The sequence below is a fragment of the Girardinichthys multiradiatus genome, chromosome 20, assembly GCF_021462225.1.
Source record: "Girardinichthys multiradiatus isolate DD_20200921_A chromosome 20, DD_fGirMul_XY1, whole genome shotgun sequence".
In the NCBI taxonomy this organism is placed as follows: domain Eukaryota; kingdom Metazoa; phylum Chordata; class Actinopteri; order Cyprinodontiformes; family Goodeidae; genus Girardinichthys; species Girardinichthys multiradiatus.
Window position 1 is genome coordinate 21,277,546 of NC_061812.1, and position 131,277 is coordinate 21,408,822.

At 39.8% G+C, this 131,277-nt stretch overlaps 5 protein-coding genes across 11 annotated transcripts in view; 1 reads left to right on the forward strand and 4 right to left on the reverse strand.

The window, feature by feature from the left end:
* slc38a3b (solute carrier family 38 member 3b) overlaps window positions 1-13,047 on the reverse strand; it is a 36,050-nt gene extending 23,003 nt beyond the window's left edge. For 2 of the 4 annotated variants that reach the window (XM_047348690.1, XM_047348686.1), the window contains exon 1: window positions 12,858-13,047. The gene's annotated coding sequence lies outside the window, so the exon portion shown is untranslated. Of the gene's footprint in view, window positions 1-12,851 lie in introns of all 4 variants that reach the window. The other 2 variants (XM_047348687.1, XM_047348688.1) reach the window with 2 other exon arrangements.
* A 13,006-nt stretch (window positions 13,048-26,053) lies between these two features.
* rbm5 (RNA binding motif protein 5) lies at window positions 26,054-36,985 on the reverse strand. Of its 2 annotated transcripts, none has more exons than XM_047347685.1 (25): window positions 36,829-36,985; window positions 36,535-36,582; window positions 34,715-34,889; window positions 34,480-34,638; window positions 34,295-34,364; window positions 33,813-33,886; window positions 33,062-33,145; window positions 32,775-32,835; window positions 32,298-32,363; window positions 32,049-32,209; window positions 31,855-31,952; window positions 31,671-31,758; window positions 31,524-31,592; window positions 31,251-31,317; window positions 30,742-30,836; window positions 30,517-30,622; window positions 29,346-29,440; window positions 29,076-29,255; window positions 28,846-28,986; window positions 28,673-28,756; window positions 28,382-28,573; window positions 28,222-28,296; window positions 28,038-28,138; window positions 27,808-27,937; window positions 26,054-26,523 (listed from the first exon to the last, which is right to left on the reverse strand). In XM_047347685.1, exons 2-25 carry the CDS (start codon window positions 36,549-36,551, stop codon window positions 26,398-26,400), a joined length of 2,514 nt encoding a protein of 837 aa, XP_047203641.1. In that variant the 5' UTR covers window positions 36,552-36,582; window positions 36,829-36,985; the 3' UTR covers window positions 26,054-26,397. The 2 variants fall into 2 exon arrangements, with proteins under 2 accessions (XP_047203641.1, XP_047203639.1); XM_047347683.1 differs by having other exon boundaries at window positions 28,673-28,759.
* Window positions 36,986-40,778: 3,793 nt separating this feature from the next.
* On the reverse strand, window positions 40,779-42,856 carry brk1 (BRICK1 subunit of SCAR/WAVE actin nucleating complex). Its single transcript, XM_047348695.1, has 3 exons — window positions 42,581-42,856; window positions 41,348-41,430; window positions 40,779-41,265 (listed from the first exon to the last, which is right to left on the reverse strand). The coding sequence occupies exons 1-3, from the start codon at window positions 42,696-42,698 to the stop codon at window positions 41,239-41,241; spliced, it is 228 nt and encodes a 75-aa protein (XP_047204651.1). The 5' UTR covers window positions 42,699-42,856; the 3' UTR covers window positions 40,779-41,238.
* A 1,432-nt stretch (window positions 42,857-44,288) lies between these two features.
* gpx1a (glutathione peroxidase 1a) lies at window positions 44,289-45,658 on the reverse strand. Its single transcript, XM_047348694.1, has 2 exons — window positions 45,352-45,658; window positions 44,289-44,985 (listed from the first exon to the last, which is right to left on the reverse strand). Exons 1-2 carry the CDS (start codon window positions 45,574-45,576, stop codon window positions 44,635-44,637), a joined length of 576 nt encoding a protein of 191 aa, XP_047204650.1. The 5' UTR covers window positions 45,577-45,658; the 3' UTR covers window positions 44,289-44,634.
* A 2,369-nt stretch (window positions 45,659-48,027) lies between these two features.
* Window positions 48,028-115,196, forward strand: LOC124857021 (testis-expressed protein 264 homolog). 3 transcript variants are annotated; one of them, XM_047348062.1, is made up of 4 exons: window positions 48,028-48,129; window positions 59,411-59,632; window positions 98,927-99,092; window positions 113,435-115,196. In XM_047348062.1, the coding sequence occupies exons 1-4, from the start codon at window positions 48,043-48,045 to the stop codon at window positions 113,704-113,706; spliced, it is 747 nt and encodes a 248-aa protein (XP_047204018.1). In that variant the 5' UTR covers window positions 48,028-48,042; the 3' UTR covers window positions 113,707-115,196. The 3 variants fall into 3 exon arrangements, with proteins under 3 accessions (XP_047204018.1, XP_047204016.1, XP_047204015.1); XM_047348060.1 differs by lacking the exons at window positions 48,028-48,129; window positions 113,435-115,196 and adding exons at window positions 48,145-48,637; window positions 99,728-100,336; XM_047348059.1 differs by lacking the exon at window positions 48,028-48,129 and adding an exon at window positions 48,149-48,637.
* Window positions 115,197-131,277: the final 16,081 nt, after the last annotated feature.

Below are 131,277 nucleotides of genomic sequence, written 5' to 3' on the forward strand. Positions count from 1 at the left end.
TTCATGGTGGCGAGATAACTTGGAGTCCTACTCCAGTCTGGTTTCCCACAGTTTTACTTGTTTTAAACATTTTCATTATTGCTCTGACAGTAAAAAGGGGATGGTTTAGGATTGTAGTTATTTTTCTGTGGCTTTCCTGACTTATCAATATCCACATATCTGTTTTACTTGAATGGGATGTTATCTAGTCTTTCCTATTTTGAAAAGTGGCTAAGAAAAATAGACTCCCATGTCACATTATATTTATGCCCCAGAGAACCACACATGGCCACAATATTGATTTATGAATAAATATTTGAAAGAAGTGTTAGAGAAATTAAAAATATAAAAATTAATGAAAGGTGAAACCACATCACTTAGGTGAACTTCACTCCATCATAACAGCAATTATGGAAATATCAAATTAAATTATCATGCTTCACAATTTAAACACAGAATCCTCGTACAGTCATATTAATTATTATGGAATATATTCTGCACAGACAAACTATATCCACTCTGAAGGGAGAAGTTAGTATTATATTTTTTATAATTTTCTTTGGTAATGATAAAAGTCTGATTAGATATTTGAATAAATTTCTAAATTCCCTATAAGAGCATGGAATTTGAAAGACGAAATGCATGGTGTAATTAAAGAGCAAAATCTGTCTTATTGCGATAACAGTATCGTTGAGAAATTGACCTACAATTACCCCCTTCCCCCCATTCTTTGCGTTTCACCCCTACAATGTCCCTATCACTTTGCATTAGATCAAGGGTTTCAACTGCTAAAATCTGAATGAGGTGTGTGCTCTAGCTGTAGTGGAAGCCAACAAACTGGCCAAATACATTATTTGAATGTAGAGTGTAATGGCAGGTCAGCAGAAAAATAATAGCCCACCAAATCTTGCATCCAAGCGGCTGTTTGCTATTGCAGAATCACACAATAATGACTGTGATTTATTACATTATGCAGGTCCATTTGTGATTATTTTATTTGCTGATTTTTTATTTTTTTTATTTATACATTAATTATTCTGTCTAAAGTAAAGATATTCATGAAAGTTTAGTTGTTTTTTTTTTTTTTACAATGCAATCATCTATGATTGTTTCTTTTTTTATGAAAGCTAATTAAACAGAAATCTATATAAATGTAAAACTGGTATATTGTGCTGTCTGCATTTAAATTATTTAGGGTTAATACCTTGTGTCGCCAATAGATAAGCAAGCAGTTTCCACAAAAATCTAGAATGTAAATTCCATCAACCTGTCATAAATGTTGCTTGATTATCACACAGTTCAAAACAGATAAATTAACAAAAAAGCTCAGTGCGACTGGCAGCAGCAGCTCATCCTACAGCACGTGCCTTCTGCGAACAAACCAACACATGCTCGTGTCCTGCGTTATCTGCAGCTCCTGAATCAAACTCAAATGTGTACCAACTAAACCCTGAAAATACAACATTTCTCGGTAAGCAAAACCCTGGAAGTTCATCCCACTGTTTTAACAAGGAACAAGTTGCAAGTTTTAATCCAGACAGACAGAAATTAATATCAAATGATGCATACCATCTAAGCGTGCTGATGAAGAGTATTTCCAACACCAAACACAAACAAATCAAAAACAGTAATTCAATTGATATTAAACTACATCAAATAAATGACCTAACGAAGTCAACAAAAATCAGTTAATGTGAATAAATGTCTATTTATGGCTATTTTTACTTGAACCAAATGTTGAATATACAATATATTGTTGAACACAACCCACAATTTCTGAAGGTTTTCCTTTTTCTTTCCTAAAATATGACTGTTCAGAAATAAAGCATATATTTTACATTCAATTAAGCCCCGAATAAACATATCCTTGGCATTTTTAGATAAAATTTATTTTCATTCAACAAAGAATAATGTTTGTGGTTGGAAAAGAGACAATACATTTTTCCAAAGGTAACAAAGCAATGTAAAGGAGTATTTATTTTGGAAAAATAAAACAAAACAATTTATCTGTTTTTATTTACATTTCAGTAAACAATGACTTGTCAAAAATAATTATTCAAAACCTCTTTACTGGCATTACAGCAACTAAACGCTTCTTATAATTGCTGACAACCTTTTTTGCATGTTTCCACTGGTATTTTGTTGGTTTAACTTTGGTGAGGAGCTCCAAGTCTTTGATGTTGAGAGGCCTTCTTACCACCACCCTAATTTTAGCTCCCTCCAAACATTCTATATCAGACTCATATCAGACTGTGGCTATACAGCTCCAAAATGTTAATTTTACTTCCACTCAGAGGAAACATGCTAGTAACTTTTTAAGATCACTTTAAATCGGCCAAGGGTATGAATAATTGTGGGCTTAACTGCCGTACCCAACACTACTGTGAAGACAGGCAACAATGTTATGATTATCTACAGCAACAAATCACTTGATGGGTTTTGGCTACAACTGCATTATTATTAAAATATTGTAATTTTTTTCGGATGTGGTTCTGAAATTTTCCTTCACTTATTAATACTGTGACCTATTAGTTGCTGCCCTCCTTTTCAATTGCGTTATGAGCTAAAGTTTAACATAAACAGTTGATGTCTGTTTAAATGACAACAGATCTTTACACAGACTAATATAAAAACTGACTCTTTTCTATTCGAATGTCTCACTCCTTAAAATCAGATAGACCTCATCAATGAAAAAGTCATAAAAAAAAATAAAATCATTCCAGTTGAACTGCAGACAGGAAGCATAACTGTGGTTCAATATGTTTTCCAAGCAGCTAATATGGTTTGTGCTTGGGAAGGATTAAGAGAAGACAAAAAAGCAATCCATAAGGATTGGTCCAAATTAGCTGGATTCACACCTTTTTTCTATAAAATAATTATAGGAAAACAGCTCAAGAAGTCACAATGATTACTCTGGATGAATGCAGGTGGCAAATCTCTACTTAATGCTGACTGGGGTTGCTTTGCTCCTATTGGATATGTGTGAATATACGGCTTGTGTCTTCATAAAGATGATTAATGTGTCATCTAAACGGCTTTAAATAAAAGAAACAGACAAGACAAAAACATCTGTAAAAAAGTCATGGAGTCACACTTGCAGCCTACATGAAGAGACCAGATTTGACCTTTCACCTAAAAAACTGCTTTCTACCCAGTCCTTTTAAACTGCCCTTGCAGGACCTTTTAAATCTAAAGTAAAGACTCTCTTACTTCACAATTCAATTCAATTCAAAAATACTTTATTAGTCCAAGAGCCAAATAAAATTTTGTGGTAGCCCATTTTATACAGCTTTCTTCAAAGAGCTGTTGTAGTACGCTGATGGCTGTGGGCAGGAAGGATCTCCTGTAGCGCTCTGTCTTACAGCAGATCTGAAGAAGCCTCTGACTGAAGGCTTCTTTGTATGACAGTCTCATGAAGAGGAGACTCAGGGTTCTCCATAATGTTCCTCATTTTATGAAGAATCCTTCTTTGCACAAACATTTCCAGAGGTTCTAGAGGAGTCCCCAGAACAGAACCAGCCTTCCTTACTAGCTTGTTAAGCATTTTTTAAGTCCCTGGCTCTGATGCTGCTACCCAGCAGATGATGGCAGAAGAGATCACACTCTCCACAACAGACTTTATGATATGCAGCATCGTGCTGCAAACACTTAAGGACCTAAGCTTATTTGAGAAGTACAGTCTGCTCTGTCCCTTTTTGTAGACAGCTTCACAGTTGCATCTCCATTCCAGTCTGTTGTCCAGATGAACACTGAGGTATTTATACTCCTCCACCACCTCCACGTCTTCCCCTATGATGGAAATACTGTCTGACCTTTTCTTGTTTCTTTTAAAATCTACAGTCATCTCCTTTGTTTTATTCACGTTCAAGATTAGATTATTGTTTCAGCAACATGCCATTAAGCAGTCCAACAGTTCTCTGTATTCGGATTCTTGTCCTTCTCTGATACACCAGATGACTGCAGAGTATTTCTGCAGATGCAGGAGTCTGTCTTGTACTGGAAGTCTGAGGTGTACAGAGTGAAAAGGAATGTTGAGAGTACAGTCCACAGTCCCCTGTGGTGCTCCTGTGCTGCTGACTGCCTGGTTAGACAGTTTTCTTTAGTTCCAGAACAAGGTAGGATGTCTTCCACAACATTAGAACATTCTCCTCGGTCAGGCTAAGGCTGAAGAGGTGCTGCAGAATCCCACAGAGCTGCTCTGCACAGGCCTCCAAGACACCATCTGGACCTGTAGTCTTATTCCGGTTCAGTCTCTTCAGCTGCCTCTTTACCTCACACAGGTGGAAGCGGGAGGCAAAGGGAGCATCATCACCTTCTAATTTGGTTGAAGACAAACATGTAGAAGCAGAAGGATCCATGGCTGACTTGGAAGATAAACATTGGAGCTCCGACAGGGAAGCTTTGGGTCAAAGAAGTGTCGGATATCTGTTAGGTTGCTTCTGTATACTCCTCAATAATTCCTTGTCTCCCTCTCTGAAGGCTCTTTTTTTCTTGTAAATCAGGTCCTTCAGGTGATCCGGGGTTTGTTATTTTGGAAGCATCTCATTGTTCTGGTGGGGATTGTGTTATCCACACAGAAGTTTATATAGTCAGTGACACACTCAGTCATGGCATTTATGTCTTCTCCATGTGGCTGGCACAGTGCATCCCAGTCTGTAGCCTTAAAGCAACCTCCCAGGGCTTCTTCAGCTTCCTGTGAACCGTTTTCTCACAGTTCTCTTTATTACAGGTTGTCTCTGAACAAGGGACTTATATATCAAGCAGAGAAAAACAAGATTGTGATCTGATTTGCCTGGAGGAGGTCTTGCTTTGGAGATGTAAGAGTCTTTGACATTTGCATAAAACAAATCCAATGTTTTGTTTTCTCTGGTAGAGCGGCTGACAAACTGTTGAAACGTTGGAAGTGTAGCAGAGAGTGAGGTGAGATTAAAATCACCAGATGTTGCCACAAATGCATTGGGGTGGTGTATCTGTAGCTTAGGAACAACTGAGCTGATGACATTACATGCAGTGTCATGCTGTTGCCAAAATTACACTGGTGAACTCTCTGGGTAAATAATATGGATGAAAACTTACTGCTAACAGTTTAATATGTGTACTGCAGAGATGACACTTCATAGTAACGTGTCCTGGATGACACCATCTGTTGTTCACAAGTACTGCCAGTCCACCTCCTTTGCATTTGCTGCTCCTCTTTAAATCTCTGTCTGCTTGTATGGTTGGAGAACCCAGCAGAGTGACGCTGTAGTCAGGGATATGATCCTGCTGCCATATCTCAGTGAAACACATAATACTGCATTCCCAATACTCTGGCTGGGTCCTTTGTAGGGCTTGGTGTTCATCACACTTGTTTCCCAACGATCTAACGTTACCTATCAGAATCAATGTAAGAGATGGAATGAACTTCCTTCTTCTCTCTCTTCTCTTTGCTCCTGCACTGCATTCACTGCGCCTCCTTTTCAACTCATTGGGAATTTAGGGTTGTAGTTGAGGTATCATTTGAATTTTTGAGATGTTAATCAGCTGCTCCCGGTTGTAAAAAAGAAAAAGAAACACATTGTTGCTATGGTTATGCATAATAACAAATATCCAAAGGTAAAAATGTATCAGCAAAAATTATTCAAGCTGCACAGTATCAAACACTAGAGAGAACAATTGTCCAAAAAAAGCAATCCTCATCCAAAAAAGAGGAATTTGAGTTTTTAAAAATAAGATATCGGAATGAAAACAACAGATCTAGTTCAACCTGCTGTCAGACTGAGCAGCCCAATTGTAGAATTGGCATCCTGGAAATAGCAAAATATGATTTCTTTTATGATCTCAGGAGGTGTTATGATCATAGAAGTTGGTCTAAATGTCAGTCAATTAGAGATAGGCAGTTATGGCATCTTATTTCCTTATCATAATAAAAGTATTATCATGTTATGAAATGATGATGTTTGCCCGCAAAGTGACAGTACAGTCAAATTTATTTTAATGTTTGAACTATCTTTTCCTCTGATGGTTTCATTACTGTGGAGGGGTCATATGTGTGGCACAAAAAAAATGTATATGTTTAATTTTCAAATACTCTTTATGGTCACTTTTATCATCACAATAAATAACATTTTCATCCTGATCCCCACCGCCAGTAACTTTCAAAGTTTCTTTGAAAATTAAGAGAAGCTTTGAAAAAAAATGTTAATTAGTAATAACTTTGAAAACCAAAGTGCATTAAACTCCAAAATGTGATCCTGTCGTTTTATTAAACAGAACAATTACATGTTTGAAACCCTGAATGTAAAAACAAACCAGTCATGATATAATCATTTTATCTACACTGATAACATGTTAAAATTCTTGGTCTGTATCAAAGACTGTGGTTGAAAAAGTAACTTAATCTTTTTTATGGCTGTCTAGCCTGACGTATTGTAGCCCACAAGTTATCCAAAGTTTGTTTCTGATCAGTCTCTCATGATGAATCTATGATATGGTTGCAGTAACTATTTTTGTTGGCATTATTTGTTTTTCTACATCTATTTTTGTACATAGCTATGCAAGATTCCAGTTTTTACTAACCGCCTCAACAAAGTGTGCAACACAACTTCCATTAACTTCCTCCAAAAGCATTTTTCAGTTGTATTCAACCAAGTTTTCAATCTAAAGTAACGAATCACCAACAAGTCCAATGAACTGATCCAGAACTGATAAATCATTATTATATTAATTTCAGTTTGAATAATAAAATGTTATTCTTGATTACATTGATAACCGGTTACAGGTAGATTCTTTCTTATGACTTTTTTACTGCAATTTAAATTGATTCACTTCCTAAATATATCTTAAATCTTGAAATCTTAATTGTTTTTTAAATTTAGAAATCGTTCAGTGGATTAGTAAATAATTTATCCATCAAAAAGGCTTTTGCTAATTATGAGACAGATTTTTCATGTAAATTAATACAATTTAATATATTAACTCAACCCACTACTGTGTAAAAACTCCGGTTTTATAGTCTCTTTAATGTTGGCTATTGACATCCACAGACCTTTGATGTAATGACTTCATTAGGCATTTAAGGTTTTTTGTCTACACCTCCCTATTTACTTACATATATTGGTTAACATAAAAAAACAAAAAACTGTACTGTATAAAATATCACTTCATTTTTTTTTTTTTGTAATTGTGTTTTGGTCCCATTCTTGTGTACTAAAAATAAAACCCTTTCAGTTACTTAAAGACCCAATTAACTTCAATTTACCATGAATGATGTTGAAATGTGACAGGAATTTTTTCCCCCCTAAAAAAGCAGCAGATAACAGCAGGAGATACTCATCAGTTACTCTGCAGGACGCTTGGAGCACAGCGTTTTGAAGTTTTGATGAAGGTCCACTCTGAAACCCGGTACAAATGGTTTAACTTTGACTTACATTATAAATGTAATGTATCAATATCCATTTTTCCAATGATATTTTAAAATATATAATATTTCATAACAATTAAAAAAGCTTTTAAATAATCTTGCAAACTTATTTAATGGCCTACTGTACATTTATTGGCAGCCAGCCTCTGCGTAGTACGCAAATGTTTACAGGGAAAACAAGAGATGTTGATGGTGGTGTCATGTGGCTGTAGGTAAAATTCACAGTAGTGGCTGCAACCAACAGAGAGTTAGGCGGAAAAATGTCTAAAAATATTAAGATGTTAAGCCTGATTTCAGTTTAAGTTTAAGATGTTTACGCAACAGCTCGGCAGAACACAGTTTGTTTAATATTTTAAATCAGAATGATCCAATGAAAATCTGCAAAGCGCAAGAGGTTGGGATATCAAATGTGTGTAAAAATGTTAGATGATACAAGCATGGACAGGTATTTGAGTTTTATCAAGATTTTAAAACTGCAAGAAAATGTTTCTGTTGTAGGAGTATAGAGTAAGGCTGCACTGGCCCTCCCTCACTTATTGCTGTGCACTACCAGTCAGTTGGCTGAAAGAAGACTGCTACACTTCCTTGGCCAATCAACCAGCTAATATCAGATTGTGTACTTGTGTTACTCAATGAAGAGGAGAATGACAAAAGGGTATTAAGTTCTGTGTGATAAGCATTTAACAAGTACTACTAAATTTGATCTTAAGTCGATGTATCAAAATAAATACCAGTAGATAAAAGTTATATATGACATTATTACCATTTTAATAAGTTTATGTAAATTATTTTAACATCTGCATGTATGACTGTAGTTTCCTGTTTTAAATAAAAACTATTAGATCATGTTATACGTTTCAATTTTACATTTTTGGATAAATACTGTAAAACTGTGGTATTTTTGGTCAACTCATACCCTGAGAATCTCATACCCAATACAATATGTGATGTTTGGTCAATCATACCAACAATACCAGAAGACAGTAAGTCTCTGATAAGTGATAAATTGATACACATTCTTGAAATTATATTGCCCTTTTTTTTATTTCAAATTCTGAACATGACATGCCCTTAAACTGTTAAAACATGCATGGTTGCTGTCTTTGTTTATTGAAGTTAACTTGTCAAAATATTCAAGTGCTGCTAAACTTTAAAAAATCCAAAATGTAAAAAAAAAAAAAAACAGTTCTGTTTTTTAGATTTCCAACAAAAACTGGAATTTAAATCAACTATGAACAAGAAAAGAGTTCAGCTTGAAAGGAAGTTAAATATGCATTCCTTTATAAACGGCACGCAAAGTGATAATGAAACAAGAAAAGCCCCTTTGAAACATCATAACTTATCAATTAAATGTAAATATGTGGCAACAGTGTAGTAAGGTTCATGTGACATGAAGAAGTACATTGCTGTAAATATGTTGTCCCATATATGACCTGCTGATGAAACAACTCTGTGTCAATAAAAAAAGAAAAAGAAGTCTCGTTTTGCAAAAAGTGGAGATAATTAATTCTTACCATCACAGCATGGTTTAAATCCAGAATAAGTCAGAATAAATGTATCATACTTTAAGAGCTCAGTGTGTCCATCTGTCACTCTTCTAAATGCCTTTTCTACACCAAGTCAATTCAAACAGACGTAAGAATTGCCCGTAACAGTGGCCAGAATACAACTGCTAAAACCCCTTACCAGGTCCATTTTGAAACATAATCACTTTTTTGATGCATGATAAGCTCAATGCTAAACCTCAGCCAAATATTTAGTCTTGCATAAATATGCACACCCAAAACATGAACGAGTCTGGCAACTATTACCAGACATAATTTCTCCGGTGAGCCAGCTTGTGGCCAGAATGTAGCCTTAATTGGACTGATTCACCGATCCGAGATCAGATCAAATATCTCTCCTGAGTCCTGAGAGAAATATTTGCAAAGGTGTACAAAGAGTACAAACATACGTGAGAGGTTACATGCTGGACAAACATGTCCACATAGTTTACTGAAAATATGTACAAATTTGGCCTTCAGTTGGGTGTTTGTGCTTAACTAGTCATCAGCTACTTTACTTTTTTTATAAAAGTTTGCCTGCTACTAAATGTAGCTTTGAGAAAGAAGTAAAACAACAAAGATGCCGGACAGAAGAGGATATAACTTATAGAGAAACATACTGTTTGGATACCAGTGGAATAAAATAAGCTCTTCCAGCACTGGAAGCTTCCAGGTTAAGAGAAAATAAGCTCAAATTATAACCATGTAGAAGATCCACTTTCAATACAGTAAAGTATTTTCAAAATGACTTGCAATGACTCCGAAATGAATCGAAAACAGCACCCAATACAGTCAGGTTCAGCTTGCACAGATTATGAGCCCCATGACAACGATAATAATAAACCACTGAGTGGCTGACACTTAACACTTGGGCTGACTCAGATACAGATATCCACACATTTCCTTGGTGGAGCTCCAAAGCAGCTGCCTGCGTCCAGCACAGATAAAACATTGACTTCTACAAACTGTGCACCTGTCCGCTTCCTGCCATTTTGACCGCTACACGAGTCGAGGTCAATGATACCACAAGTGTTTATCTGTTCTTTTCTAATTCTGATCAACTCATCACTAAAGACAATTAAGAGTGGTTTAAATTGGGATCTGGAATAAACAGGAGTTGAAACTTTTTCTCTCCATCATGGAAAGCAACGAAACTTATTTTGCAATGTGTTTGGTGTTCAATAAGAGTCGTTTTACCCAGGACGGCTTTGCTGTGATGTCAAGTCAACGGCCACATTTGAGCTGGTGGGGGTTTAGACCTCATTTCCTGCCATGTCAGCACTCATTGCAACAGCTGTTATACGTTCCAAGGCTGTCAAAAATCTAAACTAGCAGCTGCGCTAAAATTTGAATACCTAACAAGTCATCTTGTAACATAGGAAAGTATTGCTCCTTTTGTACTGGCTCTATTTAGTCCAGCTCCACTCTACTCAGCCCTCTTTGCGAGCGTTTCCATTACTGCTTTTTCCATACTGGTACCTACTTTTTTCAGGGTTTAGTAGGGACCAAATATGATGTGAACAGACTGCAGTTCAGTGATTGGCCATGGGACCAAGAGAAATGCAAAGGTTTTCAAAGAGGTAGCGCAGGGAGAAGGTAATAAAACTCATTAGCTACTACAATAATATTAAGGACCACAATGGTCGGAGCGGGTCAAACCGAAATATAATTGTTCTTATTTACAACTAATAAACCATGCCGGAAGGCAGCAAGAGAAGAGAAAGGACACCTTAGCCTTCTGAATTAAAGGCAGGCAATGTATTTAATACATATTTAAACCAGCTTATCGCACAGAAAATCAGAAGTTCAGATTCACAAACATTTTCCACAAAACACACAAAACAATACCACCATGAAACAGCATGTTGGGTTCAAGAATTTTGACAGTCCACAAGCGAACCAGCATGTGCAGGAGGAGGGAGCCAGCAGAGAGCAGTTGCCCATAATCAAACTGAATTCATCGGAGGAAGACCCTGCTGAATCCACAGAGCACAAATATACAGTATCCAACCTAAAACTTCACTGCAGTCAAAAGTCTGTGGTTTTGCACTTTAAAGTCATTGTCCTCATTATTGCCATGGCTTCCTCATTAAGTCCAAAACCCATAACTTCTTCAGGCAAACTTTGGACCATTACCAGTCCAAACAGCGGCATCTCTCCTCTCTGCTTCTCCTGCCACACCCCCCTCATATCAACACCCCTGAGCCTTATTCTATAAGTTGTGGCCAGGCTGTGGTCCAGATAATTTTTCCAGTTGATCGTTCAATACATGAAATGAACATATATAAGACATGTTTACATATACAGCAATACAAAACATTATTTTTATTTTATTTATTTATTATTTGTTTTTATTCTCTATGTATTTATTTATTTATTTAAATCAGTACTATTGTACCAAGTTATGTATTTGTCATTCACAAAAATAATTTTTCTAGTTTAAAAGGCTTCAACCAATCTAACAACCACCTATGACCAGAACAAAAGGTTCAAGGACTGCAGCTTACAAGCTACAACATGTAGCCAAAGGGATCAATGCCTCCTTAAGTCAAAATTCGGGCTGGGAAATTGGAAGCTGTGTGCATATAGAACATTGCTAGTATTAATTATTTACTAGCACTTCAGGTCAGTAAAGGAGAATGGAGTGGACTGCCACATTATATATACGCATCTTTGTCTGGTGGGAGAAACACTGATTGTTCCACGTAGGCTTGCAGAGAGACCACATGGCTGCAACTGCTAGACTCCATTTGCAGCATAAAGTCAGCATTATTGGTGATGGTGGAGTCAAGGTAAATAAAGGTGCAGCGCCTTCATTTGCTGTCTTTAGACTTCACAAATATATGCTACTGTCTGTTGGTACATATCACAAGATCTTACAAAATACATTGACGTTTCTGATAGCAGTATGACTAAATGTATAAAAGTTCAAAAGGTGCAAATACTTGCAACTCTGTAAATAAAGGTGTAAATACTGCGGGTCAACATAAATCACAGTTATTTTGTTCATTTTTACAATTTTTGTGCCAAAGTGTCTTTTAAGAACCATTACAGGCAGCCTAAGTACCACCAGCTGGACTTGCACCACAGTTTGAGAACCATGGCTTATAGTAAAAGCTTCTCATTTTCATTATCATCAGGCACACAACAAAACACATTAACAGATGGAGATGTGAGCTATGAGTGAACATGTACACCATGTACTTCCCATGCAGGGCACTCTTTCCATTTCTCTCTCTTCCTCCACATGGCTATGTTTAGCCTACAATAACAAAGGAGAGGAGCTTTAAATGGCCTCTGCCTGCATAATATTTTTAATGGTAAGGAGCAAATAAGATGAGCAAAATGTGCAGGGCTGGAAAAATGTCTCACTTAGATGCAAGAAGTTACGTCACAACACGTCGAAGTTTCACAGCGCAGTAGAAATCTGGTCTTGCAAACTACAAACTAGGTGACAGCAAATAAGTGTTTACGTTTCACATTATGGCACTTGTAATAAAAAAAAAATGTAACAGCTTAAAAAAGGAACGTTTGTCTTCACAAGGCCCTGGGAGAACGATCGCCCCACGAACAAAAGATGGACACCATCAGTTTGTCACTTAAAGCGCCACATGGTCCTGACATATCTGAGGTTGGCGCTTACTGCAAGGAGGGAGCAAGCATGTTCTTAATAATCACCTCCGACAGAAAACCATATGTTCCTGCTGCCATTTCACCATCCAACCATAACACTCGAGTTTTCACCTATATCTTTTTGGATTATCACTCTGTCTCCCAATTGGGACTGTAACATATCTCCCCGTGTAAAAAACACTTAACAAGCCTTAAATATAAATTAAAACCATTAATGATAAATATCTCCATCAGAACTGAGTTATGGGTTACAATTTTTTCCCTTTAATAAGAAATTAAAAAATCAGATGTACTTATACCAAACGAACTTGTCTTGAAGATTTCAGCCTAAGTCCGCTGATGAGTGGCGCTGTTTCCGTTCCTGATAACCTCTCCGCTTGTCTGTTTGATATCTACCTGCTGTACGTGCGGGCTTTTTTACGCGCAGACGGATCCTATCTCTCTTACGCGGTGGCTACAAAATGTGCTTGACGAAATGGTCGGCATCATAAAACCATGTTCAACCAGAGCTGTGGGGGTCGCAACATAGGTCCGCCTCCTGTGTGCGCACCCACATCCCCACCGCCCTCTCCTCCTCCTCTTTGCATCCCACCCACTACGCGCCTGTAAAGTTGCTGGGAGTTAAGGTTTCAACACTTATTGGAAAGAAGGGAACACAGCTAATAAGACTGTATTCTCTAAAAATGAACCAAGATATATTGGCTCTGTAGTGCGTATTGAGTAACTCACACTTTTGCTCCTTTGCTGCCTGTCTAAAATGGTATGGCCATCTCTGGTAGGGTGAAAGTGCGCAAAAAGCGCGCACACAGGCAACAAACTTCTTATTCTGAAGAAACAATTTATATACAATGTTACATTTTTGTGCTGCCTGTGAGTGATCCAGCAGCATTATTTGGCAGCTTTCTGTTGAATGTGGAGGGACTGTCTCTCCTAAGTCACGGGTGAACAATAGATGGGTAATTATTACAGAGGTTAGGAAGTTAACCTTAACTTACGACACGCAAAAACCAAAGGCAACATTCTACTTACTAGTTGCTTTCAACTTATTACCACGCAAGAAACAATGACTGACAAGAAGTTAAAAAATTGGAGAAATTTATTATGTGGCAACTATATAAAAAACATCACAACATGAAATTTACATTTTAATTTGAATCTAGTCCATGTTTATACACCAAATTAACTTCAAAAAATACTCATGATTTGTTGTTAACATTTGTTTCCAGTAACCAGAGTAAAATCACTCAGGTCCTCAAACAGCAGAATCTGAAGTCATTTGTGTGAAAAAGGTCCCTTTAGCGGCCTCTAGAGGTAACACAGTCCAAATGTGGAACAGTACAGTAATTTAAAACGCTTAAATAAATATTTATATATCTGATAATCTAAAAAATATTAAAAATTACATTAAATAAATACAGCTATCTATAATTACGAAAAGTATGATAATGTATAAAGTATATTGGGATAAGGACTGTAGAACGACCAAATCGTTGCCTTATTGCCTTGCATTAAGATGGTCATGGGTTCGATTCCTGGCCTGGACTAATTCACTGTCATTTTGCATGTTTTTGTCATACATGCGTGGGTTCTCACCAGGTATTCCAGCTTCCTGCTATAGTCCAAAACCATGACTGACAGGTTAATTAATAAGTTTAGTACGCCCCTAGGTATGAGCATGTGTGCAAGGTTGTTTGTCCTCTGTGTCTCTGTGTTGCCCTGTGATGGACTAGTGACCTGACCACAGTGTACGTCGCCTTCCACCAAATAATAGCTAGAGATAAACACAACTTCCTCAATGACCTTGTGAGGATAAGCACTGGATAGACAATGGATGGATGGATATTTAAATAATTAAATATCGAAATCACAAATTAAGATTTGAATTCACTATGAGCGTCATTATTTAAATATTTATTTAATTCATGAATTGTCCTGCACTGTCCCCAAGACCACAATCCAACCAATGATTTGTTAAATAAATATTTGTAAATGTGACAACTAAAATAAAACTAGTAAATGAATAAAATTCATTTAAAATGTATTCATGTTTCGTCAAGGTACAAAATGACAACAATCAAACAACCAGTCAGTCAGTCAATTTCTACCGCTTATTCCATAGTGGGTCATGGGGGAGCTGGTGCCTATCTCCAGCAGTCTTTGGGCGAGAGGCAGGGTACACCCTGGACAGGTTGCCAGTCCATCACAGGGCAACACACAAACAACCATGCACACATTCATTCATACACCTAAGAGCAATTTAGAGTGACCAATTAACCTAACAGGCATGTCTTTGGAAGGAAGCTGGAGTACCCGGTGAGAACACACGCATGCACAGGGAGAACATGCAAACTCCATGCAGAAAGACCCCTGGCTGGGAATCAAACCCAGGACCTTATTGCTGCAAGGCAACAGTGCTACCAACTGTGCCACCGTGCAGCCCATCAAACAACCAAATAATGAATAAAATACAAAATTATTTATGCTATGGTTTTAATAAAACTGTCATAATTGCATTAAATAAATGAAAGATGTGTCATTATCTAGGTGCTACAATCCAAGAGAGATTCATTTGTTTAATAAATTATATATATATAATTTATATATAGAGGCTATGTTGTCTGGGGCTTAAATGCCCCTGGTAGGGTCTCCCATGGCAAACAGGCTCTAGGTGACGGGTCAGACAAAGAGCGGTTCAAGAACCCCTCATGACGACTACAAAATCGAGGCACGTGACGTCGCCCGGTACAGCAGAGCCAGGGTCCCACCCTGGAGCCAGGCCTGGGGTCGGGACTCGTCGGAGAGCGCCTGGTGGCTGGGTTGCTCCTTGCGGGACCCGGCCGGGCCAAGCCCGAACGAGAGACGCGAAACCATCCCCCAGTTTCCCACCACCTGCAGGGGGAACCGTGAGGGACCGGTGCAAAGAGGATTGGGCGGCGGACGAAGGTGGAGACCTCGGCGGCCCGATCCCCGGATGCTTAGGCTGGCTCTAGGGACGTGGAATGTCACCTCGCTGGGGGGGAAGGAGCCTGAGCTGGTGCGGGAGGTCGAGAGATATCGACTAGAAATAGACGGGCTTGCCTCCACGCACAGTGTGGGCTCTGGAACCCATCTCCTCGAGAGGGGCTGGACTCTCTTCTACACTGGCGTGGCCCACGGGGAGAGGTGGCGGGCTGGGGTGGGTTTGCTTGTCGCCCCCAGCTCAGCCGTCTCATGTTGGGGTTTACCCCAGTGGATGAGAGGGTCGGATCCCTGCGCCTTCGGGTTGGGGAGAGGTCTCTGACTATCATTTCAGCCTACGGGCCGAGTGGTAGTGCAGAGTACCCTGCCTTCTTGGCGTCCCTGTCGGGGGTGCTGGATAATGCCCCTCCTGGGGACTCCATTATTCTGCTGGGGGACTTCAACGCCCATGTGGGAAACGACAGTGACACCTGGAGTGGCGTGATTGAGAGGAATGGCCTCCCCGATCTGAATCCGAGCGGTGTTTTGTTATTGGACTTCTGTGCTAGTCACGTATTGTCCATAATGAACAACATGTTCAAACATAAGGGTGTCCATCAGTGCACTTGGCATCAGGATACCCTAGGCAGGAGGTCAATGATCGACTTTGTTGTCATATCATCAGACCTTCAGCCGCATGTTTTGGGCACTCGGGTGAAGAGAGGGGCTGAGCTGTCCACTGATCACCACCTGGTGGTGAGTTGGATCCGCTGGGAGAAAGCCGGACAGACTTGGCAGGCCCAAGCGCATAGTTGAGGGTCTGCTGGGAACGTCTGGCGGACCCCTTGGCCAGGGATATATTCAACTCTCCAGTGGTGGACACCGGCAGTAAGGGACGCTGAAGAAGGAGTCCTATTGGGTGTGGTTGGCTTGTGGGACTCCTGAGGCGGCTGACGGGTACTGTGGGGCCAAGCGTGCCGCAGCCCGGTCGGTGGCAGAGGCAAAAACTCGGACCTGGGAGGAGTTCGGTGAGGACATGGAGAAGGACTACCGGTTGGTCCCGAAGCGATTCTAGCAAACCGTCCGGTGCCTCAGGAAGGTGAAGCAGTGCTTCGCCAACACTGTTTACAGTGGGGGTGGGGAGCTGCTGACCTCGACTGGGGACATTATCGGCCGGTGGAAGGAGTACTTCAAGGATCTTCTCAATCCTGCCATCACGCATTCCATGGTGGAAACAGAGGCTGGGGACTTGGGGTTGGACTCTTTCATCACCCAGGTTGAAGTCACCAAGGTGGTTAAAAAGCTCCGCGGAGGCAGGGCTTCGGGGTTGGATGAGATCCGCCCTGAGTACCTCAGGTCTTTGGATGTTGTGGGGCTGTCATGGTTGACACGCCTCTTCAACATTGCGTGGCGGATGGGGACAGTGCCTTTGGACTGGCAGACTGGGTGGGCGTGGGGGTGGTGGTCCCCCTACATAAGAAGGGTGATCGGAGGGTGTGTTCCAACTACAGGGGGGATCACACTCCTCAGCCTCCCTGGTAAGGCCTACGCCAGGGTATTGGAGAGGAGAGTCCGGCCAATAGTCGAACCCCGGCTTCAGGAGGAACAGTGTGGTTTTCGTCCCAGCTGTGGAACACTGGACCAGCTCTATACCCTCTACAGGGTACTTGAGGGTTCATGGGAGTTTGCCCAACCAGTCCACATGTGTTTTGTGGACCTGGAGAAAGCATTCGACTGTGTCCCTCATGATGCCCTGTGAGGGGTGCTCCAGGAGTATGGAATTGGGGGCCCTTTACTAGGGGCCATCCGGTCTCTGTACAAGTGGAGCAGGAGTTTGGTTTGCATTGCCGATACTAAGTCGGACCTGTTCCCGGTGCATGTTGGACTCCGGCAGGGCTGCCCTTTGTCACCGGTCCTGTTTATAACTTTTATGGACAGGATTTCTAGGCGCAGCCAAGGGCTGGAGGGGGTCTGGTTTGAGGACCAGAGGATTTCGTCTCTTCTTTTTGCAGATGACGTGGTTCTGCTGGCCCCCTCTAGCCAAGACCTACAGCATGCACTGGGGCGGTTCGCAGCCGAGTGTGAAGCGGCTGGGATGAAGATCAGCTCCTCCAAGTCCGGAAAAGGGTGACTTGTCCTCTTCAGGTTGGAGGGGAGTTCCTGCCTCAAGTGGAGGAGTTTAAGTATCTCGGGGTCTTGTTCACGAGTGAGGAAAGAATGAAGCGGGAGATCGACAGACGGATCGGTGTGGCTGCCACAGTAATGGGGGCGCTGTGCCGGTCCGTTGTGGTGAAGAGAGAGCTGAGCCGAAAAGCGAAGCTCTCGATTTACCGGTCGGTCTACGTTCCTACCCTCAAATATGGCCATGAACTTTGGGTCATGACCGAAAGAACGAGATCCCGGATACAAGCAGCTGAAATGAGCTTCCTCCATAGGGTGGCCGGGCACTCCCTTAGAGATAGGGTGAGGAGCTCAGCCATCCGGGAGGGGCTCGGAGTAGAGCCGCTGCTCCTCCGAATCGAGAGGAGCCAGTTGAGGTGGCTCGGGCATCTATACCGGATGCCTCCTGGACGCGGACTTTCCAGCATTATGGAACTCTGTGTCATAAGGCTAAAGTGATAACTTAGTGGCTCCAAGATCAGAAAGCTGAAGTTTTGGACCCATGGTCGGGAAACTCCCCAGGTCTGAACCCCACTGAGAATCTGCAGTCAGTTCTCAAAGAGCAGATGGAGAAGAGAAGCCAATGTTTAACTCTAAGTTCTAAGAAGACAAGAACGAGAAGTTAAGAACATTGGGAATGTTGACTCATATTTGCAAATACAATTCTTTTGAAACTCCTAAAAATACGTAGTTTCTCAGTTATGGAAGTTATTATGGAAAGATATTACGCTCAGCGAAATGTGACATCCATGCCCTAACATTCAGCCATACTTGCAAACATTAATATGTTGTAATTTATTATGTGTCTTCTGTTGTGTCTCAGTCAGTAAAAGGTACAACTCAGACTGTATTCACAGCTGTAATATGGCAGGGAAGATGGGAGGTAAAGATCTGTTACAGTGTTTGTTTCAGACCAGATCAGAAATAATCAATTTCATTGTAAACTGTTGTTTACACATTGCCCTTTGACAGTTTCTGTGATTTAAGGTTTATAGAAAAATAAATATTTTTTAACAGAGCATATTTTTTGCATGAATTTAGATGAGGGGTATAAATACATATGATCGTCGACACAACATTCTATTGAAGACTATTAAATGTTTTATTTTTTTACAAATTTTTGTTTTTTATGTTAAGAAAGGGAATAATCATTAAGCAGTGTGTCTGATTAAAAACACATTCAATCACACTGCAAATGGAGGTGAACTCAGTGACGCTTCCTGCATCTTGTCACTGTGGAGCAGTGGTTAGCACTGTGGCCTCATGGCAATAAGGTAATCGGTTTTAATCTCACCTGTGGCTTTACTCTATGGTTTCCTTGGTTCAACCATGCATATGTTAGTCGGTTTTTTCTCCAACAGACCAAAAAAAAAATGCTTATATTATTTGGCCATTTATACCTGACCGTGGGACCCTCACGGCTGATCCTATGATGGACAGGTGACCTGTCCAGTTGTACCCCTTTGTCTAACCTACTGTTGGCTGGGATAGGTTCCTGACCAGGATCAAGCGGATAAGAAAGTAAATGAATTCTTCTGAGATGGAAAGTACAATTGTAAAACATAAACATAAAAAACATAAAATTAAATAAACATTTTCCAAAACTAAACACAATTTCATAAACTAAAACAAAAGCAGAAAACAAAATAACAAAAGCATCTTGCTGTATACATTCATCTGACTGAAACCTCTGTGCAGACACCTGCAGTGTTTCTTCTCCACGTTTAAAATCGAATCAATTAAAGTCATGAAAACATTTAACCATTAAATGGATATATTCACAAGCTCTGCATTTTGAATAAATAAACGAAAGCTCAGCCGGTTTATTTTCACGGCTAATATATTTCCCACAGTTTACATGACAGGGCTTCTGATCCTGTGAAACAAAACAGAGGTGACAAAGGTAAAAACAAATTCTACTTCTAAACCATGGTTGTTCTTCTTAAACAAGGCAGGCTGAGGGATAAGGATCATATATTTCTCACACATGTAATCACCCCTTACTTCCAATCAGTCATCCTGCTTCATTTGTAGAGAAGAATACACATGAGAAGACATGTATTGACTTTCCTCCTTTAACCCGCTTTATTTAGTGTTTTTACTTTTTAAAAGAGGGCTTACTTTGATACCTTTATGTCAATCAGTGCTAAGCTCTGAAATATTGGGTGTATTGTAAGAGATGTGATCTGTTGAGCCCCCATTTGGTTCTCACATTCTTTAAACTAGTTTGAGCTAGTTTGGACTGGATGAACTGGAAAAACAGACTGCCAAAGGAATCTTTGTTACTTAATTTTTCTCAGGGACAGCACCTCTACAGGTTTTGCTTTTCCTCGTTGAACATTAAAGAACAATTAGCATCATGGAGATCAATGATTAAGTTGATTATGAAAGTAGGGTTAGATTATAAAATAATATCATAAGCTTTAAACACAGAGCTGTTTTCAGTCAGTAATCAAAAAATGGAGAGAGTGCATGTCTGCCTTGGCATAGCCCAAGGAAGAAGAGTATGAATCAGAGAAACAGCCAAAAAGCTTATGGTAATGCTGGACATACACCCAGAGCTACAATGATTGGTTTAGAAAAAAGGCATTACCATGTGTTAGAAAGGCACAAAGTCCAGGACTAAATCCAATTGAGAATCTGTGGCAAAACCTAAAAATTGGTGTCCACAAACATTTTCATCCAAAAACCACCTCAGACTGGACAAATTTCATTGTCTAAATGTTCAAAGCTTGTAGAGACATACCACTGAAGATTTGCAGCTGTAATGGCATTGAAAGGTGGTTACACCTGCTTTGCAGGGGTGGGTGTGAGATTCAGAACATTTCTCCCTTGAGAAGTGAAACTATCAGAAACCTTGGGGAACAAGAGGTTCATGAAAACACCAGGGTGATGTTCTGGATTGTGTTTCATTTGATAATGTACACAGTTTAAATAAGGACTGCCAGCAGGGGAACAAGCAAACTGACCACATCTTAACATGAACCAGATTTTACAGGTGAGTAGAACTTGATTTGTTGTAAAACAGACATTGTTTTATGGCAACAGAGTAAAATAACTGTTAGCTAGAATTAGAAGCTTTAACATTAAAACACTTAGTGGGGACAAACTCTCCATGTGGAGATGCTTTTTTCAACAGGGTCATATTGATATGTTAAGGCTGAGATGTTAAGGAAGCTCAGGTTGCTTGGATATCAGACTTCAGCGTGTCTGAACTGTTGACTCTCTCATCTTCCTCTTGACAATACTCCAATTATTCTGTATGTTTGGACTTGATAAAACACAGCGGACCAACACCAGTTGATAACATGGATCTCCACATCACCACTGACTGTGGAAACAACACACTGAACCTGGATTCCATACCGCTCCACCTGCAGGCCCTCCCCCTGAAATAACATTGCCCACCCTAGTGGCCCCCCCACCCCAGATGTTGTACATTGTTGATTTAACGAGTGAAGCTGAGTTGTCCAAGTGTCAATGAATGCACCTGCCTTTTCCTTTAACCAACTGTTATTGCACTTCTGTTCATGTAGCAATACTTTTAACAGTCTGTAGTATATACTTTTGAATTAATTTTAGGTGTGACTTAAATTTGTAATTGTTACCCAGTGGTCTATACATTTTAAATCACTTCACACTGTTTTTCATGTTATAAAAAGAAAAGATTCAGTTTTTTTTAAAGAATAAATCTATTGAAAATGCCTGCAGGCTATGAAACTTTAAATGCAAATTTCTAGTCAGCCTCAAATAAAAATGTGTAAAAACAAAAGACAAGTGGTCCATTATAGGATTTTTGTAGTTCCTACAGCATCATAACATTTTTCAAAGTCTGTCATTGGTTCTGATTTTGGTGTCCCACCCTGAGATTTGGCCCTATGTGTCTCCCCACTGTGAAACATGTCTGAGCAGCACTGCTCACTGTCCAGGTAGGACACTTCTAAAGTTGCCTCTGGTTCAGGAGTGGCTTTACAAATGAAATTGTACCCTACCCCACACAATACTTTCAAGATGCAATTACCTTAATTCAGGGAAGTCCAAGTGCCCCCCGACTCCAATTCAAGCATGATACAAGTTCGCCCTGTTTGCACAGAAAGTCAATGCAGATGGAAGGATTTAATTTATAGGACAATATTATTACCGACTAAAATCTAAGGGAACATGTTAAGTACAATACAGTATTTCAGTATTTTACTGTACTTTAATGTCAGTCAGTCATTTTCTACCACTTATTCCACAGTGGGTCGCGGGGGAGCTGGTGCCTATCTCCAGCAGTCTATGGGCGAGAGGCGGGGTTCACCCTGGACAGGTCGCCAGGCTGTACTATAATGTTCGTTCGTTCGTCCGTCGTCTTCCGCTTATCCAGGACCGGGTCGCGGGGGCAGCAGACTCAGCAGAGACGCCCAGACGTCCCTCTCTCCAGACACCTCCTCCAGCTCCTCCAGGGGGAGCCCAAGGCGTTCCCAGGCCAGCCGAGAGACATAGTCCCTCCAGCGTGTCCTGGGCCGTCCCCTGGGCCTCCTCCCGGTGGGACGTGCCTGGAACACCTCCCGAGGAAGGCGTCCAGGAGGCATCCGGTATAGATGCCCGAGCCACCTCAACTGGCCCCTCTCAATGTGGAGGAGCAGCGGCTCTACTCCGAGCTCCTCCCGGATGGCCGAGCTCCTCACCCTATCTCTAAGGGAGTGCCCGGCAACCCTACGGAGGAAGCTCATTTCAGCCGCTTGTATCCGTGATCTCGTTCTTTCGGTCATGACCCAAAGTTCATGGCCATAGGTGAGGGTAGGAACGTAGACCGACCAGTAAATTGAGAGCTTTGCTTTTCGGCTCAGCTCTCTCTTCACCACAATGGACCGGCACAGCGCCCCCATTACTGTGGCAGCTGCACCGATCCGTCTGTCGATCTCCCGCTCCATTCTTCCCTCACTCGTGAACAAGACCCCGAGATACTTAAACTCCTCCACTTGAGGCAGGAACTCCACTCCAACCTGAAGAGGACAAGCCACCCTTTTCCGGTCGAGTACCATGGCCTCGGACTTGGAGGAGCTGATCCTCATCCCAGCCGCTTCACACTCGGCTGCGAACCGCCACAGCGCATGCTGTAGGTCTTGGCTAGAGGGGGCCAGCAGGACCACGTCATCCGCAAAAAGAAGAGACGAAATCCACTGGTCCCCAAACCAGACCCCCTCCGGCCCTTGGCTGCGTCTAGAAATCCTGTCCATAAAAGTTATGAACAGGACCGGCGACAAAGGGCAGCCCTGCCGGAGTCCAACATGCACTGGGAACAGGTCCGACTCAGTGCCGGTAATGCGGACCAAACTCCTGCTCCGCTCGTACAGGGACCGGATGGCCCCTAATAAAGGGCCCCCGATTCCATACTCCTGGAGCACCCCCCACAGGGCATCACGAGGGACACAGTCGAATGCCTTCTCCAGGTCCACAAAACACTTGTGAACCGGTTGGGCAAACTCCCATGAACCCTCGAGCACCCTGTAGAGGGTATAGAGCTGGTCCAGTGTTCCACGGCTGGGACGAAAACCACACTGTTCCTCCTGAAGCCGGGGTTCGACTATTGGCCGGACTCTCCTCTCCAATACCCTGGCGTAGGCCTTACCAGGGAGGCTGAGGAGTGTGATCCCCCTGTAGTTGGAACACACCCTCCGATCACCCTTCTTATGTAGGGGGACCACCACCCCCACGCCCACCCCAGTCTGCCAGTCCAGAGGCACTGTCCCCGACCGCCACGCAATGTTGAAGAGGCGTGTCAACCATGACAGCCCTACAACATCCAGACACTTGAGGTACTCAGGGCGGATCTCATCCACCCCCGAAGCCTTGCCACCGTGGAGCTTTTTAACCACCTCGGTGACTTCAGCCTGGGTGATGAAAGAATCCAACCCCGAGTCCCCAGCCTCTGTTTCCACCACGGAATGCGTGATGGCAGGATTGAGGAGATCCTCGAAGTACTCCTTCCACCGCCCGATAATGTCCTCAGTCGAGGTCAGCAGTCTCCCGCCCCCACTATAAACAGTGTTGGTAAAGCACTGCTTCCCCCTCCTGAGGCGCCGGACGGTTTGCCAGAATCGCTTCGAGGCCAACCGGTAGTCCTTCTCCATGGCCTCACCGAACTCTTCCCAGGCCCGAGTTTTTGCCTCTGCCACAGCCCAGGCCGCAGCCCGCTTGGCCTCACGGTACCCGTCAGCCGCCTCAGGAGTCCCACAAGCCAACCACAGCCGATAGGACTCCTTCTTCAGCTTAACAGCATCCCTTACTGCCGGTGTCCACCACCGGGTTCTGGGATTGCCACCACGACAGGCACCGCAGACCTTACGGCCGCAGCTATGGGCAGCAGCATCGACAATAGATGCAGAGAACATGGTCCACTCGGACTCTATGTCCTATGTCTCCAACATTCCCCGGGATCTGGTCGAAGCTCTCCCGGAGGTGGGAAATGAATACATCCCTGGCCGAGGGCTCCGCCAGGCGTTCCCAGCAGACCCTCACTATGCGCTTGGGTCTGCCGAGTCTGTCCGGCTTTCTCCTCCTCCAGCGGATCCAACTCACCACCAGGTGATGATCAGTGGACAGCTCAGCCCCTCTCTTCACCCGAGTGTCCAAAACATGCGGCCGAAGGTCTGATGATACGACAACAAAGTCGATCATCGACCTTCTTCCTAGGGTGTCCTGGTGCCAAGTGCACTGATGGACACCCTTATGTTTGAACATGGTGTTCGTTATGGACAATCCGTGACTAGCACAGAAGTCCAATAACAAAACACCGCTCGGATTCAGATCGGGGAGGCCATTCCTCCCGATCACGCCTCTCCAGGTGTCACTGTCGTTCCCCACATGGGCGTTGAAGTCCCCCAGTAGAATAATGGAGTCCCCGGGAGGGGCACTATCCAGCACCCCCGACAGGGACGCCAAGAAGGCAGGGTACTCTGCACTACCACTCGGCCCGTAGGCTGAAATGATAGTCAGAGACCTCTCCCCAACCCGAAGGCGCAGGGATACAACCCTCTCATCCACTGGGGTAAACCCCAACACGAGACGGCTGAGCTGGGGGGCAACAAGCAAACCAACACCAGCCCGCCGCCTCTCCCCGTGGGCCACTCCAGAGTAGAAGAGAGTCCAACCCCTCTCAAGGAGATGGGTTCCAGAGCCCACGCTGTGCGTGGAGGCAAGCCCGACTATTTCTAGTCGATATCTCTCGACCTCCCGCACAAGCTCAGGCTCCTTCCCCCCCAGCGAGGTGACATTCCACGTCCCTAGAGCCAGCCTAAGCGTCCGGGGATCGGGCCGTTGAGGTCTCCACCTTCGTCCGCCACCCAATCCTCTTTGCACCGGTCCCTCACGGTTCCCCCTGCAGGTGGTGGGCCCACTGGGGGATGGCCTCGCGTCTCTCGTTCGGGCTTGGCCCGGCCGGGTCCCGCGAGGAGCAACCCGGCCACCAGGCGCTCTCCGACGAGTCCCGACCCCAGGCCTGGCTCCAGGCTGGGACCCCGGCTCCGCCGTACCGGGCGACGTCACGTGCCTCGATATTGTGTTCTTCATGAGGGGTTCTTGAACCATTCTTTGTCTGACCCATCACCTAGAACCTGTTTGCCATGGGAGACCCTACCAGGGGCATTTAGGCCCCAGACAACATAGCCTCTAGGATCATTTGAGCACTCAAACCCCTCCACCACGTTAAGGTGACGGTTCAAGGAGGGGTACTTTAATATCTTTGGTTCATTTATTGAACTTGGCTGAATACAAGAAATGCGACTGAGAAGAGTGACCCAAATCCTGTTTTGATAGCCAAGAATTGGCCAAGACCAAATTTTCAAATTGGATGCCTTTCTTTTACTAAAGCCAACATGGCAAACCCTTTTGGACCTACAATTTTTTTTTTTTACATATCCCTTTACAAAAAAAGTATGGCATGCTAAGCTTGTCCAAATAAAAAAGATAAAATAAAATCTCAATTGAACTTGACTAGAGACTTTGGCCTACATGTTATGTTTGGACACCTGTGCCTTAGTTGCTTATGCACTTTATCCAAATTTTTTCCTTCCACTGAATTTTTCAATATGCTTGCTTACAGCACTAACTGGTCAGCTTCATCACAAATCACGTTTTGCGGATTACCAACTGTCAAATCAGCAGTCGTCCCATTGTGTGTGTACGGCTTAAAACCAATACCTTTTTAATGGGTCTTATGTAATCCAATTTGAGAAACGGAAATTTGTGTCCATCGCTGTAAGCCCTTGTCCTCAATATGGATAAAGTCTTAATTATATCAGCTGTAATGAATCTATACACACAAGCTTCACTGTGTGAATTGAATTACTGAAATAAATGAACTTTAAACCCAACTACAGCTGAATTTTTACAACAAATTATCTGTGATCGTATATAATGATCCCAACTTAAATCTTGTTTATTTTCTTTACACTTTGACAAGATCTTGTATAAACTGTACAGTCATAACATGCCAAGACAAACTCAGATCAAATTATGAAAAAAAGCTAAGTAAAACAAAGGCAATTCACTATGCATATGTACAACTTATAAATTATATCATTTACAAACTCAGGTAAGATTAACAAATTTCACTGGATGGTCCCTTTGTGTGACAGGAAGAATAACCATTATGAATCATACAGGGAGTGAAATTATTTAACAAGAGTCCATTATGTCCTCTGCGATGTTTTAGCAGATATTTCACAGATCAAATCAACAGTCTAGTTGGAAAACAACTCATTCCAATTCTGTGAAGCGGGCAAACATGGCCTTTCGGACTGCGTCCTTGTATGTATCCGAAGCCGATAGGGTGTAATTGGTACCCTTGGTGCCAAGTCCAGCTCCTTTAGTTCGTAGCTGTGCCTGAGGAGGCAAAAGACACATATTAGCATTTACTGTAATGCAATGTACCGTATTTTCCGCACTGTAAGGCGCACTTAAAAACCTTTAATTTTTTTTTTAAATGACAGTGCGCCTTGTAATCCGGAGCGCCTTATATATGGATCAATTGGTTAATTGGTTGATCCATACTGGTTGTACACGGCGCTCTGTCAAAATGTTTCAGTACAACTGGTAAACTACAAAGCCGCACCGCTTGCAGCATTACGGCTACTGTAGTCAGGGGCGTCGCCGAAGTAATAGCGGTAAACACCTGTACTGTGCTTACTCCTAGTCCAACACCACTTGTGTGTGTATAAGGTTTGAATGTACTGTTGCAGGAATTGCCTGAACTATATGTGATTAGAAGCTCAGTGTGTGGGGTGTATGTTTCGTGTGTGTGTATGGAAGATGTTGACATTACTCCTCCGGACAGAGGTGGCGCTGTGTGCTGCCGTAGCTGAGAATCAAGAGTGAAGGAGTGACGTCGGTATTATTGTGTGTGTGGGGTGGCTAGAGACGGCGACCGGAGCAGCGGTGTATGAGTCTGTAAGCCCTGTGTTTTTACGTGCTGCAAAGTCATTAAAAAGAACCCCGAATCTCTTCAACAACTCAGTGTTTTGATGCTGTTTCTTCATGCTCAACTCAGCAACGTATGAGTGAGGGAGTTAACCCCGAGGAAACTAGTAACTTCGGCCCTGGAGAAAGCGTCTCCCCTGTGTCATCAGACTACGGTCAGAGGACAGAAACAGGAAAGGTTAACAGTACTAACGTTTGATTTAGTGCATCAAACTGTTTCTTTTACGTGTTTACTGAATCAGGGAAAAGTTCCCTTTCACGTTTTAACTAACGTTTGATTTCAACTTCAACTTCATAGACTCCAATGCATTCCTAACGTGCGGTTGGCTCTATTCAATAGAATTCTATGTAGAGGAGACCTTACCATGAGAGTGAATGGAGTTATCAGAACGCTGGTTTGTAGTGTATTAATAAAGTTTGACTGACTGACTTATCTGACTGTTTTGTTGACATTCTCTTTAGCACAGCTCCATCTAGTGGATGCATAACGCAACTCCAGTCAAACGTTTGACTGCAGTAGCTTCTATTCTATGCGCCTTATAATCCAGTGCGCCCTATATATGAAAAAAGTTCTAAAATAGGCCATTCATTGAAGGTGCGCCTTATAATCCGGTGCGCCTTATAGTGCGGAAAATACAGTATGCTGTTTTGCCAGATGGAGCCTGACATGATCAAATGTATTGCATCTACCTCTATTGGAGCTGTGATGCCCTGCTGGTTGCGACCAAGACCTTTCCCCTCCTTCCAGCCCATGGCCTGCAGCATTTTGTTCCCAATATTATCACTGGTAAGACCATCTTTAGTCGGCTGTTCATAGTTCCTGCATGTGAAAAAAAAAAAAAAAAAAGACGCAAATTACATTTGTAGAGTAAAATAAATGTATAACTGGTGTCTGTAAAAGTAAAGCACAGCGCTCTTACACGACTGTTGCTGGCTGGCTGAATTTCTTCTTTTTAGGCACTGGTGGTTCTGGGATGCCGTATTTTTCTCTCCTCTCTGCTGCTCTGTCCCTGTATTTTTGCTATTGACAAGAAAAAACATTTTAGATTTATAGAAGATCAAACTAAGACGAAAAAGAACATGTAGATTAGTGTATGCTCAAACCTCTGTTTCTTTCCTTTCTAGCTCTTCCAGCTCTGCTTCACTCATTTTGGATCTGCGGAGAACTTCTAGATTTTTCTAAGAGAGAGGGACCAGATAATTTTTGATTTGGTGTCTAAATTCTGGGGCAAATCAGTCAGAAGACAATAAATTACGGTGATACCTTGTGAAGGTCAGAGAGCTGCTGATGTCGCATCAAACCCTCTTTGTTAGGAAACTGTCTCCTGCACAGTAGACAAGCCATCTTTGTCCAGTCTGTGAGCTTGTCCTGACTCATGTCTCCACCATCAGGTTCTACTCCTCCTCCTCCTTCCTCAGGATCACTGTCTCCACTGTAGGCTGCCACCAGGCCACACTAAACAACAGACAAAGAAGCCATATCCCCAGTTACCATGCAACCCAGCAAATAACTTGGAGGAGTTATGCCTAAGGAAAATCCAGAAAGCGAAAGTACCTTGGAAGAACCGGCAGAGCTTATGGGAAGAGCTTCCTCTTCAGCGCACCTCGCCACCTCTTGCATGAGTCTGTCTAGACCTGCCTGCTGAAAAATAAAATATCAGTCAACACTTTTATGTAATCAAATTCTGACATATAAAGTGTCAGAAAGTTTACTGTTAAATCTTATACCTTCTTTTCAAACAATGTGTATCCAGCATCAGCAGCTGCTGCCTCCTTCCTATCTTCTTGACTAATGGGGTGAAAGCTACTTTTGAAGTTTTCTTTCTGCTTATTGAGACTTTTAGCCCACCGTTCCATGTCTTTAGCAATCTGAAACATTAATTAAAACTTCAAATAAAAACACTACGATAAAACAGATCAAATTTAACAGAACAGATAATGTGTTAAAAAAAAAATACCTGCTGTGCAGTCTTGCTCTTAGGCTTCTCTTTTTTCTCTTTAGGCTCCTTGTTGCCTCCTGCTGAGCGATTTGCTGTTTCATCATTCTGTCCTGGGTTTATGTTGGCAGAGGCAGGTACATATGTCTGTTTCTCACTATCCCAGTACAGGTACTGCTGAGTCAGAGTATTGTAATAATACTGAAAAATAAAACGTGATGTATATAATCAAAACAAGATCAAATCACCCCAGCAAAACAGAATTGATACCGAGCACTTTGTGTTACTTACATGTGAATTTGGGTCGTAGTAGAGGCCAGTCTGAGGGTCGTAATAATAGCCAGAAGACTCATCATATTGGTAGGTAGATGTATCAGGAACAACACCTGACAATTATGGAAACATCAGGTTGATAACTGTTAGCAAAATTCTGCTATGCACATAAAAAATACTGTGATATTACCAGTTTAAGATATTTAGGTTATTACTGCTGTATAAAACACTAAAGAAAGGCCAATGAAATTGGAGATTCATCCTAAAAGTTTAAGTTTGATCTACCCTGATTGGTGCCTAGGGGACTCAGTTTACCATCTTCAGTATCACTCAAGCAATCAAAGGTCAGAGGAAGAACAAAGGGTATAAGAAGCTATTTTAAAAGGAAACTATATTTTCTATGACATGTCCAGTTAATTGGGGCTGCGAGACACAAGACTCTGACCAGATAGCTGCACTAATTGATAAGAGGCTAAATACTAAAGGTTAAAGAAGTTTAAAATGTTAACCCTGTAATCTTTTAGTATATCTTTTGTTATCAGAGTTCATCAAATAATAAAGTTATAACTAGCTTAAGTTGGTATTGGCAGGTCAAAGGCTTTAAAAGACAAAAAATCCCAAAGGGCATCAGTGTATCTCATTTAGAAACATTTTGTTAGGCATTGGTAAGCTTCAACTTTTCAAGATGCTAACATTTAAATGGTGGTTTTGAAAAGTAAGGTAAGGTAAGTTTATTTATATAGCGTTTTTCAGCAATGAGACACTCAAAGCGCTGTACAAACAATTACAATACAATCACAAAGCAAATAAACACAGATAGACACAGAAAAACAAATCAAATGATAAAATCAAACAACAGAGGTAATTTAAAAAAGTAAAATAAAATAAAGAGAATAGATTGATGGACAAGAAAATGAAAGGAAAATTGGACTGAAAACGCAACTAATCATGCCTAGATGGCACAGTCAAAGGCCACTCTAAACAAATAAGTTTTTAATCTTGATTTAAAGCAACTTAGGGTTTCGGTAGAATCAGTCATACCATAGGCTTGCAGCTTTTGTCTTGTACACTCCCTTTTAAATGCAAACTCAACATGTTTTCCAACTGTAAGGCCTATCCTAAAGGAAAAAAACTGCACACATTTTGCAATGCAAAACATTATATTTTAAAGCAATGCATTTGTCCATACCACTGGTGCTCTCCGCCATGTGTCCAGAGGCTGGTACTACGCTGGCTCCACTAACAGGAGCAGCAGCTACAGCCAAAGCAGCCACAGAGTCAACTGCGAGTCCTGCCTGGGGTTTCACATCCAGTTGTTGGGCAAGAGGCAATGACTACAATTAGTATTTAGATAATTTGCAGACTGGGTTATTTTTTCTAACTTCATAGAATTCATTAGAACTGATGATATTACCTGTACAGCAGCTTGTGCAATGATATGTGGTTGGTAGACTTGTGGACTCTGTGATATCACAACGGCAGCAGGAACAAGCTTTACACCTGGAGCGGCTAAAACCACAAAGAAAGTCAAATTATTACAGCATTCTGAGTCTCTACAGCCTTAAAGTGAAGTAGATGTTTCTGTGGTGTGTGTATAAGTTAGATGTCCTGCATGTTCTAAATGTGTCCCTGTTTCACCACAGTGCAACCAGATGAATGGTTTATTTCCAGGCCTCTGCAGAACCTTACGGCATGCTGAGGAGAACATTCAGCCAGTTGAATCAACAGTGTTTAAGCAGGCAAACATCCAAAACATGCAGGACATCAGCCCTTGAGGATTGGAGTAAAATACCCTCTCTATATAGCTCTACGCAAAGCACAATTCCAGACTTGCTATGACACAATGGTAGAAAACTCCAATAAAGACAAAAGTGAAAACATTACACAGTTATATAATCTAATGGGGAAAAAATGACCACATACCTCCCAGGATTCCATTTCCCTGACAAGTGCTGGCTGCTGCACCTTGTTGATAGTATGTCTGATAGTCCTGTAAAACATCCATAGCAAAAATTAATCTGCAACTCAAAAATTAAATACAAGGTCTTTCCATCAGCAGTAACACAATCCACTGTTTTAGATACCTTTATCTCCTGTAAAATGTTACAAATAAAGTATGTTTAACATATTTATTCTTACACCAACACATTTGAAGTATATTTGTAAACCAAGATGCTAAGGCTTTGTTTGACCAACCTGCGACAGAGGAGCGTATCCTTCTTGCAGACAGGCATACTCTGACATCCCATCTGAGGTCTGCTGTGGCTGTAAGGTGTAAAATAAACCATTGATGTGCGACCTTGACAGTGGGAGACACAAAGTGCTTGGAGAAAATGGACCAACCTGAGCTGATGACCACTGTGCTGCTGCAATAGCTGTGCTGGCAACAGAAAAAGCACTGACACGATTCCCATCAGGTAGTAAAAGGTCCCTGGTGGAGCGGAAAGTTAAATTATTACTTCTTAATGTGCAACAAAACAGATAATTCCATTAATACACCAAAATACCATTTTAATGCATTACTCACTTTCTAGCACTCTTGGCATAATCCACACCAATCGTTTTCCCATCCAGTTTCAGGGGAGGCTGCAACCCCTGTAAGATGGTTAGCAGCTGGGAAGCCTCCTGTTAAAAGTTGCAATAATAAATGTAACTTATACTTTTAGACCTGTGATCTGTCTTGAAAAATAAGTGAGAAACATGTGTTTAAGGTTGTTTTACCAGAGGGGAGGACAGCTGCACAAAAGCAAATCCTCTGTTCTGGCCTGTTTGCTTGTCCTTAATAAGGCGAATGTTATTGGATGACAAATTGGCGTAAGGTGCCAGTGCTGTCAAAATGGCTTCCACTGTGGTCAGAGGAGCAATGTTTCTCAAGATGATTGCTGTAAAGGATAACAGGATTTGTTTTAAGACGAGCCAACCAGGGACAACTCTTTTAGCTACTGGATCTATAAAAAGAAGTGCTCTTACTGTCTCCATAAAAATCTCCAGTGGGTTGAAGATCAGGGAGCCCAGTGACGCTGCTCGCCTCACCCTCTGTTAAGGGAGTCATAGAAATAAAAACATTAGCATACTGATTAAAAGTGATTTTAAAAAAAAATAACTAGAAATGAGATAGAAAGACTAAGTGCTATAAACCCGAGGTTTTCAGCCTCTAAAAACGCAAAACATAAAATTAGAAAATTTTAAATATAAGAAAAAGGTAGCTTACAACTACATTATATATTTGGCAATACCATATTTCAGGGATATAAGACAAATTACTTTGAAACAATGTATTTTCTCTCTCGCTTAAGACGTTCCCCTCTCAACCTTTGTGACAACACATTTGCGAGTCAAAAGCCTTTTAAGGTTCTACAACAAATGTTTGTGCTGCAACTCGGCACTTTCAGCCAAGGCTGTCCAGATGTCTGCAGCAGGTGGCCTCTTGCTGATTCAATTACTTACCGACTTTGGCTGCTCCACACCTGAAGCACTTCAACCGCCTCCGGAAATTGTACAGGCCACACTGCAAGTAACCGTTCAAATCATTTTTATTAAACAGCTACTAAAGTCCAGATCAGCGCTGCCACAGAGAAAAGGAAGTCTACTTAGATGCTAAATTACCTGGGACACACCTTTAACAATTATACCAATGCAAAAAGAGATGTAGATAGAATGCCAAATACAAGCGAGAAATGTTTTCAAGTGAAGCATTGCTTGGACAATGTAACCAGGACAAGGCATTTACTTACAGTGTTGCAGAGCCAGTCTTCGTACTTGTTTCTAGGGTGACTGTAGTGCATGTCCACAACTTTGCCTTGGATGACCAGACGTTTCTGAAAGAGGAAACACCAATCACTCAAGAGTTCATGGTGAGCTAACATTTAATCAATTGGGGCAAGCAGTGTTGGAAGGGAGAGCACGGGGAGAGGGACCCCCAACAGACAGCCTTTGAGTTAAAGACAGGCACATGATGTATAAGGGAGCATGATGTAAAGAGGTATCTTTAGGTGTTTGGGACCCGCGTGCCCAGACTAGGCTGGAGCAGAGTGTATAATGTGATCCTAATAGACACAGCTGACTGCCTAAAAAAACAGTATGTGTTTTTTCATAAATAAAAAAAAAAGAACATTTAAAATTCCCATCTACTGAGGGCTTGGGTTAAAAAAAAAACAACAAAAAACAGTCAAAGGACGCTGACTTTTACAGTAAAAAAAGAAAAAAAAAGTGTGCTCATAATCTTAAATACAGAGCTCACAAAATGTGTCTGCTTTGTAGTATCAATGCTAATAATAAAACTTTGTTAATGTAAGAAAGTTTCAGATCAAAACATCTAGACATCTCTGTTTATATTTAAGTCAAACAGTTTTAATGTGTGGTATTCATTCTATGAGTTATTTTTCTACAGTTTCCACACTTCATATTGAACACATTCTGGTTGCCTTTAGAGTCATTTCTCCAGATCCCCAAGATTAAAACTAGACTTGGCGATTGTGAAGCAACCTGATTGGTCTCCATCCATCTGGTAGCATCTTGCAAGTGATAAAAGTCCACGAAGGCGAAACCACGGCTTATACCTAGAGACAGCATTCAAATATAGACGGGAGGTGTGTTAGTTAAGAGTCCATGGGCATATTATTCAAAGTCTTCCACAAACTGCTTCACGACCCAGGCCAAGTTTGGTACACAAAAGGCCACTCCTTAGGAGTTTTACCATAGCAAGAAATCCTGCTGAATACCACACTCTTAAAAGTAAGTCAGTCAACTGACTTCTCAATAACTATTAATACCGTTTTTACTTACCTTGAACAGATCCACAAAGTACTGAAACATTAAGTCTTGCATCAAAGTTTTACATCTGTTTGTTTCACACAACTTTCTTCTATGTGCTATGGAAAAAAATGGGTCTGATTGGAAGCAGATTTGCCCTATGGTCAATGCCTGGGGTTGGGGAGTTAAGGGTCCAGGATTTATCCAGCTCTCACCTGTTCTCTTTTTCATCAGTCTGACATCTACTGGCTGGGGTCCCTCGAGTTGGTCAATGGCAAAACGAATCTAAATTACACAAAAAAAGTACAATATACATTAGGATTCACAATATTTTTTTAGTAAAATTTATTTATAATTACATAAACATCATATGCAAAACAGGTATTCCAAAAACACTTACATCCTCCTCAGTAGTGTGAGAAGACAATCCCCCAAGCATGATAGTTTTGCTCTTCTTCTCATCCCCTGGTTCACGTCTATAATCCTGCTCTTGATAGTCACCATCTGAGTGATAACCATCTTCTGATCTATCACTGTTCCGCCGTTTCCTCTCTCTTTGCTTTGCAACAAAGCATGAAAGATTAACATCAGGTACTAATAAAAAATTAAAAGCCTGTGGATATTTGAACAGATACCTCTGGACTGTCTCGTGGTCCTCTGCGGTCTCCATCATAACGATCACGCCTCTCTTCACTCCAGCGCCGTGAGTTGTGATCACGCTCTTGATCTCTGTCCCGTCTGTCTCGCCAGTCTGGATCATCACGGGACTGCTCTGAACCATATCTACCGCTACGCTCAGTCCGACTGATCCTTTAAAACAGTAGACAAAATCATCATTACAAAACAACTACTTTAATATTCTTGAACTTTATAATATACTTCTTTATATCAAAACATGTATACTTTAATAAAAACATCATCTGTTTTTAGGTTGTTAAAACCAGGAACAGCGTGTTCATCGTCTCCACTAAGAGGAAGGAAACACATAATAGACTGATAATCACATGTTGATAGAGTTACACTATTGTTCTTGCTATAACCATGGCCAATAGCCAAGCAGCAATAAAAAAAAAAAAAAGGCCACTAGCCTCCGTTAGAAAACACTTGAAAGTAGTAATGCACCGATTGATCGGCCAGCCCCGATTTCCTTAATTATGGGAGATCTGTGATTGGCTGATTGTTACATGTAAGACTGATCTTATCTACCCTATTGTACAAGTTTTGTTACTTTTTAAAATGTGAAAAGTGAAAGACTAGAGGAACTGCAATGCTCTAAACGTTTCATTTATATTTGAGAGCACTGCCTCATGTGCAATATATCTCAAATCGGAATCGGCAGATCTGGCTTTTCAAAAGATCGGTAAAGACAGATTGCAGAAAACTGCAATCGGTGCACCCCTACTTGAAAGTGTTGTTTTTTTTGGGGGTTTATTTACCATATATGGGGCCTTTTCCACCAAACCGTTTGAGGTGCTTAACTGGTGCTAGTGCTTACTAATCACCAGTTCTTTAAGTTTCCCCCCAAGACAAAACCCTAGATCTAAGCACAGAAAGCCAGAGCTATCCCAACCCTAGTTCACTGATGGGACAGAGGAAAGAACTGTTATTTCTGAGACAGTTCTTTAACTGTTATGTGTCTAACTCTTTAGATTGGGAGATGTCCAACGCAGTTTGTGTATTGCTCTATAACGACTACACTTATTTGGACTCAATGCCTTCTTTGGCCCTGTGAAACTGGCTTGATTTTTGAAAGCTCACTTGTATGGATATTGTTGCTTTACAACTAAAAGAGGGGCTTGTCTTTGCAGGGTTATGCAACTACATTTAACTTGAATGAGTGCTTGCATGCCATCATTTGTTTGGCTGTAAAGGCTGAATTTGCAGCTAACACAAAGTGAATCTAAAATGCTTCCATCTGATTAAAGCATATAAGAATAACTTTCGTCAATATTTCTTAATGTGCCTGCAATACATTCAACACCAATATGGTGGTGGGTGGTGATTGAGGGAAAAACGAAAATCACCACGACGTCAGTAACTGATATGGTTTAAAAATTATGACGGGGCACATCTTTTAATTTAAACCAGTATTTAAACGCATTTTACTAAATGTTAATTTAAAAAAAAAATCAGAAATTGGCCTTAGCATTAAGGAAGTCCTAACTAATGCAAATATGCTAGCTCAACTGCTGAAAGGAAATTAATATTGGCTGATCAAGCACATCATACATAATTGTACTTATTCCCTATGAAATAATAATGTTAGACTGGACGTCCTTGGCTGCATATTTCCAAGTCAAGAACATGAGCTTTTTCCGCTTTCCTACTGATGTAACTAGTGCACCATTTTACAACTGTGCTTATCGTCAACGATCGCTCTCTAGAATACATATACCGGATGCCATCTTGTATTTCAATAACAGTGGAATAATAAGTGCCTTCTGTTAAAACTTACCTTTTATCAGCACCCATGTTCTCAACGGACTAGTCACTCCCGCAAAATCTAAAAGACAAACCATTTGAAGTTTACTTATTTTTGGCCAACAGTGCCTATTATTTGATTTAATTTAAAAATAATTAATTCACAAAGAAATTTGCTTCACGTCAAACGAACGCCGTGAACACAAGCAAATAATGGTAAAACGTAACATGGAGCCCGTTCCTACAATAGGAAAAATTACAAAAAACAACGACGCCACCGCCAACAGGAAACTGCTATACCGCCAAACGTAAAAACGCAACAACTCACCGATTTATATTTCTTTTGGACAATGCTATTTTTACTTTTTCTATTCCACAGAAATAGTCGACAAATTACAAAAAATTAAACTCATTTCACGCTAGAGCACTGCTGACGACAAAAACGACGATAGAACCTTCTTTATCCCAAGATGCATTGGGGCAGAGCCTGGAGTTTAAGGGTTTATTATTCCCTTTTTTAGCCTCACAGGCGGTGATTATCCCCAAAATGTATCAGTTTTAAAACTGATGCCATAGTATTATGTTTGACGTTGTGTCTAAATTTAACTGAACACATGATTATAAATGGCGTTAAAAGTTGAATTTGCGTGTTTCAAGGTTTAAATTAGCGAATTTGTAGGCTGCCCTTTAGACTCTGCCTGCAAGGTCTATCCGAGGGTGCAAATAAGCCACACAGCGCCATTTTGAGCGACCCTTTACCATTATGTAACATTTATAGAATAATGTCACCTCTTGTAGAGTGTCTACAGTTTCATCTTCAATATCTTTATTAAATACGTAGCCGTTTTCGTGTCATTTCACGTAGAGGCATTTAAATTTTTCTGATAGCTTTAAAATCATTTCATGAAAGAATTAATTAAATAAAAGATTTTACAAATAAAAAATGCTGGGAATAATTATGTCCAGTCTTGAACTGTTATCTGGTTTTAGTAGTCCAGATAACAATAACATAGTCCCAGACAAGAAAAAGCCTTATATTCTGACATGCTTTTGAGTTTTCACAAACTAAGCAAAGGTTTGACAAAACAGTCTTTTACTGATTCTACTATTTGAATAAATCTGTCTAACTTTGACCTGTCTTTGTGATGTACTGTTGAAGCTGGGCCTAATACAATGTGATCTCAGAACAAGAAAAGACAAAATAATTTTCTTTTTGGAGTTTTCACAAATAGAATCAAGTTTTCACTAATCAGAGACTATATTTCCGAGAATCTGTCACAGTTGTAAACTGCTGTAACCTCTGTCCAGGATTGACCTGTGTATGCAGTAAAAATGTCAAGCTATACTCGTGTATGGTAATCCTCAGCTCGAAAAAGCAGAAGAAAAACGTCTTTTGATTTTTTTCATTAACTGAATAGAGGTCAGTTTTGTAAAGAAGGAAAGCCTTAAAAATTTGCATTTTATTTTGTTTTTGAAAGGGGTTTCACACAAACTCTTTTTAAAAATATGTGTCGAGTTTAAAATGATCTAGCTCATCTTCAGCCATTTTATGCATTTTACTTTTCAAACAAAAATTAATCAAAGGGAATTCTCAGTGGTTCAATGCAACAAAATCGCCCTTTTAGTTGGGGGCTAAATTGGAAACCACTTATTAAATGTTGATTTCAGCATCCAGCCTGTGAAGTCTAACTATACATCTAAATTCAACTCCATATATGCAGTAGCGGTTCTAGACCAAATTTACCAGGGGGGGCAGTGTTTCTTCATGGGGACACAGAACAAAAGCATGAAACAAAAAAAAACAGGGCAATATTTAATTTAATATATTAAGTGAGCCACTTGCAGAGCTGCACGCTGCAGAACCCTGATCTAGCAGATGAAAACTGTGATTCTATCTGAATACGGCTGAAACTAAATGTGCAACACCTTAATTTTTAATTCATTGTTAAACTGTATAGGTAAAAAATAAATTGGTCCATAGGGATCAATCAGTTAAGTTTTTTGTGCCAGCACATATCATAAGAAATTGATTTAGTATTTTGTCTTCAATACAGGGGCCAGGAACAGTTATACAGTGGCACTGTCCTCCGTCTAGAACCTCCCATGCTTATGTGGCAATTATAATTCATGAAATACCGTGGCATCAAAGCACTAGTCATTTAGAAAAAGAGCAGTCAATGGTGTACAGAAAGTACACTTTCATCAATGGTGTAAATTTGAAGTTGTAGATGTTGCCCTTTGTATTCTTGCTCCAGCATGTTTGATCCAGCAGAGTACCCCCAGGGTTCTTCAAGTGAAATTTAAGACTTTTTAAGACCTTTTTAAGACCACCTAGAAGGAAATTTAATGCCAATTTCACAGCTATAGCGATAAAATTATGAATGATATAATAAAAAATCTATGGATTTTAAGCCTGAGAAAATAATCGCCAGGTACTTGAACTTATTTTATTTAGACTTTCATATATAATAGACATTAACTTTGTGAGCTGTGCAATAACAAAATAAAAAAAATATGCATGTTTCTCACATCAAGAGTCAACACCACTCACTGTTGCCTTACAAGCCACCTTTTGGTTATACAAGAGATAAAATGCAGATTAGGTTCATTAATTTCATCGTTCGAAGTAAATGAGTGGTGGTCCGAAATTGTTTTCAGGATCCAAATCACCTCTGCCCGAAGAGTTGGCGAATGAGCTTGCAGGTTCACCGGCTGTACTACCGATGATGTGGTGGCTTCAGTATTGCTTGCAGTACCCACGTTGCTGGTTGTTAAAGTAGAGCCTTGCTTTGAACAGAATTGAGCAATAGGTGCCTGCTGTTGGTGGGCTCTAGCATAAGTGACGTGTTTGACACTCTTCATATGGGAGTCCAAAGCCATAAGTCCCATCGTCCCCAGCTTAAAAGATTTTTGGCACAAACAGCATTGGACCTCATGGTCATTGTCCGAATTAGGTTTAACCCACTCGTATTTTGGATTCTGCTGCCACTTCGGGTTAAAACGACACTTGCCCATTCTGAAGCACACTAAGCTAACTTACTAACAAGGTGGTTTTGTTTTCCCACCACTCACTGAGCCCGTGGGAGAAAGTCAGCTGACGTGCCCTTCGTAAAATGGATATTCGTCATTGGGCGCGGGAATTCTTACATTGCTCGCACACATCTACAACACATTTTGCTTCAGTATTTTAGGACATTTTAGCATTTATTGTCTCACTAAAGGACAAAATAAATTAAGACCTGTAAATGACATTTTATAACTTGTCTTCAAAATGTAATACTTTTAAGGCCTTAATTATTTAGTAAAAAATTCAAGACTTTTTAAATACTTTTAAGACCCCGCGGGTACCCTGTCCATTTAAGTTTTCAAAAATTATGTTCTTGATCAATTTCACATATATATTTTAGCTGTATATGGTCAATCAGAGATTGCCACTTTGTGGCATGGTGTGGAAACAATCACCTCAGACTTCCAGTACAAGACAGACTCCTGTCATCTGCAGAAATACTCGGATGATTCTGCAGTTGTGGGGTGGATCAGAGATGGACAAGAAGCTGAGTACAGGAAGGTGGTGGACCACTTTGTGGCATGGTGTGGAATCAATCATCTCATCTTAAACGTGACTAAAACAAAGGAGATTATTGTAGATTTTAAGAGAAACAGGAATAAGTCAAAAACTATTTCTATCATGGGAGAAGTGGAGGTGGTGGAGGAGTATAAATACCTCGGTGTTCACCTGGACAACAGACTAGAGTGGAGATGCAACTGTGAAGCCATCTACAAGAAGGGACAGAGCAGACTGTACTTCTTGAGGAAGCTTAGGTCCTTTGGTGTTTGCAGCAAGATGCTGCATATCTTCTATAAGTCTGTTGTGGAAAGTGTGATCTCTTCTGCCATCATCTGCTGGGGAAGCAGCATCAGAGCCAGGGACTTAAAAAAGCTCAACAAGCTGATAAAGAAGGCTGGCTCTGTTCTGGGAACTCCTCTGGAGATCATTGTGGAAAGACAGATTCTTCATAAAATGAAGAACATTATGGAGAACCCTGAGCATCCTCTTCATGAGACTGTCCTACAGCAACAGAGTGTCTTCAGTCAGAGGCTTCTTCAGATCTGCTGTAAGACGGAGCGCTACAGGAGATCCTTCCTGCCCACAGCCATCAGCATCTACAACGGCTCTTTGAGGAAACCTTCATAATATGAGCTATAACAACATTTAATTTCCCTTTGGGATTAATAAAGTATTTTTGAATTTAAATTGAATTTGAATTGAAACAAGGCAACTGTTTATAATTTATTACAGCATTTAAATTTTCATCCACACAAAACAGTTAATGTACAGGCAGGTTTTCAATAAAGGTGACTACACAATTACTTTTTCAACTTGGCACAAAAAAACAATTACCCTTTTTTCCATTAATCTCTGATTTGGTAATGACATTGTATACATACATGTTTACAGCAAAAAAAAAAAAATCACTGTGCCCCAGGATCTGTTGAAACCAATACTTAATTTTGCTTAATTCTAAATGAAATAATGATGTTTGTGTTAAACAGACCCATATATTTCATACAAATGAGTCATTAGATAAAAACAACAGAAAATTCAACCAATTAATATAAAAATGGTCCACTTGATCCCCCACAAAAGGATGGTGGAGTCCAGCACATTTAGTCCAAAAACTTCAGGGTGAAGGTTGGGGAAGCAGTTTGAAGATGTTAGGAATTCTCATGATGAGATCTAGGTCAGGGTCTCTCCTTTGGTCACCTGTATCAAGATACAGTATAGTCTGATGGTTAGATCACTTGGAGTCTGCCAAGAACAAAGTCTATCTGATAGCTATACTTACTCTGGCCTCTATGTATTCAATCCTTCTCTCCAACGCTGTTAACTTCTCGTTGAGGGTGGCCAGACGAGACCGACAAGACATATCTGTTGATTTTTTTAATGGAAAAAGATGTTAGGGTTCTGTGGCAACTTTTTAGTACGCCTTAGATACAGATATTTACTTATGAATTTTTATTTTATTGCAATAATTTAAATTTACAAATACCAAAACAAATGAATGACAGCTTACAGAACAATCTTTCAAAAAGAGCATGTAGTTCAAACATTTATGGAAGTGGAGATAGTTGCATTCAAATGGAAAGAGTTTATAATGCATTTCTTTCATTTTCTTTGAGTTTCAAAAGTGATGAGGATTTAACCAAGTTACCATTGCTACCATTCTTAAGACAACATTTCTCCTGAGGCACCCTTCATAATTGGATAAATGACAATATTAAACTTTACTTTATGAACTTAAATTCGGGCAAGAGTCTTTAATATCACCACTTTCATGTTAGGGGGCCAATGTACTATGCAATGATGCCAGAAGTCAGAGTTTAAAACATAAGGTCATCGCTCTTTGACAACTTTTGGCTGCCTTGTGCTTGCTTTTTGTTTATTTGTGGATTTCTTAAAATCAATACAATCATCGTGATCTACAGGCTTGAACACAACTGAAAAACGAAGTTGCATACAGTATAGTATAAGCCAAATTTACTGGGGAGCGAATTATCGCTTTAAAAAGATGTGAAGAAATTACCTTTATCATCAAATGTGTATTTGATTAAAACAATGCTGTTTTCAGTCTAGGCCTTATAATACTGTGTACGCTAACAGCAACATCACAGTTATTCTTGACGATATATTTATGGCCAAAAAGTTGTGCAATTAATACGATTTCTATACTAGTAATTAGGCCGGTTAGTGAAACTCAGATACAGATCTAGCCATTAGCTGTTTGCTCCGTAAACACGGTCGATTGTTTAGAAAAACTGTACGCTATTTAACTGTCCAACATGCTGAATTTTGAACTGCTATTAATTCTAAACCTCATGTACACAACAGATATTATCAAGCAAGCCTGTTTTAAAATGTCATAAGAATGCAGGAAGCTCGAAGCTAACAGCTAGCTGGGAGTGGCATTAAAGACATGAACACCACTGCTAGCAGGAGCTACATAGCTCAACATGCTAACCTGATCTTTCCGATCAAATGCTCTACATCACATTCAAGACTTCGTTAGCTGGAATCTTACCAAACGAGTTGAGAAAATCAGCAATTTTCTTTATGCTGCTTGTAATCACTTCTATATACTCTCGATTTGCCCAGTCTTGATGAATCTCTCTCTGCACGGGATCTTCCTGGCCAGCCATGTTGGATGATGAGATGAGCTTTCAAGAAGGAAGCACCGTTCAGACTGCTGTCCTTTTCCACAAGTATGATCACAAAACAGAAGTTTAAACAATAGGGAACTCTTTCACGTAACCCAAACAGGGGATTAAAAAAAGTTTTTTTCATGCTACTCATGCCTAACCCGTCCTTTATTATTTTTCAGAAAGCAATTTGAACAGTTGAGACCACTATAACATGATGGCTTAATGCTGTTTCATACTGCACAGAAGTTTCAGAGCAAGAAATTATACCACTACCCAACGCCTAAATACGACGTATCCTATATTGTTGTTTATATTAACATACACTCAGACGGCCACTTTATTAGGTACAGCTTCCTGGGAATAGTTGTGGACCCCCTTTTGCCTTTAGACCTACCCTTATTATCCATGGCACAGATTCAAGAAGGTAGGCCTAATGGAAAACCTGTAAACACATTTGTCCATATTTAACAGAACTGTCCATTTTCAAGAAACCGATTATTTGAGCATTGTGACCTGGGTCACTCTTATCGGAAATGTTTCTTTGCACTTTGCAAAGCTATCTAAACCACTTCCCTATGTTGTTCATGTAGATGTATGCACTTTGCTTTTTACTGATTACTTAGGATGACAATACTGAAACTCTACATCGAAACAAAATTTTGTGTTGTATTTAAATATGATCCTTGAATTCATAAGTGACTATAGTCACAGTAAAGGCTATATAAAGACTGTCACTGCTAATTCTGATGTTAGACATAAAATCTTGGTCTCTCTCTCTCTCTATATATATATATATATATATATTCCAGCTCTTCTTCTAACCTGAATTAATGAATTTTACTTTTGTAAAACAGTTATTGAATTTGTTACCTCATATACAGCAACCTAGTTATAGTTTAGTCCAAACAACTTTTCTATAATTTTGTGCAGAAGGGGCAGTCATATAGAACTGAAAGAATATTAATTAGCACTTCTGAAATTAGGATGTAGTGCCTTATGCTAAATTCAAAAACACAATTTGTACTCCATGGAGAAGGCAGGTCCAGATCCAACCTCAGTACCTTCTTGCTGCAATGAAACAATGCTAATAACTACCCCAATATACAGCCTCAATCTAGATCTTCTTTTGACAAGTAACCCTTTATTATTTCTAAAGAAAAATAAACTCCTAAAACCTATTCTCATATATTTCGAATGCTAGTTAAGCTTGACACCCTAATATGACCCTGTTTTGTTTTTTGGTGTTTCTGAATTTTTTTATTGTTCATTCCCATTTAAAAATATATTTTTTTGTTTTCTGGATATACTGTACATTTCTTGTTTTGTTTTATTTGGCTTTACAGTACTTTGGCCCAAACTGCTTGGTTTTAATTTAACTTTTAAAAATAAATTGTCATTGACTTAGGGATCCCTGCAATACAACAAATACAAGTATAAGTGATATTGTCATAGTTGGTTTCTGTTTTTTCCAAGAAGAGTCACTAAAGGAACTCCTCTTATGGTACTATGGAGGGTGTAAATAGTTTAGACATCACTTTTTGTGTACAAACAAATTATCAACATTTATCATATATGAATAATAAAGTGTATGTGTATACATTGCATTTTAATTAAATAAAGAATTGCTAATAAAGCATGCACATTTTCTGTTTTCTTTAAATGTTGCCATTGTGGTATAGACAGGGGTAAAGTCAAACATTTACATCTGCATCAGAAACTCCTTACACAAAGAGGTTTTCAGGAGTATCTTCATTAAGTAAATGGGTTCAGGAACCAAGTGTTTACAACTGAAAATATCACAATCTTTTTTTGTTGAAGCTGTGAAAGCTTGATAAAATACCCCAAGTGGGTGTGTCTACTGAGAAGTGTTTCTAAGTTGGAGTGGTCGCAGCAGATATCTTCAACAACCAGCCATGGAGTGTTGAAGTACATTTTACTTCATCCTCTTCAGCAACTCTTTAATGTCTCCCTCAAGATCAATGGTGTGGAAGTTTCTGCTGTAGCGCTTGTAAGGCTCCCCGTCAGCACCGATCAGGAACTTCTCAAAGTTCCAGGAGATGTCACTCTTGCACACAGGGCTCCAGATGATGAACTTCGGATCATTCATAAGAGACACGGAATCATCGCTGGGGACTGGAAGTTTCTCTTTCAGATAGACAAACAGGGGGTGGGCATCCTTTCCATTCACATCCACCTTTTCAAGGAGCCAGAAGTTTGGTTCAAAGCCATTCCCTGGACGGACGTACTTCAGGGATCTCAGGATTTCATCATTCCTGGAGTTCTCCTGTTATGCATAAACATTAAAATGATTATAGATGCTTTGACAAGAATTAGAAAAAGTATAAGGGGGGTTCTATGTGCATTAAAAAGGCTAATATAAGCAATGCAATAGTTTGCCTCATCGTGTAACAAGGTTCAATTTTGAAACTTTGGAAAATAAGGATAGTCACTTCAATAGGACTCACTGATCTGACAAATTCAGCCTAATAGTTATTTATTTTTATCTTAATATTATGCATAGAAAACAAAATGCATAATGGTCCCTTATTCCAACTAATAAATTAACAATTGACTGTCTTTATGTCAGTACTTCAAACAATTTGAGTGCAGAGTTTTTCTTTCATTTTCAAAAAAAGGAAATATAACTTACTTGATGTCCAAACTGATTGCAGGGCACACCCAGGATAACAAGTCCCTCGGCAGAGTAGCGAGAGTGAAGCTCGTTCATCTGTGTGTAATCCCTAATTGTTGTTCCTCAGAGAGACGCCACATTTTCAATGAGAACAACTTTCCCCTTCAGCGAGGAGAAGCTTAAAGAGTCCCCGGACAGCAGCTTAGCTGTCAGGTCGTAAAACCTTTTAAAATTCCAAGCCATTTTTGCGAGTTCTTAAATTTTGGATAGAGACGCAGTAACCTTTCCTTTCTCCTGTCAACAAGTCTTTCCCCACTTAGAAAGAGGCGGGGCACTCTTCAAGGTTTCCATGCTGCGTTTGGGGTACCTCGGAATTCACAATTTTTTAACATGAAATCGAGCGTTTACAAAAAGGTAATGAAAATATATCCAGTAAACATAAATACGTCACATTACAAAAAATATTTTATTTAATTCAATTCGTCTCAATGCACTTTACAAAGTCAATTTAATCGAATCATACAGATTTCAAGTCAAGTACATACATTCCAAACAGTGTAGTCAAATTCAGTTTATTATTCAAATTGGTTAAAAGTTTCAAAGGAAACCCAGCAGATTGCATCGAGCCAGTGACTTGTAGCATTAACCCCCCCTGGATGAGCACATAGCAACAGGACAGTCGCTTGCACTGACTTTTTAGCAATCCCTCATACTGGGCATGCATGTAGCGACAGTGGAAAGGAAAACTACCTTTTAAAAGGAAGAAACCTACAGCAGAACCAGGCTCAGTGTGAGCAGGCATCTGCCATGACCAACTGGGGGTTTGAGGGAACAGAACAGAAACACAACAAAAACCCACAGATGCACTGATTCAGGGGTACTTTCTATGGGAAAGAAAAGTAAAACAATGGTAGTATCTCCTTTAGTGGCTTTATCTAGGAGAGAAAGACAACTAAGTCAGTTTTCAAGTTTAGAGTATGAAAGAGAGCACATACAGTTAGTCACAGTGAAACCTTAGACGGCAGCTATGTCTAAGAGAGACAGGGTTAACACTGAAAGATGGGGCCAGGTGTATCATCTGTAGAAGGAGAGCATTAAGTTATTGGCAGCAGAAGCTCAGCCGATGCCCCAATCAATTGATGCTTGAGGGGTTACGATAGTTTTTCAAAGGCAGTTATAGTTATAGTTAGTACAGCTGTAGCTACCTTTTGAACTAACTTTCAAAGTATTTACATATATTACACTGCCAGAAGTCTAGTTGTGATATTCAATATTCCACAGTGAACTTTTAGTGGTATTATAACAAAGTTGAAGTGATTGGGTATGACAGCAGTTCAAGCAGGAAGTGGTTCATCATGCAAAATCACATAGCTAAGGTTTATAGTTCACCAAACATTAGGCCGGCTGAGTCAATACCTTCAAAACTTAAAATTTTAAAGTAGCTCAAGAACAGTGCATGAAGAGCTTCAATTGATGGGTTTTAATGGCCAAGCAGGTGCATCCAAGCCTTACATCACTTAGTGCAATGCAAAACGACAGACTCAGTGATATAAAGCACAGTAACACTGGTCTTAAGAGCAGTGGAGATGTGCTCTTTGGAGTGACCAATCATACCTCTCTGGTTGGAGATACAATAAATTAGCCTTTGGGGTTTGCCAGGAGAACAGCACTTCCTGACAGCATTGTTTAAAGGGTAAAGTTTAGTGCAAAACGGAATATGGTGTGGGCTGTTTTTCAAGAGTTGGGCTCAGCCTCTTTGTTCCAGTGAAAAGAACTCTTAATGGTTTATTATGCCAAGACAGTTTGGAAAGGTTTATCCCCCTAACTTTGTGGAGATGGCTGGCAGCAACATGATTAAAGAACTTTGGAATAAATGAGAGCAGAGACTGTAAGTCAACCCTTCTCATACTACACCAGTGTCTGACCTCATAAATGCACTTCTGAAAGAATGGTCAAACATTCCCATAAACACACTCCTAAAGCTTGAGGAAAGCCTTAGGAGTGGGAGCTGTTTTAGCCGTTCACATCCATATCAGTTATTTAATTGTTCTTGCTGTACAGCACTAGTGCAATAGAAATTACGTTGACACTGACCGCTGTATGCCAAATAAATATTACACTCCATAGATTAAGAAATGGGATGTTACTTGAGCTCATGTGTTTGAGAAAATGTGGGAGATCTCATCATTTCATACCCAACTTTTTCAGTTAAGAAACAATTAAAACTGTACATTTTTTGCAAATAACAATAGGGCTAAATATGCAAGAATACTATTTATGATTTAATGCAATACTAAATGTTAGAAGCGCAAATTTAGTTTTTACCTCCAATACATTTTTTATCAGCTGAAGTCATATTGAATAATAAAATCGGGGCTGCTCGGGTACCTCCAGCTTCCCAATTTGGGTGGCATTGTTTTTAGCTTTCCAACTTGGAGTTCATAAATTCCGAGTACAAACTGAACGCACCATTACTCTGACCAGCTGGTTTTTAATGTCTCTCCTTTTAAAATTAATTGGCAGTAAATAATAATAATCATAATAATAACAAAACGAAGAAGAAGAAAATGTCCCTTGTACCAGATTTTATGCTCTCACTAGGTCACATTGAATAGTGTTCTTTGTCACATTATTGTAAGTATTGGGCAAAAGTGCAGCAGTTGTTTACCGTTTCTTTTATTTAGCCGGACTAAACACTAACAGGAAGTTATGGAGAAGAGAAGAATCAAACACTCAGCTATGCAAATCTACTCAACACAACATTTTTCTCCGACACTGAATTGTTTCCTTTTCGAGGTTTGAATCTGTCACGTCCTTCACCCCTTTTTTGTCGGCATAAATGGTACTTTCCAGGAAGTCCTGTACAATGTGTGATCCAGAGGTTTTGTCGTGTCTTTGTGAAAAAAAAAAAATACGATAAGTAAACGACGTATTTGTTTTTAAAAGACGACCGAACACTTTTTGATACATGGCAGCTTCTTAAAAGAAATCACAAATAGTTTAGAGCTCGGCAGCAGCTGAATAACGGCACCTCTTCTGCTGGAGAGATATCATGCCAGACTGCTTCAGTCTGTGTGCGGTCCTACTGGGTCTCCTCATTTTAACATTAGCAGGTTGTATTTTTTATTCAGGACTCTTAGCGGAGATCACTGTGCAAACTTGCTGCCCTACCTTAAAAAAGCTAACTTTCGCCTATAAATTCAAAGAAGGAACATACAAAGACAGCGGGGAACTTTTTAAAGAGGCTCGCTGTGTTGGACTTGGACTCCCATGTCTTGGAGTGTTTTATGACGACCCTAATGAGGTAAACCTGATTTTTCCAATGCTTTAAATCATTTTTTAAAATCTTTTAACTCAAAAGAGGCGTAAAATTGTTCTCCTTTATCGCTCAAACCATTGTAAATTTTATACAAATATGGCAAACAAAATAACGATATATATTTAAGAAACCTATATAATGAAGAAACAAGTACATTTCCTTAGATGGCAATCGTTATTTTTACTCAACGTTTTGAATGAAAATATAGTTTAAAAAAACAAAAATTATAATTTGTCCATCATAAAATTGTTTTTAATGGACAAAACGTTTTCTGTGTAATTCACGATTTACTGAAATGTCAAAATAACTTGTAAAAGAGATGAGTAAAATACACGGATAATTTTTCATAACCAATGTTGTACAATACCTGTAGTAATCATGTAAAATGTAGATTGGTTCACGTAGTCAGCCGCTAGATGGCGATAATGCCATTCTTTTACAAAATTGTAAGATTCTGTACTTTCTTTGCTATTTTCCTCTCTCATTTTAGATATAAATGAAAACAAGATCTTTAAATTTCGATTTAAAAATAAATATCTTTATTTAAGCCTTACGTTGCAAAACTGGATTTAAAGCTGTGGATTTGTTTTAACAATAGCTAATGTAACAGTATTTTGTATTTGACAAAGTGTATATGTTTCAGGCTAAATATGTTAAGATTTACATCAACAGGGAAGCTGGTTGAGTATCTTATGTCTTATAATATTAATGTGAACTTCTCAATTCTTTTTGGATTTTTAAACTGAACATCAAAAGTAAAGCTATTATGTTGTAGTCTATAATGCTTTATTCTTTTGTAGTATATATTTTCCTAAATTATTTGTGGAAAACAACAAACAATGCAAAAGTCTATTAGGGTGGACTTTTGTTTTCCTCTGTTTATCATCCTTGTACATCTTGTCTGGCTGTAGTATGCCTTATGTATTTAGCTGTCATGAAGTGTAGCCCAACATTTCAGATTTAGAGATGTATTATTAAATCATGCTGCATTTAATTGAAAGAAAAATACTTCTTTGCTGCAGGAACCTTTCAGCAGTAACCATATTGAGTGTGTTAGTCACAAATGAAATAAGGCAGATATGAGATGCACTGGGTACATTTGAGTGGCTATAGTTATGTGGCATATGTTACAGCTGTTTTCTAATTTAGCATTTATTTATCAGTGAGTAAATCAACTTTTGCTTAAAATACTCTCTGACAGCAAGATGGCTTCACTTATTCTATTAATTTGGGGTGTTTGCATTAGCATCCTGTCGGGTAAATTGGATATGCCATCGTAATTTCACTACGGTAGCTGAACTAGGATCATGCTTTCAGCAGAAACAGAAATTGGCACTGTTTCATAAAATTAATTAACAGTTATGCAGAGGGCGCTCTTAAAAAATTTAGCTCCAGAAAGATTAAAAGTGAAACTTTGAACACTCACTTATGTAAAATAGAATGTCTCTTTCTTCTTTCATTTTAAATCCAAGTTAATTATCTTGGGCATTAAATTGCTTATGATAATTAGGTTAATAATGATACAATAATCCCGACCAGGGGTCTTTCTGCATGGAGTTTGCATGTTCTCCCCGTGCATGCGTGGGTTCTCACCGGGTACTCCGGCTTCCTCCCACAGTCCAAAGACATGCCTGTTAGGTTAATTGGTCACTATAAATTGCCCTTAGGGGTATGAATGAGTGTGTGTGGTTGTTTGTGTGTTGCCTTGTGATGGACTGGCGACCTGTCCAGGGTGTACCATGCCTCTCGCCCATAGACTGCTGGAGATAGGCACCAGCTCCCCCGCAACCCACTATGGAATAAGCGGTAGAAAATGACTGACTGACTGACTGACAATAATCCATTCAGATTTGACTTCAAGGTGGTCTCCTGCTTTACCTGTTGGTCTATAAGTAAACTTAGCTTTCTAAAAATTTTAGTTAGTACGTCAGCAGAATATAATAAATATGGGATTTTCTGCTACTTTATTGGTTCTTCAGAATACTGTGGTGCTTGTTCTCATGTTATAAAGGAGGCCTACTACCACAGTGACAAGGAATTCAGCAAAATAGAGTATCTTAAAATAATTTGACAGCAATGTGTGAGTTAGAAATATGAATTGGTTATCACCTGGACTGAGACTGAAGATATATGCAAGTGATTGTCCTACCAGCAGCACTATGTTGCCACCAGCTACAATGAAATGTGTAGTTTTCTGGTAATAGCCTCAACTAATGAAGAATATATTTTTACAGATACAGCTTAAATGACAAAATCAGAATTGCAATTGCAATATAGATTTGCATAGCAATTAGAAAATCAGTGAACTGCAGCTAATATAATATTAATGGTTTTAAAATGCAATACAATCCCAGCATTATGCCTTTCAAGGTTCTCAAATTTTACTACCGATCTTTGCTATCTTGGACATTTCAATAAAAATAGCATAAATATTTTATTTTCAATTTAATCCTTTAAGTCTTAGTTTCTAGTATGATGTGTATGGAGTTGACTTTTCATTTGTACAGCTACCCACTTTTCATAAATTAGAAATTATGCAACGATAGGCTTAGCAGATCTGTTCAAATAAATACACTGCATGGAAATGCATTGAAAATGTCTACGTTTTTCTCCATGTACCATGTATCAAGAAGAACCCAAAAAGTCCACAAAGAAGTTGAAAGAAATGCACAAATATAAGTCCATAAACTAGGTCATTTGTGATAAAGTGTAATGACAGAGAAAGCAAATTGAACACATTCCCCCTCTTAAGATCAGAATGATATAAAGCCAACCTGGATATATTTAGATTTTTATGGCTGTAGAATTGTCCAAAAACATTGTGTTTGGAGTAACCTCCCCTGCCCCCCTTTTTTAAGACAACTGCAACTTTTAGTTTCAGACAGTTATTCAGTATTAATTTGTGTTTTTAATTGTGAAAAATAATTTAAAAGGCAAAACAACACACACTTGCAAAATCCCGTCTGCACTGACAGGATGGTAACAATAGAAGCTGTTAAAGTGCATCAAATAGCTTAGAAAGTAGCTGAAGTCATACACCTTATCTGCTGGTATAGCCCCAATTACTCGACTAGAAAAGTTTTCTCATTACAAAGGTGTCGCACAAGAAGAAACTTGTGATGGGTAAATGCAAAGGCATATCAAGTCTTTTGCAACCTTATTGTTGAAAAACAGACAGATGCTACTGATTACAAATTTATCTCTAAACCTTTGAACTGGAAGTGGAAAGAACATAATTTCACCATAAAACAGCCACAACCAGGTGTTCCTCACAAGATTTTTGACAGCATTTAGAAAGTCAGACCCAAGGACTACTCGCAGACAATTTCAGAAAGATCTGGAATTCATGGAAAGAGTGCGCCATTAACCATAACAGCAAATGCCTCTATGAATGCTCACTGCGCAAGACTCCACTGCTGAAGAAAATTCCTGTTGAAACTCATTTACAGCACAACATTAGGACAAGCCAATGGAATACCGTATTTTCCGCACTATAAGGCGCACTTAAAAACCATTAATTTTCTCAAAAAATGACGTGCGCCTTGTAATCCGGAGCGCCTTATATATGGATCAATTGGTTAATTGGTTGATCCATACTGGTTGTACACGGCGCTCTGTCAAAATGTTTCAGTACGACTGGTAAACTACAAAGCCGCACCGCTTGCAGCATTACGGCTACCGTAGTCAGGGGTGTCGCCGAAGTAATAGCGGTAAACACCTGTACTGTGCTTACTCCCTAGTCCAACACCACTTGTGTGTGTATAACGACCCCAAAATTGCACCTTTCAAGTGACACGCTTACGATGCTGAGTTCAAACTCAAGGCTGTCAGCTATGCAGTCGAACATGGAAATAGAGCAGCAGCGAGAGAATTCAACAGTTAAGGCTACTATATTGTGAATGTACTAACGTTTGATTTAGTGCATCAAACTGTTTCTTTTACGTGTTTACTGAATCTGGGAAAAGTTCCCTTTCACGTTTTAACTAACGTTTGATTTCAACTTCAACTTCATAGACTCCAATGCATTCCTCACGTGCGGTTGGCTCTATTCAATAGAATTCTATGTAGAGGAGACCTTACCATGAGAGTGAATGGAGTTATCAAAACGCTGGTTTGTAGTGTATTAATAAAGTTTGACTGACTGACTTATCTGACTGTTTTGTTGACATTCTCTTTAGCACAGCTCCATCTAGTGGATGCATAACGCAACCCCAGTCAAACGTTTGACTGCAGTAGCTTCTATTCTATGCGCCTTATAATCCGGTGCGCCTTATAGTGCGGAAAATACGGTACTTGCAGAATACTGTCAGTTCAGGTGAGATAAAATGTAATTATTTAGATGTGATTGTACACACCAGTTTGAGAGGAAATGACACAGAAGATTACCCAAAAAAGACCAGACTAAGTCTAACAACAAGCTGCCATTAATTCAACAGTACAAATATTTTAAATGACATTTTTTCTGAATTACATGGTTAGCTGTTGTCTTTGTGTCAGCCTGCTTCTCATCACTACAGTGTTCTCCTACAATATCCAAACACCGAGATGGACCCATGTTTACATGCCACAAACTCTTTCGGCTAAATAATATGTTTTTTAGGAATTTTATGATAATTGTCAGTTAGAAAATCACAGAAATAAATGGTTTCTTCAGGCTCACCACTGCTGCTTCCTGTTTTCGGTGTTGTGAGCGGGGAGAATAGTTTTCTGGGGCCAGCAAAGAATTTATTGGTTCCAGGAAGATAGTAAAACATGAGAATAGTACTGGGGAATTTGTGTATTACTTATGGGATTATTCATTATTTTTTTAAATGTGGGGTGAGTTAATTTTATACAAAAGTGTGTGTAATTACAGTATGTAATATTTTTGTATCATCTATAGTTCTAATGGTTCAAATTAGTGAGATTATTTAAACATTTGTGCTCCATTCAGTCATAAAGGCTGTAGGATGGTGATGTGGATGGTGTTTTGGATCATGTTGCGTAAATAAACTTCTGAAAGGTCATCTTGACTTTTTGGTCCTTACGTGGTATGTCTGCCTCCACGGTCGCTTGGCCAAGCTAACAGCAAGTGTAAAATCTGGAAGGAGGAAGTTCATACTTTATATAATTGTAGGAAGGTTGAAGAAGAATTTTGTAGACATTCTTGACAAAAATCTTATGAAACAATTGTAGACTTTTCAGAAAGACAGTGACTCTAGATACAGCTGAGGGCTCTCTTAACTGTTTTTTGAGAAAAAAGTAAGAGCTAGTAGAATGGCCCAGTTAATTACTGACTTGAATCCCATTGAAAGTTAATGAAAATACCTGAATATTAGAGAGCATAGCAGAAGCCCTCAGGAACGTCTTGAACCATAGGCAGTTTGCGAGAAAAAACGGTTCAGAATCATACCTGAGTGATTCATGTGACAATTAGTTTCTACATAAAGGAGACATTGACTTATCATTCCAAGAAATAATTTTTTTCCCCCCCAAAGTATATTATACATTTCAGTAGGTCTGTTTAATATCTATTGCCACTGTCATTCAAATTGTATTACATATAATTTCTGGGCTAATTTGTTTTATTTATTTGTTTGTGTGGATTATTTGGGGTAGGCTATTACCAACTTTGGAATGTGAATTTCATGTCAATTGGCCCTTTAGAAATATATTTACTGATTTAAAAAAAAGAAGTTGATATTTTCAGCACCTACTTTTATTTGCTGTAAATTAGAGAATGTATACATAAGAAACCAGTGACAGTATTGTGAGACACTGAAAGTGATCAAGCCCGAGACCATTTCCAGTTGAGGCTGATGTCTCCTGTGAAAATCTCCTCTCCAATTATCACTAACATGGCTATTCAACGCTTACTGAATCTGCTTGCCCATCCATTTTAATAGGAAGAAACTGTAGACATACAATTCACAGTGAAATATTGTAGCCATGTTAACTGGAACCTTCGTGAGATTCACTCAACGAATTAATCTTTGTGAAATGTGTCAAGAAGAATTTTACATTACTAACTTTTAAACAGTACAAAATTGGTGACACTGGCCAAACTTTCCATAGCCGCCTGATGGCATGTAACCAGAGTTTAAAGATGAGCTCTTCCAAACGCTGCTTCACAACGCCTCTGTTATGTTCATCCTCTTTTTTTTTTTTTTTTTTCTTTCCCCCAGCCTGTAATTAGAGCAGTGGGTCCTGTTTCCTCTGCATGGTCACAGCCCAGTCTTGATCTAAGTTGGAATAATTGTCGTAATGATCTCGGCTCATTAGCATCTGAGCCTCGGGATGCCATTCAGTGGCCGCATCGCCAGCCCCGGAGTGCTCATACAGGAGCACTGGTATTTGGTGCCCAAACAGGCAGACGCTGTCTGCTGATATTTGCAGTGGGAGGCTCTTTTAAAGAGTGTAGCTGACAGAGGATACATGTCTGCATGACTCTCGTACTCTGTTCTCACTTTTACCTCTTTTAATCACTTATTTTGAAGAAACAAAAGACCTCGATGAGAACTTGATTTGGTCCTGAAATGGTTGCCATGGATACAGGGCTCGAGCAACTCTGTCTCTGCTCCTTCAAACAGTGAGCTTCAAATCCTGGGCTCCACTCACTAAAGCTTCTCCAATCAGCCTCTTCACAGCTTCAAATCAAGAAGGGGTCTCTGGGACCCAGTTTGTGCATTTCAACTTTACCTATAAGGCTCAAAGTTTGAATCCAGGTGTGAGAGAAAACGGTTTATCCAAGAAGAGCCTGTAGGAAAATTAAGCACAAATTTTCTACACAACAAATACTTGCTTTATATGTATGCCAATGAAAGAGTTCCAATAGTGGTAACATCTGCTGGATGATTTTTCTTTTATTTTTTTTAATGGTAGCCATAAAGTAAATAATGTTAAAGTAGCATCTTCAGCAACTTTACCTTGTAAAATTATTCACACTCACACTGAACCTTTTTACATTTTGTCAATCACAAAATTCTGTGTATTTTATTTGGATTCAATCTAATAGACCAGCACAAGAAAGTGCATAATTGTGAACTGGAAGAAAAATAAAAAAGTTTTCTTTACTAATTAAACTTTCACAAACGGGTTGTGCACATGTATTCAGCCCCTTATACTCTCATATAACTAAATTCCTTCAGAAGTACATAGAGCCCCCCTGTCCGTAATGTAATCTCAGTGTAAGTACAGCTGTTCTTTTAGGGCCGTTTGTTAGAGAACATTAGTGAACAAACAGCACCATGAAGACCAAGGAACATAGCAGACAGGAAAGGGTTAAAGATGTGGAGAAGGACTAGGTTATAAAACAATACCCGAAGTTTGGAACATCTCCAGGTGCCCTGTTTATACCATCATCCACAAATGAAAAGAGCTGCACAACTGCAAATGCACCGAGCCACATAGTTGCCACAAACCATGTAGGGGACACAGGAAACCTTTAGAAGAAGATGCTCTCGTCAGATGAGACCAAAATTCAACTCTGCAAAATGATCACAGTGAAATGTGGTGGCAGCATTATGCTGTGGGGATACTTTGGCATGGAGGCTGGTCAGAGTTCATGGGAGGGTGAACGAAGCACTAAAAACTAAAACAATTGACACACTCACTACATTCGCCGAAATGGGAAAACAAATCATCATTGCCATCCATAATTCTGTATTTTTTAAACAAAGACTGGAATTTTAAGCTGCAGCACAGGCCTGTTGTGGTGGATTTTCTTATCAAAGTGAGAGAGAAGTCAGCTCATTAACAAGAGAAAGACCGGACTTTATCTGTATAAGTTTATTCAAAGGCATTCAGCGTTTGAATGACTCTTTCACTGAACAAGTCAGAGAAGCAGAGTAACGAACACAAACTACAAACCATATTTATAGCAAAATGAGGGTGTTATCTCAACTTCAAAGAGTCTTAGAAATATGGCTCTGTAGACCCTCCCCGGGTCAGAGGTAACAAAGTAATTTATGAGGGCACCCATCTACCCTCCCTTGAAATATACACTTCAAGGAGTGTTAACCATAAAACTCTCCAGCATTTGAATTTAGAGTCCATATGCTCTAAATAACAGAACACTAATAAAACACAGAGGTCAGAGGAGAGAGATAGATGGAAGGTCACCTCTGAGTGATAAAACACAGAATCAAATGAGAGAGGTGAAGGGAAGATTAGAGCACTTTAAAAGAAATTTCCGTTACACTGTCAACTGTTCCTTTTTAAAAATGGAATATTTTCACATTTGAAATGTAAAAATTTTCTTTATTGATAAAGAATGCACTTTGTTCACTATTTTGAGTAAAAAAATCTAATTAGAGGTAATAACTTTTAACAGCTGTTACAGCAGAAACAATAAAGGTTTGAAAAGTAAAGGAAGGGGAATACGGGGCATGTCTACAAGGCACACTGTATGTAACACTGAGAAATTGTATTTATTTGTGGAAGAATTTTTGATATCAGTGAACATACAGCAGAAGGAAATCCAACAAATGCCAGATGAAAGTAATGGGTAGATCATATGGGAATACTTGATACTCCTTTTCAGTGTTTAAGGCCAGCGTTTGTGGATCCTGGGAAATAGATTGAGTGAATAAAAAAAGATGACATGGAAAAGCTGCAGATTGACAAATGTGTTTGCCCATCTTCAGGGACCAATGTTTGTGTCACAGCATGATGAAAGCTGTAGGGATGGCAGCGAGATGAAGGGCTGCTTAGGCAATGCATGTCAGTATATGGGGCGACTGATGAAATGTCTTCAATACTTGTCCTTTTTAGAAAGTTATTTTAAAATATTTAAAACCTAAGCGTTACAGAATCTGAGTGCATAAAAATGCTTTGTATGCTGGTGAAGACACTTAAAAGTGTTTTTTCCTGTCTTCTGTTGCCTCAGCAATGCCTCATCTGTTTCTCTGCAACTGAGACTAACGACCACGTGATTCCTGGAGTTATATTTTTAAAATTTTTGCTTCTCATGAGCAAAGTTAATATATTGAAAAAACATCATAAGGCATCCCAATGGTGTCACAATTAGCGCAGCAAAACAATGACTGAACTGCTGTGAGTGTGAGGTATAGGCAAATTGTTTTACTGCAATGTCCAACCTTAAATGGTGTTTCGTGTTAACAAGGATTCTTAGATGGTTTGGTTGGGCTGGAAGATATTAAATAGGACCAAGTTAGATAATTCCACCATATTTTTTAAATAACCCTCCAGTTGTGCTTCTCTCATTGCAGTGGGGGAAAATGTTTCCTGTCCCTGGTGTATTCATTCAGAGAGTGTCTCCGTTTTCCGATTGATTTTTTAATGGGGGCCAGTGTCTTTTAAAATAGGAAAAAGGAACAGAAACTGCTTTTCTGCCAGTTCGCCCAAATGATGCTCAAATAAACACATTTATCTGTTACAAATGAGTCTGGCAGACAGCTCAAGATTTTGAAATTTTTATTGTCTAATTTGTGTCAAACTCTTGCTTTTCCTAACTACCTAGCTTTCTTCAACATTGAATTTAGGATTTTTCTTGTCCATAAAACCAGATACTGTGAAAATCTGGCAGAAAATTATTGTCCAGATGCTTGAGTATATTACAATTGTACTTACAGTTCCAACACCTTTTGTCATTTGGCAGTCATGCCAGGTGTTGTCACATTGGACATTTGGAAGTTTAAATCATGCTGTACTCTAGAAACTAGTTTTAAATACCTTAGAAACAGTCACAGCAAAAACAAAGTTCATTCTCTTTTAATTGTTGGGTTTTAAACATTACAGTGTAATAGAATGATATGGTTCTTACCAGAACCTGGAGGGATTGTAATCTAACCTTAAGTGTGGAAAGCCACACAACTGTTATTGATTGAGTAAAGGTTAAGGAAATAGGACAACATGTGGATGAAAGTACGCCTTTTGATTAAACACCTTGTAGAACCACCTTTAGCAGTAACAACATTAAGAAGTTATTTTCTGTGTGTGTGTCAGTCTCTCATACTGTAGTGAAGAAATTTTGTCCCACTCTTCTTCACAGCATTGCTTCAGTTATGTGAGGTTTGCAGGCATTTGTTTCTGTAAAGCTTTTTTAACGTCCTGCCACAGAATTTCAATTGGGTTGAGGTTTGGACTCAAACTGGGTCAGTGCAGCACCTTTAATATGTTTTTTCAGCCATAATGTCATAGATTTGCTAGTGATTTTTGTGATCTTTGTCCTATTACATCCCAATTTCAGCCAAGTCCAGATGGCCTTACATTCGACTTTAGAATAGTGTCAATTGGTCATTTGATTGACAGCAAGTTGCCCAGGTCCAGGGGCTGCAAAACAAACCCAAATCATTACCCTTCCACCACCTTGCTTGACTGTTTCTATTGGTTGACTGTTTCTGTTTCTATCACTGAGATTATTATGTGTTTGGTTTTCTCCCATCATGACATCGTTGATTAAGCCAAATTCAGTTTTACAAACCTAAGTTATGCTGCCATGAGATAAAGACGTTTCCTACTGGGGACATGTCCAAACAAAGCATATCTGTTCAGTGCTTTTCTAATTCGGCCATCATGAACTTGAACATTTAACATGCTAACAGAAGTCTGTAGAATCTCAGGACCAAATCTGAAGTATCTCACTGCACTGGATGGTCTGACCCTGGGGCATATTTGCTTGGACATGCACTCCTGGGAAGACTGACAGCTGTGTTAAAATATTTCCACTTGTGAATACGCTTACTCACTGTGGGATGATGGACTTTAGATTATTATTATATATGTTTATTAACAGTCTTTTAAAATATCTTTCCATAGATATCTTCTCCACTCTGCCGATATGCAGTTGGCTGCATTTTGAGCGAGGGAGAAAGCAAAGTTGATGAGGAACTTCTAAAACACTTCAAGGCATCAGGGTTTAATGTCTTCTCCTTCCCCCAAGTCACCCACGTGATCTCTACCTCATTCCCTCACAGAGCGCATTTTTCCACGTACTTCAGAGCAAGAAGAGTCTACCCACAGCTTGAGCACTACATCAAGGTATGTAGAGTTTAGGGCTCTTTGCTACATTGAATCATTTATTCTATTGAATCTATGGAATCATTTTCAGCCTTTTATGAGGTTTTAAATGAAAAGCAATGTCATTCAAGTTATACACAGTTTTATTTGTCAGTTTAATTTTAGGGAAATAATAAATTGATCCCGTTAAAAGTTTAAAGAGATTTCAAAAGTTAAACTTACTATTTTGAAACATTTTCTCAGTTTACTGAAAAAACAAATCAGTGTCTGAAAATTAGGGATGCACCGATTGATTGGCCGGCTGATCGATTGGCCCCAATTTCCTTAATTTTGGATGATCGGTGATTGGCCAATACTTACATGTGAAACCGATCTTATCCACCGATCTTATCTACCTCTGCAATGGTCTGAAAATCACATATTGTTAGAGAGGGCTGACAGACAAACCCGCCAACAGGTCGCAGCTGCACTTGTGTGGTTCACAACTGTTGACAACATAAGAGTGGAACAATGAAGGTGTGTTGTGGCCTTATGACACCTGACACTGCCAGTTATAAAGAAAATCGTTATCGTCCGAAACCTGAATCAGCAGGTCAGGCTTTCTAAAGATCGGTATTCTGTGATAGGCCAGAAAACTGCAATCGGTGCATCCCTACTGAAAATGCATGATTTAAAAAAACTCTATCAAAGGATTGAAAATCTACTTGAAAATGTTAATATACATCGATACAAAACATATATTTTTTTCAAAATAGAACAAAAAACAAATAGTAAAACACAAAAGAAAAAAAATTTGGCTAAATAGAACAGTGTTTAAATTTGTGTTTAGGAAAGTTTTAAAATTTGGGTTTTGCTGTTGTGCTTATCAACAAAGGAGACCACCCCTGAGCTATTTCCATATGTGTGTCTCACAGGCTGTTATGTCTTTAAAACACAAATAATAATGAAAAAAGAACCTGTTAAAGTCAATAACACCAAACATTGATTTTTTTTCCTTTCTCAAAAACCTGCTTTATCAAATCTTATACTTGTTTTTAACCCACTTGTTGGACAATCTATGCACTACAGATACCAAGTGCCAGTTTTAATCAAGAATCCAAGACGGCTGCATACACTCTCTAAGGCCCAATTCATACCTCCTACTCCATTCAACAACAAAGCCTGTATGACATAAATTACGTCATATATTCTTGCCTGCTGGTGTCTGCTAGGATTTTCCATGGACTTCTTTGAAGGTTATAGTGAACATTTGCAGCACTGTGGTTTTAACTGAGCCAAAAATTGTATGAATATAAGTATATACAGGTCCTTCTCAAAAAATTAGCATATTGTGATAAAGTTAATAATTTTCCATAATGTCATGATGAAAATTTAACATTCATATATTTTAGATTCATTGCACACTAACTGAAATATTTCAGGTCTTTTATTGTCTTAATACGGATGATTTTGGCATACAGCTCATGAAAACCCACAATTCCTATCTCACAAAATTAGCATATTTCATCCGACCAATAAAAGAAAAGTGTTTTTAATACAAAAAACGTCAACCTTCAAATAATCATGTACAGTTATGCACTCAATACTTGGTCGGGAATCCTTTTGCAGAAATGACTGCTTCAATGCGGCGTGGCATGGAGGCAATCAGCCTGTGGCACTGCTGAGGTCTTATGGAGGCCCAGGATGCTTCGATAGCGGCCTTTAGCTCATCCAGAGTGTTGGGTCTTGAGTCTCTCAACGTTCTCTTCACAATATCCCACAGATTCTCTATGGGGTTCAGGTCAGGAGAGTTGGCAGGCCAATTGAGCACAGTTATACCATGGTCAGTAAACCATTTACCAGTGGTTTTGGCACTGTGAGCAGGTGCCAGGTCGTGCTGAAAAATGAAATCTTCATCTCCATAAAGCTTTTCAGCAGATGGAAGCATGAAGTGCTCCAAAATCTCCTGATAGCTAGCTGCATTGACCCTGCCCTTGATAAAACACAGTGGACCAACACCAGCAGCTGACACGGCACCCCAGACCATCACTGACTGTGGGTACTTGACACTGGACTTCTGGCATTTTGGCACTTCCTTCTCCCCAGTCTTCCTCCAGACTCTGGCACCTTGATTTCCGAATGACATGCAGAATTTGCTTTCATCCGAAAAACGTACTTTGGACCACTGAGCAACAGTCCAGTGCTGCTTCTCTGTAGCCCAGGTCTGGGGAATGCGGCACCTGTAGCCCATTTCCTGCACACGCCTGTGCACGGTGGCTCTGGATGTTTCTACTCCAGACTCAGTCCACTGCTTCCGCAGGTCCCCCAAGGTCTGGAATCGGCCCTTCTCCACAATCTTCCTCAGGGTCCGGTCACCTCTTCTCGTTGTGCAGCGTTTTCTGCCACACTTTTTCCTTCCCACAGACTTCCCACTGAGGTGCCTTGATACAGCACTCTGGGAACAGCCTATTCGTTCAGATATTTCTTTCTGTGTCTTACCCTCTTGCTTGAGGGTGTCAATAGTGGCCTTCTGGACAGCAGTCAGGTCGGCAGTCTTACCCATGATTGGGGTTTTGAGTGATGAACCAGGCTGGGAGTTTTAAAGGCCTCAGGAATCTTTTGCAGGTGTTTAGAGTTAACTTGTTCATTTAGATGATTAGGTTCATAGCTCGTTTAGAGACCCTTTTAATGATATGCTAATTTTGTGAGATAGGAATTTTGGGTTTTCATGAGCTGTATGCCACAATCATCCGTATTAAGACAATAAAAGACCTGAAATATTTCAGTTAGTGTGCAATGAATCTAAAATATATGAATGTTAAATTTTCATCATGACATTATGGAAAATAATGAACTTTATCACAATATGCTAATTTTTTGAGAAGGACCTGTATGTGTCTGCAGGTACATTTTCAAACCTACCTACAAGTCCTTTTTGAGTCTAGTACATCTAGGTTTGAATATCTACTTACACCCGACCAACTGTCAAACATGTTGGTGGCAGAATCATTATAGAGCTGTTTTGCTGTCAGTGGGTCTGGCATATTGCACTAAAAGTCGATGTAGTAGTGATTAAGAACATCTACTGCCAGATTCTTCAGGAAATACCTCACATCAATGGCTAGATAGTTGTGACTTGGACATAGTTGGGTGTTCTACCAGAACAGTGATCTGAAGCATACAGGAAAACTGTTTAGTTTCCAGGATTTTCTTTACAAAGCGCTAATATGTTTTTGTGGTTTTCTTGATTTGTTTTGAGCTTACAATACTACATAAAAACAGCAAGAAATGTAATACTTAATTTAGACATGCATAGAAAAAATTGATTTGCCTATTGTTAATAATCAATAAATTATTTTTAAATGTAATAATGTAACAGTTTCTATACTTAGCAAAAAATATAACTGTACAAAACAGAAGAAAAGAAAAGAAGGAATAGAGAAATCTAAGTGTTTTTTATTTTTATTTAGTTTTTTCACTTTTGTTACAAACAACTAGTTAACAGTTAAGGTTTTAAAAAGTAAATTTTTCTAAATATTGTTTGTTGTATCAGTCTTTAAATGATGGATTTTTTTTATTTTTCTCTTTTGACTGATTTTTACTGTATAGAAGTAGTGTAATAGTTTAAATAATTTCATAAATTCACCTTTTTAAAATGAAATACTTTACGAAATGGTAAAATAAATACATTTCATGATCTGTCTTCTTTGTGGGTGTAAGAGGAAAAACGGAAAGGAAATATTCAGCTGTGTTAGAATTAATCACTACACACCCGGAGCAAGGCTTGCTTCCACAAATGCAAGTAAATGATCAATATTTAACCTACTGATCCCCTCATGCATGACTAAGTAAGTCTGAGTTTTCTCACTGAGGGAAAAAAATAACTCTTGAGACGATTTGCACATGAAAACTTTTCATTATTCATCCTTTTTTTGCAAGATCTTGTGGAGGATTGGAGGCTTGCGTTTGGAAGTCATTTATAGCAGATAAAGAGATGGAGAGGTGGTGTGATCGTGAATACATGAGAGAAAGATGAAAAACAACAGTAGGAGGGTTTTATGAATGATGTATCTAGGTGCTGCCAACGGGATGTTAAGAAAGTGAGTCACCGTGAGGAGCAGAGGACTTGGTGAATATGGTGAAACTGTGACGTGTGCTGTAACAGGTGGCATCGCCGTAGGCTGTCTCAATCACTGTATGCCTACAGAAGGGAGGGAAATGTGTGCGTGACCCGTCTGTGGCTGGTTGTGCCATCTGCTTGGAAGCTGTTCAGGCCTGGCTTTTCTCCAGTGGCACTTACCCTGTATAAAAGGTCACCTTATAGCTAGTCGTACTTGTAGAGCCCAATATAATCTGAAGCTGTCACATTTTATTTGTTTGGTTTTGTTTCTTAGTAATAAAACAGAAATCTAATACCTGTTGTTTGTTCGTACAGTTACTTATTTTGCTCTTGATAATTTCATAGTTATTATTGTTCTTAATCTGAATCCAGGTCTGCCCAGGTGATCAAAAGTTTAAGTTATTTGTGAAGTGTATAAGCATAATAAAGAAGCTTAAACAGGGTTCCTATGTGTTCTGGAAAAAGCTGAAATTTTATTTTAGCATTTCCTAAGTCTGGATAAATGGAAAAAGAAATAGGGATAGAAGATAGAAGAAACTGCATGATGAGATCTGAATTTGTATTAGGTTGTTCCAACGAGCTTTCATTTTCCATCCATCCATCCATCCATTCATCCATCCATCCATCCATCCTGCCATCCATCCATCCATCCATCCTGCCATCCATCCATCCATCCATCCATCCTGCCATCCATCCATCCATCCATCCATCCTGCCATCCATCCATCCTAACATATTTAATATCCTCATAGAGTGTTTGTTATTCTAGTCATTTTGTTTACTAGATTCTTGAAGTTTGCTTGATTTCGTTGGAAGTCGAAACATGCGTCTGAGAAGGACATCATACTTAAAGCTCAGCTTGTTTTAGAAGCAACTTGGAAAACCAGTTGGATTTTATGGTTGTGATGCTACTATTGTTAGCAATACAAACAGATAACAATGTATTTCTGTCCATTCTTTAGACAAACAAAAAAGAAACAAATAAAGATTGTTTAAGAACTTGAACATTTGGACTAGGAACAGATTGAACGCGCCATACATGTCATCAATAGCTTATTACCGATTTGTAAATCATGCTAATAAATGTTTATATAAAACAATCAAATCATTCATGTTAGGCTGGTAGGTTAAAAAGTGGATTGTTAAGTTTTCATTTACCATTCAATGAATAAAAGTAATAATTTTTGAAGAACAAAATGGGAAGGCCCCAAGGTTCCATCCTTGGCCCACTGTTATGTGGTCTTTTAAAAAATTTATTTTTGTCTTTTTGATGTCCATCGTCTGTTAAAACATAACAATTCTGTACTCAATAAAAAAAAGTAATAATAATTTTAAAAGCATTAAAAACAGACTTTAGTTGTTTTAAATTATTAAGAGATTATGCTAAGACATTTATCCATAATATAATTTATATACTGCAGTGGCACAGTGTACACTCTCTAAACCTTTTTCGACATCTTTTCTTTATATGGACTAGGCATTAGTACGCGCATTCTTCTAGATGTTTTGTATTGACAGTGTATGTTATTGTATAGTTTATTGGCATTTTATCTAGTTGGCAATTGAAATATTATTGTGTTGATAAAAGCCCAACTAGGGATAAATAAATAGATAAACCATTTAAAATATATATTTGTAAACGCATTAATATGTTCATTTAGTGTTTTAACACAAAATAGAGAAACACATTGTTATTTTGTTGTATTGCTAACAGTATTTAGCACCACAATAATTAGCAAATCCCACTGGTCCTCTGACTTGCAGCTAGAAATTTGCTTAACTCCAGAATGATGTCATTGTCAGATCCGAGCTCCGACTAAAACTATGGATTTCTAACAGAAGCAGATTAATAGGAAAAGTTTTCAGTAGCCTTCTTTCCATCAATAAGTATTCTGTTGATGGCTTAACATATCCCAAATGTGAAGACCTTTTCAAACAAGCTCATTAGCATTTAGCATGCCTAGCTTGTCATGGCAGAATGATTTCTGTCTGTTACACTTTTGGCTGCCCCATGGCCAGGGCTGATATTTGCCTTGTCAGACCATCGATTGGCCCCAGTGTTTTTTCTTCTGTGCCTTGGCTCTTTAGTCCTGGGTTAGATCACAGAAGCATTGGCATCTTGAGATTTTATTGTTTTGCATAGTGGCCAGTTCGGCAGATGGGGATGGATACTAAACAGGGAGGATAATATTGCTGACATTCACAGAGATTTAAAGTTTGTTAAGAGGCTGATGATAGAACATTTGTTTGCTTGGGGCCACTTCAGTTTCTAGCCAGCACAGAGGTTATGTGTTGAATGTGAAGCAAGATTTTCTTTGCTCAGTAGAATTTAATGTTTTTAGAAACATGCTCTGACTAAACTCTGCATGAAGTCTTCCGTTGCCTAAGAGAGGGATTCAAGTGTTCATTTTTGGACTTGCTGTGCTTGCTTACAGAGTTTGTCTTTTTTGTTATTTAAATGCATGAGATAGATGTGAAGAAGAGCATAGATGCTGGTCCACAGGGTTTGTTAAACGTGCTGACTTTTAGCTAACTTTGACGTCCATTCAGAAAGGTCAGAAAAGGTTGTTGGGTTTACATACTTGAAAATGTCATGTAGGCAGTTTCCTGCTGAAAATGTAGAAGGGTAGTTAAATTATGTAGAAAGGGTTTTTACAAGACAAGATATTTAGACATTTACATGTATGATGTCCTGTTAATAAAAAAAAAAAAGAAAATCATTAATATATTTTAATCTCATGAGTTCTTCTCTGATGGGAACTCCTCCACTGGCAGAAAACTATTATTATTCTAAATTTGTCAAAGCAGCTTTCATTTAATTTTACGTCTGCAATTTATGCTACATTGCAGCACTGAATTAGCCAAAATGTGGACAACAAAGGTTATAACCATTCATCCTAAACATCAGAAAATGTGGAATGTAAAAGTCAATGTTAAACATAAAGATATAAAAATAAATTACTTAAACAGATCTTACCAATTCTGTTTTTCTTCTCTCTTTCCCAGTCTTCCCTTCTTGCAGTGTACTATCATGATCTTAGAAAAATGTTTAAACAAAACTTTAAACTGATGATCAAGGGCATAAATGTTCTTCTTCTATAACAAACAGTTTCTTGTTTAAATGTACATTAAGATTTAAGTAATGTTCATCATTTTATAGTCACAGGTGCCTATTTCCAGATTTCCAGTCCCTCTTAGGGCCAACTCACTTTCAGACAAGACAAATATCCATGTAGGCATTTATACAAAACTTAGAATACTTGGTTATTTTGTGTGTATACACTGGTCAAAAAAAATAAAGGGAACACTTAAACAACACACTATAACTCCAAGTAAATCAAACTTCTGTGAAATCAAACTGTCCACTTAGGAAGCAACACTGATTGACAATCAATTTCACATGTTGTGCAAATGGAATAGACAACAGGGGGAAATCTTTGGTGATTAGCAAGACACACTCAATAAAGGAGTGGTTCTGCAGGTGGGGACCACAGACCACTTCTCAGTACCGATGCTTTCTGCCTGATGTTTTGGTCACTTTTGAATGTTGGTGGTGCTTTCACACTCATGGTAGCATGAGACGGACTCTACAACCCACACAAGTGGCTCAGGTAGTGCAGCTCATCCAGGATGGCACATCAATGCGAGCTGTAGCAAGACGGTTTGCTGTCTGTCAGCGTAGTGTCCAGAGCCTGGAGGCGCTACCAGGAGACAGGCCAGTACACCAGGAGACGTGGAGGAGGCCGTAGGAGGGCAACAACCCAGCAGCAGGACCGCTACCTCTGCCTTTGTGCAAAGAGGAACAGGAGGAGCACTGCCAGAGCCCTGCAAAATGACCTCCAGCAGGACACAAATGTGCATGTGTCTGCACAAACGGTTAGAAACCGACTCCATGAGGATAATATGAGGCCCGACGTCCACAAATGGGGGTTGTGCTCACAGCCCAACACCGTGCAGGACGCTTGGCATTTGCCAGAGAACACCAGGATTGGCAAATTCACCACTGGCGCCTTGTGCTCTTCACAGATGAAAGCAGGTTCACACTGAGCACATGTGACAGATGTGACAGAGTCTGGAGACACCGTGGAGAGCGATCTGCTGCCTGCAACATCCTTCAGCATGACCGCTTAGGCAGTGGGTCAGTAATGGTGTGGTGTGGCATTTCTTGCGGCCCTCCATGTGCTCGCCAGAGGTAGCCTGACTGCCATTAGGTACCGAGATGAGATCCTCAGACCCCTTGTGAGACCATATGCTGGTGCGGTTGGTCCTGGGTTCCTCCTAATGCAGGACAATGCTAGACCTCATGTGGCTGGAATGTGTCAGCAGTTCCTGCAAGATGAAGACATTGAAGCTATGGACTGGCCCGCCCGTTCCTCAGACCTGAATCCGATTGAGCACATCTGGAACATCATGTCTCGCTCCATCCACCAACGTCACGTTGCACCACAGACTGTCCAGGAGTTGACGGATGCTTTAGTCCAGCTCTGAGGGGAGATCCCTCAGGAGACCATCCGCCGTCTCATCAGGATCATGCCCAGGCGTTGTAGGGAGGCCACACACAATACTGAGCCTCATTTTGACTTGTTTTAAGGACATTACATCAAAGTTGGATCAGCCTGTAGTGTGTTTTTCCACTTTAATTTTGTGTGTGACTCCAAATCCAGGCCTCCATTGGTTAATAAGTTTGATTTCCATTGATGATTTTTGTGTGATTTTGTTGTCAGCACATTCAACTTTGTACAGAACAAAGTATTCAATGGGAATATTTCATTCATTCAGATCTAGGATATTTTATTTGAGTGTTCCCTTTATTTGTTTGAGCAGTGTGTACATATATATATATATGTGTGTGTGTTGAGGACCGAAGCCTCTGTTGTACATGGGTCATGTGTTTCTACCCCAGCGCCACCGCCACGTCCTTATGTGTATTTTATATGATGATCATTTTGACTCATTGTTTCAGTGCTGTGACAGGATATAAGTACTCTATAAAAATGTTGTGAAGGTGTATTATATAAAAAGTTATTTCAGAATTTACAATGTCTTTTAAAACCAACACTTAAATTTGGTTTACAGTCTTGCTATTTTCTTTTTTTAACATTAATTATTTGGCATCGATGCATTTCTTTTAAAGATTTATTTAGTCAAAGAAAATTTGATTTATTTTGATTTGAGAAATCTGTAATTTTTCATTCAATCAGCATCCCTTGTACTGTATATGGATTTAGTTTTAATTAATTTCTCACATTAACATAAGTCAATGGGCCTCTTTTTACCAAGTGTGTTGCATCACAACCCTGTAAGCCAACTCTTCCCTCAGGAGCTTCTGCAGAGTTTGCCTGTTAAATGTTCAAACATGACTTTCATCCAGCTGCGGCTGGGAATCTACTGTTGGTGTTAAATGTCACATCTACATATGATTGATCTGATTTAAACTTTATTCACTGTTGCTCTGTCGCTCTGAATTAAGATCAGGCAGCGGGGTGTGACTGCCGTTTTGAAGGGTTAGTTATTTTTAGATTTGTGACAAACTGTTTTGTGCCTGTGGCTGACCTATCAGTTCATAAAGGAGCAGCAAATGGAGCATTATTTAAAGGACATATGCTGTCTGTTTAGATGCTATGAGTTTGTAATTGTGTGTTGTAAAAGATTTGACCTGTATGAAATGAGGCACGTGTTAAAGAAAACGACTGGTGCTGCTTCATAATTAAACAATAGGATCAAGCTGTACTGACTTAACAGAAATGAGAAAAACTGAGCTTATGTTTTATCTTCCACTTTGGCCATGGACCCTTCTGCTTTTACATGTTTGCCTTCAACCAAATCAGAAGATACTGGTGCTCCCTTTGCCTCCACCTATGTGTCTCAAGAAGTCAGGTGAAGCGACAACTGCAAAGACTGAACTGGAACAAGGCTGCAGGTCCAGATGGTGTCAGCTATACAGTCCTTAAGGCCTGTGTAGAGCAGTTCTGTGGGATTCTGCAGCACCTCTTCAACCTTAGCCTGGCCCAGAAGAAGGTTCCGGTGTTGTGGAAGACCTCCTGTCTTGTTCCGGTACCAAAGAAAACTCACCCATCAATCCTCAATGACTATAGACCTGTTGCCCTGACATCTCACATCATGAAGATCCTAGAGAGACTCCTGTTGGCCCACCTGAGTAAGCAAACAATAAACTATCAAGACCCCCTTCAGTTTGCTTATCGCTGTGGAGTTGGAGTTGAAGATGCCATCATACAACTGCTTCAATAAACCCACTGTCATCTGGACAAAGCCAGCAGCACTGTGAGGATCATGTTCTTTGATTTCTCCAGTGGATTTAACACAATTCAACCTGATTTGCTTTGTCAGAAACTCCAGAAGACTCAGGTGGAGGCCTCAACAATCTTCTGGATCAAAGACTACCTGACAAACAGACCACAGTTTGTGAGACTGAAGGGTTGTGAGTCTAACCAGGATCAGAGAAATACTTAGAAATACTCTGATGATTCTGCAGTCGTGGGATGGATCAGAGATGGACAAAAAGCTGAGTACAGGGAGCTGGTGTACCGCTTTGTGGCATGGTGTGGAAACAATCATTCCATCTTGAACATGAACTAAACAAAGAAGATCATTGTAGATTTTAAGAGAAACAGGAATAGGTCAAACACTATTTCCATAATGGGAGAAGAAGTGGAGGTGGTGGAGGAGTATAAATACCTTGGTGTTCACCTGGACAAGAGACTGGAATGGAGATGCAACTGTGAAGCCATCTACAAGAAGGGACAGAGCAGACTGTACATCTTGAGGAAACTTAGGACCTTCTGTGTTTCCAGCAAGATGCTGCATATCTTCTATAAGTCTGTTGTGAAAAGTGTGATCTCTTCTACCATCATCTGCTGGGGAAGCAGCATCAGAGCCAGGGACTTGAAAAAGCTCAACAAGCTGATAAAGAAGGCTGGCTCTGTTCTGGGGACTCCTCTGGAACCTCTGGAGATCATTGTGGAAAGACGGATTCATCATAAAATGAGGAACATTATGGAGAACCCTGAGCATCCTCTTCATGAGACTGTCCTACAACAACAGAGTGTCTTCAGTCAGAGGCTTCTTCAGATCTGCTGTAAGACGAAGCGCTACAGGAGATCCTTCCTGCCCACAGCCATCAGCATCTACAACGGCTCTTGGAAGAAACCTGTATAATATGAGCTACAACAACAATTAATTTCCCTTCGTTATTAATGACGTATTTTTGAATTGAACTGAATTGAATCAAATTATAGCACATGTATGTGGTGTCTTCAGAGCACCTGGCAGCAGTAAGAACAGAACATCCTAATCTGTTTTTAAAACACAAGTAAGAATGCTTGAATTTTATGTGAAATCTGGTTAAAACAAAAAAGATTATCAGCATATAACTACATACATAATTCAGTTAAAAGTTCTCTCATTGGCATAATTATCAGATTAACATTTTCTTCCCCATTATACTCACTTTATTTTCTAAATAAGAACTGGGTGCACAAGTTTGGATTTTTGTGGGTTTTCTCCTATCCACATACAGTCAGAAGGCTCAACTATATACAGTACATAACCAATGTATAAATAAATGTGTCTTCGCAAGCTGCAGAAAAAAGTTTTTTTCTAAACGGCATTATACTGGCTGGATAGTTGCCCGTTTATAATACGCTTGAGCCTGTGGTTCTGGGGTTTTTATTGAACATCGGGACCAGTTTCCTGTCAACTGAGTGAGACAGTTTGAGTCAGATGATTCATGCTTGGACACAACTGGGAGTTGCAGCTGGAGGATGATTTCAAACACACATCAGAACTGGTTTTGGACTGGATAACAATAAATCCCCAATCTGAAACCTAACAACAATTTGTGGACCATGCTTAAAAGCCTGATATGTGTCAGGAAACCAGTCAATGAAAATGACTTTCACCAATGCTGCTAAGAAATATGCCAGAACATTGTCAATGACCACAAAAATCGTGTTGTTAAGGTGCACCTTCCTGAGGGGCTTTCACTGAAATGTTAGGAGAGTTGTATGTATATTTTGAAGCGAGTATGCAAAATCTTGATCCTGTTTAGTTTCTAGAAAATCCATTATGAATTTAAACTTGTGAACTTAGTTCTTGTTTACAGTAATCACCGAAGTTAGATGTTGTATAATCACTCCATTCAGAGTAAAGAACAGTTCAAACGAATCATCAAAAATTTAAAATTACTATAACATTCATACTGATGATGGCTGGATGTAAACATTCGACTGGAACGATACTTTGGCATCAACAGCTGAAAGTTCTGGTATTTTGGATGATTCACCAAAGGGAAATCCAAACATCTTTCACAGATTGTAAAATTTGTTGCTCTGTTCAGTAAACATGATTTCTAAATAAAAAAAAATTTTTTAAACACCATCTGTGAGATTGTGGCTCTGCTATAGAAAATAACAGACCTAAAACACACACCAACACAGTCTTTATTCTGTGTTACTGTCTTCTATTGGAGTAGATATGCAAATTAAATAAATTTGCTCTTGAATGATTTTCTAAAAAGTAATTCTAAAAGCAATTTTAAACCGTTCGAGTATGAACCTGACAACGGGGTGAGGGCATCTAACCAAGGTTTGGGGTTTTAAGAACCTTAGTGAATGAAATAAAGAAAATAGAAAAGATAAAAACAGGGCTTAAGACTTAACAGCTCTGTTCTGCTCAGTGACTTCAGACAGTTCTTGGTCATTTGTCAAGGTTGAATGAATTTTTGCAAAGACTGTCACTGCTTGACTGACACCTGGATTGTTCCTCCTGGCAGCGACTACTGTCTCTTATCCTGCTTCGGACTCTTTCAACCATTATTTTCCTGCACTGTTATGAAATGAAACAAAGACTATAATTGGGTTGTAGAGATACCGGGTTCCATAATTCTGTTCTTTATGCGGAGCTATCTGACTGAACAGACTGTTGTACTGTTGTGAAATCACTATTGTCATTCTGCTGCTCCGACATTTAAAATAAGCACGGAACAAAGCAAACTGGTAGGCTAATAGCACTAATATCAGGGGTTTACGGTTCGGCTTAAAGTTGGAGTGAGCAGTGAGAGGAAGCAGGGACGTGTGCTTCTGATGGAGCAGTTCGCTCTTAATCAAATGCAACACTAATAAAACTGTCAAATGTCACTATAATTACTCTTTCTGTCTTACAGTTGAATGCATGCACTTTCCTTGCAGTGCCTTTTGAGCTGCACTTTAACTATTTAAACAAAAACCAAAAAAACGCGTAACACCTCTAATTCTAAACTTCTAAGTTTTCTAAGCTTATGAAGAATAACACTTTAGACTTTAAAGTCAACTATATTATATAGATTCATTACACATAGGGCCTGATCTTCAAAAGGCAAACTCAGTCAAAACTGGACTGAGTTTGCAAAGCTGACATACAGACCAAGTGCAAATCGAATTGAACGTGTAAGATGAGCAGAACAGCGAGCACAAACGTTTTAGCGTGTTCGCCTTCATGAATATGCAAAACATTTGATAATGACTCAAAGTGCAAATTCATGAGAGGAGAATATGCAAATATAATTCCTTACCACCTGCAATGTGATTTATGAAACCTGAAACTGATTGTTGCCGCAGTTTCTGCATCTATATTTAGCACATTAGAAAGGCAAGCGCAAACCCAAAAATGTCTGCGGTCATTGTGGCGAGATGGAGACATAGAAACAAAGACAGACTTAGGAGAGAGAGAACCTTCTGTGTGCAAGTCAACATATTTTGACTGTCAGAAATAAAAAAAGTAGTATCGATATCATCAATCCATTAATGCCATTTTAGAGCTGCAGCATTATAATTGCAGGGCACCATCACTTTATGGGACGACACTGTTATGTATGGATGCACTGACGGAGTAGTCAGAGGAGGTTTGCAGGGAGGTATTCAATCTTTTAACCTTCGCTTTTATTATTTTTATCTTTTCAAATGTTTTTAAACAGTGCAATGTTATATTTCTTCTTCTTCCTCTTATTATTTTTACCTCCAACTCCATGGCTTCAAACTTCATCTTTCCCTGAAACTGTCCACCATGACAGCCAGTACCAAATGCTAAATTCTCATTTAAATACGTCGGTCTTCACAACTTTCACACCTGTTGTCCATTGCGGATGCAATCTTTATAGATCACCTGCAACATGCACACTTATTGCACGTGCCATTTGTTTTTTTTTTTGCACGAGCAATTTAGCACTTTTTATTTTGAATCTTTGAAGATCAAGTCGTTAGAGTGATTGATTCCCAGTGTTTATTTCTGTAAACTTTGATGAGAGCTGGAGACATTGTTAGGATCCTGCAACATTGAGGATTTAGCTCAGATGATGATAGCAGCTTAGTTTTTAATTTAGTTATGAATAAAAATATACCAATTTTGTAGCTAGGCTGGCTTTTAAATGAATTTGATTTATTGGGAATTAAACAAAAATATCTGCAAATCTTTTTTGATAGCAGCTGAAATAAAGGACTAAGAGAAACCTACAGTTTAGGATTGATTAAAGAAAAACATTTTTTGCAAACCAGACAATGAAAACATTTTTGATAATTACAAAAATGGGCTTTGGACTGCTGGGCAGTAGTCAAGTCATTTTTCCCTTTAGCCCAGGTAAGACACTTATTCTGACACCTCTGGTCCATGGGTGTGACAGTTGAAGCCCATGTTCTGGATACGTCTGTGTGTGGTAGCTCTTGAAGCACTGATTCCAGCCGCAGTCCACACCTTGTGAACCTACGCCAAACTCTTGAAAGGCTTTGCTTCGCAATCGTCTCAAGACTGCAGTTATCCCTGTAGCTTGTGCAATATTTCCTACCACACGTTTTCCTTCCACTTATCTTTCTATTAATATTTTTAGATACAGCACTCTGTGAACATGTTCTGAAGCATATGAGCTTTGTAGCTTAACCTGCTGGTAGAGGGTGGCATTGACTGTTTGCTGGACAATTGTCAAGGCAGCAGTCTTCCCATTGTGTAGGCAATAATAACATTCATGTATAAAACATCCTTTTAACTGTATTGGTCTTATTCAATATGCATATTAGCTGTAATCCAACATCATCAAAATGTATAGCAGAACTCCTCGCAATATGTTACTATTTAATCTATATAATCTGTAAATGTCTGTTTTTAAATTACATTACTGAAATAAATGACCTTTTCATTAATATTCTAGTTTTTTTTATTTAGATCTACTTGTAAATAAGGAATGGACAAAGTCACTAATGGCTAACAAAACAGAGGTAGAAACACAAAATATACCCCAAAAACTTCCCTGCACCTGTTTGCTGTTTTGGTTTTGCAATCTTTGTTGTATGGTATTCTGGGATTGCTTTCTAAAATAATGTGTGCAGCATCTCTATGAAAATATATTTCCACAAACATCACTTTGTAGTTTTTGTTTTTTTGTATTACCTTAGTAAAATATCACAGTAGGTACATAGATGTTTGGCAAAGGTCAAGTATACTTGCAGTCCAAATACATGTAAAGATATTAACATATCGGTTAGTGGGGCATATTTGACATTATATTTTTGTCCTTCTTGACCAAGCATAGCAAATGATGTATGCTCTAGGGTCGATAACGTTTACTTGACCCATACAGATAAATTAAGTCATGTATGTTTAAATAGTAGAAATAAGCAAGAACTGATAATCTATTAGTTTTTTAAAGATATTTTTACAGCACTAGTGGCCTTTATTGTTGACAGTTGGTAGACAGGAAAGGGGGTAGAGAGAGGGAGACATTCGGTAAATGTTGCCGGGTCCAGGACTCAAACCCGGGACAGCTGCTTCGAGGACTGTAGCCTCTGTACATGGTGTCGCGCACATTTGTCTTTATGTCTGTAAGGTGTGCTGCTGTGTAAAGTACCTCAGCCCCTGTTATTGAACCTTTAAAATTGAACACTGAAATAAAGTTATGCAGAAAAACTGTGCTTTTTACACTGATTCATTATTGCACATCATGGTGTCAGAACAATGTACTCACTCAGCTTGTTAAAAGTTACCCATTCAGAGTTGATATCACAGCTCTTGGGTGCTTTTTCTTTTGAATGATGCCCTGAAAGAGAAGCTCTAATTTTCACAATATACATTGGAGATGTCTTGGTCAGTTTCTGGATATCACAAACTGGTAAAACACAGATTTCATTACTTCTTGACTAGGGCCATATAATCTTTGGAATATGATGAATATATTGTTTTTTGAATAAAAGCAATTATAACCTTATCACATTTTATAAATATATTTGTATTTGTTCTGTATAAAAATGTTGCTATTTTTTGCTGTTAAAACACCTTCCTGGTAAAACATTACATTTTTGCTCAATTCGCTGACATTTATTTCTGAAGATACAGCAAATTCTGCTGTTAGAAAGTTGAAAGATGCCAATAATTCTGAAAGAACTTTATATAAAAAACTGTGTAAGACCTCTACATTATTCAGAGGTATCCATATGATGAATTGCTTGTGACCTAACCTGAGGCAACATTGGCAGTGGAAGGCTTTGAAATGAAAATAATCCAGGCATGTGGAGTTACAGTGAATTCTGAAACTTATGTTTTTTGCTGTGTTATCTATGTTTCTTTTAATACTCTGTGGGGATGTGCTAGATTAAACTTTACAGTATTAAACTATTATGAGTTACTATTAGCTGTGAAAAACTGCTCTTATATATATCATTGTCATGTAAGATCCAAAGATAATGCCCTAAGACAAAACTCTAAACGTTTCAGATATTTCTGGTCATTCTTAGCAAAGTGATTGCTAATCTTTGTGTTTTTATCCAAAAAGGACTGCAGCTTAGAAATTACCTAGTAACCCTTCCCAGACTGATAAATTACATGATTTCTCATTTGTTTCAAAAATGGCTTTAGATTGGATTAAGATGTTACTTTTTGAGATATTTTAGCTCACTTTATGTTATCAAACGGGTTCTATTAAGGGGATTTATTGATTTGACAAGTCTGGCTATAATCAGGGTTAATTTGGCTTGTGCAAGTAAACTTGGCTTTCTAAAATTTGGCTTTACTGAAACCTGACAAATTTACAATTCACACCTCGTATATGGTCCTCCTTACTCTAGCCCTAAGTCAATGTGCATGACTCACATTACAAAATAAAAAAAATAAATTTAAGTGGATAATGCAAAAAATTGCTTTTTATGTAGTGCGTGTAGATTTGTAGACAAAATTACTTTAATCCAAAACCAACAACACAATAAATTTTCAAGATTTAAAATACTTTTAAAATCAGTTGCATATTCTGTTAATCTTGGGCCCCTGCTCCTTTTCTCAGCTTGATGCTGACAATTTCAGGCACATAGATTAAAGCTGAGAAAAGCTGCTATAAATGTGTAGCCTGTAAAGTCACTTGTAACATGACATCTTTCTCTCTTCTTCTTGTTTTTCAATGCAATCAAATAGAAGATGCTTACAACCATGGAGAAAAAGAAAAAATCAAAGAAAATGGAGAATCGTGAAGGTTTTAAATCAATCCCATATCTTATTGTAGGAATGCCTGTAAATACTTTTATTAAAACCATCCCCCAGAATCTCACAATAGTCTGTTGATGATATTGAATCCTGTTTTCATGTGTCTGTGTCAGTTTCATTTTCCAATTTCTGCTTTTCTTTGTTCAGAAAAATTGCTGTGTCCTTTGGTTGGAAGGAGCAGCATATAGTTGTGTTATCTATAAAGAGATCCTCAATTCCCCACAGATACTGAAGGCTGCTGGTAATATCAGCCATAAACAATTTTTTAACAGCATTTGAGGTTTTCTTAACTTTAGACTTTAGAAGCCAGTGATCTTATATTTGCTTTGATACAGGTATAGTTGCCGCAGTTGTTTTTAAGCTGTAAACCTTTCTTAATGATAACTCTGATGTATGTCTTCATCTTCACTGAACCATATTAACAGTTATCTGGACTCAAACATGCCTCTGGAGATATGACCAGAATGACCCTGAAATGACAACTGCTCTCAAAATTGAGACAAATATATTCACTTTATGGTGTCTCAGTACATGTCTTGCATGCACAAGAAATATGAACAGTGTTCATGTTCACAAATCCCCAATGCTCTGCATAGGACACTCACCTCGGGATATGAACTGTGAGCCTTTGAAACATATCTTTTACCACTTGTAAGTTTCGTTGTCCAATGAGCTAACCCCTCCCTCCTACTTCCCCATGTCTAAAGGGATTGCTCAATACAGCTCTCCATCCAATGGGTCCGGACTTCCCTAAACCTGAAAGATCTTACTAAGTAGGTTTACTGAAAGTTATGTTTAAGCTGGTGTCGGGAAATGACTCGCCTAGCCTCTGACAGCCTTCACCCAAAAGTCTCGCCCTTCTTCAACTGGAGGTCCAGGCGACCGAGTAGCCTCTCTCAGTCATCCACACCTTCAACAGTCACTTTTGTTCACGGCTGCTCATTCCCTAATTTACAACTGGCTCTTGGTATATGGGCTAAGTTAATTTTAGTAGCTCGGCACGAGCCCCAAGGGCGCTGTTTTAACAAACTTGACTAAGGCAACCTATAAAAACCTCCTAAAATATCTTAGAACCAGGCAACAAGACTTTTTACCACCAATGAAAAACCAACAATAAGGTGACTCAAATAACTGAATGTCCACGATTTAACTAGAATTTTATATGCTTTCTTTAATTAGTAACGCTTTTGCAGGGGTCAGTAACAGCTTAAATTCGGCAACACAAAATAATTTCAATTACAGAAATGAATCAATCAACTCAATCTGTCTTTCCTTGATGCTGAAACTAGTGAGTTTGGAGAGGCTTTGAAGATGGAGGCTCATCCATTCAATTCAATTCAATTCAAAGATACTTTATTAATCCCAAAGGGAAAATAAATGTTGTTGTAGCTCATATTATGTAGGTTTCTTCAAAGAGCCGTTGTAGATGCTGATGGCTGTGGGCAGGAAGGATCTCCTGTAGCGCTCCGTCTTACAGCAGATCTGAAGAAGCCTCTGACTGAAGACACTCTGTTGCTGTAGGACAGTCTCAAGAAGAGGATGCTCAGAGTTCTCCATAATGTTCTTCATTTTATGAAGAATCCGTCTTTCCACAATGATCTCCAGAGGAGTTCCCAGAACAGAGCCAGCCTTTTTTATCAGCTTGTTGAGTTTTTTTAAGTCCCTGGCTCTGATGCTGCTTCCCCAGCAGAAGATGGCAGAAGAGATCACACTTTCCACAACAGACTTATAGAAGATATGCAGCATCTTGCTGCAAACACCAAAGGACCTAAGCTTCCTCAAGAAGTACAGTCTGCTCTGTCCCTTCTTGTAGATGGCTTCACAGTTGCATCTCCACTCTAGTCTGTTGTCCAGGTGAACACCGAGGTATTTATACTCCTCCACCACCTCCACTTCTTCTCCCATGATAGAAATAGTGTTTGACTTATTCCTGTTTCTCTTAAAATCTACAATCATCTCCTTTGTTTTAGTCACGTTCAACATGAGATGATTGTTTCCACACCATGCCACAAAGTGGTCCACTACCATCCTGTACTCAGCTTCTTGTCCATCTCTGATCCACCGCATGACTGCAGAATCATCCGAGTATTTCTGCAGATGACAGGAGTCTGTCTTGTACTGGAAGTCTGAGGTGTACAGCGTGAAAAGGAATGGTGAGAGTACAGTCCCCTGTGGTGCTCCTGTGCTGCTGACTAACCTGGTTAGACTCACAACCCTTCAGTCTCACAAACTGTGGTCTGTTTGTCAGGTAGTCTTTGATCCAGGAGATTGTTGAGGCCTCCACTTGAGTCTTCTGGAGTTTCTGACAAAGCAAATCAGGTTGGATTGTATTAAATGCACTGGAGAAATCAAAGAACATGATCCTCACAGTGCTGCTGGCTTTGTCCAGATGACAGTGGGTTTGTTGAAACAGGTGTATGATGGCATCTTCAACTCCAACTCCACAGCGATAAGCAAACTGAAGGGGGTCCTGATGGTTTACTGTTTGCTTACTCAGGTGGGCCAACAGGAGTCTCTCTAGGACCTTCATGATGTGAGATGTCAGGGCAACAGGTCTATAGTAATTGAGGACTGATGGGTGAGTTTTCTTTGGTACCGGAACAAGACAGGAGGTCTTCCACAACACCGGAACCTTCTTCTGGGCCAGGCTAAGGTTGAAGAGGTGCTGCAGAATCCCACAGAGCTGCTCTGCACAGGCCTTCAGGACTCTAGGGCTGACATGATCTGGACCTGCAGCCTTATTCCTATTCAGTCTCTCCAGTTGTCTCTTCACCTGACTTCTTGAGACACTCAGGTGGAAGGGGGAAGCAAAGGAAGCATCAGCATCTTCTGATATGGTTGATGGCAAACATGTAGAAGGGTCTAGGGCTGAGGTGGAAGATAAAAAATGTGAGGTGTTACTGGACAGCTGTGGGTCTTGTGGGTCAAAGGAGGGTGGGATGTCTGTTTGGCTGTGAGCAGGAGAGGAGGATGCTGAGCTTCTTTCTGAACTGAACCTGTTGAAGAATATGTTCAGTTCATTGGCTCTGTCCAGACGTCCATCGGTCTGATCATCCTTCTGCTTGAAGCCTGTGATCTTCTTCATCCCTGTCCACACATCTCTGATATTGTTTTGCTGGAGCTTGCTCTCCAGCTTCTTCTTGTACACCTCCTTGCTGTCTCTTATCTTGTAAGTTGCTTCTGTAAACTCCTCAATAATTCTCTGTCTCCCTCTCTGAAGGCTCTTTTTTTCTTGTTAAGCAGGTCCTTCAAGTCCCTGGTGATCCAAGGTTTGTTATTGGGGAAGCATCTCACGGTTCTGGTGGGGATGATGTTATCCACACAGAAGTTTATATAGTCGGTTACACACTCAGTCATGGCTGGCACAGTGCGTCCCAGTCTGTAGCCTCAAAGCAACCTTGCAGAGCTTCTTCAGCTTCCTGTGACCATTTTCTCACAGTCCTCTTTATTACAGGTTGCCTCTGAACAAGGGGCTTATATTTCGAGCAGAGAAAAACAAGATTGTGATATGATTTGCCTAGCGGAGGTCTTGCTGTAGAGATGTATGAGTCCTTGACATTTGCATAAAACAAATCCAATGTTTTGTTTTCTCTGGTAGAGCAGCTGACAAACTGTTGAAACGTTGGAAGTGTAGCAGAGAGTGAAGCATGGTTAAAATCACCAGAAATTGCCACAAAAGCATTGGGGTTTTGTGTCTGTAGCTTAGCAACAACTGAGCTGATGGCATCACATGCAGTGTCGGCAACAGCGGAAGGTGGAACGTAAACTGTTGCCAAAATAACACTGGTGAACTCTCTGGGTAAATAATATGGACAAAAACTTACTGCCAACAGTTCAATATCTGGACTGCAGAATTGACACTTCACAGTAACATGTCCTGGATGACACCATCTGTTGTTCACAAATACTGCCAGTCCACCTCCTTTACATTTGCCGCTCCTCTTTAAGTCTCTGTCTGCTCGTATGGTTAAAAAGCCCGGCAGAGAGACGCTGGAGTCGGGGATATGATCCTGCAGCCATTTCTCAGTAAGACACATGATACTGCATGCCCGGTACTCTGGCTGGGTCCTTTGAAGGGCTTGGAGTTCATCCAACTTGTTTCCCAACGATCTCACATTGCCCATCATAATCGACGGAAGAGATGGTTTGAACTTCCTCCTTCTCTCTCTTCTCTTAGCTCCTGCTCTGCATCCACGGCGTCTCCTTTTCAACTCATCAGGGATTTGGGGTTGTAGTTGAAGTATTATTTGAGCTTTTGACATATTAATCAGCTGCTCCCGGTTGTAAGAAACAACCCCGTTGCCATGGCAATGCATCATAACAAATGTCCAAAAATAGAAAGTATCAAGAAAAATCCTCCAAGCTGCACAGCATCCGACACCGGAGTGGACAGTAGTCCAAAAAAAATCAACTGTATCCACCACAAGAGGAATAGTTCCCAAAAAAGAATAAATCAGAATCAAAAGTAACAGAGCTACTCCAACCTGCTGCCACCTTGATAGGGCGCAATTCTAGAATTGCATCATGCACCTGATGGAGAAGATTCTTTTGGTAACAACGAGTGGTTTCTTGAAGGGAATACGACTTAATCTTCAGTTTTCTTCCTTTAAGTGGCAGGCACTGATGTTCCAGGCTTTGATGGTTAAACAGGATCTTTATTGTTATATGTCTCCGAAGACAGTAGTTTCCAGAGGCTGAAGAGTTGAAGGAAACCCAAAGACATAAATGAGGTTGATTCAGGACTTCCAGAAGCCTGAAACTTAGAGCAATCAGCTGTTCACCGATCAAGTTCACTTCTGTTGTCTGGATAAAAAGGCTTTAGATGAAATCAGATTCTTAATTTTGAGGCACAGTCCTTTCTGGGCTCACGGGTTGATCCTCTTTTTTAATGCAGTCGATCAGTGGGGCTGTGTCTCTGTTCCTTTTCCATCCAAGCTTATTTTCTCCGTCCGAACTTGTTCGCTGGTCTTCTGCGAGGAAACAACCCCGTTTCTGCTGTCAGTATTGTTTTTATAGCGCTTGATGCCTTCACCGGTCAAGCCCTTATTAGACTTCTTAGTTATTGCGCAACCTATTCAGCTCAGCTTCTTGATTATTGCTCAATACTTTTGTTATGGTCATTGTGACCCACTGATTCTGCTTCTCAGCCTTGTAGATGCCAATAATAGCCACGCTGGTCTGTAGTCACATCATCCCGTCGCTGTCAGCATGCAGCTGGCTCTCGTCACTCCTAGTCATCCTCCAGTTCTTTCCCTAATCTGTTCAGTTTTAAACTTTACATAGTATTACACATTTCATTCTTCAGCTTTCAGCATTGACCTTAAAACACCGTTGCAAAACCATCACTTCATTCTTTTTATTCATGCTTTACAAATGATTAATGTTATATTTCTTTCATATATAGCTGATTGAGAATGTCAAACCTTAATGTTTTTCCTCTAATTCTCAGTTCTTAACCACATTTCAATCATACATCTTTTAACTTGTTAATCAAAGACTACTAATTTTATTCAATACATGTGAAAGAATATAAAATCATCATACATCATTTCTTTGGATATACGTGTTTATATTTTTGCAAAAGATAAGACAGATAACATGTGGCAGATAATATGTGGCTCCACACAGGCCTCTCCAGTCTCTCAGCTCCAGAATATGAGAACATGCTTGTTTCACTCCTCACTGCTTCAACTGTGTGTTTTAATAATTATTGCATGGATTACACAAAAGATATAAGGATATTTATTGTAACTTTTTTGGAGTTAACTGTGAGCAGTTACTAAATGTTGCATGGATTACATGGAAAGATCTCACCTTATTTTGACACCCCCTTCTTGAAATCCGACTGTATCCATGCCTAAAGTTCAAGAAGTCAGAGAAAATCAAGGTCTGTATCATAAACACACAAGGAGAGGACCTCGTCTTCCAAGTAGTCGGAGTAATGTGGTGATCGGGGCACTGGCGTTGGGGACCAGACGTCGAGAACCTCAAACTCGTCGATGAAGTCGGGATGCATCAGAAGGGGAGATGACACAGGCTCCTTCCGGAGGACAGGTGGTGAGGGAGACCCATCAACAACGGATCCCCCTTGCCTATCATTTGAGGTGGTGTCAACAGGGCTATGGATAGGCGAGAGGAGTGGGGGTAAGGGCGAAGGGGGGGAGAAGGGTTGAGGAGGGATCATCGACATTACCTCGGCCCGCCAGCCATCAGACAGCTGTGGAGGACCCGTCTCCTCACGCATGAAATCACCTATTGGAGCTCCTCCAGTGAGACCGGCTGGTGTTGCTCTTCATCATCACCTGCAGACGTTTGGCAGGTGACGCTCTTGGTGGTGACAGAGGTTTGAGTGCTGCTCTCTGCAGTAGTGGTTGACACCTGACATCCCTGGACCTCGGTGCCCCGAGGAGGCGAATCAGGGGAGCCTTGGGCGCCACTAGCAACAACCCTCCCATCGAGTAGATGGAGGGTGGGCAATCAGAACCCATCTTTAGGATCTCTCCAGATGTAACTGATGATGGGGAGATACATTCCCTCTTGTGGTGTCTTTATCTTAAAAGTGTGTGTAGCAGCCCCGAAGGCCGATGTCCAGGTCACCTTGTATCGTGTCTGAAGATTTGGGCTCATGGTCATGGAGATATAGGGAAGATCTCCAAGACCCTCAATGCAGAAAACACTTGTCACTGTAGCATAGTTGACAGCGATAGAGAGACAGTCGTGACACCAGTGCGCCTCAGGCGTGACCCAGAGGTATCTGAGCACTGAGGCTGAAATTCCACATGTGGAACAGGAGACTGTGTCCTGGAGAGATATATTGGAGGCCTGTAAGTGGATGTTTCAGGAACATAATGTGAACCCTGGATAATCACCTCCAGGGTTAAAAACTAAACGAAGAAATTAACTAATCATAGAAGCATGCGTTCTAGCGGGTGAAAATCAGACTGTAGTGCTAGACTACTTCTCTGTTCCGTCTCTGGGCGGCCAGCCAAGGGGAGCGAAAGGGTGGTGGTTGAGTGTCACTCAACAAGGCATCGGGGGAAGCAGCTGAGTAATGGAAGAAAGCTGCATAGGCCATAAGCCAAACCATAATGGCTAGATCAGAAGTGAGTTGCAGCCAATAAAGGAGAGAGAGTACTCCCCATCCTAAGCTCCAAGCCCCCAAGCTAGCCAATTTTGCGAGCCAAATCCATTTGCCTTGTCCTTTGAGAGAGAGAGTTAATTGCCCTAAATAGGCAATGACGCCAAAAGCTAAGAGTGCCTCCATTATTGCAGTAATTATCTTAGCAGGTGCGCGACAGGTGGCATGGGGTCCGCTCAGCAGTATCTCAAGCACTAAAGCAATGGTGTCGATACAAAGCCACAGCGCTACCATCAGGCTTCTCCTCCTGTCAACACTGACCCTTCCCAAAAGATAGGACACCAACAGCGACAATGCCACTTCCCATCTGCGTATCCAGAAATGGCCAAAGATTAATTTAGCATAGCCTTGAAGCACGATGAGAAACCGTAATGGTTGGCTGACCGACCAGGCTCCGGTGTGGCAATAGCATAGCCATCCACAGAGAAGCGCATAAAAGTTTTTGGAGTACATATCTGCATAATAAGGTCCTTTCAAACCTTCATGTGTTCGGCTTTCACCCTCTGGGAAGTCTCCTTTGAAGTGAGGAACACCATAAGCCTTCCAAACCCAAGGAAATGTTGTATTCAGCCATTCTTCATGTTCAGTCCAGATAGTTTTCGACCAGGAGGTTATGAAGGAGAGGTAGACTCGATGAGTGTAAAGAGGGGCTAAGGGCAGATAGTTCTGAGTGCGGCATCGAGTGAATATGTTCCAAAAACAGCTGGGCAGATGTTTGAGCTTGGTATTAATACATTCCTGCAGGGCTTCTCGATTCCGAAAAGCCAACGGGAAACTTGTACGGTTTCTGGTTGATGAAGTGTTTTTAGGCCGAGGAGTGTTAGGAAGGGGGGTGCGATTCTGAGCTGCGGTGTTGGATCTTCTTGCGGGGATGACAAGGCCCCAGTCGGTGTGGTTGCTGGTGTGCTGGGATGCGTCTGGTTTAGTGGACACATTCTCGTCACAATTTAACTGGTATTTTCCCCAAAATTCCCAACGGGAAACCAGGCTAGGCAAGTCACGACTCTTGAAGGAGCCTTGTGGATAACTTCAGGCTCCCAGTAACCGTGGCCTTTAAACTGTACTAAGAGCCGACAGGCCCAGACGCAGTGCCACTCCGGGACCCTTTGATCAGGGTGAATCCAATTGCAGCGAATTGTACAGCGGATGAGTCGGTGCAGGATTCTCACCCATATTATTTCTCCTTCATCAGTGAGTTCAAGGTTGGAGATTGACCAGGTGCGATTGACAAGTTGTTGGGTCGTGGAGTCGTTTACCCATGTTGGGTTTCTCTGTATAATCTTCTTTAGTGTGGTGAAATTGGTTTCTTGGCTTTCACGAAAGAACACTGACTGGTTCTTTAGGGGAGGGTATTGTGTCCAAGGCAAAAAGATGTTCAGAGAGGTTGTGTTCCAGCAAGTTTGGTTGGCATATTTTGAAGGACTATGAGCGACCTTGACATGGGTTAAGTTCCATGGTCCCACTGCGGCTTGGTAAAGTATAATTAACAAAAGAATAATGCCTATAAGCAAAGCAAAATGCCTAATAAAAGTCTTTAAACAAGACGCTTTATCCGTAATCTTTATCCGTTTCCATAGCTTGGGTCAAGTAGAGGGACTTGTGTTGTCAGGGTCGTCGGGAGGCTCTTCATCTTGGGCGTTAAAAGTAGCCAAATAACTGAGAGGTATCATATCCGAATAAGTCTCTGGCATGGTTATCCTCGGGAATAGCCTGCTAATTCCAGTTGATCTGCTTCTTCAGTTCTGTACTCGTCCTTTGAGCAGGGTTTGATAAATAGGTGATGGGTAAGGCAATCCAGGTTCCAACCCCTTCCACACCCATGTCCACTGGTAGACTATCCAGTAGTCAGGTTGCATTTGTGGTCCTGCAAGGTTATATCCGTCTACGGCCCGCCTTTGTCTGTAGGTCTCGTAAGCCAACCCTACTTCTGACAGGATACAGATTGACGTGTACAGCGGGTGGCTGTGAATGTTGAGTTCGACCCGATGGCTTGGTCGAGCCGGAATGGTACAGTGTGGATGTGGAGGGTTAGGGTAGACCGTGCTTTCTTTCACCGAAATGGGTAATTGGGTGTTGTTGAAGACATATCTACCAGGTAGGTGCTCTTTTCTCTTGACTTCTCTTGACATAGAAGGTGATGTGGCCCAAATTACAGTTCCGGCCATTGAAACTTCATAATACATGCCTTGTAATGGTTCTTGATAATGTAGTCCCCATCTGATTCCCAGAACTGCTCCTTTCACTTCAAGGTGGACTGTATTGAATATCCATGGCAGGTTTTCAGGCCCTTCTGGTGAGAGTATTACTTGAGTGTCCAGCGGGTAACGCCCTTTGTTGCCAGGCCAGGACATTGTGCGATATGAGAGGAAAAAGTTACTTACATCCCATGGCAAGGTTTGGCCTTTTCCAGCATGGTCAGGCTTTTGCAGATCTGCTTTCCTCTGATACTCTATATTAGAGACAAAATAACTCTCTGAGTTTGGATAGAAAGGGGCAAAATCCACTCTCGGTGTGTCCAGTAGAACTAATCCTGATGGCAATTTCAAATAGGGGATTCCATGCATCAGGCCATTCTAGGTGTTGGGCCCAATTTTAACTCTGTCGTCTGTATAGGAACCTGATGGGAAATAACATTTTTCTTTTTGTGTTTTTCTTTTCCTTTGATGCTTGACAACCTTTGTCCCTTTTCCTTGTCGGTCCGTAAATTTTTGTCTTTCCTTATCCATTTCCACTTCTGTGGCAAAGAGTGCCAAGGCCAGGAATGTGAGCGTTTATTCCTGTATGCTGCTGCTGCTTCTACTTTTCCAGAGTCTTCTTTTTGATGTTCTAGGATGACTGTCATTGTTGCTCCTACGGAGTATACACCTCTAAATGGGACTACAACCATTTGCACTGCCAGTTGTACCCTTTGGGTGGAGCTAGGGTCAGTGGGCGTGTCTGTCCAATGAGCCACAGTACCTGGAATCTGTAGCACTCTATCGCGATGCCAGTTTTCAGAGGTTACTATGAACTCTCCCACCTTCTGTTTGGGCCTGGCTCCCTGACTGCCCCAGGCATCTAGACTGGTGGTGAAGTAGTATAGCCCTGTATTCCGAGCACCCCTTTCCTTGGGAGTGTCGGGCAAGTCCTCCAGGGGGAGGTCTGGATTTGCAACAACTTCTAATATTAACTGTCCCCAGGTTGTCAATTCCCAGGGCCCAAACCATCCACTTGGCTGCGCCTGTTCTTCATTGTCAGGAGGTTGTTCCAATGCAGTGCCGACACCCTCTGGACCCTGGTCTCTATACACTCGGAACACCAGTGGATACTGTGTAGTGGTTAAAGGTGGGCGGCTTACCTGGCCAGAGGCTGGATCATATGGCCAGGACTCCCTGACTGATGCTGTCAGCAGATCTTTTGGTCCCCCATCCAGGCCATCATTCAGGTGACCCCATCCTTCGGTTCCACATAACCCTTCATAAAGTGGAGGAGCTGATGGTTGAGCTATTAATACCACACTGTCTTGGTCCTGGGTGGCTTTTCTATACGGTGCAGGCCTTCCTTCAGCAGGATGCGGTTTAAAGGATCTGAGTGGGTCATAAAATCACTTTATTTGCCACCCCTCTGCCTGAACCACCTGCATCAGCCTTCCTGATCTTGTCTGGGCTCCACAGGAATCACAGTACTTAAGAAAGGAACCATCCCACAGGCAGGTACATTCCCTCGGTTTTTTTTCACGCAGATCCCACTGGGTCACAAAAACCACTCTGGGGAGAGTGGTGATTCGGCATGCCCCACAAATGAAGATGTCTGTTACCTTGATGGGCCTGTATGGCAGTTTGTCTAACTCATCGCCACCTGTGTTATGATGTAGTGGTTTCTCTCGTCCTGGTCCTTCCCAGCGGACTTTGAGCTGACCTGGGCCCGAGCAGATTGCGCAACAGTCCTTGACCTCTCACCACCACAGCATTTCATCTTCTGTTGACAGGAATCCTTTTTTAGCAAGTTCCAATTTCTTCAAGGCTCTTCCTGCCCAAAGCCCTGAAGTGGTTCTTCGAATGGCAACCACCCCATGTACAGTGGCCAGTCTGATGTAGGGTGGCATGGTGCTTGGTTCACTGGCCATCTCTCCGGTTTTTGGTTATCCTTAGCTGAGAATTGGTTTGAGCTGTTCAACTCCTTGAATCCCTCTCTTCTGTAACAACACTGTGTTACGATCTAATACTTGCTTCACAATGTCAGTGGTGTCGTACTTGGGTTTCACTGCTGTCGACACAGAGTGATCTCGTGCTCTCATCCACACTCGTTGTCCCTCACAGAATGGCACCTTAGGCGTTGGCTTCCCTGTTTTCTCATTGGAGCTCCGCCCCACTTCTTGTGAAGAAAACGGTCGTTGGTTGAGTTCTGCCGCAGGGGAGGGCCTACTGACTCGATGTCTGTCATTCAGTGCCTGCCCTATTTCTACAGCTTTGGTGCTCCAGTCACGAGAATTAGCATTTTTTGCTATCCAGTTTTTCACCAGACCTATGGTGCGTTCCACCACTCCATTTGCTTGGGGAGTGTATGGTGGAGAGTAAACTCTCATTACTCCATGTCTCTGGCACCAGTGGTCAACCTGTGCGTTGCGAAAATGAGTCCCATTGTCTGTTCGCAGTTCCTTAGGCACCCCAAGGGAACTACAGATTTGCTCCAGCATGGCAACGACACTGCTGCCGTTGGCTCTCCTTGCTGCTCTTACAGTTACATACCCTGATATTGAGTCTACTAGCACCAGGAGGTATTTCTCACCTTTCGTCCCTGTTATCCCCATGGAGCCCGCGACATCCATGCACACTGAGCCCCAGGGGATGGTGCTCTTGATGGTCAGACCTCCCAGCCGCTGTCCACGGCGTCCTGCGTTGTATTGACCACATACTTCACAGTCCCGTAGTACGCGGCGGATGTGTTTCATAGGGATCCAGAGGTCCTGCTCTTCCAATTCTTTACGGGTAGGCAGCATGCCTATATGTCCTAAGGCCTCATGCACGCTCCGTACCACCTCAACCACGTAGTCTTCAGGGACCACCCATCCTTGTGGCGTTCTGTCCCACGTCTCGATCCCGACAAAGACAACGTTTCTCTCTTGAACATAGCGATCCACCTCATCGTTTCCACGCCAGTGAGCCCCTCGGGTATGAGCCTTCTGGTGCTCCACTTCAAGTTCCAGGCTTATTCTCAACTCGGCGATCTTCTTCCACAGGTCGTGATGGGCCACTAACTTTCCTTTGGCGCTTTCAAATCCATTCTCTTCCCAAATGGATAAGTCTTCGTGCAAAGCTTGTGCAGTGGCTGTCTGTGATTATCTTTGGTGTCTTGATTCTTCTCTTTATCAACTCCAACATTCCTTCCAGCACTGCTGCCACTTCTCCCGTCTGTGCACTACCGGGAGTTTTACCTTTCTGGCGGCACCTCTCTTGACCGTGCTGTTTGAGAATAAACCCCCAGTAGGCCATCTGATCCAGTCCTTTCTTCGACCCATCAGTGTATAGGACCCACTCTGGCGGCCTTTCTGTCACAGACGGCTCTAAGGGTGTTTTCTGGTTGGCTGGTTGTGCTGGGCCAATCTCAAGGTCGGGTCCAGCAGGATGTCTTCCCATCTTCCCCACCTTGTATTTGTTGCTTTTGTGCTTTCCACCGTCCCTTTCCTGAGATACTTGTGGACTTGGCTCTGAGTGTTGACTTTAATCTGTTGTCCTTGTGCTAGGTCTTTTAAGGTGCTCCAGTATCTAGCAAGCACTGCTAACTCTTTTTCTTCTTGGGGGAATTTCTTCTCTACAGATGACAGAGTGTAACTCCACAACGTTACTAACCCCCATTTTCATTGCTTACTTTCAGCATGGAGTCCTCATCTTCACAGCTGATCTCGGCCACCAACTTTTCAGTCAAGCTCCTCGGTTCCAACCTCACGGCTTCTTGGATTGCTCTTTTGAGCTTATCCAGGTCGTTCTGGTTTGATGCAGTCCATGTCCAGTTTTTCTTTGTCATTTTTTCTTCTCCTTCTCGCTTCTTTAGGCAGGCATATAATGGCTTAGCATATCTTTGATAATTAGGAACATGATCTCTCACATAATTGCAGAGTCCCAAAATCTTTTGTAGATAATTTTCAGATTCAGGTGGCTTGATTTGTGCCAGCTTCTCTCGATATCCTTCTGAGAGTCCCAAATCTGTTGTCACTTGGAACCCTATGTAGTTCACCTGAAACTGTCCAAACTGGCATTTCTTGAGATTCAGCTTCAAACCTGCTGCTGTGATTCTCTCCACCACTGTTTGCAGTCTCTCTAGGTGCTCCTCTTCGGTGTCGTCTGCAATGAACACATCATCTATGTACACTGTTGCTCCTAGGTCACCCAAAACTTCCATCACAGCTGACTGGAACACATTAGGGGAGTTCTTGTACCCCTGAGGTAACCTTTGCCACACATAACTCTTGCCTTTGTGTGTAAATGCTGTCTTGCCTTGTGATTGCTTTGCGAGTCTGAGGGAGAAAAATCCATTTGCTAAGTCAATGCAGGATTTATATTTCTTGACTCTTAGCGTCTTCAATGCTCCTTGGGGATTGATTAGGCTGGCTCAGTTTGCTATAGTTCTTTGATTGAGGGCCTTGAAGTTGATTACTGGCCTCCAACCTCCTCCTGCTGACTCTGGTTTCTTTACTGCTTGAATGGGACTGTTTGTGATGGGATTTAGCTCTTCTCTGATGATTCCTAGAGCGCTCAATTCTTTTACTATTTTATCAATTTCTTCAACAGCACCCGGGTTCAGGGGGTACTGTCGAACAGGTGGATGCACTCCCCCTTCTATGAGGTGTACATACTTCGGTCCCAGGTCACCACAGTTGTTCTTGAACCGGGCCACATTAGCTGAGGTGATGATTTTCCGTAACTGCTCTTTCCCAGCCGGGGAGAAGTCGCTTTCTTTCAGCTTCTGTTCAGTTACTTCTGGCACATCTACTGCTTTGTACCACTCTTGAGCCCCGGTTCCACTCTGAGTCGATCCTACTTTTACTAACCTTGACCGTAGCTGGCTCAGCCTTTGAGATAGAGAGCTGTGCTCTCCCCATGGTTTGTTGAGTTCTTTCAAGTCTGTGACGGTGATGAGGTTGTATGGACCCTTCACCCAAATGATTCCTTGCCAAGTTCCATACGGCATCTCTTCTACAGTCCCTTTGGCATATAATTTTCAGTGGTTGGTCTTGTAATGAGTTTAAAATGCAATAATGTTTTCGTGCCAGGGAAATTAAGCTGATAAAATAGCCATTCATGTTGTTTCATTGGAAAAAAACACACCTTTTATTGACCCTTTTACTGTGAACTGCCACTGTGGCTCTCATGGACCCTGAGGTCATAATATTCCTGGGATGGTGAATAAAATTAAAAAACAATACAAAACATAATAAGAGCACCCTCCACAATCCTCTACGCAATCACACGCTCTAATATGAACTGCTTGTCTTTTTGTTCCATGAACTCCATTTATTAGATGTAGAGAAACTGACCTCTTTGTATGGTTTGAGCTATGCAGTTACATAGCTGCATAGCATTTGTAATAACTATGCATTTGAAATAAAGATGATAAAATATGTGGAACCTTGTCCCACCTGCTGCTTCTGCTTTAATCTGCCATGACACTATAATCACAAACGCCAGCACAGCATCTGCAGATGCTTAGAACTGACTTTATTAGAAATTCAGTACACTTTCATATCTAGAGGGGAAGCAATCAATCCTTGCCACAGAGAATTACTTCAAGGTAACACGAGACATGTTACTTTAAAAGCATGCTAAGGATTGAATGTCTAAATTAATTTACTTTCAGTTTGATTCAGTCGTTGCTCAGTCATTGCTTGTGTTTCACTCTACATGGAGGTTCATCTCATTGCATTAGAATATAATATATAAATCTTGACAACAAAAGGATTTCATCGAAAATTTTATTCATTTCTGTAATTCAATTCAAAAAGTCAAACTCATTCATTACACACAGAGAAATATATTTGCAGGTAATTTTGATAATTATCGCTTACAACTAATGAACACCTAAAATGCAGCTTCTCAGAAAATTTAAATGCCACATAAGTAATGAAACATTATTTCAATATAGAAAGGTTCTGTTATGGCCGACACAATCATGGAGAAATTATTATATTAAACAAACACCTTCACAGAGTGCTTTATCCAAGCATATTAATGGAAAGTTTAGTGTAAGGAAAAAGCATGGCAGAAAAGGCACTCAATCAAATGTGAAGCGAATTGTAAAGCTAAGCCTTTTCAATATTTAGGGGAAAATAACAAGTTTTAAGAGCCACCACACAGTTCAAGAGCCACTACACACAGACATATTCAGGACATGGACTACAACTCTTGCATTCCTTTAGTAAATCCACTCCTCTAACAGTGACAACATCAGACAGTGTATCAGGGCACATGTGACGGTTTCCAGGCCTTCATTTTCAAGAAAAATGTCAGTTATGAGTGTGTTTAACGTGCGCAGACAAGAAGAACATGAAACTGTAGATGTCTGTGTTACTCTGTGTGCTCTAGCAAAACACTGTAACTATGGTGTGCTACATGTTGAGATGATTCGTGATGGGCTTGTGGTGGGTCTGCAAGATACAAGACTATCCGAACACATGTAGCTTGACCCAAATTTAACTCTGGAAAAAGCCTTCGATATGGCAAGACAGAGTGAAGACGTGAAACGACAGCTATCTCTCTGCGTGACAGAGACAAAGAATGAGAAATCTATTGACAGGGTGTACAAAAGCAGTATTAACCATGCTAAAAACAAACACCAAGCCAAGTTATCCCTCAACATAATAAAGGAAGGAGTCCTCAATGCTTAAATGTGGCAGCTCTCCATCCCATCCCAAACGCGACTGCCCAGCTAATGGAGAAAAATGTCATCCATATGAGACAAATGGACAATACAAGAGAGTGTCTAAAATGCTCAAAACTTTGCATTAAATAGTGAAAAATGAGGATGCTCTGTTCCTAGGCAGAAAATAAATAAATGGGCAACTCAGCATCTGCCGGGACCAGTAAGAAATCCACTTGACATTGTGGACATTGCATAGATACTAATGGAAACAAAGGAGGAAAGGAGATACTGGAAAAGGATGTACATTATGAGACACCCGCACATTGCACTCCTGAGTAGAGCCTGTGGCTCGCTTAGACATCATAATCACAGAAACACTAAAGACCAGCTATCCAAAGCTATGCAGCAGTCTTGGGGAGGTGAGAAAGCCATATAGCATTAAACTGAAACCAGGGGCCCAACCATTCTCATTGAAGACATCCAGAAGGATTCCACTTACACTGATGGACAAAATCAAGCAAGCACTGTACATGAAACACTTGGTAATCTAGCAAGAGCTAAAATCTTCAGTACATTAGATTCTGATATTATGTCTACAATGATATTCACACTGCTGTCTAGTGAAATGTTAAATTCTTGAAATAGACAAGTAGAAACAACTAAATTTGTGAAGTTGTTAAATGTCAGGAACATAATCTTTATTATCTCGTATTTGCCAACAAACAGTGATCTTATTTTAGAGGTCAGGCTGAAACTACATGAACACAGATTTGTTTTGTAAAATATGTCTACAGAATTGATTATCCTTCAGCCAATGTTTTGCTTTACTAACATGAAAATGTCAGCTTCATCAATTGGCCAACTTGCTACCAGAAAGCTTTTTTTTTTTGACAATAATGAAAATGACAGTTGTTCCAGTGCAGCTTCTGTCTTATTTTTAAAACAATTAATCAATTTGAAGTGTGACTGATTTCTAGTAAGTGTTTAATTTGTTAGCAAAAACATTTACAAAAAAAGTATATATAAGTAACTCAACTTTACCCAGACATTTTTCAAGTTTATTTAATTTTTTCCCTAGATAATGAACAGCATGACTTTGCTATTCCAGCCCTATTTTCACATTGTTCTGGATTCAAACAATTAGATTATATTTTTTAGGGTGAAAGGAATTTTTTAAGTAATTATTTTAAAGTTTCTATGATGACTTATGTTTAGCCTGTTTTACTTGATTGCTTTTTGCCTGTGTTTGCTAGAAAACAGCTGCTTGGTGAGAAACTGACATCAGGTTTGCAACATTATGTTTATAGCTGTTCAGGCTTGGAGTAAAGGGCAGTCAGGGGGAGGACGGCAGACGCTTTCTTTTTGTTTAATTTTTACTTGGAAGTTAAAGTTTCATGTTGGAAGAATCATCTAGAATGCTCTCTGAAATTTGAATTTTGTCTTGGAAATGTAGAGGTTCATCGCCAAGGCTGAACTTAATATCCAAGATGGCTTCAGCATGTGTAAAAGTTTGTTGTATAGAGCAATAACTTTTTTATTTGCACTTCTGATGGTTTGTGTGACACAAAATCAGTACAACCTCCATGTGTTGCTAACAGTATTTGGTCAAGTCCCTTAGAACATATTTCAGCATATTTTCTAGTTTCCAACTTGCAACTGGGTGTGAATTATTCACAAAGATAATAAAAAGATACATTTCCCCACAGAAAGCAATATATTACTGGCTAATTTCTTCTAAATTCCATTTTCATTTTTGATTATTAATAGATCGTACCTAATCTTGTGCACATAGATGTTTATGTATCCATGAACATCTACACAATTATAAGCCTGTGTTTTGTTTCATGCTGATAAAGGAAGTCAACATGAATATCCAGATGTTTCAGAGGGAAAAAGGCACCAATAATTGTTGAAATTTCTGAAACTGACAGCCTTGTTTCTGCTGACAGCAGCGAGTGAGATAGCTTCTGCTGCCACAGTTGGGTTGAGACAGATGGTAAGAGAGTTGATTGGACAGAAGTCATCTCTCTTCTCTCTAAAAGCCTGTCTTGCATAGGTCTGTCGAATCTACAAACCTGATTACCAGATCTCTGCTACTTTCCCCCATATTTAAGTGTTGCTGGTTGTTATTTCTCCCACCTAACTTGAATCTGGAACAGCAGCTGGAGGCCCTGAGACTGTACTCATAGGAACTGTCAAGAAAGAGTTATCAAAATATTCAACTATGGGAGAGCATAGTGTGATAACGAATGTCTTACATGTTTGTGTGAAAATAGTTCCAATATAAATAATTTAATAAATAATAATACTAAGACAGTGTTTGAGACAAGCACTTTAAGACAGGAAAGGTGAAAGTACAGGCATTAGCTGCACATAAAAAATAATACATTGTGTATGAAATGCTAACAAACCTAGAAGAGTCGATGTGGAACTATGTGAAAAATTGTGAAAAAATGTGGAATATTTTCACAGTGATGGATTAAAGGGATCAGAGATGAGGTACGTGAGAGGTAGCGAGAAAGAAGCTTTTCCTTATGTTCCTTTAGTTTGTATTAAAATCCATTAAGAAATACCCAAACATTTTGGTTATATTTGACTGAAGGAAAAACTGTGGGCTATGTTTATATATATATATATATATATATATGAAGCCATGTTATCTACTGGTGTTGCTCCACTGTGTTTTCTCAAGTCTGACTAAACTGACTATTTTGGCCAGACAGCTCAATCAGGCAAGCAAACTTGCCTGACCTAAAGCTCATCGAGAATCTATTGGGGTATTGACAATGCAGACGAGCCTGGGCTTTCTTAACACATCAGCAGTGCCACACAGTGCACATAGTATACAGTACATAAACATACTTTTAAGTACCGGTAGTCACATATTTCTGTACTAAAATGTCTTGTATTTATGCAATATTGAATTTTCTGAGAAAATTAATTTGGTGTTTTTTTTTATTAGCCATCATCATCTAAATTACCAGAAAGAAAGGCTTGAAACACATAACCTTGTCTGTCTTGAATCTATATGAATATTTTTTTTTTTCTTTTGAAATAAATTTAAATTATTTATAATATTCTAATTTGGTAAAGTTGAGGTTTATTTAGCTACTTAGCTACAGAAAGCAAGTAAAAGATACTTGCGTTCTGTGGAGACAGTGGAACATGAATTCAGTTCTGTTTCAAAAAGGTGGCAAACAACCTCAGGCAGAACTCTAACTCTTTCTATGGAGTGCTGCGAACCTGGAAGGGAGGAACTTACCATTTAATGGGACCTGGGATGGCAAGTTAGCAGAAACATTTTCCCAAGGGGTGAATGAGGTTCACATTAAGTCTAGTATGTGTGGAGCTGCAGGAGAAAAGCCCAACAGATTGTCAGACCTCAGCACTAAGAGATGAGGTGTTGTTTTTTGTGGTGGTTGTAGAACTCTGAATCAGCTCGTTACCTTTGTGAGGATGCTGGAGGAGGTGACCTTGGCTCACACCTGTACATTCTGGAGAAATGAACAGGGCTGACTTGAGGGGATGTATTATTATGTTGATGCAGTGAATTCTGATTATAGGTCCTGTCCAATCTAAGCACGCATCACTAAATGCCAGTGTTTGCCATCAAGCTATGTTAACATATTTTAATGTTCATAAAACCAATCGGTCTTAAAATCTATCAAAATTCAATCTAACAGATGAATCCATTTTATTTCTGTTGCGCAATCTCTGTTACATAATAAACAGAGAATCGGGATATTTCTGGATATTTCTCAGGATTTAGAATTTATTTAAAATCAATGATACAAATTAACAGTACAACTAAATATTATAATCCAAATCAAAAGGAACTGAAATACATAGAGTCAAGAATCTAATAATTGATGATGAATTAATATCTTCTTCCTACTGATTAAATAAAACAAAAGGAACAAAACAAATATAAAATGACCACCACATATAATCATACAGCTCCTTTTTTATTTTACACACTACTTATTAAAGAAACGATTAACAACCAAGGTATTAGCTCTCAAACAATGACAAAACTGATATATATCAAGAATTTGCCTATTTCCTAGACTTACAGGAAGGAAATTTATGGCCTTGTTTAAAGCTCTAGTGGAGATGAGACCAAGTGTCAGAACCTTCACCCATCAGCTTTTAGATCAAGAACACCCACAATAAAGCAGGAAAAAGTATCTTACTTGGTCAGATAGCCCTTTGTTGCTCTCATTGAACTATTGTGCGCGCCGTTCATGTGGTTCCCTATTTTCTTCTTTCCCAGCAGAGATAGAGCAAGTCTGCCAGAGTTTGCTCTAGGTTGCTTATTAGGCAGGCTATCTGTCTTGGCACAGGCTATTGGATGTCTGGAGATTTCCTAATTTGGATCTTCTGTCAGATATGTACCATAACACCTAAGCATTTTTGATGGAGACTAGATTAAATCTCTCATCCAGGCTGACTTCTTGCTAAACGTACAGTTTCTTTAATTTCTCCTGATCACCACTCCTTGATTCAGAACTATTTTCCTTTACAAACATATTGTCTGTCTCTAAATTCAACAACTGACACTTGAAAACCAGGGATTTGTTTCAGTCCACTCTTACATTTCAAATAGTGTCATCATGCTTCCTCAGCTAACCTGGTAAACAATCTGCAATCTTAAATTTTCCTCTTGGTCTGGGGAGAGGGGTGAGTGATGCATTAAGGATCACTAAAAAACTGTGTCCAGTGGATTAGATGCAGATGGGTTGCTATAGAAATTTCTTCTTGAATAGTACCAATATTGTCAACAGAGTCTGGATAAAGAGTCTGGATTGTCAACTGATAAGTGTGTTAACAGTTGACAATCTCACCATTCCTTTTCACTCTCTACACCTCAGACATCATGTCATGAATGATGTTTTAAGAAACTGATAAGGCAAGATGGTCAGAGAAGCTCTGTTAAATTTAAAAGTTTAATGTTTGTTATAAATAGGATGTATTTTATGATTATATTTTGTCTTTAATAAAGATTTTATGTAAATCCTATTGCATGTTTTTTTTAGTCTTATTTCCATTGATATCATTTGTCATTTTAATTTAGATTTGGCTTTCTGTTTTACATTTAATATTTAACCAAATGTGATTTTATGTTTATTTTATCCTTATTTATTTGCTAATGAACAAAGCAGGTTTTGTGAAGTTTTAGAACTTGTAGGTTTGCACTGTGTTAATATTTATCTCTGGCATTTCCTTACTAAACAAATAATTTTATTTTCTGTGGTCTATGAATTCGATTTTTATTTTTATTTGTTTATAAATATGGGTTTATTTACTTAAATAAGCTTTTTAAAGTGTAATTTCAGATGGTACTTTGTGTTACATTTGTATGAAAATGTAAATTAAATAAGATTTATTTATGCTTGATCAGCCAGTCCCACAATGACACTTATTTGAAGCAAATATGTGGGAATGAAGCTTGTGGAATCTCAACATAAAGAGAGTTTTACTAAGATAGTCTTATTTCATAGTTTAGTCATATCCTTACCATCAAAAGAATGTTAATTTATCCTACACCTAAGACTGGAAATTATGTGAAGCAGCTAGAGCGTCTTCTGTTTTACGCAGTTGCAAGTCATTTTACCTGTCAAATACATAGTTTGACATTTAAAGCACAATTATTTTTTAAGTTACCTTCATCACCTACTTGAAGTATTTCTTATATATTAGTAACCACATGTTTTGCTTTATTTCTCCCCCAGGAAAGAAGGCTGTGTGCTCACCCGTTCCTCGAGCTCTACAGAGATGGTCAGATCCAGTTCATCGTCCCCCTGGCTCGGCAGGGGGATTTTTATGTGCCTGAGGTACGACAGGCAGAAAGGAGGCTGTCAGAACAAGAGGAATCTCACAGTGATACAGACATCTCAGGTACACCATCCTTTTTTATGCTGTACTGCACTGGCGCAAACAGATGTCTGGATTTTTTGTTAGATTCCTTTACAAGTGTAGAAAAAGTCACATGGCTTGAAGCTTTTTATGTGACTGAAGGTTTGGTATTATGAGAAAAAATTTCCCTTTGTGTTTTACTTTGTCCACTTACAACCACAATCTTTATGTATGTTATTGGGATTTTTGTGATAGACCAACACAAAGTAACTCACACTTGTAAAGGGAACGAAAAAAGCTACATGGTTTGCAATTTTTTTTACAATGAAAATCTGAAAAGTGTCTTGTGCACTTTTATTAAGGTCCCTTTACTCTGACACCCCTAAATAAAATCCAGTCGCCTTCGGAAATCCCCTGATTTATAAATAAGAGTTGTCCCTTTAGTGAAGAGTGCCGAGAGGCACCAAATTTGCTCTTAAGTAGGAGATGCTAGATGTTCGTGGTTCAGTTGACTACAAAAATTAAGATGAAAGCAGAAGCCTGGTTAATAACTGAGGAATATTTTTTGTTGTACTTAACATTCTTTTTATTTTAAGACCATTTTATATGACCTTAAATAATAATTGTCCTTCTAAATAAAAAACGTGTTCATCTGCATCAACTGCCTATGCTTGCAGGCCAGATCTGCTCCATTCTTGAACTGGGGTCAGGGGCTGCAGAAAATCATTCAGAAGGCCACAAATGGCAAGTAGTTCATTTTGCCACAAGTTCTTATGGTGGCAGACGAAAGTCAGATGCCACATGCTATATGTAGAGAAAACTAATAATGCATCACCTGTAACAAACCATCCTAACTGTAAAACAAGGTGGCAGTAGCATCATGCTGTGGGGATGCCAAAGTTAAAGTTCAAACCTAAATGCAGTTGAAAATCTGTGTTCACTCTGCCTAATCTGGCTGAGCTTGATCTATTTTGCTAAAAGGAATGGGCAAATTTTCAGTGTGTAGACGTGAAGGTGGTAGAGAGATCAGACCCCAAAGGACTTGCAGCTATAATTGCAGCTTACGGTGGCTTTCCACAGTTTTGACTAAGGGGCGCCTGATATAAATGCATGACACACAGATTTACAGATTTTTGTTAAGTAAAATAAATTAAGAACTGTTTCATTTTTCTTCCTCTTCCTAATAATGCACATATTTGTGTTGTTCTATGACATAAAATCTCTATTGAAAATGTTAAAGGTTGTTGCTGTAAAATGGTAAAATATGAAAAGTCCAAGAATAACCATTCAAGGTTTAAATACTTTATCTGTATCTGTATTGTGTCATTTCTGTTACTAGCAATAAAGTCATTATTCAAGCATGATTCATTAATGGAGAAGCAAAGGTGCATATTGAATTTTGCTGTTATTTTCCAGCATTCCCCTTTCCCCCATTTTTAATTAGGAATTGCTTCAGTCAAGCAGCTAACCTAAGCACAGCATTTCTGCACACCATCAAATTCAACCTGATTGTAGTACATCCAGCGCAGCACTGTGGCCACTATAATGCACACAGCTGCCATAGTTCTTTACAATATCCAGCCTGTTTATGTCTCTTCCTCCTCCTGAGGGAAATATCTTGCTGTTAAGCTGCTATATGCCTCACTATGTTTTCAACCTTCCAGCGATCCAGGAGGGAAATTTAAACAAAACAGGCGAGACGGTAAATGCAAAGCAGTTGACCTGCTCTTAAAAAGCTCCACAGAATTAAGGAGAAGAGTTATTTTCTTAGAAGGCACTTATGCTCTGCTGTCTGTTAAGTCAGGTTCCTTAATGTTTTGGCTTGAATCTAGGGGAATTGGACCTTGTCTCGAATGCTGTTTTGTTTATAGGCAGCTCTGCAGAAGTAAACCGTTACTGACACCTTCTTAGGTGTTAATGAAAGGGCCAGACACAACAGCTTCTGCTGGAACTGAGCTGCCAATCACCAAGTGGGTGACTGCAGCCTTAAGGACACCTTATGGAAACCTTGTTTTCAGAGAAAATACCTTGCAATTACTTAAGCATAAATGATACTAATGGGATATAAAGGCATTAAAGATGTGGATGGAGTTATCGTTTGTTGGTGATGCTTATGGTAACAGCTTTGTAACACAGGATTAATGCTGCTTTAATGCCACACAGCTCAGTTCACTTCAAGTCAACCTTACATTAGATAGTTAGCAGATGGTTAGCACCAACAGTTTGAGTGAAGTTATTGTTATTGTTAGTCTAGAAATAAAAAATTTATAGTAGATAGTTTTATCTTGGGTTTTATCTTGGGCCTCCCTTTTTAGCTGCAACAGTTTCAGCTCTTTTCGGAAAGCTTTCTACAATGTTTAGGAGTGTGTTTATGGGAATGTTATACCATTCTACTTGGAAAACCTTTGTGAAGTCACACACTGATATTGTGCGATAAGTCCTGCCTCAGGCTGTGCTCTAATCTTAAAGGTATTCTGTATGTTCAGGGTGCAGACCACTTCAAGTTCACACCACACACATTCATCTATGATTTTATGGCTCTTGCTTTGTGCGTTGGTGCACAGTTATGCTGGAAAAAGATGGGCCCAACCCCAAACTGTTCCCACAGATTCAGGAACATGAAATTGTTCAAAATGTTTTGGTATGTTCAAATATTAAGAGTTGCTTTCACTGGAACCCAGACTGAGCCAATACCCTGAAAAACAGCCCCTCCTCACCAAACCTTGCCCCAGTGCAATCAGGCAGAGGCTGTTCTCCTGGCAACTGCCAAACCCAGACTTGTCCATCAGATGGTTTGACAGAGTTCAGAGAACATGTGTGTACTGCTGTAGAGTCCGTTGGCATTGCGCTTTATGTGATTGATGCTTTGCATTGCAGTTGATGATGTTGAGCTAAGGCTTGGATCCAGGTGTTCAGCCATGGAAACCCATTCCACGAGTTTCCAGATCTGTAGCTACTGACTGCAGAAAATTGGTCACCTCTGTGCACTATGCTCCTCCCCATTCTGTGATTTTTTTTTTTTCGATAGTCTGCCAGTTTGGGGTTGTTTTTGTTCCCAATTGCTTTCACCTTGTTATAATACCACTAACAATTACCTGTGGGATATTCATTAGAAAGAAAATTTCACAAGTGGACTTATTGCCCAGGAGGTATCCTATCACTATACCGAGCTGGGATTCACCGGGCTCCTGAGCAGCTATATATACACACACACAACTGTTCTCTGTTGTTTTGAATATATTTTTCTCTTCTAATTGTCTTAAACAAACACACACACAAAGATAAAAACTACCACACAAGAAGAACTCTAATTTGAATTATTCTTGAAACTGGGAACCATATAACCAAACAGCATGATACTGATATAATTCATTCATTATTTGACAAATCAGCATAAACAAACAGGCAGTGGCCGCATAGTTTGCAAACAATAGATGTTCTCCTTTGTGAATCTTTTTTTTTTGAAAGAGTCTGAATGTATTTGATCAAGTTTGGGTGAATTGTTTCTGCGTCTCCAGATGTTTCCAGTATCACCAGGATCTCTCTCACAGATTTGGTTGTTTTTAACAGCCTAATAATGACTTTGCAGCAATGAGAGCTTCTTGATTGCACATTGACGGTTTAAAATGTTACCAAATAAAAATGTCACACTTTTTACCCATTTCCAAACATTGGAACATCTTACTAATCAGAGCCCACTTGTCAAATATAGTCTTTGAGTCAGATGTCAATATTAAATACTGAATAATTTTGATTCCCCTTATGCAACTTTATTCTGAAAATGATTAAGATGTTACTCTTGAATAAGAAGATGACATTTAAGTTTTGTTAAACCTAAAATGCCTAAATGGTACAGGAATCTAAATTAGTTTGAAAAAACCCCCAAAAAACAACAAAATTCAAACAAAAGAAATGCTACTGAATTTTAGGACCTCGTAATATTTTCTTTCTCTGCCCACATTTGTGCCAAGTTTCTCTTCCAATTTCACTCTGAACAGAAAACCAGACCTTAAAAGTTCTCTTCCGAATCTCCTCTATTTTATTTCTAAAGCAGAGAAAACAAGAGCGCTGCTGACAAATCCTGTTCCTCATGTGTCACGGCCACAGTGCAGAGTGGAAGTGACATTCAGGTCCATGCCTCTGAATGATAATGTGACAGATAGTTGTGCTCCTGTCAAACTGGGATCTTTTCAGCCAGAGTGAGCCAGCGGAGCATTCAGGCCACTGGAAGCTTCTTCGGTCTATTGACACCCCTCTCCACACGCACTCCCACTCGACCACCCGCCACCTTACACAGCCTCAACCCCCCAAACACTCAATACCAATCCTGTCTTGGTGACCTTATCAACCCCCAGCCTCTGCACACATGGATCCTTATACAGCTTGGCAGCATCCTAACAATATTCTGTCAATCCTCAGCATACTTTACTCAGCTGCAAAACCGGTTTTGCATTTTGTATCAGTGGTAATTATTAATGAACATGTTGCAGTTGCTGCCTTGATTAGCTGTTTTAAGGCTATTGAGAAGGGGTTTTTGTCAAACATCAGGTAATTCTACAGGCATAACTCCCATCTCAAGTCCCACAGAATATGTATATAATTTAGAGCCCGATAATTAGTTTCATTCTTGTTTATAAACTTATTTTCTAGCACATTTTAAAACAATGTTACATTTGCATGTGCACAGTGACTCAATGAAACTTAGAGACAAGAGCAGCAAGCAAATACTCCTAAAAGCTGAATAAAACTATTACTAAAAGAAAAGACATAAATGTAATCAAATGTGCACTCACCAGCCACGTTATTAGGTACACCATGCTAGTATTAGGCTGCTCCCCCGTATGCCTTAAGATTCTCTTTATTCTGCACTGCATACATTTTATAAGGTGTTGGAAACAGTCCTCAGAGATGTTGGTCCATGCTAATGTGATAGCATCAGATAGTTGCTGCAGATGTGTCAGCTGCACATCCATGATTTGAAACTCAGTTTCCTCCAAAATATCTCCAAAGTATCTCGGTTAGAATCTAGATCTGAAGACTCCGGAGGCCGTTTGAGCACATTGAACTTGTCATCATGTTCAAGAAGCCAGTTTGACATGAGTTAGGCTTTATGATATGGTGCAGGATCCTCCTGGGAGTATATACCAGAAGATAGGCACACTGTGGTCATAAAGGGATGAATGTGGTCAGTAAAAATTCTCAGGTTGGCCGCAGTGTTTAAACAGTGCTCAGTTGGTGCTAAGGCAAGAAAATATCCTCGACTCCATTACACCACCAATCTGAACTGTTGTTACAAAGCAGGATGGATCCATGCTTTCATTTGTTTGCCACAAAGTCTAACCCAAGCATCTGAATGTTGCTGCTAAGTTGCTGCTGAATGTTTCTGCACTTTGGTGACACTGTGCAACTTGTAACTTGGGAATTATGTATTTTGAATTAGTCTGGAAGAGTGAAGAATTTCATTTGTTCACTTGTTTGTAGGTCTAGATCAGTATGAAAAAACTAAATGAATGGGAAATATTCAAGTTTGCAGAGTTTATTTCCTATACTCTTATCTAAATGTGTCATTCGTATCATATTTACCTCTTTTTTATCTTTGGATTGAAACATTTCAGCTAGAAATTTTGTCAGAATAAATGATCATTTTTGTTTTTCAGGTCCCCTATAAAATCTTTATTTTTTCTCTCTAATATTGTTTTTTTTTTCTGTTCCAGGAAGTAATCACATTTCTTTCAAAAAGTAAAAGCTGAAAAAAAAGAATTTTAGGTGGAAAAAAACCCCACAAAAAGGGGATTATAGGCCCCTTATTGAGTTTGATAACCCACAGATAAATCATCTTTAAAAATGTTTAAAAGGACTATTTTGCTGCATTTTTGGCATCTTCACCTTCTTAAATCAGTTTTAGACTGGAACTGTTTAGGCATCAAACTATGCATTAGAACTACAATTTTTTTATATACTTTTACAAATGAAAATATCAAAAATCAAGAAACTGTTCCCAAAATAATAATAATTTATTGTAGGATGATTCAATCCAGATTTAAAATTTTAAATTAGATGTGGTTTAACTTGCCCAAAAATAATTATAACTAATAATTATATGCTGGATGCTGGATCCGAAGCCAGCATCATGTTGTTTCATGATTTAAAGAACATACTGTGCATATGATGAAACCCTCTGGGTAAATTGTCTTTGCACTCAGATGTCCAGAAAGATAATTGAACTTTGGATGTGGAAAATTTTGGAAGATTCAGTCAGAGAAAGTGTAGGAACCCTTTCAACCCTTGTGTTTCTTTTAACTCTGTTATTCTTAAGGACTTTATCTTACAGCCTGTTTCCATTGACTGTGGTTGTATACCTGTTTGGACCAGACAGCTTCTACAAAATCAAAAAGATTTTGGATCCTGACGTGTTAACGTATGAGAGACCGCTTGCTAGTAGATAATAAATGTAGGTCACTTAACCACATTTTCTTACAACGTGCCATTATTAAATGGTGTGAAATTAATTTAAATTATCAGTTGTCATGGCAGGTGATAAACCTGGATAGGAATGGATGCATTGTCTGTATGAAACATCCCATGGAGGATGTTTCCTTTTCATATAATAAAAAGTAGGACAAGAAATGACAAAGTAGTGAAATGATCAGAATCCCCCCACCGCCACTTAAGTTCAGGATTGGGAAATTGTTAAAATATTTAAAAAGACTGTGATCAGATATTAAAGACTTTTATTTTACATTTTTGAGGGGATAGTAAGGTTATAATTAGGAGTAAGAATATGAAAATTGTATGAATAAGATATAAAACAGTAATATTTGAATCTGCTCCTGCATTAGATGCAACTATGTTACATTGAAGCTTTCTGACTATTTTTATATCCCCTCTTTTGCTCACAACACCGTCTTCTTTCTCACTTACCTTCCCTCAGTGTCACTAAGGGAACCTTCCCAGTTTCAGGCTTGCCTACAACCTCCCCTCCCTGTTGCAACTTCTGTGTTTCACTTTTTCATCAGAATCTACCATCAAATCCCGCAGCTATCTGAGCAAACCTTTAATACTTTCTGCTTAAGAAACTTGATAGACCTGTCCCTCAGGCACAATGTGTCGCTCTTTCTTTGACACTGCAGTGTCTGGCATTCAGCTGACCAAATGGCAGAAGTCAGCTGCACGTGTGAACCACATGTCTTGCTGACGGATTACTTTATGCATCCATATAACCAAAATGAAAGTAGAAGCATTATTTATGACAGTTCTTTTAAACAAGCTTTTGAAGGATCTGTGACTGATGTTGAGCAGTTGATTGTGCTCAGCTACTTCATAACCTTTTTACTGTCTTATAACATAGATACAGTTGTCTCTAAGCAGTGGCAACACTATTCAGTTAGGTAAAGGGTTTATAAAAGTAAATGCACAGAAAAGTATATGCTAGGCTTTGGAGCTTTCCAAAAATATTCATATTACTTAAAAATCGTACTTGGACTTTTTGTCACATTATAACACAAACTATGTACTTATTTAGGTCTGCGGTCTGACTGGACCATTCTAGCACACAAATATCGTTCAATCTAAACAATGTTATAGTAGCTCTGGCTGCAGGTGTAGGGTTATGTACTGATGGAAGGTGAACATCTGCCCCAGTCTGAAGTTTTTGCAGGTTCTAGCAGGTTTTTCTTAATGGTAACCCTGTATTTCACTCAATCCTTTTTGTGTCCAGTCTGATCAATTTCCTTGTTCTTGTTTAACAAATCAATACTGCACCATACTGCCACCACAATGTTTCACTATGGAAGGTCCTTTGGGGTTGTGTAGAGTGTTAGTTCTCAGCCAGACCAAGTGATTTGCATGGAGATCAGGAAGTTACATTTTGGTCTTTCTTTGTTTTTGCAAGTTTTTTAAAACCATAAAAATGTTTTTTCTTGTATATTGGCTGTTTTTTGACAGCCTCTTAACTCTGACCTTTGAATCATTCAGACGTAAAAAGGCTTCTTAACTGAAGAGATGACCCAGTGTTATAGCTACACATACACAGACAACTGAGCAATAACACAATGTGAAATTGGATCTTTAGGAACATCACCCTGTCAGAAATACACAATTTGTTCTAATTTCTTTTTTAAATAATAACCATAAATAATACTAATAAAAGTTTAGATTTTTTTTTTATATTACCTAACGATAATACAACTGACGGGAGTAAAATACAATTTGAGCTCTACTATGATGATTCCCATAGAGCTGTTAGCTGAAAATGTGGCATACAGTAAAATATTCAGAACCTTTGTGGATTTAACTTCTTTAACATTTTTAATTTAAAGGCATGACTTTCAGCAGTTTTTTATTTGTTGAAGGTATTTCACAAGTTTTCAATCAATGTATTTTTATTGAGCTTTCACACACACAGCACAAATATATAATAGACGTAAGAAAGTAGAAAAACACAAAAGTACTACTTAAGTAGGGGGGAAAAAGTCCGCAGAGTAATCTTCAAGTGATCTTGTTCATAGCACATCATTCAGTCAAGATTCATTTTGTTTTCCGTCTAAAACTATTTGTTACATAGTTTGTGGCCCAGAGGATGGTGGGTGGGGTTTAGCTTCTATGCTCTTGCATCCTTCTTGTCACATTTCATTTGGAAATGATCATGTGTTCTGCAAAATGAACAGTGTGAATATTTATGTTACTGAGTTTGAGTTGCTAATATGTAAATATTAATTACCTTTGACAGGGTTTGCTATGAAAGTGACTTCTTTGGAAGTGCTAAATTAGAAATAAAAGAGGATTTTTTTCTCTCCTGATGGTCTTCAGCAACATCAGAGTTGCAACAGAAAACCGCAACAACCAATCACATTTCATGCAGCCATCTTGATTTTGTTCCCATAATTTTGAGGTTTTCCTACCTCAGTGTTGTACAGATTTTCTTTTAGACTCTGTATTTTAAGACTGACTCTCATGGTTATCTAATAAAACACATTAAAGATCGTAACTCCCTCTTCTTATTTAAGTTATGAATCGGCTGTCAATCAAATTTATCTAGAGACCAATGCTTAAAGTCACCACTAAACCTAATGCAAATTCTGCCTCCAAATGAAGACATAACGCCTAATTTGTGTTTCCCACTTTAGATGGGATTTTTCTTTCTCCCTAGTGACTGATTAAAATTTTTTACTTGCTTCAGGGGCTTCCATCAACCCCATACATATGAGGTGGCTGTAAATTAATCATACTGAGCTTCTGGCTAAATTCTACTTTGCTTTTCTTTGCCTTTTTGTGTGGATTTTCTCAAATATAAAAAAAGCACTTTACTCTCTTGTTTACTGTCATGGTATATTATTTTTTTTTTCCATCTCTTACACTGAATCAGCTGAAAACCATATGTATTGACTTTCAGGAATTATTAATTTATCATTTTGCTTTCAAGGTCATTTAGCAGGTATTTCTCTGTCAGCATTAGCCTACTTTCTCGTTCTGAAGAATAGAATATAAATACCCTTTAGTGTCCTGCAGTGGGGAATTTCAGGTGTGTCAGCAGCGACCTAAAATGCAAATGGAAGCAAAAAGGTACTCACAAATCTAAAAAAAACTGTAACGATCAAAAAGTAAAAGTAGACTGTAAAGTAAAGGTGAAAAATACAACATAGGGAAAAGAAATACTGTACACTTTTTACAAATGGCATGCTCAGATTAATAAAATGTACTACAGAGTAGGGTGATTTAAAGATTTACTAACAGAGCATTTGTAATTGCGCATGAGAAAACAACAACACACTTTTTACAAAAAATTGCTTGAAGCAGTGATTTTTATAAAGTATAACAGCTGCTGGGAGGATTGATCTACGATAACGCTCCTTTGTGCACCTAGGATGCAGCAGTCTGTAACTATTGGAACTCTTCAGTTCTGCAACAACTTCATGCATGGGATGGGAGACATTGTCCAAATGTGAAGGTATTTTTGCTAAACTTCTTCTGTCGTCCACCACCTGCACTGGGTTGAGGGGTACATCCTCGGACAGAGCTGGCCATCCTGATGAGCTCATCAAACTGCTTCCACTCAGCTGTAGATAAGCTGCTGCTCCAACAAGGTACACCATAGAAGATGCCTGATGCCACCACAGAATCAAAAAAGGTCTTCAGGAGCACCTACCGCACTCCAAAAGGTATCTCAGTCTCTTTAGCAAGTGCAAAAATGAGCACTGGGTGCACAAGTTTGTATGGTGGATGTTCTCCACAAAGGGTGAAAATATACAGCTAAGCCCCAAACTATTCATACCCATGGCAGATTTTGGTTTTAAGTAATTTTGAATTTCAACAAGATGTCTCATCTGTCTGGAAGTAATAGCTGGGCTGGATTCACATTGTCTGGGCCAACGTGAATCAGCTCTAGTTTTTGGCTTGGCATTGGCTTCTTCAATGAATACCATTTTTGCCCAGTCTCCTCCCCCTTTTAAATGGTGAAGACTGATCTTCACTGGGGCCAGTGAGGCCTGCAATGCTTTAGATGTTCGTTTAGTCTTTTTACGACTTTCTGGATGTGTTGTTGATGCACTCTTGGATTAATGTTGGTAGACTGGTCACTCCCAGAAAAATTCATTACTGTTCGTTGTTTTCTCCATTTGTGAGTAATGGCTCGCACTGTGGCCCCATGGAGTCAGAAAACCCTTACGAACTGCTTTGTAACATTTCTCATACTGATAGATGTACAGGTCCTTCTCAAAATATTAGCATATTGTGATAAAGTTCATTATTTTCCATAATGTCATGATGAAAATTTTACATTCATATATTTTAGATTCATTGCACACTAACTGAAATATTTCAGGTCTTTTATTGTCTTAACACGGATGATTTTGGCACACAGTTCATGAAAACCCAAAATTCCTATCTCACAAAATTAGCATATCTTTAAAAGGGTCTCTAAACGAGCTATGAACCTAATCATCTGAATCAACGAGTTAACTCTAAACACTTGCAAAATATTCCTGAGGCCTTTAAAACTCCCAGCCTGGTTCATCACTCAAAACCCCAATCATGGGTAAGACTGCCGACCTGACTGCTGTCCAGAAGGCCACTATTGACACCCTCAAGCAAGAGGGTAAGACACAGAAAGACATTTCTGAACGAATAGGCTGTTCCCAGAGTGCTGTATCAAGGCACCTCAGTGGGAAGTCTGTGGGAAGGAAAAAGTGTGGCAGAAAACGCTGCACAACGAGAAGAGGTGACCGGACCCTGAGGAAGATTGTGGAGAAGGGCCGATTCCAGACCTTGGGGGACCTGCGGAAGCATTGGACTGAGTCTGGAGTAGAAACATCCAGAGCCACCGTGCACAGGTGTGTGCAGGAAATGGGCTACAGGTGTCGCATTCCCCAGGTCAAGCCACTTTTGAACCAGAAACAGCGGCAGAAGCACCTGACCTGGGCTACAGAGAAGCAGCACTGGACTGTTGCTCAGTGGTCCAAAGTACTTTTTTCGGATGAAAGCAAATTCTGCATGTCATTCGGAAATCAAGGTGCCAGAGTCTGGAGGAAGACTGGGGAGAAGGAAATGCCAAAATGCCAGAAGTCCAGTGTCAAGTACCCACAGTCAGTGATGGTCTGGGGTGCCGTGTCAGCTGCTGGTGTTGGTCCACTGTGTTTTATCAAGGGCAGGGTCAATGCAGCTAGCTATCAGGAGATTTTGGAGCACTTCATGCTTCCATCTGCTGAAAAGCTTTATGGAGATGAAGATTTCATTTTTCAGCACGACCTGGCACCTGCTCACAGTGCCAAAACCACTGGTAAATGGTTTACTGACCATGGTATCACTGTGCTCAATTGGCCTGCCAACTCTCCTGACCTGAACCCCATAGAGAATCTGTGGGATATTGTGAAGAGAACGTTGAGAGACTCAAGACCCAACACTCTGGATGAGCTAAAGGCCGCTATCGAAGTATCCTGGACCTCCATAAGACCTCAGCAGTGCCACAGGCTGATTGCCTCCATGCCACGCCGCATTGAAGCAGTCATTTCTGCAAAAGGATTCCCGACCAAGTATTGAGTGCATAACTGTACATGATTATTTGAAGGTTGACGTTTTTTGTATTAAAAACACTTTTCTTTTATTGGTCGGATGAAATATGCTAATTTTGTGAGATAGGAATTTTGGGTTTTCATGAGCTGTATGCCAAAATCATCCGTATTAAGACAATAAAAGAGCTGAAATATTTCAGTTAGTGTGCAATGAATCTAAAATATATGAATGTTAAATTTTCATCATGACATTATGGAAAATAATGAACTTTATCACAATATGCTAATATTTTGAGAAGGACCTGTATATGAATTTTTTTCTCATCTGTTGAATTTCTTTAGATTGGGGCACTATTTCTTTAAGTTGTTTTAGTCCACCTCATGTTGTCAAACAGGTTATTTTTTTACTGATTATTTTCTCTTGATTCTACAGTTCTGACAGTAATCAGGCCTACAGGTAGATGCGACTGTAAAATTGCACCAAAAACTGCTTAATCATAGTTAATTCATGATTAAATGTTCCCACTGGGTCATGAATAGCTTTTTTACATTAATAAATGAAATCATCATTAAGAAAAAACACTTCTTCATTTACTCAGATAAAACATTTGTTTGATGATAAGAAACATTTAATCACAGGCTACTGTACATGTCCATGTCTTCGTGAAAACCCTATATTGTGTTTTAACCTTACTTTTTTACAGTCAGTCACATTTCTTACTCGCATGTTTCAAAATCGGTATGTGTGTGACAGGGGCTTACAATGAGAACAACCTGGGAGTAACGGTGCAGCAATGCATTACAAGCGAAGATACACAAATAAGAAAAACACAAAGCTGTTGCTTTCAAAATTAAAGCCGATTTCAAAATCTGAGGTGCATAATAATTTCTCATCAGTAGATCTGAATAATGCAGAAAATCATTTATTTGGACCTGTCTTAAATGGAATGTCTTAAAACTAATTTAGGTAAATCTAAAGTTTGGGAGCTAAAATAACTTACAAAATCATGATAGTTTCTTTAAATTTTAAGGGTGCTGAGTTAAAATGTAAAAATGTTGCTAATCAGCTCATCAAACCCACATGAATGACTGAATTTGAATGTTTTGTTCAGGAAAAAAGGGACAAATATTACTATTGTGCAATTGGAAGCTAACAGATCAACAGGCTATAGATGACCCATACTGGCTGTACTGGAAATATTTTTTTTTCCTGTTTTAAGAGACACCTCGATGCAGCTTGAAACATACTCAACAGGCCTGGGAAGATTAAAGGTCCAGTTTAACTATGTTCCTGGGGTTCAGGGTAGCATAAAGGGAGCATACATTTACTGCACATTAGTACAAACCACAAATAGCTACTTTGCAGAGCCTCACTTCATAAAAGTTCATAAAGATTCAAAGTATCCCTTTAAGAGTCAAATCACATCCATTTATCTGAATTCTCTTTTTGTTAATCTATGTTGAATATTTCAACTGGAGCTTAAACGAGGGACACTGAGCATGCCTTTTTCTTATAATAATTTGTCAAGCCTTGTTTTCAGTTTTTAACAAAGTTGATAAATCCTCTTATAATATTCGATTTTTCACTTTAGCGACCTCTGATATTTTCTTGACTGCCAAGTGTAAAAGCTGCAAAGGTAGAGTTAGTTGCAGTGTGTGTCTTAACTCCTAGCTTTGAAACGCACTCCATCATCATCAGGTTTGCTACATTGAACTGGATGGCTTTGTGTAAAAGATATTGATCTGAAAAAGAGCGTAGTGTTGGGAACACATCTACAAAGAGATGAAAGGTCCACAAAGTGAATCAATTAGACATGAAACTGGCCTTATAAGCCAGCAAGAAATTAACAGAAAAAATGCCTTAGAGTAGTGAAGTGTTTCTTCTGCATATATGATTCCATTCAAATAAAAGCTTTAGTTTGTTGAAGTTTCTAATTAACATCACTTCACTGCCTATTTTTGGTTTTCGACTTCAAGTAACCGCACTAAGTGTTAAAGCTGTGAATTCGTTAACAAACGGTGAAACGTGAGAGGCAGACATGCTAAAGCTGCCCTGCCATTAAAAAAAACATGTACATCAGAGGGAGGAAGGAAAGGTGAGATCATTCTTTTTTAATGAAATGAGATTCCTGCAATAATTAGATATTTTCTGTGCATAGCATAAATGATTGACCTGTTTTCTGGAAGATAAAGGCAAACTTGTAAGCACGAACCATTCTCGACTCAAATCAAAGCGCAGCTCAAACGGCTTCCTGCAGTGTTTTTGCTTGAATCCCAGCATGGAGTTTTTGGGCAGTCTTTCATTCCTCATGTGGTGTTTGTTTATGGATGTCCTCTCACCATCTGTCCATCCCCTTCCTTTGTTTATTGCTGTTTTAGGTGCAGACTCCAACAGCGAATACAGTTCAGGGAGTGGCATTCTGCTGTCAGACAGCAGAGAGATGTCATCGGTGGCATCCTCCATCCTCTCTGTGCCTGTTCGAGATCAAGGGAGTGGAGACAGGAAAAGGAGAAGCTCCGGGGGAGCCCAGTTTAAAGAACCGAACTGGGAGTGGACTGGTGGAGACTGGGAAAGGAGAGGAGAGTCCAAAAAAGAGAGCCTGGAGGTCTTCACGGAGGAGTTGTGGGGTGTTGTTGGCGAGGAGGAATAATGATTTAGTGAGACATGAGCTGAGGATAACATCTCTTATGAAAAGAGCAACAATGTTATGAAAATTATCAGCAGCATTTTAATTAAAAAGTTTTATATTTACAAAAAGGTAAAAATCCACTGGTCTTAGTAGAGTTTTTATCACTGAAGAGTGTTTTTGGTTGTGCCTCAATTCAATACACAGCTGGTGCTAAACTGTGCAGATGAATGGCAGGAAAGTAATACATGTGGGTTCACAAAGTAACACGAATCCAAAGCTTTTGGGATTTTGTTTTTGATAGCTATGGAAATAGCTATTAGGTTCTGTCACACTTTGGATTAGGGTCCTTGTTTTCAAAGTAGGGTTTTTGCTCTTAATCCTTTCACATTCTTTGTTGTTAAAAAATGTAAATAGCAGAATTATTATTTTCCTTTTAATATTAAAAAGTATTGGAAAATGTGTTCTGGCATTGGAACCCCATTTACTTGAAAAAAGCAGGTACCTGAGGCTCGTAAAAGATTTCACTCAAAATAAATATGATGGCAGCTTTTTGAACATTTTTCTTTATTTTGCGCCATAGAAGCTAAATAGGAATGAACTGATTTCACAATGAGTTTCAAAAATGTTATTTCTACCAGCCAGGTTTGTAGGCAGTGTTTTTCCTAGGGCAAGCTTTAATAATTCCTAAACATAAAAACATGGTTTAAATTCAGGTTTCTGCATTGGCAGTCATTTTTTTAGCTTAAGCTTCTAGATTTTCAAATTTTTTAACTAAAGTGTCTGTCACTAGTTTCCTTCATCAAAAAATTAATGATCTCAAATCAACAGATTTATGTATTTAGAGACAATTTCAAACTCTCAATGCTTATTAGTTTAAAAATAATGCTGTCATTTCTTTTAGTTAATTCTCTCTTTTAGACCTTTGTACCTGAGTGCATTTGCACTGTAGTCTGGCTTTTTATTTTACTTTTGGATGAACGACTTCTTTCTTGCTGAGTGGCCTTTCAGCCCATTTTGGCTGGTTCGCACCAAAACATGTTTGAGCCTAGGACACACAACCTGTCTCCTTCCTAAATGGTGTGATACCTCAACAATCTCATGGTATTTATACTTGGATATAATTGTTCGACTAGATGAACATTGCACCTTCATGGCAACTGAGGGTGCCATCTTGTGATGTCAGACAAGGAAGAGGTGTTCCCTTAAAATGCATCCACAGCTGTCTCCATTTACCTCAATTGTTGTCAATTAGCCTATTAGACGTTTACAAAGCCATTACAAAGTAATGAAAATTACTTAAAGAATTCTCTGTGTGAACTGTTAATACAAAATGCACTCAAAAAAAGAAAACTTGATAATTTTCTTGTTTGAAATTATTGCCTTCTAAGCACCACCTCCACCATGCTTTACTGTTGTCTGCAGATACTGTCAAAATAAGGTGAGATCTTTCCATGTAATCAATGCAACAATTATTAAATGTTCACAGTTAAATCAATAAAAAGTAAAATAAGTATATTCTTACATTCTGGGACTAAAAAACTGGAGAGGCCTGTATGGAGTCATATATTAACTGTCTTATCTTTTGCATAAGTATAAACTACAAGTGTAACCAAAGAAATGAAGTATGATGATTTTCTATTTTCTTCAAGTATTAAATGAAATGAGTGATCTTTGTTTATCAAGTTAAAACACATGATTGAAATACGATTGAGAACTGATGATTAAAATAAAACATTAAGGTTTAGAGATTCTTAATCAGCTATATATAAAAGAGATGATGATAATCAGTTGTGACGTATGAATAAGAAAGGATGAAGTTGAAGTAATGGTTTTAAACTAAAACGTTTGAGCAGCGCCAATGTAAGAATTAAAGCCTCTGTTTAAGAGGACGTGCAATGTTGAGTGAGACAGGAATAGAGCAGATGTGCAGGAATTGAGAGCTGTAGCTTACAGTACAAGGCTGATGATTATGGCGAGGGTGCAGGTCAGAGGAGAGGTCAACAGACGGCTCAGGACTGAGGTGATGATGGCATGTCTGATATGCACACGACTGGAAATTCCAGAGAAAAGATCACCTTATGTCACAGGTGACCAATGGGACAGCCATGACAACAACCAAATTGAGAATTTGATTTCCTCTATTGCCTTCTTTACCCAGACAACTGAAGTGAACTTGATCGGTGAACAACTGATTGCTCTACGTTTCAGACTTCTGGAAGTCCTGAATCAACCTCTGTTATACCTCTGGGTTTCCTTCAACTCTTCAGCCTCTGGAAGTTACTGTCTTCTGAGACATATGACAACAAAGTTCCTGTTTGACCATCGAAACCTGGAGCATCAGTGCCTGTCCACTCAGAGGAAAAAAAAACTGAAGATTAAGTTGTTTTTCCTTCAAGAAATTGCTTAGATAGTGAGGTACCCGTTCAGTCCAGACTCATTAGCAACCATCTTGATAATTGGGTCATATTTTTTGGATGGGCTGTGCAGTGAGACCAGTTTCCCCAGTCCCCACAGTTCAAGGAACCCTGTCCACCAACGTAACCATCGACTAATGTCTGATAGGACATGGCTCAGATTTATTTCTATTGGTTAAGGCACATGAAACAGGTATAATAGTTTTGCAACCCTCTGTCTTTCCAAGGAAATAAGGTGTGTTTTCTTCTTGTGCTATACAAATATCTGGATCCCTTATTGGATTCCTATTACCCCAAAATCTATAAAGGGTTCCTGTAGTACCACATGTTAAATTAGTCTCACTAGAAAATCTACTAACATTTCTGCTTTGCCTTACGGTGTAATTCCTCACCCAAGGAAAAATGACCTCCACCAGCTGGTTATGTTGCCAATCTGGAAAGAAAGTAGCTATAGTATAAGCAGTATCAATAGGAACAGGTACCAACAATGGTTGATCATTAATAGCATGTAGAATCAAACAACTACCATTTCTTATCTTCTTCACAGTTTGATGCATCAGTTGCCACCAGACATTATCAGCATGATCATGGTAGTCATAGAAGTGATGAATCTCTCTTCGAATCAGCTGATGAGTATTATTGGTGTAATTATTCAGATTAGTCACAAATTGTCTTTGCTGTACCTTTTCCCAAATAAACACAGGACTAATAAAAATACTCGCAATACCAATCACCAACATAAGAACAGACCATCTTCCATACAGCTGCATCGTGACCTTGAAGTGGAATGTCCTTTCTTCTGATACTGAAAGTAAACAGTTTTCTTTACCTTTTTTTTTTCCAGAGAAAACAAATCATAAACAAAATTTTAAAATCCTGCTGCCTCTCCTGAGTGGCTTCTTTGCTTCAAGCTGCCCTGTTACCAGTCTGGTACAGGGGGGCGGTCATTGGAAGCCCCTCTAGGCAGGGGGTTCAGAACCAGGATGCTGCTCAGGTGGTGTTCCGGTGAACACCTTGCAGTGTGTAGCATGGATCCAGGTGTCCCGTCCCTGGACCTTCACTGTAATGTGAGTCACCAACAGAATTTGAAACGGACCTCTCCACCGTTTGTCTCTCCAGTGACATCTCCTGGTGTCTTTAATCAACACCCACTGTCCTGGCTGGAACTGGTGCAGGTGTCTGTCAGCTACTGGGGGTAAGGCAGCTTTCACCCTCTGATGGGAGAGAGAGGGAGAACGTGACAGAACCTTACAATATTCCAACATGGAATGTTCAAAATGAGCAGTTGTTTGTGTGCTTAGGTTAGTACTCGGTCTTCCCCCTGTATTTGCAGATCTCCCAAAAAGGATTTCAAAAGGACTCAAATTAGCTCTGGATCTATTTCTCATCCGCATAAATCACTGGAAATCACTGGATATCACTTCTGGGACCCCCAACGGGAAGAATCTCTGTCAACAAAGATTTCGCAACAGCACTGCTGTCTGCGTGTTTTGTTGGAAACGCTTCAACATATTTAGAAAACAGGTCCATGACCACCAAACAATATTTCTTCCCTTCAGCAGGTGTGAACTCAATGAAATCCATCATCAAATGGTGAAATGGGAACTGTGGAGGCGAATATGCTGCTTGGGATTGTGCAGGAACCCTGGAGGGGTTGTGAGAAGCACAGATCAAACATATTTTACAATAATTTTCAGCTACCACTGAAAACCCATTTGTGCACCAATTTTTTTTAACCGTATCCAGCGTTCCCCCTTTGGACACATGATCCAATCCGTGCGTCCATTTAGCAAACCAGGGAAAAAAATGTTTAGGCAGGCATGGTCTACCATCAGAGAAATGCCAGCCAGAACTGCTGTTAAAGATACAGCCAGCTTTTTTGCCATTTTTCTTTTTCCTGTGGAGTAGCAAAAGATTGCATTTCAGGAACAGTGACATCATGCGGATCAGTCAGAGAAAGAAAAGTTTCATCTGAGGGGAAAGGCCTCAAAGCCGTGGCCTTTGCTGCTGAGTCCGCTGCTGCATTACGCCTAGAAACAGAATCAGGCTGTCCTGTGTGCGCAGCACACTTAACTACAGCCAGTGCGGGTAACAATATAGCATCCAAAAGATCAGACACTTGTCTAGCATTCAAAATAGGTTTTCCATTGGATTTCAAAAAGGAGCGATGTTTCCACAATGCCCCAAAATAATGCACCACTCCAAAAGAATATCTGGAATCTGTGTAAATAGTAACAGTCTTTCCTTCTGCCAACTTGCAAACCTCAGTTAGAGAAATTAATTCAGCTGTTTGAGCAGAGTAGTGCGCCGGCAAAGGACCTGAGCGCAAAACATACAGAGTCAGAGTACACTGCAAACCCTACTTGATTCAAACCCACAGCAGAACGGGAGGAAGACCCATCTACATACAAAACAAGATCAGGGTTAGACAAAGGGGTGTCTTGCAAGTCAGGACGAGGGGTACAAACAACATTTAAGACAGCTGCGCAGTCATGACTCTCACCATCCTCCTCAGTAGGCAGAAGTGTTGCTGGGTTTAAAGTGTTACAACGTTTAATTGTAATGTTGGGCATGTCCAGTAATATTGAGGAATACCTCAGCCACCTTGCTGCTGATAGATGAGACGTCTTTTGTTCCAGGAGGATGATAGAAACAGATGGGGAACAATTAGTGTCAGTGGATTATATCCAACAATGTCATGTGACGCTAACACTGCTTTCTCAGCTGCAGCAATAGCGCGCAAACAACCAGGTAAGCCGGCTGCAACTGCATTAAGCTTACTGGAATAATAAGCCACAGGTCGCAATTTATCACAATGGGATTGCAACAACACAGATGGCATGAAACCAGATTTTTCATCCACCATTTGAATAAATGGCTTGTCAGAGTTTGGTAAAGCCAATGCAGGCGCAGAAGACAGGGCCGTTTTTAAATCATTGAAAGCCAGTTCTGGCTCATCTGTCCACTGAATTTTGTCTGCAGCTGCCAGGCTCCGCCTATATATTAAACTGGCCGATGGCGCTTCCAGTTCAGAGTAATTCAGAATGTGAGCTCTGCAATAGCCTGTCATACCCAAAAATGACATCATTTGTTTCTTTGTGACAGGTTTTGGGATTTTCAGAACTGCTCCAATGCGCTGAGGGGACAGCTTTCTGCTTTTATGTGAAAGAACATGACCAAGAAATGTCACTTCTTCCTGCACAAACTGCATTTTAGATTTTGAAACTTTGTGACCCTTTTTATGAAGATGTTGAAGCAGTTTTAAGGTGTCTTTCCTACATTGATCTGCTGATCCTACTGATAATAAAAAATCATCAACATACTGTGTAAGGACAGTTCCAGTAGACAGAGTCAAATCAGCCAAAGAGTCCTTCAGAGCTGTGTTAAAAATAGTCAGACTCTCAGTGTAGCCCTGGCAAAGACGGGTAAAACAATATGGCTTCCCATCAAACTCAAAAGCAAACCAATACTGACTGTCCTTGTGTGCAGGGACAGAAAAAAATGCATTTGCCAGGTCTATCACTGAAAAGTATTTATCTTCTAGTGGAATTTGTGACAAAATCGTAGAAGGGTTTGGAACTGATGGTGCACGGGCCACAACAGACTGGTTGACAGCCTGAAGGTCCATGACAAATCTCCATTCGTCAGGCTCTCCAGGGGTGCCTTATTTGTTTTACAGGGAACAACGGTGTTCTCACAGGTGAATTTGGACAGGGTACAATTACCCCAGCTTTAAGGAGGGAGTCAAAGACAAGACGAATCCTCTCCAAAGCCTCCTTTTTTAAGTATTTTTTAAGTATTTTTCAAGTATTGTTTCTGACATGGCCTGTAGTTTGATTTAGGAACAATAACAACTGGCTCGCAATCTGTAATAAGACCAACATCATATTTGTGAGCAGCCCACAATGAATCAGGCAGCTTTGCAAGATCTGCGTCCACAGAAGAAGCAGTAGCTAAAAATAGATGTGAATGTGAAATCAGCTGCATTGTACGATTACAGGCAACAACAGTGGGACAATGTCTTTTGAAAGCATTTTGAGAAGGAGACACAAACACATATGGGACATATGTCTCCATCCAATTTGTGGCAAGGAGACAACACCTAACAAAAACCCCCACATCCTTCCATTCCATATTTTCAGACTTGACCAATGATACATGCGGCGCCGAACCAGAAACTTGAAAGAAATGCAGCTGTTCAGAGGTCAAAGTCACAGATAAAGCTGCTGTGTGATCATTCCAGTACATGTCAGAGAGGTGCACTCTCTCTTTTGTAATTTTGTACCAACTGTCTTCATAGTCAAAATTAGGTCCATCAGATACATATGAAGTACAATGCAGATCATCTGCAGCCATTATATCACTATCAGGTGTCACAGCATTTACTGCCAATGTGACAAAATGTTGAGGTACAGGACCAACTGGAAGCTTCCACTCAAATGCATATAAGAGTTGATCTGGAGCCCAATGTACTGCAGTGTAGTCATAGTCAAAGTCCTTCTGAGTGTGAACTGTCAGTCCATCAGGATTTGAAGTAATAGCAATATTCAATCTGCACATCAAATCTCTACCCATCAAATTTAAAGGACCCAAAGGAGACAACAAAAAAGAATGTTTCAACTGCACTCCCTGCGGAGTGGAACGCTTTAGAGGAACCGAAAAACTTTCCCTAACTGTTTCACCTGAAGCAGAGACAGAATAAACATAACGACCACTCAGTTTTGGCTGCTCTTTGATACATTTAGTTGATAAAACAGAGTGTGTTACTCCCGAATCAACAACAAAATAAATTTCTTCACCCATCACCATCATAGAAAACATAGGCATTCTTTTAAAAGCAGGGTTCTGTGTATGGAGATACATGCCTGGTAAAACTACGGAGGCACCTTCTAAGTGTATTATGGCCTCTGTAAGCAACCTATGTGAATCAGTATCATCATGCAACCGTGTGTGTGTATGTGAAAACTCACACTCCTTGAAAGACCCCTCCTCAATGCAAGTGGCAGCCAGATCCAGGGTCCCGTCCCCCCCCCCCCCCCCCGTCAATTGTGCCGCGATCTCAGGGAGAAGTCCTTCCATGATATATCCACACAGCATCTTTTCCCAGGGGCTCAAAACAGTAAAGCTAGCGGGGTGTTCCATACCTGACTGTTTATTGAACGCTTCTTCCATACAATAAAGAAATTCAGCGACAGTCTCATGAGGACGTTGTTTGACTTGTTGTAGCACGGCACAATCACTCCTCTGTGGAAATTTTGTGATCAAGTCAGTGCACAGATGTTCCACGGCAGTATACCATGGCCCATTATGATGATTTAAATCACCATCTTCACCACCGGTTGTCACGACAAGGTGCACTGCAGGATCTGGCAGTCTCACACCAACTAAATCTCCAGGTTTAAATTTTGCTGCAAGGAGCCGGCGAATTTCTGTGCCCGTAGGTCTCATTTCATGGCATAAAGCTTTAAGTTCCGTAGAAAACTTTCTTCCGTCTTCTACGGGATCCGGAAGTAATGCAGCGCTGGCTTGGATGTCTGCTGCAGTCCACGGTTTAAACACCAACTGAGGCTCATTCGTTCAGGCTACTTCCAACATAGGGCATTGATAAATTTTTCCCTCTTTTTTCTCCTCTCCTCGCTGTTTTCCACTTGGTAGCCATGCAAACTCAGGAAAAGTGACAGGAGAGGAGAGTAAAGGTGATTTCTGGTCCTTTGATGATCCCGGTCGCTGCTCATCTGTAGGCTGTTTTATCTTAGGAAGGGATGGAGTTAGAGGAGAAGGAGGGTGTATGACTACACCCTTTGCTCCACTGGGGCCGCTTTGCTCGGTGAGGTCAGCCTGCGCTCCAGGTGGATGTGTGGGTAGACTCGCGGGCTGATGCTCAGGTGGACTGGCGAGTTGACTTGGCTGACTTGCGGACAGATTTGCTGAGTGATCTGCTGCTGGAGGAGGACGGGAGTCTAGATCAAGGTCTGCCATCTGGAGGGCCCGCAACTCCGTCTGTAAGAATGGTGCATATGGACAGGAGTGTGAAGCATCACTAGGTCTATATGGAGGTGGAAACGTGGGATAAACAGTATGACCAGCATTGTCATATCTGTTACCAACGTCCCCGGACAAATCTTTTCCCCCTGCCATGTGTTTCAATTCAGACTTTCTTTCCCTACGCATAGCCTCTGTAATCCATTTATTCCAACACTATACCCATATTTCTCTCTGACCTAAATCTTATTTTTTTAATCTTTTTTTAATCGTTTTACTTTATTTAACTGATTTACACTCAAACTTCAACCCTGTGGAACACCAAACTTATCTTCCCACATTGAAGCACATTTAACACAATCATCCCCACCTTTTTCTTTCATTATTTTATAAATAGCAGTCTGGAGAAGGAGGCACCCCTGATGCCTTTGTGGTTCCGGAACCCTTTTTTTTTTTTTTTACCGTTTAAGCGGCACGTCTGCCGTCTGGCTTTCTCCTTTATAAGGTGTAGAAATTGCAAAAACCACCCACAAAACCCTTTGTTTTGCTTTTTCTTATTGTTACCAATAAGAACCTCCCTGCATTCCTTACAGGGTTAACTGGCCCTCAGCCAATGTCCTCCCTTTCCCAACTCCAAAACCTAATCAATTAGTTAGGAGATGATGGTCAATGTGTAATAAAAATAATATATATTATATCATTCAGAGCAACTTCTCACCCAGATATATTTGCAGATCTATGGTCCGGATCCAATCGGTCAGAAGCCACAGGCAGGCACTAGGACTCCCCTCTGTTAAATGGAGGTGGACTGAGGACAACTTAAAGTCTTCAGGCTGGCCAAGCGTCCTTATCCCCTCCTGCGGAATTCCTCTGGCACGTCGGATCCTGTTCGTGATGCAAAAATTGTTGTGGATTTTCTAATCAAAGTGGGAGAGAAGACAACTCATTAACAAGAGAAAGACCGGACTTTGTCTTTATAAGATTATTCAAAGGCATACAGCGTTAGAAGACCCTGTCACTGAGCTAGTCAGTGGAGCAGACCCCGGACAGAATTTACAGACAGTATTTATATCAGTATGTGGGTGGTATCTCAACTTAAAAGAGTTTGGAAATACAGCCCCTAGACCCCTCCCGGGTCAGAGGTAACAGTTATTTATGAGGGCACCCATCTACCATCCCTTGAGATACAACACTGCTCGGCCAATCTAAGAATGGCTGAACACGACATTCCCCTGGGTGTGGAAGGCGTATTGTGTTCCCCACTTTAAAGGAGATTTTCCGGAGGACGAGGCTTGAACACATGAAGAATTGAAAGGACCTTATTATGCAGATATGTATGTTCAAAAACTACCTAAACCAGATGAACTGTTGAATGTAACAAAAGGAAATGTTTACAAGGTTGACCTGTGTGTGGCCCAGCAAGTTTTTGGAAGTCTTAACAACTTTGTGTGGTCAGGCAATGGAGCCTCTCCTCAATGTGACCTGTGGCAAGCTGACATTTCAATCATGTCAACCTGGCGATATGACTGCACCATCTTAACCAAACTTAAAAGGGCAAATGTGCCCCTGTAAGCCTGGGCAGAGATCGATTCTGGTTGCCCACCCTGCATCTACTCAACGGGAGGATTGTTGCTATTGGCACCCAGAGCTCCCCTGATTCACCTCCTCCAGGCACGGACGACAAAGGATGCCAGGTCTCTATTACAACCGCAGAGAGCAGCATTCAAACCTCTGTCACCACCAAGACCGTCACCTGTCAAACGTCTGCTGGTGATGACAAAGAGCAACACCAGCCTGTCTCTCTGGAGGATCTGATCTCCCAGGCTTCTGCAACAGGGGATGCCATGTGACACAACATGGATCCCCCACAACTGTCTGATGAACTGCTGGCTGAAGTCATGTCAACAATCACAATCTTTCCATAACACTTCTCCCCCCCTCTGTCCTTACCCCCAATGCTCTCACCTCTGCATAGCCCTGTTGACACCATCTCACATGGATGGCAGAAATTCCCTGCTGCTAATGGGTCTCCCTCACCACCTGTCCTACAGAGGGAGTCTGTATCATCTCCCCTTTTGATGCATCCTGACTTCATCGACAAGTTTGAGATTCTCGACACCTGGTTTTTGTCGCAAGTCCCTCTATTACCATATCAGTCAGACTTCTTGGAAGATGAGGTACTCTCCTTTTGTGTTTATGATGCAGACCTTGATTTTCTATGACTTTTGGGACTTTGGGCATGGATACAGTCTGATCTCAAGAAGGGGCTGTCAAAACAAGGTGAGATCTTTCCATGTAATCCATGCAACAATTATTAAATGCTCACAGTTAAATCAATAAAAAGTAAAATAGGTATATTCTCACATTCTGAGACTGAAAGACTGGAGAGGCCTGTATGGAGTCATATATTAACTGTCTTATCTTTTGCAGAAGTATAAACTACAAGTTTAACCAAATAAATGAAGTATGATGATTTTCTATTTTCTTCAAGTATTAAATGAAATGAGTGATCTTTGTTAAAGTTAAAACACATACGATTGAAAACTGATGATTAAAATAAAATATTATGGTTTAGAGATTCTTAATCAGCTATATATGAAAGAGAGATAATGATAATCAGTTGTGATGTATGAATAAGAAAGGATGAAGCTGAAGTAATGGTTTTAAACTGTAAATGAAGTAAAGGCTGTAACTAAAAGTTTGAGCAGCACCGATGTAAGAATTAAAGCTTCTGTTTAAGAGGAAGTGTAATGTTGAGTGAAACAGGAATAGAGCAGATGTTCAGAAATTGGGGAATTGAGAGCTGTAGCTTACAGTACAAGGCTGATGATTATGGCGAGGGCGCAGGTCAAAGGAGAGGTCAACAGACGGCTCAGGACTGAGGTGATGATGGCATGTCTGATATGCACACGACTCTGGAAATTCCAGAGAAAAGATCACCTTATGTCACAGGTGACCAATGGGACAGCCATGACAACAACCATTGGCCAAAGGGCACAAAGAGTTTGGGGAAAATGCTCTATAAAATGGGCAAGAATAGAGGAACTAGTTGGTTCGTCCTTGCAGAAGACCAGCGGACAAGATCGGACGGAGAAAGACGCTACAGATGAAGCAGAGGAACAGACACACTCTGTTATACCTCTGGGTTTCCTTCAACTCTTCAGCCTCTGGAAGCTACTGTCTTGTGAGACATATGACAACAAAGTTCCTGTTTGACCATCGAAACCTGGAGGATCAATGCCTGTCCACTTAGAGGAAGAAAACTGAAGATTAAGTTGTTTTTCCTTCAAGAAATCGCACGTTGTTTCCCGAAGAAACATCCCCATCGGATGCATGGATGAGCCTCCGTCTTCAAAGCCTCTCCAAATTCACTGGTTTCAGCATCAGGAAAAGACACGTTAAGTTGATTGATTCATTTCTATTATTGATGTTATTAGGAGTTGCTGAATTTAAGCTGTTACTGACCCCTGCAAGAGCGTTACTAATTAAAGAAAGCAAATAAAATTCTAGATAAATTGTGGACAGTCAATCATTTGAGTCACCTTATTTTTGGTTTTTTGTTGGTGGTAAAAAGTCTTGTTGCCTGGTTCTAAGAGATTTTAGGAGTTTTTATAGGTTGCCTTTAGCCAAACTTGTTAAATCAGCACCCTTATGGCTTGTGCCAACTCACTAAAATTAACCTAACCCATATACCAAGAGCAGGTTGTAATATTAGGAAATAAGCAGCAGTTAACAGAAGTGAATGTCGAGGAGTAGATGACTGTTGTGGGCTACTCAGTTGTCCGGACCACCAGTTGAAGAAGCGCGAGACTTCTGGATGAAGGCTGTTAGAGGTTAGGCGTGTCATTTCCCGACACCAGCTTAAACAGATCTTTCAGTAAACTTGCTTAGTAAGACCTTTCAGGTTTGTGGAAGTCCGGACCCTTTGGATGGAGAGCGGGATTGAGCAATCCCCTTAAAAATAGGGAAGTAGGAGGGAGGGGTTAGCTCATTGGACAACGAAAATACCTAGGCTGATGTTCCCAAGTTCTCCATTTTCACTAATTTGTGGCTTTAACGCTCCTGTCAGGAGGTTCAGCTTTCCCTTACTGACTATGACTTATACCTTTTGTATAGAAAAAAACCAAAAAGAAAATCTGTTTTGTCAACCTTATCAGGGAATGTTTTCTTTACTTGCACCTTAAAATTTCAGATTTAATATTTTGTTAAATTTCTTTAGGCTTTCCCTCAACCTATTTTGTCATCCACACAACTGATAAAGGTTTGGTGAACAATGTTTACTCTGTGTAATCCTGTAATTGCACCTGTTTAAATCAGGTTACTTATTTTATGCCTGCAAGTAAATGCATATATTTATTAGTCCATCTAGAGAAAAATATTTACCTTTATTATTTATTGTTTGAAAAGAGAATATTTTGGAATCTAAAATATGTGGTAGTTTTTAAATACAGGTGCAGCTATAAAAAGATCAAAGCAATTGTCTTTACTAGCACTAAAACATCATTTTTTATACAGTTTTACTAAAATAATTATATCTTTTCATAATTAATGCATTTGTAATACATTTAGAGAATACTTTAATTTCGAGCTGCAGTAATTTATTGAGGATAAATAATATTTTAATCTCAATATTTTTTTTTATATCTGCTGGTGTCACTGAATGTTTGTATTCCTATTTTCTTTTTTTTTTTTACTATTGTGGATTTTCTTCTGTTCAGTCTTGAAGGGTCGTGTGTGTTGCACCTGTTTCATTTGATCTGAATTAATTCAGCTACATTCTTCCTGCAAACCTCCTCCCACCTGTGAAACTGAGAACGTGATCACAGTCACTGTGCAACCGAGACAAGTGGGCTGAATCATTAATATTCATGTTTTGAAACAAATCTATAAAGTCACTTCCAATCAGCCTGGCAGCTTCCTTTTTTTATTCCACAGTCATCCTGCAATATTTTATTTTTAGGCTAATACATGTATAATACTTTGGTCTAATATTTTTTATTGTATTCCTCATTGTTACCAACTTATGTAGATTTTATGAGATAGGCCATCAGAATGTCATGGATAGCAGTAAAGTGGGTGCAAAATGATACACGGTATAAAACTGAAACCTGATGATGATTAAATGTGGCATGCATTTGTATTCTGATATTTCTAAATAAAATTCAGTCCAACAAATTACCTTTAGAGGTCATCTAATTTGTAAACATAGTCAACCTGTGTTTAATTTGATCTCAGTATAAATCCAGCTGTTCTGTGGGGACCTTAGAGGTTTGTTGGAGAGCATCACTGAACAAACAGCATGATCAAACACCAAGATACACACTAGGCAGGCCAGGGACAAAGATATGGAGAGGTTTAAAGCTGGTTTAGGTTAAAAAGCAATATTCCAAACTTATGGCGCAACTGCAAACCTACAAAGAAATGGTCATCTACTTAAGCTGACTGAATGGGTAAGGGGAGAATTAATCAGGGAAGCAGCCAAGAAACACATGGTAACACTGGATTAGCTGCTGAGATTCACAGCTCAGGTGAGAGAATTTGCTCACAGGACAACTGTTCTGCACTTTATAGCTCTGGCCTGTAAGGAAAAGTGGAGAACACATTTGCTGAATCAAAAACTCAGTTTGCCTCAATCCACATAGGAATACAGGAAACATCTGGTCAGATGAAACCAAAAATAATTTTTTAGGCTTACATTGTTCAGGGTCTTTACTGAAAACCATTCTCATGGTGACACATGGTGATGGCAGCATTATGCTTTGGGGATTGTTCAACAGCAAATCACAGATAAATTATGGGGAAAACCTGTTAGATGCTTCAATACAAATGCACACCACACTTTCCAGTTTTTGTTTTCTAAAAAACGTTATAAACCATCTATTGTTTCCATTCTCAGTAATAATTATGCTATACTTTGTGTTGGGTTATCACATATAGCCCAAATAAATAAGTTGACAAAATGTTGGAGCATTGAAGTAGGATGAATACTTTTGGATGGTACTGTATTTATACTTGTGTCTTCCAAACACATGAGATCCTGTAAATGTTGCTGGTTTAGATTATATTTCATTTGAACAAGTACCACATATTGGCTATTTAAAATTGAGTGTAGGAAAGTTTTATTTTGTTATTATTTTATTGTAACAACGATTGTAAATGACAGAAATATGACTGGGGATTTTGTTTTTTTGAATGCAGGCCTTTAAAAGAAAGAAACATCGTGTGAATAAAGCAAGAACCCTAAAAGATCAGTTAGCCTATAAGGCAACTGCTGCATTAAATGGCCTGTTGTCCACAATCAAACTGATAACCTGCACTTTTAAATGGGTTGTAATATTAAGGAAAGTACAAACACCAAGATGAGATCTTCTGCAAGACGTCATTTGCATATCCAAGCCTCATCTGTCAATGTGATCTCTGAGGAAAAAAATGGCTGTGGAAATTTTGAGCTGTCTAACAATTCATTATGTTGATTTTTTTGCTGACAAGCGGTCATTCTGCAGCACTTTTGCTTTTTCTGAAAAGAACAAGGAAGCAGATAAAAGCACCAAAGCACAACCACAAGAACTACCAAGCCAGGCTCACAAAGCTTCAGAGGTCTATCAACGAACGGTAAACTAGGCTCATATTGTTAATTGCCAGAGTGCTGAGCTTTTACCCAGCATATAATCCATAAATACATTGTGTTTACATTTTCAATCTAAATGCTGATTACTCCAAAGATTCCACAGGACAAACTTAAATGAGATGGATGAGCTTAAGAGTAAACGCTGAGATGTTTTATCTGTGTAATTATAAAATCCTCAACAAAAGTAAGTGCATTTACTTTTCATTAAGTGTACTCAAGGTTGTAATTGTACCTTTTGTGCCCAGCATCCGGAAATTCTGTATTTTTTAAAACTACACTTAATCTGTGTCACTGTCAGGAATTATTTGAGATTATTCTCATTTCTCCTAATTTAGGTTGATGATTGCTAATATAGAGAATAGACCAAAGTAGCTACTAAGATTTAAACCAAGATGAAGAGTAAATATATGAAGAGACAAGGGAATAAAGTTACAGATAATAAATAATCTCCTGTGGTTAAACGGAAAAGGAATAGACATCCAAAATTAGAACATCAATTATGTTCAACCTCTGCACATAAGATTCAGGGACTATCATTTCAGATTGCAGATATTTCTGTAATTTTCATATAAAACAGTATTTGTGCTACAGCACACCCGTGGCTTTTCTTTATGTAATAGATATAAGTCCAAAAGTTAATTGGTTTAAAAAAAAATTTATATAAAAACAGTTATATTCCGAATTTTAAGTCGTTTCTAATTCAGTGTGAGTCCCGGCAGCCAGACATATTTGTCTCTTTAGGAGATCTCAGTATATAATCAGTATTGCTTTAGGCTTTCTGAAGAAGGATTTATTTGAATCTTGGCTGATTTAAAAAAAAGAAAAACTATGAAATGGAAGGCAGAACGTATGAGATTGTATTTAGCTGGTTGTCTACAGTTTTCAAAGTTTTTAGCTAATTTTTACAATTAGTTAAAATTTAACTAATATACTTGAGCAAGCAGTAAATGATCATCCACTGGTTGCAATTTAACAAATTTCAGGTGTTTTCTAATTAAACTCATTTCTTCTCAGAATTACATTTAACTGTTGCACCAAAATTATTGGGTAAATAATAACTGTTTATCAGTGTACTTAAAAAAAATTTATTGTGACCACCTGAATAGCATTTTACAAACAGTAGGTTTGCTTGTGGGAGTTGAAATTATGACATTAGTATAAATTAGTCCACTTTAGTATACAAACAATAAAAATGGCTTGTTTTCCAGGTCTGTAAAGTTTGCATGACCTAATCACGACAGAGAGGGAATTAATTGTAGATTGTGGCCTAATTGTTCAATTGCTGTCAACGCTGAAAAAAAAAACAGCAGGCAGACTGATGCGCACTGACCGCTGGCTTGAAGCACTTTCCTCCTCTGCTTCGTAATTACGCTTGACATTAATTGGCATGCTCCTATCTAAACTCTGTATGCCACCCACATATCCTCAACCGTTGCAATGTAAACCACAATTCCTCTTCTTGGTTTTCCTCTCCAGGAGAAAATTGCCCCTTTTGTGTTGGCCGGGGGAAAATATGCAACAAGCAGCAGCAGCACACGCTCGTCAGTTTTAATTGCCACTGTACTCAGGAAAAAGGTTCTTCCTTTTTCCAATGAAGCCTTTAGAAACACTGGGATGTGTTTTTTAGCCTGTGCGGGGGAGAGAAGAGCTGCATGAAACTGCAACGAGGCTTAACTCACACAAAATTTTACTTACTTTGAATGTTTTCAGCTTATACTAAAGGCTAAATATGTGTGTTCCATGGTAATTTAGAAACAAAATGTCTTCACTACACTAATTATGTAGAAGGAATGTAGGTAATGTAATATTGTTATGGTTCAGGCAAAGATGGTTGGTTTATCTGAAATGTTTTGGCTCAGTCAGAATTTGATTTTGGGGGCACTTCCAGTCAAACCCATCAGACAACTCTGCACCACTGAGGTCTGTTTCACCCAGGGCTGTTTGTGAAATGCAAATTTGACGCAAGTTGTTTTGTAGTTATCTAATGAACCAAAAATAAAACTCTCAAATTGACTGAATGACATTGTGTGTTTTGCTTGAGAATAACGTATTAGTCACCTTTTTGCATTTTTATTTAATCATTAGCACTTGTGAAAAAAATACTATGGAAGGCAAAACCTTTAAACAAATTGTAGAAATAGTAACATTTCTCTATGTTGCTGATATGGGCACGTAGGTTTGTCTGGTGCAGTGTTTCAATATATACATTGTAGACTTGGAAAAAGGGGTTAGGTTTAATTGGTTGTGGTTACAAACAACCACAGTAAATTTGCAATTATTTGTGGAGATCCTTTTGTGATCAATTACAGTATGCAGAAACGGTGACCATTGTGTAGACACAAATGGCTTTGCTACCTTAAATTATAATAATATTGCTAAAAAAGATCAGTTTTATAATCTATCAAAAGTCAATCTACAAGATGAATTCCTTAACTTCCAGTTGACCACAAGATATTTCTGTATATTTCCCAGAATTATGGTTAACCTACAATTGAGATTAATCTCTTTTTTTAATGTTACTTGAAAAATCAATGAGTGCTGGTGAGCAGTGAATTCTGCTAATTGTAT

Excerpts from the sequence above, each read along its gene's own strand:
- rbm5 (XM_047347683.1), bottom strand. Across the intron at positions 31,759-31,854 it reads TATGCCAAGAGTGCTAGAAA|GGACCTTTTACTACCTGATG; the intron begins GTGAGTAATGCA and ends CCGCTCCACCAG. Across the intron at positions 27,938-28,037 it reads AGCCAGCCAGCAACAGTCGT|GAACTATGAACAGCCGACTA; the intron begins GTAAGAGCGCTG and ends TTTCACATGCAG.
- brk1 (XM_047348695.1), bottom strand. The coding sequence starts at position 42,698 with ATGGCTGGCCAGGAAGATCCCGTGCAGAGAGAGATTCATCAAGACTGG. Across the intron at positions 41,431-42,580 it reads TGATTTTCTCAACTCGTTTG|ATATGTCTTGTCGGTCTCGT; the intron begins GTAAGATTCCAG and ends AAAAATCAACAG. Across the intron at positions 41,266-41,347 it reads TTGAATACATAGAGGCCAGA|GTGACCAAAGGAGAGACCCT; the intron begins GTAAGTATAGCT and ends ATCTTGATACAG.
- LOC124857021 (XM_047348059.1), top strand. The coding sequence starts at position 48,386 with ATGCCAGACTGCTTCAGTCTGTGTGCGGTCCTACTGGGTCTCCTCATT. Across the intron at positions 59,633-98,926 it reads AGCTTGAGCACTACATCAAG|GAAAGAAGGCTGTGTGCTCA; the intron begins GTATGTAGAGTT and ends TTTCTCCCCCAG. Across the intron at positions 99,093-113,434 it reads CAGTGATACAGACATCTCAG|GTGCAGACTCCAACAGCGAA; the intron begins GTACACCATCCT and ends TTGCTGTTTTAG.